The 144,179-nt window shown below is 44.8% G+C and overlaps 1 long non-coding RNA gene across 1 annotated transcript; it reads right to left on the reverse strand.

Annotated features, from left to right (window-relative positions):
- Positions 1–18,154: 18,154 nt before the first annotated feature.
- Positions 18,155–68,737, reverse strand: LOC122921238. Its single transcript, XR_006387013.1, has 3 exons — positions 68,698–68,737; positions 45,935–45,982; positions 18,155–18,798 (listed from the first exon to the last, which is right to left on the reverse strand). It is a non-coding gene; the product is annotated as an uncharacterized LOC122921238 (long non-coding RNA).
- Between the last annotated feature and the right edge of the window lie 75,442 nt (positions 68,738–144,179).

Here is a 144,179-nt window from a genome sequence, read left to right on the forward strand (position 1 = left end):
TAACAATATAAATAATCACGACAGTTCAAATGAAAGGGAAAAAGATGAAAGAATACTTAGTTTCTCTGGAGGGTTTCAGATGGTCGTTCATATGTCCTTTTTGAATCCTTGCAAACCCCTTTTCAGTATGTATCAGGGGAGACCCTCAAAGTTCTTCTGATACAGGGATATGCCGTCAATGTCCAATTAAGTGTCTGGTGATGTTCCATGGGTCCCTCTCCTCTGTCCTTGTGCACAGATTTTTATGAACTCTCCCATGGGCAGGAGACTTACTCCTGTAAGCCAATGGCAGCAGAGGGACTGTGAAGCCTAGGGATTGGCCTCCCTAGGTGTTTTATAACCCCATCAAAGTTCAGTTCCTACTATGAGGATTTTACTTAAGCTCGTATCTCCCTGATACATCGGCATATTTTTATACAGAATACCTATTTGCAATCCTTATTTATTTACATACAGAATGAGACCACACACGGTAATGCTGGGACCTGTAGTTCTTCTACCACCCATAGGTCAGCTACAGAATCACATCCTCTAGTCATATTTGATACCCAATTAACCACAATACTCTGTAGAGCCTGGATCTGGTGTCAGAAAGGGCATAAGTTGATTCATAAATGAAATATGAAAGTGGACTGGTTTTATGCCCAGAGCTAATTAAGGGCTATTAGCTCTCCTCAAACCAGACCTGGAAATTAATGACGTCACGCTCCAGCCAGGCTTGACAGCGAGCTGATCTTATCTTAAAGGACAGGATGAGCTGGGCCTGGTATAGCCTTTATGACCTTTTATAGCCGGCCTCACAGAGTAGTGGTAATAAAAGTGTCCATCTATATCATAGGTGACCCAGGCTTCAGGAAGATGAGAGTTCACTGTTTTTTTACATATGCAGAAGCATATAGGATGGCTACCCAGAGGAATTATGTATGTATGCCGGCACAAGGCCTGAAACCTAGGGAGAGGAAATGGCGACACCTAATGAGTCCCTACGTCGAGCCCTGACTGCTCTCAGTATGAACAGACCTTGATGGTAGGAATGTTCATACGCAGGAACCTAAGCCATATCTAACCCTAACAGGGCCCTGCAGATAGTGTCAGGACACAGATGGCCTAATATCAGCAGGTAGGGGAAAACAACAAAGAATATAAACTTAACTTCCAGAAATATATGGATGAGCAGGAACTCAGAGAGAACCAACACCAGGACTTCCACAAACAAGGAGCTATCAACCGCATAGCTTGATGGGTGAGGCCGGACTAAATAGAGGAGAAGGAATGACCACTTAAGGCTACTTTCACACTGGCATTTTGAATTCCGTTTGTGAGATCCATTTCAGGGATCTCACAAATGGTTCAAAATGGATCAGTTCAGCCCCAATGCATTCTGAATGGATAAGGATCCGTTCAGAATGCATCAGTTACAATGTAAGTCAATGGGGACGGATCCGTTTTCACTGACACAATATGGTGCAATTGAAAACGGATCTCTCCCCTATTGACTTTCAATGTAAGTCAGGGCGGATCCGTTTTGACTTAGACTTTTTTTAAAAAGAATAATGCAAACGGATCCGTTCTGAACGGATACAAGCGTTTGCATTATAGGTGTGGATCCGTCTCTGCAAATACCAGACAGATCCGCACCTAACGCAGGTGTGAAAGTAGCCTTAGTTACACCTGAGACAAGAAGTGTGGTCATCCCCAGCAACAACACAGAAAAGTGAAACCAAAGGGGCTGTCAATCACGTGCAGCCAGTCTCCTCGATCTTCTAGCCCCTGTCACAGGTCAGAACATGACAGTTAGGGCTCATGCACACAAATGTATTTTCTTTCCGTGTCTGTTCCGTTTTTTTTGTGGACTTTATGAGGATCCATTCATTTCAATGGGTCTGCAAAAAAACTGAAGTTACTCTGTGTGCATTCTGTTCCTGCATGTCCGTATTTCCTTTCCGCAAAAAAATATCCTATTGTCCGCATTACAGCCAAGGATAGGACTGCTGTTCCATTCCGCAAAATATGGAATGCACACGGATGTCATCCCTTTTTTTTACGGACCACAAAATACATATGGTTGTGTGCATGAGCCCTTAAATGTAGCACTAGGATGCCACCTTTGCCACAAGTCTGTTAGATCTGCAACAGTTAACTTTGAGTGTTACGATATTATTGTGACTTGTAACCATCTATGAGTAACAGTGGCCCAGTTATGAAGCAGTAGACCCCAGAACAACACGCACGGGGGCTGCCAAATGCTGAAATAAATCACCTATCCTCTGTTGCATCACTCGCTAAAGAGTTGCAAGCTGCCTCTGGAAGTGACATTGGCACAAGAACTGCTCATAGGGGCTTCATGAAATGGGTTTCCATACCAGAGCAGCTGTACACAAGCCAAAAATGACCAGGAATTAAAAGTATAGTTTCCAATGTCCGTAGTCTGCTTTATTTATTCATTTATGTTGTTAAAGGGGATTTACACTGATGACCTATCCTCTGAATAGGACCTCCGCCGATCAGCTGTCTTAGAAGGCAGCGAGCTTGCAGTAGCGCCACAAACTTCTCCAGCTTAGTCTAGGCCTGTGATGGCTAACCTCCGGCACTGCAGCTGTGGTAAAACTACAACTCCCAAGATGCACACTCACTTGGCTGTTCTCAGAACTCCAAAGAAATGAATGGAGCATGCTGGGTGCCGTAGTTTCACCACAGCTGGAGTGCCGGAAGATAGCCATCACTGGCTAGGCCGTGTGATGACACGTTTATCAGTCACAATGAAGTGAATGGGACTGAGCTGCGATACCAAGCACAGCTGCTATACAATGTGCTTGGTTTGCCTAGAGGAGGCCGCAGTACTACTGCAAGCGCCAGTGCCTTCTCAAACAGCTAAACAGTGGGGGTCCTGGGGGTCAGACCCCTGCCGATCAGATACTAATGTGTAAAACTCCAGAATAAAGAAAAATACTGTTGCAAGAAAAGGTATGTGAACTCTCCATAAGGTATGTGAATTTCTCCATAGATTACTAATAAAATGTGGTCGGATTGTTACAGACAAACATAAACTAACTAAGCTAAATCCAACCTGCCAAAAATCCACCACAGGGAGGAAATACAGGACAAATAAAAAAAGACATGTAAACCAATGATACACTGGTATATTTTACACAATATATACAAATTACCCTGCAGGAGCCAGGCAGTGTAAGGGCCCAGTGACACGACCAATTTTGCGGAACGGATGCGGATCCATTCATAGGGCTGATCGCATACACATACAGTCGTCTGAATGAACCCTAAACATCATCACACCTGACCCCATCAATCAAAGTGTTGCTCCTAGAGGCTAATTTGCATATAATAAAACATCATTTTTCTCAACGATGCCTTCACATACACAACAGGTCAGCCGGTTTCATAGGTACAAATCTGCTGACAGATGCTCTTTAATAAGTCACTGTGAAACTGTGGACTCAGGTGGCAGTGAGCTAGGACAGCAAGTGGGCAGCAGTTTAGCCTCCAGCCCTGTACTCCTTCACTGCCCTGTATACATTTATGTATTTGGGAATTATTGTAAATCACTGCAGCTTCTGCCTCCCTTCACAACAAAAAACGCTACTAAACTGCAATGTATAATGGCCCCCAGGCATATATGTATGTACGAGAGTGTAAAGGACGTTTGGGGTAATGGTACGGATGTCACATGGTCACAGGTCCTTTATCCTCCAAAAGTGCAAAATTTAAATTTGCTCCCATTGAAAAGGACACTGACATAGACTTGTTTTTGCGATCCTTTGAGAAAGCCTGCCGTCAGTATCGTCTGCCCCAAGAGCAGTGGGCCAGACACCTGACCCCCCTGTTGCGCTACAAAGCGCTGGACGCGTTTGCGGAGTTATCCATGGAGCAGGATGAAGATTATTCCGCCATAAAAGACGCTATCATTGCTAAATACCAGCTGACCCCTGAAGTCTATCGGAAAAGGTTTAGGTCCTTACAAAAGGATCGTACGGACTCTTATCCGGATGTGGTCAGCAGCTTACGCACTACATTCCGCCAGTGGACTTTAGGCATAACAAAAGGGTCTTATGACATCCTAGAGGACTTGATGGTGCTAGACCAGCTTCTTTGTATTTGCCCTGCGGATGTGAGACAATTCGTGCTAGAACGGAAGCCTGCGTCAGCAACCGCTGCTGCAGACTTAGCTGAGACTTTTGTCACAACCCGAGTGCCCGATCTGCGTAAATCTGCACCATCTCACTGGAGAGGAGGTCTGCCCAATGTCAGGGCAGACCCCCCTGCCTCTGTGGGCCGTCCACCACAGAGACCACCAAGTGCAGCTACTGCTTCCAGACCTGGGGCACCTAATGGAATCACCTGTCACTACTGCCGCAAGCCTGGACATATGAAATTCAACTGTCCTGAGCGGAGACAGCCACAGCCAGCATCTGAACCACCTGTACCTCGCCCACGACAGACACAGCCAGCCAGCGCATCCCAGCGTGAACCATCATTTTCAACTGTTTTGTTCGCCGGTGGGGAGGAGATTCACCCCATCACCAGCAATCACCAGCTTGTTACAGTGAATGACCAGCTAGTCACCGGTTTCCGGGACACGGGAGCCGATGTCACCCTGGTGCGTCCGCACCTTGTGCCCACAAAGGACATCATCCCAGACAAGTATCTCACCCTCACTGGGGTGGGGGGCACTCTTTCTCACATTCCCCAAGCCCGGGTTTCCATCGACTGGGGGGTGGGTGTTCAAGAAAAGGTAGTTGGTATCCTAGACCAGCTACCAGTTCCTGTTTTGTTGGGGTCCGATCTAGGCAAGCTGGTATCCTATTATGAACCCGCCACGAACCCCTCGGGATCCCAGGAAGGGGGTCCGCCCTCTGCCCCCACCCAGGTGCTTGGCACCTGGGGGCAAAAGTCTGGGGGAGGGGGGTTGAATGTATCCAATATTAATGTTGATGATATGCATGACGTACCTGCTAATGTGATTTCTACATGTGATATTGAAAATGCTAATCTGCCTTGCTCCGAAGTCATACCTGTCCTAGCTGTGACTTGGAGTCGGGCCACCCAAAACTTGAACTCAGAACAGGGGGAAGAGGCTCCGGTCTCCTCCTACTCCTCTGACCCCAGGGAGGGTGACTGTCAGCCACAGGCCTCGTACGCCACGGGCCAGCTGGCTGAAATGGATCAGGCGGCCTTCGAGCACGCACTTCAAACCGATCCTAGCCTCGAGGGTCTCAGAAGACAGGCTGCTGAGCCCCTCGCGGATGGGGCCGGGTTCAAAGTGTACTGGGAAGGTGGGAAGTTGTATAGTGAGGCGATACAACCCACCGAAGGCGAAATGACCGTGAGTACCAAGTCGCTTGTGGTACCTAGTGCCTTCCGGGGGCATGTGCTGAAATCCGCACATGACATCCCCTTGGCAGGGCACCTAGGAATTCGCAGGACACTTGACCGTATTCAGGGGCATTTCTACTGGCCTAGAATGAGGATAGATGTCATCAATTATTGTCGCTCCTGTACGGTTTGTCAGAAGGTTAAACGAGCTGGGAATCCGCGCAAGGCTCCCCTGTGTCCACTGCCAATCATAAGTGAGCCATTTCACCGAGTGGCAGTCGACATAATTGGACCTCTGCCCATTCCCAGCCACAGCGGCAAGAGGTACATCTTGACGCTGGTGGATTACGCGACTCGCTACCCAGATGCGGTCGCCCTCTCCTCCCTGAGGGCAGACAAGGTAGCAGACGCGCTAATCTCCATATTTTCACGTGTAGGGTTCCCTGCGGAGATGCTCACAGATCAGGGACCCCAGTTTATGTCTGAACTGATGGACGCCCTGGCGGCAAAGATCCAGATGACGCACCTCGTCTCCAGTCCATACCACCCGCAAACCAACGGCCTCTGCGAGCGCTTTAACGCGTCATTAAAGCAGATGCTGGCCACATTCGTTGAGTCGCAGGGTGGGGACTGGGAACGGTACCTGCCTCATCTGCTGTTTGCCTACAGGGAAGTACCGCAAGAGTCCACCGGGTTCTCCCCGTTTGAGCTCCTGTATGGCAGGAACGTCCGAGGGCCACTACAGCTGATGCGAGAGACGTGGGAAGGCAAAGGTGATCCCACGGATGTCTCTGTAGTGGATTACGTCCTGAAGTTCAGAGACAAAATGGAGTCACTCTCTGCCATGGTAACGGAGAATCTGGCCCAGGCCCAGGCCAAACAGAAACTATGGTACGACCGCACCGCGGGAGACCGGGCATTTGAAACTGGAGACAAGGTCTATGCCCTTCTTCCTATACGGCACAATAAGTTACAGGCGGCATGGGAGGGGCCATACACCATAGAGAAGCGTTTAAACCCCCTGACATACTTGGTGAACATGGGGGGTAGAAAACAGAAGGCCTTTCACATTAACATGCTGAAGGCTCACCACGATAGAACCCAGTATGTACTCCCAGTGTGCAGCCGGTTAGAACAGGGCGAGACAGACCCTCTGGTAGATCTGCTGGCTGACACCCGGGAGACGGACGGGGACATAAATGTCAACCCGCAGCTCTCCCCGTCCCAGAGAGAGCAGTTACAGGAGGTGTTAGGTCGGTACCACCGGACCTTCTCAGGTATCCCGGGACGGACCAATCTGGTCGCTCACTGGTTAGATACCGGAGCACATCCCCCCATCAAGCAATCCGCCTATCGCGTCTCTCCGGAGGTGCAGGCGGACATGCAGCGTGAGGTGGGGGAAATGCTAGAACTGGGGGTCGTTCAGCGGTCCTGTAGTCCATGGGCGGCACCCGTCGTCTTGGTACCCAAGAAAGACAGGACAACGCGGTTCTGCGTGGACTACCGGAAGTTGAACGCTGTAACCACTACGGACGCCTACCCCATGCCTCGCATCGATGAGATGCTAGATAAGCTGGCGGCTGCCAGCTATCTATCAATCATGGATCTGAGCCGGGGGTACTGGCAGATCCCTCTTGCCCCGGACGCGCGGCAGAAGTCGGCCTTTATCACTCCCTTCGGGCTCTTCGAATTTACGACGATGCCCTTTGGAATGAAAAATGTGCCTGCCACGTTCCAGCGGGCTATGAACGACCTGCTGGAGGAAATGCAACCGTTCGCTGCAGCATATTTGGACGATATTGCGGTGTTTAGCCCCACCTGGGAAGAACACCTCAAACATCTGACCCAGGTACTGCAACGGCTGGCTGCAGCCAATTTGACAGTTAAGCCAAGTAAGTGTCAGATCGGCATGACAGAAGTCCAGTATTTAGGGCACCGAGTTGGAGGGAACACCCTGAAACCGGACACGGGAAAGGTCGACGCCATCTTAGCGTGGCCTCGGCCTATCACCAAGCGACAGGTTCAGGCATTCCTGGGGACCGCGGGCTACTATAGGAAGTTTGTACCGGCCTATAGTGCCATCGCGAAGCCCCTGACGGATGCCACTGGTAAGAAGCACCCAAAAGTGGTTATGTGGACCCCTGAGTGTGAGAACGCCTTCCGGGCCTTGAAGCAGGCGTTAGCTAGCGCCCCTGTGCTTCAAGCCCCAGATTTCAGCCGTCGGTTCATAGTGCAAACCGACGCATCAGATTACGGTCTCGGCGCTGTCTTAAGCCAGGTGGATGGAAAAGGGGACGAGCATCCTCTTCTGTACCTGAGCCGGAAACTTCTTCCCCGAGAGGTCTCCTACTCAACTACAGAAAAGGAGTGTCTGGCGATTGTGTGGGCCCTGCAGAAGCTTCAATCCTATCTGTACGGCCGCTCCTTCACAATCATTACGGACCATAATCCTCTCAGTTGGCTGAACCGTACTGCGGGGTCCAACGGGAAGCTCCTACGTTGGAGCTTGTCGCTGCAGCAGTACGATTTTACCATCCAGCACAGGGCAGGCAGCAGACATCAAAATGCGGATGACTTATCCCGGTGCAACGGCGATCCAGACCGATCAGCGCAGGTTAGCGGCGACGCCACCCGTCTTGCGGACGGATGTCTAGCCACAGACGCGGGGGGGAGGTGTCACGGATGATCCGCGAGAATATTGAACTGTCCTCCCAATATTATCAATATTACTCTGCCTTATTAAACAGTAATTATTTCCCTAGGCCCCAGAACCTACAATTTGATTATTCAGAGCGTCTCCTTCTGTTGTACCCAGAGAACAACATAGTCCTTTTGTTCAAGTCAGTCAATAGATGCCCAGCAGATAATGCAATTACAGCTGGCTTCCTATGGTTGACAAAAGAACTTCTCTTCCTGAAGAGATATCACAGCTAGGTGTGAAGACGGCACCTGGGGGGAGCCGATTGGTGTCGCTGCTATAAGGGTCTGTAAGCTAGCTTGCGGCAGACAGGCCGGCACCAAGGTTCCCAGATTGACACATGAATCTGAGATATGATTTTTACCTTTTTAAGAGAGACCATGCATCTTACGGACGTAAAAATTACATCATCGTGTCACTCAGAATTCACTGGACGTTTACATAGGACAAACATAACTCTAAGATGTACCCAGGTAAAGTTATGGTGTTACCCCATCATAGAACCAGTTATAATAGTAATATTTGGTGTTCCTGAACTCCATATTTTGTGGGGAATGTGAATATGTGCTTGTTACTTGTGTACAGCGGAGACATCCCACGATATGGCACATGCCATATTTCAGAACTGACATTCACCTCAGGAATACAGCCTGCCCAGCAGGCGGACTCTCAATTCCCCGCCTTGATTCTAGGACCCTTTATAACAAAGACCTAGGATCTGCTAAAGGAGTTCTCCACTTTTAACAACACCTAAAGAGGGCCTCAGCCAGAGAACCTGTGGGCTGTAGGCATATTACACTGGACAAAGGCTTCTTGGACTTTACCCCTGCAACGGACTATTTCACCAACGGACATCTTTTCTGCGGAAACTAAGTATTTTCTTTCTTTTCTCTCTTTTTGTTTATTGGACTATACTTTCCTTGATTATTGTGTTAATAATTACTGTGCATCGTGATAATTTGTATTGTATATAGATATATAATAAATGACCTCCAAGTCATTTCTCTAGCCATATGCCTGTTTTCAAACACTGCAAAAACTTACCCTAGCCTCTCCGAAGGGAAAGCTACTCGGTTGTGTTATCTAGATAGTGGGTTCCTCGCTCCCATAAATTGTGAGGTGGTGGCAGTTAAACTACCCTGTGTGTAGTTCCGGTCGCAGTTCGTCGCACGCTTACTTGCGGTCAATCGGAGGTCCACTCCCTGCGCTTTCAGCCTATCGACTGTACGGACTCATGTTGGACTGTCTGTGTGCTGAAAGTGGCTGAGAGGCCTGTTTGCGGATTGACCACTAGGGGCACTGTGACGGTTTCGTGACGTATTGTGGCCGCGGCGGTCGCAGTTCGTCACAGTCAGGACTGCCAGAGTCTGTGCCAATCCGTTAACAAATTCCAAAGGTCAGGGCAGGCTGTACAAGATCAGCATGGTGCACAGGCCAGGAATCAGGCAGACAGACAGATTTTTTACAGGCTCCAGCAAGCTAGAGAGAGACCTATCAAGATAATTGCATAGTCAAGGACTGAAGGAAACGGCCAAGTGCTGTATATATATATATATATATATATATATATATATATATATATGGGCAGCTGATTAGCAATTGGATACAAACATACAGCAGCTCAAAAAGATTAACCCTAACAGTGGAGAAGATAGGGGTACAATAAATACAGGCCCTAATTCACATACAGGAAGCTGGCATCTGTGCCCGAAGGACAGCGGTGGCCATTAATTGCCATTGTGCCACCCTAATTATACCATGCAGCTTTTGTGAACGTATTGTACTTAATAACTACATGCCTATGCCTTTATACAGACATTGGGAAAAGTAAGCTCTTTGTTATGACCCAGGACTGTGTCTGCTGCTATCTGCACTGCAACTCTCATCATCCACAGTAAAGAGTGTTTTTAAAAAGGGCCTAGTCGTTGACTCCACCATCCTTCCACTGGCCCTTCCATCTGCCCTCCTGCCTGAACCGTTCACCATGAAGGGCACCGCAACTAACAGCAGGCAGGAGTCCTAAGTCCAGGGTGTGCCTCAAGGAAAAAAATAGTGCGCCCTCCATTCAATGCATGGCCCAGGGAGAACCAAAGGACTGGCACCATGAACATAAACTGTGAATACTACTACCATTAGTGTTGATCGAGCATGCTCGTCCGAACACCAGTTCGGCTCGAGCATCTCGATGCTCGGCACATGATGGTACTCAGCCGCAGCCAATAAACGTGCAGGGAGGTACTGGCACGCACTGTAATCCCATAGCCACGTTGGCTACTGGCATTACAGTGATTGGCTGGCCGGAACGCGTCATCTGGTGCTACATAGCCGTGTTCGGCTCAGTCTTAGTCAGGGAGAACTGAGCATAGGAAGGGACAGACAGTGTTATTGGAAGATTTTAATTTGAAAAACTTTTCAGAAACCCAAAAGTCCTTTTAAGGACTATTGTGTGACAGCAGCAATATATATTTTTAGCGCATCCTGCACTAAATAGCATCTAATAGGCCGCTGTGGACAGTTATATTATCCGCGCCACATCTCCTGTGTAAAGTGTGCGCATCCCTAAAATATCAGTGACGTCCAGTGCACTTTTTCCGTAGTCGGTGTCTGCTGTGGACAGTTAAATTATCCACGCCCCATCTCCCGTGTAAAGTGTGCGCATCCAAAAAATATCTGTGACATACAGTGTACTTTTTCCATAGACGTGTCCGCTTCTGACAGTGACCTTATCAGGGCCATATCTGCAGTGTAAAGTGTACGCATCCAAAAATGTATCTGTGACATACAGTGTACATTTTTTGCGTAGATGCTGCGGACATTACCGGTGGTACCTCTCCTGTATAACTTTTCCTCATCCCAAATACCTGTAACATTCCCTGTAATTTTTTTATTAGCCGCTAGTGACAGCATTGACATTATCTGCGGGATATCTCCGGTGTGACGTTTCCACATCCAAAATACCTTTTTTTATTTTTTTCCAAATACTACGCTACTGTACGTGTGACAGACTTTCATTCATATATAACATTTAATATGAAGAAGGCGAGCAGTAAGGGACGGGGCAGTGGCTGTTATGCTGATGGTGCACGCAGAGGGCGTGGCCCTGGGGGCAGTGAAACTGTGCCTGCTGCCAGAGCACAAGAAAAACAATCATCCATGATACCTAGCTTCATGTCCCAGTTTGCAGGGCGGCGCAGGACACCACTCTTGAAGTCAGACCAGTGCGACCAGGTGGTCGGTTGGATTGCAGCAGATAATACTTCCAGTTCCTTAAGCACCACTGTGTCTTCCACCAAGTCCGGTCTCAGTAGCCAAGAGTCTGCTCAACCCAATCCTCACCCTGATCCTCCTTCCTCCCACCATGGAGAGTCTGGCCAAACAAGTGATCCCACATTCAGATATTCCGAGGAGCTCTTTTCAGCACCATTCCTTGATTTGGCCCTCTCGCCAAGCACGCTTGAAGAGGGACAGATCTTATGCCCTGATTCCCAAACTCTTGAGCATCCACAATCACAATAAGATGATGGTGGGGAACGGCAATCACTGTTTAATGAGGTGGATGATGATGAGACACAACGGCAATTACTGTCTCAAGAGGTTGATGAAGACGATGAGACACAGTTGTCAATCACTGAGGTAGTACCCATGGAAGTTTAATTCCATCTGTTCAGTCTGGGTGGGCAGAAGAGGAGAAAGTGGATGAGGAGATTGAGAGTGACCCTCCTGATGATGACAGCGAAGTCTTGCCTGTTGGGACTCTGGCACACATGGCTGAATTCATGTTAGGCTAGCTTTCCAGGGACCTGAGCGTTATACGCATTTTAGACAACACGGATTACTGGTTTTTCCCCCCTCTTGACCCCCGCTACAAAGAGAACGTCTCATCTCTCATTCCTCTGGTGGAAAAGACGAGCAAAACGGTGCAATACCAGAAGATCCTTGTTGAAAAATTGCTCCAAAACTTTCCATCTGACAAGGCTGCAGCAGAGTCCGTACTCCCTTGGCCAACCGAGGAGGGGAAACAAGGGGAACACACAGCAGTTCCAACAGAGGCAGGGCAACACTCTCCAAAGCCTGGAACATTTTTATGACACCCCGCCAGCACCCTTACCCTGATGCACGGCCTAGTGTCACAAGGAGGGAAACATTTTGGAAGATGGTGAAGGAGTACATAGCAGACCGTGTCAGCATCCTCAATGATCCCTCAGTGCCTTACAACTACTGGGTGTCCAAGCTGGACACGTGACACGAACTGGCGCTCTACGCCTTGGAGGTGCTGGCATGCCCTGCCGCCAGCGTTTTGTCTGAGCGGGTATTTAGTGCTGCTGGTGGCATTATAACAGATAAGTGTATCCGCTCAACTGAAAATGCAGGTTGACTCTTAGGGCTGTTTCACACGAGCGGATGCCGTGCGCTGCATCCGCTCCGTGAAAGAGTGCCAAGACCCGATGCAGACTGCAGAGGCACGGAGCATTAACATGACTGATAATGCTCCATGCCTCTCTGTGACCTCTTTACTACGAAATCACAGAGAGATAAAGTTGTCACTGTGATTTTGTAGTAAAGAGGACACAGAGAGGCACAGAGCATTATCAGTCATGTTAATGCTCCGTGCCTCTGCAGTCTGCATCGGGTCTTGGCACTCTTTCACGGAGCGGATGCCACGCACGGCATCCGCTCGTGTGAAACAGCCCTTATAAAAATGAACAGGGCCTGGATTGACCATTCTCGACTCCACCAGAGGAAAGCTGATGAACATAAAGGCACTTTAACTGTGTTGTTTATAATGTACTGAATACTCTGTATTCCCATGCACCCCTTCCACCACAAACAAGGGTATATGGTTGAATCTTCCTTTTCTCATCATCCTACTCCTCCTCTTCCATCATATTAACATGCTTATTCGTCGAATATAATGCCCTTTTTAGAGGGTCAGCTCACCAGTAGGCCCTCACCTACAATGTTTTACAGGGTCAGCTCAGCTGCAGGCCCTCGCATATCATTTTTTAGAGGGTCAGCTCACCAAAGGCCCTCACCTACAATGTTTTACAGGGTCAGGGTCAGCTCACCAGCAGGGCTGTACCTAAAATATTTTACTGGGTCAGCTCACCAGCAGGTACTCGCATATTATGTATTACAGGGTCAGCTCACCAGCAGGCTCGCACCTAAAATCTTTTACAGGGTCAGTTCACCAGCAGGGCCGCACCTAAAATCTTTTACAGGGTCAGCTCGCCAGCAGGCCCTCACATATAATGTTTTACAGGGTCAGCTCACCAGCAGGGCCTCGCATATAATGTTTTACAGGGTCAGCTCACCAGCAGGCCCTCGAATATAATGTTTTACAGGGTGAGCTCACTAGCAGGACCGCACCTAAAAACTTTTACAGGTTCAGCTCACCAGCAGGCTCTCGCATATAATGTTTTACAGAGTCAGCTCACCAGCAGGCCCGCACCTAAAATCTTTTACAGGGTCAGCTAACCAGCAGGCCCTCGAATATAATGTTTTACAGGGTGAGCTCACTAGCAGGACCGCACCTAAAAACTTTTACAGGTTCAGCTCACCAGCAGGCTCTCGCATATAATGTTTTACAGAGTCAGCTCACCAGCAGGCCCGCACCTAAAATCTTTTACAGGGTCAGCTAACCAGCAGGCCCTCGCATATAATGTTTTGCAGGGTCAGCTCACCAGCAGGCCCTTGCATATAATGTTTTACAGGGTCAGCTCACCAGCAGGCCCGCTCCTAAAATCTTTTACAGGGTCATCTCACCAGCAGGCTTCGCATATAATCTTTTACAGGGTCAGCTCACCAGCCGGCCCTCGCATATAATGTTTTACAGGGTCAGCTCGCAAGCAGGCCCTCACATATAATGTTTTAGAGGGTCAGCTCACCAGCAGGCCTCTCATATAATCTTTTACAGGGTCAGCTCACCAGCCGGCCCTCGCATATAATGTTTTACAGGGTCAGCTCACCTACAGGCCCTCACATATAATGCAGCTCACCTGCAGGCCCTCACCTACAATCTTTTACAGGGTCAGCTCACCAGCAGGCCCTCACCTACAATCTTTTAGAGGGTCAGCTCACCTGCAGGCTCTCACCTAATTTTACTTAATAGGTAATTTCCGCGCATGCTGCCTTGCTTGGAAATGGTAGCTGTAGCTGTTTCTGAGGCTCCCTATCCAGATTAAAACCCTGATTCCCCGTTACCCGTGGTCGGCACTGAAAATAACATTGAAAGTTTATAGGGCAGACATCCGAATGGATCGTCGCCATCACGGGGACGTGCGATCGGGCCCAGGTTTTCTAGAGTCACCAAAGCGGCAGCAGTCCGACGCCCATAATGTTTTAGATGTTCAGATCAGCAGGACCTTGCTCCAAATGTTTTTGAGGGTCACCAGCAGGCCATCAATCATAATTTTTCAAGGCTGTGTATGATGCCCTCCTTTATGTGTAACAAATGTAACAAAGGGTGTAGTAGTGCCGATTCCTTGTAATTTTTGGCAGCCCTTTCACTTAGTGCATAGGCTTTATGAGTGTAGGAGTCCTACTACCTGAACAATTGTACCACAATGTGAATGAGGCCCTCCTTTATGTGATATACAGTTTGTATCGGAGTGCCTCTTCCTTGTAATTTTTGGGAGCACTTACACTTTATATACAAGTAAATATACAGGAAAGAATGTTTCCTAACAATTTTTCCTCTAAACTCGATTTTATCCTTGGTTTTGTGCGTATTTTTGTCATTCTGTAAAAGTGGCGTACTACTCAGACAACATCGTTCCCAGCAGCGACCTGGGAGTCCAAGATGTATCCAGACATCCCTTCCCATGTTGTTCTCAAACCATATCTGTGGTGTTTCCATCAATTTCTGACCTTTTCCTATGAACCAGGCACCCTCCCCTCTTCAGAGCAGGAGGTGACTGGTCTAATGCTTGGGTTCTTCTATTGACTTCCATTATACATCCCGATGGGTTTTCCCATTGAAATGGACATGATTTTCAACTGTTTGCAGCTTGGTTTTTGGGTGTGGAAAACTCTGTGTGAATATACTCTAAGGAAATAACACTGGAAGCGTGGGTTTTACAGTTTATTGCCCATTAACTAAAGGCACACATAGCCTGCGTACTGGAAAATCTGTTATTGTCAAGGAAGGTTGGTTAGTGCCCCATCCCATTCCTCAAGGCCTACTGTTCTGTCTTCTTAGGCTACTTTCACATTAGCATTTTTTGCGGATCAGTCATTGATCTTCAAAAACGCTTCAGTTACCATAATACAACTGCATGCATCCGTCATGAACGGATCCGGTTGTATTATATCTTCTATAGCCATGACGGATCCGTCATGAACACCATTGAAAGTCAATGGGAGACGGATCTATTTTCTATTGTGTCAGAGAAAACGGATCTATCCCCATTGACTTACATTGTGTGCCAGGACGCACCACATGGTGGTTTTGGGGTCCGCCTCCAGAGCGGAATGGTAACTAAACGGAGGCAAACTGATCCATTTTGAGCGGATCTTTTTCCATTTAGAATGCATTATTGCAAAACGGATCAGTTTTGGACTGCTTCTGAGAGCCCATGACGGAGCTCAGAAATGGAAAGCCAAAACACTAGTGTGAAAGTAGCCTTTACAGGTTCACACAGTGTGCAGTCTGACATTCAGCATAAACCATTTCTGTCTTCCAAATAAGAGGACTGTTCTTTGTAGTCTAACTTGTTTATTGGTATAACAGGATTGTTTGATTGGCAGAACAGGATTGTTTGGTAAAACTACAAGGATACAAATAACATGTATAAGTATAAAGTATAGATAGCATGTAGTATAACATTTGCATTAACACTGAAGCACATGGTTGAAAATGGCTTCCTGTATGTAAGATTACATGTAGAGCTAACAGAAGTAACAACTCCCTGAGTAACAATTACAACTAGATGAACAAACATCTCTGCATAACACAATATCACTGAAACAAAGGTAGATCTCTCACCAGATATGCTTTTACAAAAGATGGTGAAGTTTGAGAAGGAGATATGCAAAAGGACAGCTCTGCTGATGTGTCCTGGAGACTGGAGGCTTCTTTTTCCCAGGATGCTTTGCACTCCCATAATGCAGTGCACCACCCACAATGCAGTAGTCTTTGTAACAGGAAAAACAAAGTGTAATACAACTTAACACCGCTAGATGTTAAACACGTCTGCCTCAGTCATTAAATGACTGAGGCAGACGTGATCTATATTGATTCTCTAACTCAGCTGGGCAGAACACCTACAACTTTAGATGACTTCACAAAGCATGTTTTAGAGATGCATAAATATGGAAAACACTAAAAAAGAATTTTGAAAAGACCTGGCTGTACATCATTCTATGGCTAAACAACCTAGCTGTTAAAAAAAAGTTTCTGGAAAAATGTTCTATGGATAGTTAAGAAAATGTGGAACTTTGGAGGAAAGAACACTACACACAAATGCCAAAACGTCATCCCAGTTTTTAAGCATGGCGGAGGGAGCATCATGGTTTATTTGCTCAAAAATGTTTGCATTTTTACACCGTTCATTCTATGTTTAGAAAGTGGTTGGGAAAGTTGGCAACTTTACTGCTCAATATTGTTAAACTGTTATGTGCACCTATAGGAAATGTTTAGTAGGTATGATTGCTGCTAAAAGGCGATCTACAGGCTATTTAATTCATGGGTACACTTACCTTTCCTCTCTGTACTGTGGATGGGTACTCAAGGTGCTCAGTAAAATGCATGACTGGTACAACTGTTGGTACAGTATGTTATTAGTTTAGTTACAGTGTGTTTGTCTAATACAATATAATCAATACAGAAATCCAGGTAACTCCAAAAGGTTATCTTACCTTTTATTGCAACTCTATTTCTCACAGGAAATATTATACTATACTTTTACCTATGTTGAGAAAAGATCTCATTTTTGACAGCAGTAGGGTTCTGGAGCCAGCCTTAAAGGGGTTGTCCGCTTTTTTATATTAATGACTTATCAGGATAGGTCCTCAATTTCAGATCCATAAGGGTCTGACACCGCCGCCGATCAGCTGTTTGAATAGAAGGCCATGCTCGTATGAGTGCTGTCTTCTCTTCACTGCTTACCTGCTTACCATTGCAACTGTAGCACTGCTTACTGTAGTACTTGAATACTACAAAGTGAATGGGACGGATGAGATGTACACCTGCTCACTTCTACAGTTGCAACGGCAAGCAGGTAAACAATGAAGGGAAGACAGCACTTTTACAAATGCTGTCTTCTCTGCAAACAGATGATCGGCAGGGGTCCCGGGTGTCGGATCCCCATGATCTTATATTGATGACCTATCCTGAGTAGAGATAATTTAGGGTACTTTCCCACTAGCGGCAGGGGACTCCGGCAGGCTGTTCCGGCGGGTGAACAGCTTGTTGGATCCGTCCTGCCGCTAGCTCACATGTGCCCCGGACTGCTGCTCTGTCCCCTTTGACTATAATGGGGGCAGGGGCGGAGTTCCAGCAGCAGCACGCCAGCGCACGCTGAGACCCAGCCGGACTAAAAGTACTGCATGCAGTACTTTTAGTCCAGCCGAGATGTTCAATCAAGATGGCAGTTGGCGGCCCATCGTGAGCAAATGGAGGAGGTAAGTATGATTTTTTTTTTGTTTCTTACACTATTTAAGGTTAAATGGATTCGCTAACACGAAGCACGAGGAAATTTGGCTTCGAGGCAAATAAAATTTATCCTGAAATTCGGATTGACTTCCACTTTGATTCGCTCCTCTCTAATCCTGAGGATAGGTTATCAATATTAAAAAAAACAGGCAACCCCTTTAAATAGAAGTATGTGTAACAGTACATTATGAGTGTGTGCCTTTGTTAAAGTGAATAGACTACAGATGTCTTCTGCCCCATGCATGTGAAGCTGTTCTGGATCTGATGTGCACAAGGATTATTATATACGCAGGCTGGATTGCTGCTGCAACTCATCAGTTCTCGAAAGCTTCTATTCTAAATGCTTGTGTAGAGAGTGTGTGCAGCTCAAAGCCATTGGGGAAAATGACATAGCAATTGCATTCTCAACTGTTAGATGTAGAAATGCAACAAAAATAGATTTCTAATTAACAAGTGAAAAAAAATAACACGTATGATCTGTAAAGCCTTTATTACCCAAAACAAACTCAGTGAAAATCTAGCACGATCCAATGTTTACCCCACTATATCATATTGCTTGCAGGTAGATCCCATTTTGGATTTTTAGCAGCTCAGCATTTTGAATTGAACTGCTTCTTTAGGGAGTTGTCAAATATTTCGGCTGTCATATGGCTGAGCGGTGCCTGTGATGGGGCCAAAGCAGCTGGCTGCACAGATCAGATGATGGAAGTGCTAACTCCTGGCTGTTTTTAAATGGCTGTATTTTGTCAGACTGCGCAGCCATTATCAAACTGGAAAGCATTAGCATTTCTGTCAATTGTAATCTGTACAATCCCTGTTGATTTGAGCCACATCATGGCCAGTCTTCAACCAAGCAGCGACTGTAATGTCTGGCAGCACTTTTATCACATACTTGGGACCTTTATCTATTGGGAGGACTCCCCACTCTGCATTCCAATATCTTGGCTGTCTGCGGTAAACCCGGGAGAGAGAAGAGGAGTGCTAGTAGTATGAATGGTGGCTGTTCTTCTCTTTGGGGCACTCTTTGGTTTCAGGGTCCTCCTGTCTGATGTTGGTTGAAGTACCCTTGATGCTGAAGGTTTTGAGGTGCGAGGCAGGGTCCCTTGGAGCAGTATAGCTGTGTAGGGAATAACAAGACCAGATTGACAGCAGAATGGTTCTTTATTGAAGAATTAAGTTAAAGCACATCAGTTACAGTTCTCAGGAAGCAATTGACTGGCAGGCGTTACACATACACTTTTCACAGATCAGACAGGTAGTTAATAGGCTACAGTGTCTGTTTAGAGCAATCTTCCTTACACTGCACTTCTCTAGCTGACTTGTACATAAGTATCCAGGCATGGGTGTAACACTTCTCTTTCAAGCAATGCAACCACAGGGTGGACCCTAAACATCAGACTATGCTCTGTACCTTTATTGAACAGGTTGCCGTACTAATTTATAGGTCTACAGTGTCCTCTGTGGGATGTGGATATTTTATGCAGATTATTTATGTCCAGGCACCTGTCACCACCAGACATCTGAGAAGCTCTGACAGATGCCTTTCAGAACCTCCTCCTTGAGCTTCCTTTGTTTTGCTTTCAGTTCCTCATCTCGTTAGCCTCTCGCAGCTGTCATGTAGTTGTACTGATTGCATCCCTTTAAATTCCTCCCCATAGTGCATCAGTTTGCGGTTTATATTACTTCCTGGAGTGTGTGTGCATGCTGATCCTACTTCCCAGTCTTCTACAAGATAAGTGTTGTGCATTCTTTTGTGTTTTTCTGTTTGCTGGATCCCAGGTGACCCTGACTCCCTCCGTATCTAGTGTAGGGAGCCGGTGGTCGGGTCCCCTCACTATTATAGGGTGTTCAGGTGTTATACAGTCGAGGTACGAGGATATGCGATCATCTATCATTGGAATTATCGCATAGGCTGAGCAGTAAGGGAGAGAGCCAGGTCTGATGCAGGGGTCTCCCTTTTTGTTCCTTAGTTTTGGATCCAGTGAGTCGTATATTTATTTTGTGTTGTCTTGTTTCCTGTACACCTTCCGTGACACGTACTCCCTGTGCGGGGGCAAATCCTGAACTCCACTCTCAGAGAAGACATCCGAAAATTCAGAGAGAAAAGATAGTACAGTCTTAGTAGAAACCTCAGAAACAGATGTGGTGAGGCAATTCTCTCTGCAAAAGTCACTCCAACCATTTATTTGCCTTGCTTGCCAATTAATGGTGGGGTTATGTTTAGTGAGCCAGGGTAGCCCCAACACTAGAGGAGTAGGCAATACGCTAAGGACGAAACATGACACATCCTCAACATGAGCATCACTCACAATTAAACGGATATTGTGAACTATGCCCTTTAATGATTTCTGAGAAAGTGGAGCGGATCTAACCCCTTTTTGGTCATATCAGTGAGTGGTTTAACAACAGAGGAATAATTCAAAATAAACTTCCTGTAATAATTGGCAAAGCCCAAAAAACGCATCAGCGCCTTCTGATTCTCAGGAAGTTCCCACTCAAGCACAACGCGGACCTTCTCGGGGTCCATGCGAAAACCAGAAGCGGAGAGAAGAAACCCCAGAAATTGAATTTCTGGAACCGCAAACACACATTTTTCCAGTTTCGCGTATAATTTATTCACCCGCAGGATGAGCAAGACCTGACGTAAGTGTTCCTTATGAGTTTTGAAATCAGGAGAAAAAATCAAAATGTCATCCAAATACACTAATACAAATTTCCCCATTAAATGATAAAAAATGCTGTTCACGAAATGCTGAAAAACGACTGGAGCATTCATCAAACCAAAAGGCATAACCAAATTCTCAAAATGGCCCTCAGGGGTATTGAAGGCCGTCTTCCATTCGTCTCCTTCTCTGACCCTGACCAGGTTGTATGCCCCTCTTAGATCTAATTTGGAAAAGACTTTAGCCCTAACAATCTGGTTAAACAGGTCCGGGATAAGAGGAAGCGGATAAGGGTCACGAATTATGATATTGTTCAGCTCCCTGAAATCCAGACAAGGTCTTAAAGAACCATCTTTTTTCTTAACAAAGAAAAAACCAGCGGCAACAGGTGACTTTGAGGGTCGTATGTGTCCTTTTCTCAGACTCTAAGAGATAAGCACGCATAGTGACCCTTTCAGGTTGGGAGAGATTGTATAAATGAGATTTAGGCAGCTTGGCGCCTGGGATGAGATTAATAGGGCAATCGTACTCCCTGTGCGGGGGCAAATCCTGATGCCACTCTCAGAGAAGACATCCGAAAATTCAGAGAGAAAAGATGGTACAGTCTTAGTAGAAACCTCAGAAACAGATGTGGTGAGGCAATTCTCTCTGCAAAAGTCACTCCAACCATTTATTTGCCTCGCTTGCCAATCAATGGTGGGGTTATGTTTAGTGAGCCAGGGTAGCCCCAACACTAGAGGAGTAGGCAATCCGCTAAGAACGAAACATGACACATCCTCAACATGAGCATCACTCACAATTAAACGGATATTGTGAACTATGCCCTTTAATGATTTCTGAGAAAGTGGAGCGGAATCAACAGCAAAAACAGGAATATCCTTTCCCAAAGTGCATACCTGGAAACCATGAGTTATCGCAAATTGATTATCAATGAGATTGACAGCTGCTCCACTATCTACAAAAATCTCACAAAAAATGTTCAAGCTCTCTAGCGCCACCCTGGCAGGCAGGACAAAACGGGAACTACAAGCAAACGGAAAACCTTCAATTTCCGCCTCAACCCTGCCAATGTTAACAGATGGAATATTTTTAAAGGATTTTTTCCTTTTTGTTTCTTTATTACTCCCAAAAAACTGCCTGAATCTCCTAGAGGGACAAACATTTGCCAAATGATTTATACCTCCACAACAAAAACAAACCTTCCCATGCGGGCTGAATCTTCTATTGTCAGAGGCAATCAACCCCAGCTGCATGGGCTCCTGCTCAGAAGGGGTTGACAGCGACTGAGACCCCTGCGCACAGAATGCGACCGCTGCACTGTCCTGGGATTGAGTATGACAGGAAGGAGTGATCTCTCCTCTCTCTCTAAGACGCCTGTCAATACGAACGGCCTGAGACATAGCAGAGTCCAAGGAGGTAGGCCTCTCATGAAAGGCAAATGCATCTTTCAATCCCTCTGAAAGACCATGGCAAAATTGACTTCGGAGTGCAGCATCATTCCAACCAGTATCAGCTGCCCATCTCCGAAATTCTGAGCAGTATATCTCTGCGGATTGTTTACCCTGGCATAACAGACGTAGTCTATACTCAGCCAAAGCAATACGATCCGGATCATCATATATCTGACCCAGGGCTAAAAAGAATTCATCCACTTAACGGAGGGGCCGTGCCCCCACCGGCAGCGAAAAGGCCCAGGACTGAGCGTTATCCCTGAGCAATGATATAATGATCCCCACCCTCCGTTCCTCATCACCAGAGGAATGGGGAAGAAGGCGAAAATTGAGTTTGCAAACCTCTCTAAAACGCACAAAATTCTCACTACTCCCGGAGAACGTATCCGGGAGCGAGATCTTAGGCTCAGAACAAACTCCATGAACGCAAGCTGAACCGGTCACTTGAAACTGAGAAAGAGTCTTACGGAGATCTGCTACCTCCAATGAAAGACCCTGCAAGCGTTCAGTCAAAAGTGAAACCGGATCCATGCTTGAGACGATTTTGGCGGTTTATAATGTCACGGAAGGTGTACAGGAAACAAGACAACACAAAATAAATATACGACTCACTGGATCCAAAACTAAGGAACAAAAAGGGAGACCCCTGCATCAGACCTGGCACTCTCCCTTACTGCTCAGCCTATGCGATAATTCCAATGGTAGATGATCGCATATCCTCGTACCTCGACTGTATAACATCTGAACGCCCTATAATAGTGAGGGGACACGACCACCGGCTCCCTACACTAGATACGGAGGGAGTCAGGGTCACCTGGGATCCAGCAAACAGAAAAACACAAAAGAATGCACAACACTTAACTTGTAGAAGACTGGGAAGTAGGATCAGCATGCACACACACTCCAGGAAGAAATATAAACCGCACACTGATGCACTACACGGAGAAATTTAAAGGGATGCAATCAGTCCAACTACATGACAGCTGAGAGAGGCTAACGAGATGAGGAACTGAAAGCAAAACAAAGGAAGCTCAAGGAGGAGGTTCTAAAAGGCATCTGTCAGAGCTTCTCAGATGTCTGGTGGTGACAGTACGATTGCCCTATTAATCTCATCCCAGGCGCCAAGCTGCCTAAATCTCGTTTATACAATCTCTCCCAACCTGAAAGGGTCGCTATGCGTGCTTATATCTCTGAGAGTCTGAGAAAAGGACACATACGACCCTCGAAGTCACCTGTTGCCGCTGGTTTTTTCTTTGTTAAGAAAAAAGATGGTTCTTTAAAACCTTGTCTGGATTTCAGGGAGCTGAACAGTATCACAATTCGTGACCCTTATCCGCTTCCTCTGATCCCTGACCTGTTTAACCAGATTGTTGGGGCTAAAGTTTTTTCCAAATTAGATCTTAGAGGGGCATACAACCTGGTCAGGGTCAGAGAAGGAGACGAATGGAAGACAGCCTTCAATACCCCTGAGGGCCATTTTGAGAATTTGGTTATGCCTTTTGGTTTGATGAATGCTCCAGCCGTTTTTCAGCATTTCGTGAACAGCATTTTTTATCATTTAATGGGGAAATTTGTATTAGTGTATTTGGATGACATTTTGATTTTTTCTCCTGATTTCAAAACTCATAAGGAACACTTACGTCAGGTCTTGCTCATCCTGTGGGAGAATAAATTATACGCGAAACTGGAAAAATGTGTGTTTGTGGTTCCAGAAATTCAATTTCTGGGGTTTCTTCTCTCCGCTTCTGGTTTTCGCATGGACCCCGAGAAGGTCCGCGTTGTGCTTGAGTGGGAGCTTCCTGAGAATCAGAAGGCGCTGATGCGTTTTTTGGGCTTTGACAATTATTACAGGAAGTTTATTTTAAATTATTCCTCTGTTGTTAAACCACTCACTGATATGACCAGAAAGGGGGTAGATTTTTCTTCCTGGTCGGTAGAGGCGCGTAAGGCCTTTTCTAATATCAAGGAGAGTTTTGCTTCCGCTCCCATCTTGGTACAACCTGATATTTCTCTACCCTTCATAGTTGAGGTTGATGCTTCTGAGGTGGGTGTGGGTGCGGTCTTGTCTCAGGGTTCCTCTCCTGCCAAATGGCGACCGTGTGCCTTTTTCTCGAAGAAACTCTCCTCCGCAGAGAGAAATTACGATGTGGGAGATAGGGAGTTGTTGGCCATCAAGTTGGCTTTTGAGGAATGGCGCCATTGGCTAGAGGGAGCCAGACACCCTATTACTGTGTTTACAGACCATAAAAATCTAGCCTACTTGGAGTCAGCCAAGCGTCTTAACCCGAGACAGGCCAGATGGTCTTTGTTCTTTTCAAGGTTTAATTTTGTTGTCACGTTCTGCCCTGGGGTTAAGAATGTGAAGGCAGATGCCTTGTCACGTGGTTTTCCGGGAGGTGGGAATTTTGAAGACCCGGGTCCCATTGTGGCTGAAGGTGTGGTGGTCTCTGCTCTTTATCCTGAATTGGAGGCAGAGGTGCAGGTAGCCCAGTCAGAGGCTCCTGATCTTTGTCCTCCTGGGAGGTTCTTTGTGCCTCTCCCTTTAAGACACAAGATTTTTAAGGAACACCACGATACGGTTCTTGCTGGGCACCCGGGGGCAAGAGCCACAGTGGATCTCATCGCTCGGAGATTCTGGTGGCCGGCGCTTTGTAAGTCGGTTGAGGGTTTTGTGGCAGCCTGCGAGACCTGCGCTCGTGCCAAAGTCCCTCATTCACGGCCATCAGGTCCTCTCCTTCCCTTACCCATTTTTTCCCGTCCTTGGACACATCTGTCCATGGACTTCATAACGGACCTGCCTCGTTCCTCGGGGAAGACTGTGATTCTGGTGGTGGTGGACCGTTTTAGCAAAATGGTGCATTTCATCCCTTTTCCTGGCTTGCCCAATGCTAAGACGCTGGCGCAGGCATTTATTGATCACATTGTCAAATTGCATGGTATTCCTTCAGACATAGTCTCTGATAGGGGCACGCAGTTTGTTTCCAGATTCTGGAAGGCTTTCTGTTCTCGCTTGGGGGTTCGGTTGTCATTCTCTTCTGCTTTCCACCCGCAGTCGAATGGCCAGACAGAGCGCGTCAATCAGAATCTGGAGACATATCTGCGCTGCTTTGTGGCGGAGAATCAGGAGGATTGGTGTTCTTTTTTGTCCCTTGCTGAGTTTGCTTTAAATAACCGTCGTCAGGAGTCCTCTGATAAGTCACCGATGTTTGGTGCATATGGGTTTCATCCGCAGTTTGGGACATTCTCGGGAGAGGGGTCTTCTGGTTTACCTGATGAGGACAGATTCTCCTCGTCTTTGTCATCTATTTGGCAAAAGATTCAGGATAATCTAAAGAGCATGAGTGAGAGATATAAGCGTGTGGCGGATAAGAGACATGTGCCTGGTCCGGACCTGAATGTTGGTGATCTGGTGTGGTTGTCTACTAAGAATATCAAATTGAAGGTTCCCTCCTGAAAGTTGGGTCCTAAGTTTATTGGGCCTTACAAAATCTTGTCTGTCATCAATCCTGTTGCCTACCGTCTTGATCTTCCTCAGACTTGGAAGATCCATAATGTTTTTCATAAGTCCTTATTAAAACCTTATGTCCAACCCATTGTACCCTCGTCTTTGCCTCCTCCTCCGATTATGGTTGATGGTAATCTTGAATTTCAGGTCTCGAGGATTGTGGATTCTCGTGTTGTCTGCGGTTCTCTCCAGTACCTCGTTCATTGGGAGGGTTATGGTCCTGAGGAGAGGATGTGGGTCCCAGTGACGGACATTAAGGCCACTCGTCTCATCAGGGCTTTCCATAGGTCCCATCCTGAGTAGGTGGGCTCTGAGTGTCCGGAGTTTACTCGTAGAAGGAGTGGTACTGTCACCACCAGACATCTGAAAAGCTCTGACAGATGCCTTTCAGAACCTCCTCCTTGAGCTTCCTTTGTTTTGCTTTCAGTTCCTCATCTCGTTAGCCTCTCTCAGCTGTCATGTAGTTGTACTGATTGCATCCCTTTAAATACCTCCCCATAGTGCATCAGTTTGCGGTTTATATTACTTCCTGGAGTGTGTGTGCATGCTGATCCTACTTCCCAGTCTTCTACAAGATAAGTGTTGTGCATTCATTTGTGTTTTTCTGTTTGCTGGATCCCAGGTGACCCTGACTCCCTCCGTATCTAGTGTAGGGAGCCGGTGGTTGTGTCCCCTCACTTTTATAGGGTGTTCAGCTGTTATACAGTCGAGGTACGAGGATATGCGATCATCTACCATTGGGATTTTCGCCTAGGCTGAGCAGTCAGGGAGAGTGCCAGGTCTGATGCAGGGGTCTCCCTTTTTGTTCCTTAGTTTTGGATCCAGTGAGTCGTATATTCATTTTGTGTTGTCTTGTTTCCTGTACACCTTCCGTGACAGCACCAGAAGAAAACACCTGAACATATGGCAATGTAGACACAGTAGTCCTTCTTTGACAGCAATTCTCCAAAGATTTTAGCTCTACACTCCCTCTTTTCATCTGGCCTGCTTTTCCAAGGAAAGTTCTTTTCTGTACTAACCCTGGCTGGCACCTAATCCAGGACTCTTCTGTCACCTATCCCATTTGCATCTGTTCTCTCTGCTGGCTGAGCTTAAACTGACTTCTGAGAATGTAATGAATCGGAGGGGCATATTCATTATCACAAAGTATAATAACGCATGAGCTGTGCAGTGGCGGATACAGAGCCTGGTCTCGGGAGGGGCACTTCCAGATTATTTTCTGTCCGCCACGACAAAACAATGGTGCTCATAGAACAGGATATTGTGCCAGTAGCCAGAGACCCCCATAATGTGCCAGTAGCCAGAAACCCCCATTTTGTGCCAGTAGCCAGAAACCCCTATTATGTGCCAGTAGCCAGAGACCCCCATTATGTGCCAGTAGCCAGAGACCCCCATTATGTGCCAGTAGCCAGTGACCCCCATTATGTGCCATTAGCCAGAGACCCCCATTATGTGCCAGTAGCCAGAGCCCCCCATTATGTGCCAGTAGCTAGAGACACCCATTATGTGCCAGTAGCCAGAGCCCCCATTATGTGCCAGTAGCCAGAGCCCCCCATTATGTGCCAGTAGCCAGAGACCCCCATTATGTGCCAGTAGCCAGGAACCCCCATTATGTGCCAGTAGCCACCAGTATTGTGCACAAAAAATAAACATTTATACTTACCTCCTTGGCAGCGATGCGATGCCGGCCTCTTCCTGCCTGTGTCCCGCGCTGTACGGCTCAGGCGGCGCGATGACATAATCGCGCTGCCTGCGCCGGCCTCTGATAGGCTGCTGGCCAAGTGTCTGCAGCCTATCAGACGAAGGGAAAGGGACACGCCTCTCCCTCCCCCGCCGCAGCACAGGCATCTGTATCGCTGTCCTGAGGACAGTGATACAGATGACTATGGAGATAAGCGCTTCCACAATGGAAGCGTTCATCTCCCTGTGCCCCGCCACCGCCCCCCCACTTATGAGCAGCTCGGGGGGGGGGGGGGGGGCAATTTACCATACATACTTATAATTTTAATCCATTTTTGCTGTGTTCTGCTGCTCTTCAATGTGATGCTGCACATCTAGGAGAAGACTAAATAAAAATAAAGAGTTAGCTGGGGTTATGGATTATTAACAGGAGTTCTGCTCTATTAACTAATAAGGTTGTATAAAAAGTTTTTTAAACTTGAATCCCCTGTAAGGAATTCTTTTAAACATAATCTGAAAAACGAATAATACCTCTCTAAAGTAACAACCAGCAGTGTAAAAAAACGCTACTGGTGACAACACTGCTGGTTCAGTGCATCACATTTTGCAGCTCACATTTGTTACTTGTCAAAACCCAGATCACAATGTCGCAGAATAGTGCTATGCACCTTTTGGGGCATATTTGTGCAAAAAACTTAGCAATGTTTTGCATTTTTACACAATTCACTCTAGTTTTGGAAAGCAGAAACCCCAAAATGTGTTAGACCTGACAGCCAGGCCCCTGCTCTGTCCGCCGGCATCACTGAAAACTCTGATGCTGGTGGAATAACACCTTGAACACAGGGGTCAAAGGTGAACGTGGCATCTAAGGGGTTTACAGAGAGAGGGGGTTCCCTCTCTTAAACCATCAGCTTGGTGATGATGGTTGCCATGGCAGCCAGGTTCTGCCAGCTACGGAAGCCTATTAGGCCGAGATCCAGGCTGGGTCTCATAGGCAACTGTGAAGGTGAACCTGGCAGTTTCAATGCAGTATAATAGAGCATGTATTGTACTGCATTGATGCAGCGATCAGACTCTCAAAAGTTGAAGCCCCATAGTGGGCAAAAATAAAAAAAGTTATAAAAAAACAAAAGTAAAGAAGCTCCATTCCCTTGAGGAAGTCATTTAACATTGTAAAAAAAAGTACACATTAAGTATCCACTTGTCTGTAAAGACCAGCTCTATTAAAATATCACATGATCCACCCCACCAGGTGAATGCCATAAAAAAAAAAAAAAAACTATGCTAAAGAAACATGTTTTGGTCACCTCCCCTCTCAAAAGACAGGAGATCAAGTCATCAGAAAATCTTATGTACCCCAAAATGGCACCAATGTCAACTAATCCCACAAAAAAAAAAAAAAAACTCACACAAGACCATTGCCAGAACAATAAAAACTATTTTCCTCTCAGAAAATGGTGACACAAAAACATTTTTTACTAAAATTATCATGTGTAAAAGAGCAAAATTTGAAAAATAAAATATATATATAAAATCGGTATCTCTGTAATTGTACTGACCAGCAGAATAATGGCAATGTCACTTTTCCTGCACAATATGTTGCAAAAACAAAACCCCAAAAGTTGCTTTTTCTTTATCCTGCTTCCCAAAAACTGTGTCACTACCAGACAGGATCAGTAAGGACTAGCTATGCATGTTGCTGCAATGCACAGTGATGTACACCGAGATACACTCTCCCTGCAGGCCGGGATACAGACGATTTAAATCGCTTTGTAACAAAGCAAATTGCTTGAGAAAATTTGGTGAAGCGTCCAAATCAAATTTTTCAAAACTTTGCTAATCTCTAGTCTCTGCACATTATTACATGTTAGGATCATTTCTCAAATTCAAGAGATAGGCCCTTAACTATAGTACTAGCTATCCTCTTTAAATAATATTTCTGGAGCATCTTTTCCTATACTGTAACTGTATGCTGGTCCACTCCATCTATAAGTTTATGAATAAGTGAGTGTTACCATTTCCCTACTCAAAGGAGTTTGTCCCTGCACAGCCTGCCACTAGCAGCACTGATTGGGCACTGCCAGACTGTGCAGAGACGTAGCCCCAACTGGTAACCCCCCCAGTTGGCAGCTCATTTATAAACTTCTAGTAGAAATAATAGAAGAATGGCCCAATATAGAGTTAAGAATAGATGCTCCAGAATGGTGTTGAATACAATTATTTACAGACAGGTCAGAATTGGTGACAGGTCTTTTTTAACTCTTATGTGCACCCTGACATAAGTGTACATAATTGTATGGCGCATGCTCAGAAGCTGAGTCTGCTCCATATGCAGCAGAGGATGGTTGTGTAATACAGCTGGAACCTGGCCGATCCTGGTCATTTAAGGCTACTTTCACACTTGCGGCAGTGTGATCCGGCGGGCAGTTCCGTCGTCGGAACTGGCCGCCGGATCCGCCGATCTGCTGCTGCCTGAAAGCATTTGTGAGACGGATCCGGATGCGGATCCGTCTCACAAATGCATTGCAAGGACGGATCCGTCTCTCCGCTTGTCATGCGGACCGACGGATCCGTCTTGTACATTTTTCGCATTTTTACCGATCTGCGCATGCGCATGCCGGAACGACGAATCCGGCATTCCGGTATTCTGAATGCCGGATCCGGCGCTAATACATTCCTATGGGAAAAAATGCCGGATCCGGCGTTCAGGCAAGTCTTCAGTTTTTTTTCGCCGGAGAAAAAACCGTAGCATGCTACGGTTTTCTCTTTTGCCTGATCAGTCAAAACGACTGAACTGAAGACATCCTGATGCAAACTGAACGGATTACTCTCCATTCAGAATGCATGGGGATATGCCTGATCAGTTCTTTTCCAGTATAGAGCCCCTGTGACGGAACTCTATGCCGGAAAAGAAAAACGCAAGTGTGAAAGTACTCTAACAATTCAGTTTGCAAGAAAACAAGAAAAGAAAGAACAAGCCCTCATGCAGCTCCTTACACAGAAATATAAGAAAAATGTGGGTGTCAAAATATGCTTATACTGACCCATAGAATATGTGTCATGTGACTTTTAGCAAACAATGAATACTGTAAAAACAAAGCCCAAAAACGTCAGAATTGTGTTTTTCCCCCAATTTCTTCCCGTAAACATTTTTGTTCCTGTTTTCCAATATGGTAAATTAATTGGTGCAATTAAAAAATTCAACTTGTCCTGCGGAAAAACGAGCCCTAACATGACTATATGAACAGGAAAGTAAGAAAGTTATGGCTCTTGAAAGGTGGGGAGAAAAAAATGAAAATGAAATAATAGGCTGAGCCAAGGATGGGTTAAGCCAGAAAATGACTTTATCCAATGTAGATTTTTTCGGCTGACCGAAGTTCAGGAAAAGTGCCATCATGAGGCGCTGAACACAGATTGCTGTTTGTCAAGAACCTAAATGCTAAAGGTTTGCCTTGTTTAATGCTAGATTTTTACAGGATCTTGTAGTAATATTTGCTACTTCTGTGGATGTCCAAGAGTAACATCAGTCCTTTGTGGGAATCATGTAGGATGGAAGTACTGAGCGCAATGTTGTAAAGACAGAGCCTTTTATAATAAAAGCCATTTCAGCGTCTCTAACTTTGTCTGGGCGTAAATGTATATATTATTTTTTTTTGTACCATAACCGGAGCTCTTTATACTGTAAATGCTGCACTGGAGCAATCGCATGATCTTCCGATGGCTGTGTCCAGTGGTTGTGACTAGAGATGAGCGAATTTCTAAAAAAATTATATTAGGCCAGTTCGCTTCAAACCGAATTAATTTGCGACAAATTGAATTAAAAAAAGTCTATGTCCGGGCTACATAGAGCCTGTACAGTGTTGTAGAACACTGTGCCTTGTAGGAGACGGATCCGTTTTCTTTAAAAAATGATTTTTATTAGAAATTTTCAATGTAATCTTACATTTAAAACATTGACATATGTTTATGCAAATACAAGCAATAAAGAATAATTTTTGCAAACGTTTCCAGTTACAGCAAAGTATTGGTAGTGTGTCAGAGAAAACGGATCCATCCCCATTGACTTACACTGTGTGCCAGGACGGATCCATTTGGCTCTGTTTCGTCAAGCGGACAGCAAGCAGCGTTTTGGTGTCCACCTCCAGAGCGGAATGGAGAATGGAGGCAAACTGATGCATTCTGAGCGGATCCTTTTCCATTCAGACTGCATTGATCCGTTTTGGACCGCTTGTGAGAGCCCATGACGGATCTCTCAAACGGAAAGCCAAAAAACGAGTGTGAAAGTAGCCAATACAAACGGATCCGTTCTTAACGCATGCGTTTGTATTATCGGTGCGGATCCGTCTGTGCAGATCCATGACGGATCTGTACCAAACTGCAGTGTGAAAGAATCACTGCACACTTCACTTATTTGGGCAGTCACGGGGCCAAAACCGACCAAATAACTGAAGTGTGAACTCAGCCTTACAGGTCGATGTTAGTGCCAAGAAGAAGCGCACTCCTTTTACACCCTCGTCAGCTGATTGCACGTAGATATCTACAGAACCTGTTCTATTAAGCGCTTATACAAGTAGAGCCCCCAAGTGTGAACAGCTTGTATTTCTTTCTTTTTCTCTAGAAATATGACAAGAAACGCTTTTAGCGCAAATAACACCAAATGTGAACAGCATCTATTTTTCTCGTACTGTACTATAATAGGGCACTAAACGCTTTCACCATATATAAATGCAGAAGTGAGTATATATTTCTCTTTTTCCACAGACATAAGCCACTAAAGGCTTTTCAACATAGCACTTGCACCCCTACACCAAATTGCTGGATTGACAAAGCTGTATAATGGCTATTTGGATCCCCGAATAATCTTTCCCTGCACTTGTAAATCGTATTTTTTCCCAGTGATGTTTTCTGTATGACTCTCTGTGGCCCCTGGAACACCTGTCCCTGCACTAAGATGCTGTGAAATGATTCCTCCTTATCCTTATCGTGCACTTATAAAATGCTTTCTTTTTCACAATGTTTTCTTTCACTCTCCCTAGCGCCTGGAACGCCTGTCCCTGCACTAAGATGCTGTGAAATGACTCCTCCTTATCCTTATCGTGCACTTATAAAATGCTTTCTTTTTCACAATGTTTTCTTTCACTCTCCCTAGCGCCTGGAACGTCTTTCCCTGAACAAAGTACGATGGTGAATGGCAGAATCTGAGATTTATAGGGCTGTGACATCACCGGGCTGGCCTGATGCTGATTGGCTGCATGCATGGCATTAAGGGTCATCCCGCCTTACCCGAGTTCCTTGCCCCATGTCCTTGCACGTGTAGCCGCCATTTTAGCTGCCATTGTAGCCGCCATGTTAGGAAAAATTGCAATTCGTTACCACGAAGTGCAAGGAAATTCGCATTCGTTAAGAATCGACTTTTTCCTGAAATTTTGAACGAATTCGACTTCGTCAGCTTCGATTCGCTCATCTCTAGTTGTGACAGCATACCAACCCAACTTTGCCAGATCGGGCAGAACAGTCCCGAATTTAAGTGACTGTCCCCTGGTCCCAGAACAGCGGAAGTATTTCCTGCTCTCAGCTGATTGTAATGGTGAAGCAGGAGCCATCTGCTCCCTGCTTCACCATTCCCCTAAGCAGCAGGCACTTCCCAGCAGCAGCACAATGCAGTCACACATTGTGCTGCCGGCTGTGTAAGAAGAACGGAGGAACCAGCCTCAGCTCCTCCTACACAGCAAGCGCGTCGGCATCTGAGCTGTGATTATCCGAGGAACCAGGTATTTACAGCTTGTTTTTTTACTTCCTGTGAAGGGGGCACATGTGGGCATAACTACTATGAAGGATGCACAGCTGGGCATAACTACTCTGAGGGGGCACATTTAGGCATACTGTAACTACCCCGAGGGGGCACGTATCTTGGCATAACTACTGTGAGGGGGAACATCTGGGTATAACTATTATGAAGGAGACACATCTTAGTATAACTTCTCTGAGGGGACACATCTTGGCATAACTACTGTGAGGGGGAACATCTGGGCATAACTACTATGAAGGAGGCACATCTTAGTATAACTTCTCTGAAGGGACACATCTTGGCATATCTACTGTGAAGGGGGCACATGTGGGCATAACTATTCTGAGGGGGCACATCTTGACATATCTACTGTGAAGAAGGCACATATCATGGCATAACTACCCTGTGGGGGAACATTTTAGCATATCTACTATAAAGGGGACACATATATTGGCCTTACTACTGTGGGGGGACACATATCTGGGAATAACTATTGTGAAAGAGGACATATATGGGCATAACAACTGTAAAGGGGGCACATATCTGGCTATAACTACTGTGAAGGGGGCATATGTGAGCATTACTACTTGTGAAGGGGCACAATGAGGACATAACTACTGTGAAGGGGGCACAATGTGGGCATAACTACTAGGAAGGGCATAATGTGGATGGACATAACTACTGTGAAGAGGGCACAATGCGGGCATTACTACTATGTGTTGGCACATAGGGGGAATAGTTACTATGTGGGGCATTAGGGGACTTGGTGTGTATAATTAGGCTTTGGACGGAGTTTGGGTCGTGGCCTAGTATGAAAATAAAGTTGTCACAATTATTCAACACACATATTGTCTCTCTTTACAATTTTCTAAAGTTGGGAGATATGTGACAGTGTAGTGGCAATTTTCTGCTTCTGCTTTTTGTACCGTAAAAAAGAATGACATATGGATACAATATAGCCGTATTATACAAACCTATGGAACGGAATTGGGAATTAAGTAGGAAACAATATTCAATGAAATATGCCCTCTAGGATGCGTTGTCTGCGGCCCGATCAAGTGCAACGGTCGTGTGCATGAGGCCTTACATGTCTGTCTGTAAAACAGCTGCTCCTTTAATACATAAAGCATTCTACAGAGGAAAACGGTAATCTTATCTGCATTTAACCTTCTTATCACAATGAAATGTGTGTGCCAGTTACTGGGCTAATCCTGCAATGGATTTCTTATCAATGTCCTCAGATCTGGTATCTAACTGAATTCACCATGTGAGCCTCCGGAGTAGTTGCCAAGAGTTTAATCAATATGTCTGACTTGTAGTGTTATATGATACCCTGAGCTGCTGCAACATCCACTGCCATCAGTCTTAAATACAGTACAGGAGAGCATTGCGTTCAGAATTCTACACTTGAACAAGGCTACTTCTGCAGCATTAAAGGGGACCTGTCACCTAAAAAACGCCTCCCAAACCACCAGCATTAACTTAAAGTAGCCGGCAGTATGTTCCTAAAGATCCTTTTCTTCCTCCGGCCTGATGCACCAAAATCTTGAAAAACGAACTTTAATCCCCTGAACGCACTATGTAACAGCAGAGTTTGATGTCAAGGGGGCAGCGTCCTCCTCGCTTCAAGTCAGGATAGCCACGCCCCCTTTCCCTGCCTATAATAGACATAGAAATTCAATTCAACAAGAGATTTGATTCTTTACAAATTAATTAGTAACCAATCACTATAAATCGGGTATACTCAGGCCACTCTACCTTAGGCCTCCTGTACACAACCGTTTTTTTTCCCCGTTTACTGGCCGTTTTTTTTTTGCGTTCCGTATACGGAACCATTCATTTCAATGGTTCCGCAAAAAAAACAGAATGTACCCCGTATGCATTCCGTTTCCGTATTTCCGTTTCCCGTTCCGTTTAAAGATAGAACATGTCCTATTATTGCCCGCAAATTACGTTCAGTGGCTCCATTCAAGTCAATGGGTCTACAAAAAACCCGAACACATACAGAAATGCATCCGTATGTCTTCCGTTTCCATTCCGTTTTTTGCGGAACCATCTATTGAAAATGTTATGCCCAGCCCAATTTTATCTATGTAATTACTGTATACTGAATATGCCATACGGAAAAACAGAACAGAAAAATGGAACAAAAACGGAAACACAGCGGAAACAAAAAACGGAACAACGGATCTGTGAAAAACGGACCGCAAAACACTGAAAAAGCCATACGGTCGTGTGCAGGAGGCCTTAGGGTCCATTCACACGTCCGCAAAAGGGTCCGCACCCGTTCCGCAATTTTGGGGAACGGGTGCGGACCCAGTCATTCTCTATGGGCCCGGACGTGAAGCGGAGACCACACTATGTGCTTTCCGCATTTGCGGAGCGCGGCCCTGAACTTCTGGGTTTCGGCCCCGAACTTCCGGTCCGCAGCTCCGCAAAAGATAGAACATGTCCTATTCTTGTCCGCAGCTGCGGACAAGAATAGGCATTTCTATAGCGGGTGCCGGCCGGGTGTGTTGCAGATCCGTAATTTGCGGGTCCGCAACTCACCACGGACGCGTGAATGGACCCTTAGGGTATGGCCACACTGTGCTTCTGCGGTGAAGAACCGCACAGCCAATTAGCCTGCTGCTGCCTTTTATTTAATAATGAAGACCGTACTGTATAGTCGGTCATCATTGTTAATGGCCGCACGGAACCTTTGAACAGGATCTGTACCCACTTCTCCAACCCCAGCGATCTCCTGCCCTACAGGTGGGAGCCCTTCTTCTGCCATCTGCTTTTCCTTCTTTTCCACATCATCTAATATCTACGAGAATATGTCATCAGGAGCATCCAGCTGCTCCTCTCTCTGCATCTTGCTGACTTTTTTAGGACATTGAGACATTAAAGGATGATTTGGAAAAAGTAAAGCTAGCAAAATATGAGACTGGTCATCATTAAGACCTGGCCCCCCTAAGGGGTGCAGACTGGATGGTATTGGTTGATACTGGCAGTGGAATGATAAAGGCTTCCATCTTATTGGTATTTAATTACATATCTTAATTTAGGGCTGTTTAGAGAATAATTAATAAGACTCCCTGTAGTCTCCATGCACACTCCCTCCCCAATATTCTCTATTAATGCATGAGCATTTGCCAAGTCTCTCCCTATGTTCAACTCACAGGAAAATGACGGTGACCATGCGGGATGAAGGTTTTATAGGCCTGTGACATCTGCTGATTGGCTGGCTGCATGGCATTGTGGGTGATCTTGCGTTTCAGGGCTTGTCTCCTCTGCTTTGTAACACGTGTAACTGCCATTTTAGGAAACCTGTTTCATTGCCACAAAGAGCAAGAAAATTCAGATTTGTTGCGAATTAAAATTTTCCTAAATGTCAGACCGAATTCCGTTTTGAATGCTTTGCTTCACTCAACAGTAATTCCAACCAATAGTTTCTAACAACTTGCAATCCTCCTGTGATTATATTTTTTTTTCCTTCTCTGTAGATTTTATTCTTATTAAAAAAAGTTAAACTAAAAACTTTGTTGATCCATCATTAGAGTGAAAGATCATGGACAGCTAATGACCAATACTGAGAGGAAATCAGCAAGATTAAGACCTCTTTCAGACGGGCGTTGCGGGAAAATGTGCGGGTGCGTTGTGGGAACACATGCGATTTTTCCGCGCGAGTGCAAAACATTGTAATGCGTTTTGCACTCTCGTGAGAAAAATCGCGCATGTTTGGTACCCAAACCCGAACTTCTTCACAGAAGTTCGGCCTTGGGATCGGTGTTCTGTAGATTGTATTATTTTCCCTTATGACATGGTTATAAGGGAAAATAATAGCATTCTGAATACAGAATGCATAGTACAATAGGGCTGGAGGGGTTAAAAAAATAAAAAAATAATTTAACTCACCTTAGTCCACTTGATCGCGTAGCCGGCATCTCCTTCTGTCTTCATCTTACCTCTGTGTAGCAACAGGACCTGTGGTGACGTCACTCCGGTCATCACATGATCTATCACAATGGTAAAAGATCATGTGATGGATCATGTGATGACCGGAGTGACATCACCACAGGTCCTGTTCCTGCACACAGCAAAGATGAAGACAGAAGGAGATGCCGGGCTTCGCGATCAAGTGGATTAAGGCGAGTTAAATTATTATTTATTTAATTTTTAACCCCTCCAGCGCTATGTTACCATGCACTCTGTATTCAGAATGCTATTATTTTCCCTTATAACCATGTTATAAGGGAAAATAATAATGATCGGGTCTCCATCCTGATCGTCTCCTAGCAACCGTGCGTGAAAATCGCACCGCATCCGCACTTGCTTGCGGATGCCTGCGATTTTCACGCAACCCTATTCATTTCGATGGGGCCTGCGTTACGTGAAAAACGCAGAATATAGAGCATGCTGCGATTTTCACGCAACGCACAAGTGATGCGTGAAAATCACCGCTTATGTGAACAGCCCTATAGAAATGAATGGGTCAGAAATCAGTGTGGCTGCAATGCGTTCAACTCACGCATCGCATCCGCGCGGAATACTCGCCCGTGTGAAAGGGGCCTAACAGTTTTTGGATAACATTTATCATCAGTGAGGAACTACTGTATAAGGTTGGCACCAAGGGCATGCTCTGCAGTGCCTCCTCTATGAAGGGGGAAGTAGGGCCTTCACCAAAATCAGTCCAGCCTTAGGGGGAGTTCACATCTCAGTTTCATTTTCCATTATTCTGATCCGTTAGAAAATAAGAAAACACAGGATCCTGTAAAAGAACAGATCAGTTATGCATAGGATCCATTTTTTTAAAGGTTCCTCTAAAAAATAGATCCTGTTGCATCAGTTGCCATCCATTTGAGCCATTACCATCTGAGATCCATTTTTTTAGATAGGAAAAAAGTACACCATGCACGTCTAAAAATGTATCTCTCAAATGGATGCCAACTGATGCAACAGGATCAGTTTTTTTACAGGATAAGGCTACTTTCACACTAGCGTTCGATCGGATCCGTTCTGAACGGATCCGATCATAATAATGCAGACGGAGGCTCCGTTCAGAACGGATCCGTCTGCATTATTTTAGCATATAACAGCTAAGTGTGAAAATAGCCTCGTACGGATCCGTCCAGACTTTCAATGTAAAGTCAATGGGGGACGGATCCGCCTGAAGATTGAGCCAAATTGTGGCATCTTCAAACGGATCCGTCCCCATTGACTTACATTGTAAGGCCTCTTTCACACTACAGTATGTTGAATTCAGTGTTTTGCGTTCCGTTTTTCACGGATCCGTTGTTCCGTTTTTTTCTTCCGTTGTGGTTCCGTTTCCGTTCCGTTGTTCTGTTCCGTTTTTCCGTATGGCATATACAGTATACAGTAATAACATAGAAAAAATTGGGCTGGTCATAACATTTTCAATAGATGGTTCCGCAAAAAACGGAACGGATACGGAAGACATACGGATGCATTTCCGTATGTGTTCCGTTTTTTTTGCGGACCCATTGACTTTAATGGAGCCACGGACCGTGATTTGCGGCCAAATATAGGACATGTTCTATCTTTTCAACGGAACGGAAAAACGGAAATACGGAAACGGAATGCATACGGAACACATTCCGTTTCTTTGCAGAACCATTGAAATGAATGGTTCCGTATACGGACCGTATACGGAACGCAAAAAACGGACCGCAAAACGGAAAAAAAAAACGGTAGTGTGAAAGAGGCCTAAGTCTGGACGGATCCGCACGCCTCCGCACGGCCAGGCGGACACCCGAACGCTGCAAGCAGCGTTCAGCTGTCCGCCTGTCCGTGCGGAGGCGAGCGGAGCGGAGGCTGAACGCCGCCAGACTGATGCAGTCTGAGCGGATCCGCTCCATTCAGACTGCATCAGGGCTGGACGGCTGCGTTCGGGTCCGCTCGTGAGCCCCTTCAAACGGAGCTCACGAGCGGACCGACGAACGCTAGTGTGAAAGTAGCCTCACAAGAACAGAAAATGAAACGATGATGTGAACTCCCCCTTAGGCTACTTTCACAACTCTGGTGTGAAACTCCAGTGTGGCCGTTCCGGCAGACAAGTCGGTTCCCCCCTTGTCTGCCGGAATGCGTACGGATCTCTGCCGGACCCCATTATACTTAAGGGGGCCGAACGACATTCTGTCCACATCCTGAAGCACTGGATCTGCTGGAACAGCCTGCAGGAATTCAAACCGGAGATGTGAACGTATCCTCAGTTGGCTGATAAGGTTGCTGAGGAGCTCTTTTCTACCTGCAGGCATAGCCCATCTGCCTGCTCCACATTACCAGTTTGTGACAAGATGAAATAAAGGATCTGCAGTGACATCCTGATCACATCACCATGAGTGCATCGGTATTCATATTTACCTTACCACCCACTAGGGTTCAGCCATAAACATTATTTTGAGGTCTGGGGTCTTAAATCATTTATAGGGTCTTGCATGGGGGTCTATTCTGGGATCTGAATTATATAAAAGGATCTTCTCTCAGGTCTGAATTCATTATAAGGTCTGGTGTCTAAATGTATGACCTCCATGCCCGTGATGCGGACCCATTGACTTGAATGGGTCTGCGATCTGCAAGTTAATGCAAAGGATGGGACTTTTTGCTATCTTTTGCGGTGCGGAGGCACAGATGGGAAGCCCATGGAAACAGCCAAAAGTGCTTCCATTTGATTTTGGGTCCGTGCCTCAGGAGTGCAAAAGATATGTCCTATCTTTTTCCGTATTCAAGTCATTGGGTCTGCACCACAAAACAGAGTTCATGCGCCTGTGTAAATGGACCCCAAGGGTAAATATTAAAATATATTGGGGTGACCTAGTCAAATCCCAGGCCTCAACCAATTGAAACTCTTTGGATAGTGGAAGACTGCTGCGCACCAACACAATCCATATCACTTGAAGGAGTTGGATCAGTTGTGCATGGAGGAATAGGCAAAAATCCCAATGGCTAAGTTAATAGAGAAATATTCCAAGTGACTTGCATCTGTAATTGCAGCAGCTTTCAGAGGGTGAAGACTTAAAGGGGTTTTCCAAGATTTTTATACTGATGAGCTATCCTCAGGATAGGTCATCAGTATCTGATTAGTGGAGTCTGACCACTGCCGATCAGCTGTTTGAGAAGGCAACGGCGCTCCTGTGATGACACATTTCCTTTACGGTCCAATGTACATTTAGAAACAGTCGGCTTTTACTGAAAGATGTCATCGTTTCACATCTATTGATTAGGAGGTGTTAGTATTATTATTTAATGAACAGCGAGCAGAAAGCAAATGAAGGACAAATTCTATAAATAAGCCGCCAGTTTCATCTTAATCTCTCATCCATGGTTTATATAATCCAATTATTCACAAGTAATGCATAAGAGTTGACAATGTATAACTCATCTAAATGCCTGTGTTCTATTATGGAAGCTGATCTGCAAAATCTGAAGTTATACTATATCGTAATATATAATCATACAAAAATAATACTCAATTTTACAGGACTGTAAAAAAAAAAAAAGGAGTAGTAAATAGTAAAAAAGCAATAATAGTAAAAAAGGAATAGTAAAAAGCAAGAATAATCTTATAATAGAGCATGGTAGCTGGTGAAAAATAACATTCCTCACAGTCTTGTTCTGGCTGTTGCATACTGTACCATAGTAGCATCAAAAAAGCGAGAGCAGAAGGGGGAGCGGTGAGGGGAAGGTGTACCTCTACATAACTAGACTTAATAGGCCATTAAAGTTGGTTAACAGCCCATTAGTCCCTGTAATGGCTACCATTTGTAGTTGTCACCTTTGTAACCCAGTGCAAATACCAATACACCAAGTAAACACTCGGGAACCGTGTTCTTTAACCCTTTAATGACCAGGCCTGAAAAGGCAATGACCAAGCCAGATTTTAGAAATCTGGCATGTGTGAATTTATCAGAGAATATCGCATTAACGGTATTGCACATACAAGTAATTTTGACATTGCTTATATATACTTTATTTAGGTGATAATTACACCCATGCAATTTTCATATATTTATTTAAAACACAAAAAGAAACAAATAATGTAAATGCATTTTTCGCAAATTTTAACTGCAACATATCACATATACTATACAATAATATTATCAGATATATATTTCCGTGTTTACTTTATTTTAAAGGCAATAACAAAAAACTTTTTAGCATTTTTGAACAGTTTAGGAAACATACATTATTTTTTTACTTTTAACCGAATTTTAAAAATGTAGAAAGTATTTTTCACCCTATAAGACGCACCTAGGTTTTTGAGGAGGAAAATAAGAAAAAAAAAAATTTTAACCAAAAGGTGTGCTTTTGGTGGGTTTTGAATTAATAGTGGTCTGTGCATGACACTATTATGGGGGATCTGTGGATGACGCACTGTCATGTGGGGATCTGTGGATAGCAGTGTTATGGGGGATCTGTGGATGGCACTGTTATGGGGGATCTGTGGATGGCATTGTTATGGGGTGGGGGGATCTGTGGATGGCATTGTTATGGGGTGGGGGGATCTGTGGATGGAACTGTTATGGGGGGATCTGTGGATGACACTGCTATATGTCATCCACAGATCCCCCTCATAACAGTGTCCCCCAATACACCGGCCCTCCGCTCACCGAAGTATTTATAAACATGAATCCTTATCCTGTTATTAAGTTTAACTAAGCTGCGCTCTCCCATGTTGCCATGTTCCCCTGTATCCCCACAACACTTACGAACAAGCTTCCATAGCAGGCAGAGCGGACGGCAGCAGTAACGTCACTCACTTTATGAATAAAGCAGGCGGAGCAGGCGTGCAACGTCAGTGAGTGACATTACTGCTGCCGTCCGCTCTGCCTGCTATGGAAGCTTGTTCGTAAGTGTTGTGGGGATACAGGGGAACATGGCAACATGGGAGAGCGCAGCTTAGTTAAACTTAATAACAGGATAAGGATTCATGTTTATAAATACTTTGGTGATTGGCGGGGGCCCGGTGTAAGACGGGGCAGACTGCGATGTAAAATGGAAGCATTCGCCCCATAAGATGCAGGGGCATTTTCCCTCTACTTTTGGGGGGGGGGGGGAGTGCGTCTTATGGGGCGAAAAATACAGTACATCAAATTTTCCTGCACCGTACCAAGTTTGCAGGGGCTGACAGGTGTCAGAATGATTGAAAATCCCCAATGTTACCTCATTTTGAACACTAAACCTCTAAATGTACTCAAGTAGGGGTGTAGTGCGTATTTTGGCCCTACAGTTTTTTTGTAGGAATTAATGCAGCGCAAGTGAAAATATAGAGGGCCAACCTAGGGGTCTAGTGAGTATTTTGGCCCTACTATTTTTTAAGCTGGTATTAATGGGATTCAAAAGGGGTATTTCTAAATTACTCCATTGCAATTCCAGTCCCCTAAAGTAAGTTCCCCCCAGTGGAAGATGCCTTATTTAGAAAAGTAATCAGTGGCTGAACTTTGAACAAATGGTCAAAATGTGCATCTGTTCTGAAAAGGGCTTGTTCATAGTCAGTGACGTAAAGAAACCACTTCAGTTCTTTATAGCGGCGTCTGGGCATTACTGTAGAGAATACAGGGGTGACATTCATAGGACTAGACACCCAGTATGATCAAATTGTGGGCTTCTTGACAATTCCCATCTTGAATGTGAGCCCCAAGAGTTTTTTCAATGCACAGTTGTGGGTTTCCAGTCTGTGTCATCCACATTTGCCCCTGGGGTGGCAGTAGAGTCAGGTATTATTGGGGCAATCAATATGGTGGATGTCCATGTAAGAACAGTAACTTCAATACAAGGGCCTGGAATTTTTCAGCAATACTAATGGGCCCTGTCACTTCTAGAATATTGTCTTGTTGGTCTGCGATATCACCCCTAACAGAACAGTCTGAAACACTCATGAAGCACTCTACTGTCAGTGTGTGAATCTGAACTCTCGGAGGCTAAGCAGTGAGTGAAGTAGCCCAGATACCTTTCATTCATTTGTGCTTCTACCAGTGATGGCTAACCTTCGGCACACCAGCTGTGGTAAAACTACAACTCCCAGCATGCTCCATTCATTTCTATGGAGTTCTGAGAACAGCCAAGCAAGTGTGCATCTTGGGAGTCGTAGTTTTACCGCAGCTGGAGTGCTGGAGACTAGCCATCACAGTACAGTGGAGGAGGAAAATGGGGAGGGCATTACATGCCATATCTATCTCTGGGGCTATATGTGAAGGACTATTTTCTATGCAAGGGAGGAAAGCCCATTCTGATTACTGTAATCTTGGGAGATGCAGGTGCTTGATTAGTTGCTGCCCACACACAGAAAGGGAAGAAAGTCTCTAGAGTAAAAAAAATATATATGTGTGATAACCCCTATTTTTATTAGACAGAGTACAAAATAACAGAGTATAAAAAGAACACCTGGAAAACATAATGCAATCAATCTGAGAGTGACAAAGTATAAACTGCTGGTGGTGCTTGGTCAGTGATGACACCACCAAGATAGTGCACCCTTTATTATCACTTATGCAGCAGGGTGTATGTTGAATGCACAATCATATTAACATGGATCCACCGCCAGTGCACGGGGCGACATCGCCCTGCAATTTGCTGTAATACTGGCTGCCACTTTGGGATAGTAAGTGTCACACAGAGACTGGATATCCTTCTGTGGTTTGTCATTCCAAGCTCTCTCTAACTTGGACCTGTAGTTTAGCCAAGATGGTTGTTGGCTGCTGCGTATGGAAAAACCATTGCCTTATCCAGTCCCGGACATTCTTAATAGGAGAAAGATCTGGCAATCAAGCTGGCCAGGTGAGCTGCGGGATATCTTGAGTAACGATTATGTTTTTCTGTTGTCCCATTCCCCCAAAAAGCATGTTTTTATATATATGTAAATGAACTTACCAGTGCATCAAGGGGTCGGCCACAGCCCTTGGAGCACCAGCTAGTAACACCCCTGCAGCTTTTATCTCCCCCCCCCCCCTTCCCCTGGATCAACAGGGGTAGACATCTTGTGGAGCAGCAGCAGATCCACTGTGCAAATACCAAGACCAGGAGGCAAGAAGATAGGGCTAGACAATATGCCACTTAGCTCATTTACATATGAATAAACGAAAATGTTTTTTTCTTGGGAATGGGAAAAAATAAATACCTAATTGGGGAATTGTTTTTGTCAACATGATCAACCCTGCCAGGCTACATCCCTGGTCTAATAAAGTTGCTGACAGATGCTGTTTAAACACTTACTGTTACAAAAAAATGAAATTAATAAAATAACAATGTTTTCGCAAGACAGAAAATGACATTATACTGAATATTTACATAAGGCCTGTTTAAGATGCATGTATGTAAAATCTGCACTTCCAATGCTCCCACTAACCTGCCCTTAGAGCAACCTAGGGCTGTATGTGACTTTTTCCTTTTTTCCCCTATTGTCTACATTTATCATTTAAGGAGGTTTTCTGGGATTTACAATATCCAATGGATAGGTCATCTGTATCTGATCAGTGGGAGTCCGACCCCTGGACCCTGATCAGCTGTTTGAGAAGGCGCTCGCATATGCATTAGCGCCACAGTCTTCCTTCAGAAAACCAAGCACAGCGCTGTACACTGTATAGTGGCCGTGCTTGGTATCGCAGCTCAGCCCCATTCACTTCAATGGGGCTGAGCTGCACGTAAGTCATGTGATCAATGAACTTGATGTCACTAGCCCACTACTGTGGCACTAGGGACTACTGTGAGCGCTGGTGCTTTCTCAAACAGCTGATCGGCGGGGGTCCCGGGTGTTGGACCCCCGCGATCAGAGTTTGATGACCTTTTCAGAGGATAGTTCATCAGTGTAAAACTCCAGGAAAACCCCTTTAACATTCTAATGCCTTCTCTACATTCCCATAAGCTAGGGAAAGAATGTGTATGATGAGATTCCATAATTCCATAACAACTTCAGATAGGTGGTCCATTCAGGACCTAGACACATCTGGGATCTTAAGCTTGGTGTACACACACAATACTATTCAGCATTGTTGCATCTGGTGCCAGTGGAAATATTCTGAAAATCCCCTGAAACAGGTCTTCACCCCGCCAGCTGAGACGCTTGTCATAGCTTAACCCCTGCCACTATAAAATGCAAATATGAAAGAAATCCCTAATTATGTGATAAAGTGGAGGCATGTCTTAGTTCTAGTCATGGGTCGTGAGCTGTAAGCTCTCCTTTCTGGTTTAGTAAGAACTTAGGGAGGAGAATATCATCTGCAGTGATTTTGGTGTCAGTTTTAAGTCGGTCTTTGCTTTGCGAGGTTGCCCCAAATTTTTTAAATGGTACACAGTAATGTAGCAAGGGGAATGGTAATATCCTGTTGTGAATATATTCATACTTTTCCAAAAGAAATAAGATGAATGATGCAGTTCCACATTCACTGATGTGACTGACCTTTGACCATGACCGTGTATTACATTACATTCTGTAGCATTTTGTGTAATTAGGCATATCTATTTTTAGAGAAAATAACTGCACCAAGTTCACTAAGGGGGTATGGCTTAGCAAGGAAGAGATGTGTTTTGGCGATAATGGGTGGTGGGTTGGGATGTAACATTTAAAATCTCATAAAAAAGTAAGCCAACCAATAGTTGGTTTAAGGCAGTGGAGGCTAACCTATGGCAAGGGTGCCAGAGGCGGCATTCAGAGCCCTCTCTGTGGGCATCCGCACCCTGGAAAAAGTCTATGGTGTACCAATATGCCTTAGAGTTGAGCTTTGAACGGCACAGGCAGCCATTGAATGCAGGCAGGCTATTATAGCTAAATGATAAGTACATGGAAGATATACTATATTGGACTGTATTATTCAGGTTAAATTGCCGTGTTGGCACTTTGCAATAAATAAGTGGGCTTTGGGTTGCAGTTTGGGCACTCTGCCTCTAAAAGGTTCACTATCACTGGTATAAGGCGTATCTGAGTTTTCAAAACATGTTTGCATGATGGCTGCGCTTCTTTGTACAATTAAAACTGTCAAGAAACAGGTCTTTTTTGGGCTTCCCTAATGTATCTTTTAGCCATATTTCCTGTTCCAGCTGCATAGCTAGACGCAATTCACTCAGAAGCAGGGGTCTTTCTTCTGTGGATTTGGCAAGCACTTCCCACTATATTTTGTTTTTAGCTGTGGCGTTCACAGAGCATATAAGGAGAGGTAAATCATACTTACACACAGGAGGCTCCGATCATCTTCAAAGCTATACTAGGCACACAAGTCCTAAAAATAAAGATAGCCAAATAAAAAAAGACTTAAAAATATAGACTTCATCATTTATTGAGGAAAATGATGCAATATCACATGTCTGTGAATGGCAATAGTATGTGACCATTTAGGATTTGGATGTGCTTTCAGGGTATGTTCACATATAGTGTTGAGCAAATCGAGCTGTACGGACTTCGGTAAATAATTTCGGGATTTAATTTTTCAACTTTAAAACCATTTTAAAACCAGGATCAGAAATTGGCTTCGGTACCGGCTGGTTATGAGACTTCGGTAATAACGCTGTTCACCTCACCTCGGGTCATACGTTTAAATGCTGTGTGGAGACGGGTCTCTGTCTAGCATTAAAACAAAGTTTTGAGTGAACTGACTTCGGATCTTGGCTCCGAATCGCTCAACACTATTCACTTGGCATCTTTTGCTGCAGAACTTTGGCCACGGCACCCGTGTTGAAATTCTGTCATGGGCTGCATGGTTTCTGCATTTTATTCATTTCAATGGAAGGCAGCTGTGAGGATCACACGCAGCTGTGTCTTCCTGTCTCCTCTGCTGGCTTCTGTAAAGTGTCACAGCCAGAAAAAAGGACTCTCTAGAATGAACAACTCTCAAAGAAAGCTCCTCCATCTTCAGCTATAAGACGCCCACCTGTACCAGGTACACAACAGAGGCTATGAAGAATTAACATTTACTCTCCTATAGGACTACTACTACATAACACTCCAACCTACCTCCAAGTAAACAACCCTAATGTTCAACAGTATTCTGCATAAATCAACAAATACATCAATATTCCTTAAATGCAATAACTGCAGAGGGTTCTTTTGATAGATAAACCCTTTACATGCACTTTTCTAATGGGCCAGAGGATAGCTCTCAAGAAAGAGAATATGCAAAGAGGTACCTCCCAAGTAAGAGAACATCTCACCAGCGCCACCTATTGGAAGATTCAATATCTGACTTTCCAACAAGATGTTTCTCTTTCTTGGGAGATATCTCTTTGCATATTTGTTTCCCATGGGGCATTGCCAATCAGTCTTACTTCCAGTAAGTCTCCATACAGGACTGGTCTCTTTAAGAAGATTCAGCTCCCTGCCTAGGCTGCTTCCAAGGCAACGCACTGAACCACCCAGACTCCTACTTCATACTGATGAGGGGCAAGTACCCCGAAACAGATGTCTGTGGATGGATATTTGGCTTTATAGAGAGCCACTTCCAGTAGGTGGCGCTGGTGAGATGGTTCTCTTTCTTGGGAGTTACCGTATTTTTCGCCCCATAAGACGCACCCCCCCACCCCAAAATGGGGGAAAAATGCCCCTGCGTCTTATGGGGCAAATGCTGACATTTGTACATCGCAGGCTGCGATGTATATGCGAGCGGGGAGGGACTGGGAGGAGGAGCTGGGGGCCGGCAATTGTGGCGGGGGGGTGCAGTAACTGTAGTCTGGCTCTGCCGCTCCAGTGCTTCACTATACAAATATAAAATGTCTCATTCAATTAAAAGTGATTAAACATGCCCCCCCCCCCCACACTTTTAATATTACCGTACATCCTAACAGCTTCTGTAGAATGCAGGCAGGCCGGGCGGCAGCGTAACTCCTTGATGTCACGTGCCTGCGCCGCCTACTTTATGAATGAAGCAGGCGGCGCAGGCAAGTCACGTCAGTGAGTGACGCGCCGACCGTCTGGCTGCCTGCACTGTACAGAAGCTGTTAGGATGTACGGTAATATTAGGAGTGAGGGGGCATGTTTAATCACTTTTAATTGAATGAGACAATTTATATGTTTAAACTGCAGCACTGGAGCAGTGGGGGGGGGGGGGGATCTGTGGATGACAGTTTTATGGGGAACATCTGTGGAAGGCACTGTTAAGGGGTGGGGGGTCTGTGGATGGCACTGTTATGGGGTGGGGGGTCTGTGGATGGCACATATATAAAAGTGCCACCCACAAATCCCCCATAACAGTGCCACCCACATATCCCCCCGTAACAGAGCCATCCACAGATCCCCCTGTAATAGTGCCATCCACAGATGCCCCCTGTAACAGTGCCATCCACAGTTGCCCCCTCTAACAGTGCCATCCACAGATGCCCCCTCTAACAGTGCCATCCACAGATGCCCCCTCTAACAGTGCCATCCACAGATGCCCCCTCTAACAGTGCCATCCACAGATGCCCCCTGTAACAGTGCCAGCCACAGATCCACCCTGTAACAGTGCATCATCCACAGATCCCCCCCATAACAGTGCGTCATCCACAGATCCCCCCATAACAGTGCGTCATCCACAGATCCCCCCATAACAGTGCGTCATCCACAGATCCCCCCATAACAGTGCGTCATCCACAGATCCCCCCATAACAGTGCGTCATCCACAGATCCCCCCATAACAGTGCGTCATCCACAGATCCCCCCATAACAGTGCGTCATCCACAGATCCCCCCCATAACAGTGCATCATCCACAGATCCCCCATAACAGTGCGTCATCCACAGATCCCCCGATAACAGTGCGTCATCCACAGATCCCCCCATAACAGTGCCATCCCCAGATCCCCCCATAACAGTGTGTCATCCACAGATCCCCAGTAATAGTGCCATCCACAGACCACCACTAGTTCCATACCCACCAAAAGCACACCTTTTGGTTAATTTTTTTTTCTTATTTTCCTCCCCAAAAACCTAGGTGCGTCTTATGGGCCGGTGCGTCTTATAGGGTGAAAAATACGGTACCTCTTTCCAATAAGTCTCCATACAGGATTGGTTGATTTAAAGAAATTTACCCCCTTCCCCAGCCCCCCCCCCCGGGCCAGAGGATAACATTATAACATTTTACGTAGGAGTGTTTCTTTAAAGGGTTTCTACCACTTGCATATCACATATTTGGTGATCAGACACTAGCGATCCGCTAGTGTCTGATGTAGCTTACAAGCTAATTATTACCTTAATCCGTTCGGCCCATACCTCAAAAAAAGCACTTATATCTTTATGCAAATGAGCCTCTAGGTGCTATGCAGGCGTTTTTCCAGCACCTAGAGGCTCCGTCTACCTTGCAGTTTGCCGCCCATCGCCTCGCTCCAGCACGCCCATCTCTTACCGTATTCGATCCTCCCCCTGCTTCAGCCTTCAGAAATCCCGCGCCTGCGCCGTTCGTCGCGGCATTCGGAGGCATTCGGCGCAGGCGCAGTCAATGTCTGACCGCTCCGTGCTCAGACATTTCCACTGCGCCTGCGCCGATCATCGGCGCAGGCGCAGTGGAAATGTCTGAGCACGGAGCGGTCAGACATTGACTGCGCCTGCGCCGAATGCCGCGACGAACGGCACAGGCGCGAGATTTCGGAAGGCAGAAGCAGGAGGAGGATCGAATAGAGTTGAAGATGGGCGTGCTGGAGCGAGGCGATGGGCGGCAAACTGCAAGGTAGACGGAGCCTCTAGGTGCTGGAAAAACGCCTGCATAGCACCTAGAGGCTCATTTGCATAAAGATATAAGTGCTTTTTTTGAGGTATGGGCCGAACGGATTAAGGTAATAATTAGCTTGTAAGCTACATCAGACACTAGCGGATCGCTAGTGTCTGATCACCAAATATGTGATATGCAAGTGGTAGAAACCCTTTAAAGGATAAGACTGAGCATGTGAAATTACCTGGGTGATGTTACCAAAGGAAAATGGAGAAATAAGGAAAAACACAAGCAGCAGGTGCCATTGTACAAATAACATTTATTGAGCAACTGAGTGGCAATATTAATCTTTTAATTACCTACAAATACAAAAGTATTCAGATCCAGATGCTGGTTTGAAAAATGTTGAATATTTTTTGTGGGCCAGCCCAGGGGTGCACCACCAATGAGGCCAGGTGAGGCGATCGCCTCAGGCAGTACCATTGAGGGGCAAGAGGGGGGCAGCGGAAGGGCCATGGGCAATGAGCATTGTGGCAAAGGGGTTAGGTTAAGAAATTAGCGGGGGCATTCAGTTTTCACCTCAGGCAGCAGAAAGGATAGGTGCACACCTGGGACAGCCTCTTAAACTGTCCTTAGGGCCCTTTCACACCTGCGTTATAGTCTTCCGGCATAGAGTTCCGTCGTCGGGGCTCTATGCCGGAAGAATACTGATCAGGATTTTCCTAATGCATTCTGAATGGACAGTCCGTCCTTCAGGATGCATCAGGATGTCTTCAGTTCCGGAACGGAACGTTTTTTGGACCGCAGCAAATAGCGCAGCATGCTGCGCTTTTTGCTCCGGCCAAAAATCCGGAACACTTGCCGCAAGGCCGGATCCGGAATGAATGCCCATTGAAAGGCATTGATCCGGATCCGGCCTTAAGCTAAACGTCGTTTCGGCGCATTGCCAGATGCGACGTTTAGCTTTTTCTCAATGGTTACCATGGCTGCCGGGACGCTAAAGTCCTGGCAGCCATGGTAAACTGTAGTGGGGAGCGGGGAGCAGCATACTTACCATCCGTGCGGCTCCCGGGGCGCTCCAGAGTGACGTCAGGGCGCCCCAGGCGCATGGATGACGTGATCGCATGGATCACATGATCCATGCGCATGGGGCGCTCTGACGTCATTCTGGAGCGCCCCGGGAGCCGCACGGATGGTAAGTATGCTGCTCCCCCGCTCCCCACTACTACTATGGCAACCAGGACTTTAATAGCGTCCTGGGTGCCATAGTAACACTGAAAGCATTTTGAAGACGGATCCGTCTTCAAATGCTTTCAGTACACTTGCGTTTTTCCGGATCCGGCGTGTAATTCCGGCAAGTGGAGTACACGCCGGATCCGGACAACGCAAGTGTGAAAGAGGCCTTAGCTGAAGCAATGTGCATGTTTAATTACAGTAACAGGAGTAATAAAAAAAAGTGTTTTTAACTAGTCTGACAAAGAGGTGTGACTGACCTGGAAAAGGGGTGTGTCCTTCTGTAAAAAGCATGGCTTAAACACACCAATATGCACCAAAATTCTACCAAAATCTTTGCACAAATTACTGGTGTAAATTAACCCAACTAAAAGGTGTTATAAACATAGACTAGACAAAGATAAACCACATTTAGAATCCCAAAGAACAGCAATTATAAGTGTATGGAGATAGAGTAGGGCCTAAGTGTTTCACCCCACACAGTTAAAGCCTGCATTTTGCCCTTTGCTGGGACATGGTGAACTTTAATGACAGGAGTAATCAAAACACAGCACAATATGCATAGAGCAAATCACGTCACTATCATAATACATAAAATCCATTAAACCCATAAATGAAGCTAAAGAAAGCTTTAGGGCTCATTCACACGTCCGTATAATGAGTCCACATCCGCAGTCCGCAAAATGTGGAAGGTGCTTGGCTGTGTCTGTGTTTTGTGGACCGCAAAACAGTTGTGGACGCGTGAATGGACCCTTACAAGAAAATGTAAATGTACTGTAAGTGTAAAACATATCAAAATATCAAACAGCTCGATCAGTCAGTAGCAAACGCTAAGGTTTTATACAGCCATGGATTTTTCACATACATTTTCGCATACATGTATTTTCTTCTAATCCAGTATATTTTGTGGTGTGAAATTCCTAGTAAATAACCACCTATTCTCTATATACCTGTACAGCATAAGGACAGTAATCTCCTATAACCTGTCAGAGAAAGAACAGCTGAGGACCACTGACTGGGTATTTATAGGTGAGGCTCAGCCATGACTTTGAAAAGGGAGTGCACAGTTTCCTGCTCAGTTATTTATATGGCATCAATGTATTCTCAAAGTATATATTCACTACTGCAACACGACTTGAATAGATTGTGAGCTCTTGTGAGCAGAGCAATATTTTGGCGGTGTATAGATTATTATGATTATTAACAACTCTGCGCCATGCATACAGAAGGACAGGCTTTTCATTAAATCTTGATTAAAGCTTTCAGATTCTTAGTCTTTTTATATACAATAGATATTTATGTATCATCAGACACACCTGAACCAGATTAGTACAAAATTGTTAAACAAAAATTTTTTTCAAGAAAAGTTTGCATAATGGCCACTGAATGACTATAAACATCCAGTAGGTCTGCATATTATTCTGCACGGATGTTTCTGAATGTCCTTGCAGAGTTTGCCATAGAGAAGTGCAGTGTCCCGCTCGGTATACGTTTGGGTAGTGCGATTATATTATATTTATGTATATTCATCTATTCATCCCTAGGTGGTGCTGGTACTATATATATATATATATATATAAACACTGGGCAGCACTGCAGACGAAGTAGGGAAATCGAGTGCCGGCGGCTGTAGAGGCGATTCACCAAACAATTTATATATAGTGTAACAGGGTGTAGCAGTGCAGATGAGAGCAGAGCAGTTGAGTAAGGCCTCATGCACACGACCGTTGTTTGGGTCCGCTTCCAAGCCGCCGTTTTGGCGGCTCGGATGCGGACCCATTCACTTCAATGGGGCCGCAAAACATGCGGACAGCACTCCGTGTGCTGTCCGCATCCGTGGCTCTGTTCCGCGGCCCCGCTAAAAAAAATATAACATGTCCTATTCTTGTCCGCGCTTTGCGGACAAGAATAGGCATTATATTTATGGCCGCCTGTTCCGTTCCACAAATTGCGGAAGGCACACGGGGGGCTTCCATTTTTTTTCTGGATCCGCGGTTTGCAGACCGCAAAAAATGGCACGATTGTGTGCATGAGCCCTTAGGCAGATGAGTAAGATGAGTGCAGTTTGAAGTGCAGAAAGGGCAGCACATGCTTACCCCCAGGTAAGGAAGGCGGCATCCGGCATCAGACCCACAGATGTCAGACGCCTCAGCCAGACTAAATGGGACAGATAAAGGCCTCATGCACACGACCGTTGTGTGAATCCATGGCCGTTGTGCCGTTTTCAGGTTTTTTTTCGCGGACCCACTGACTTTTAATGGGTCCGTGGAAAAATCGGAAAGTGCACCGTTTGGCAGCTGCATCCGTAATCCGTGTTTCCTGGCCGTCAAAAAAAAAAAATATGACCTGTCCTATTTTTTTCACGGCCAACGGTTCACGGACCTATTCAAGTCAATGGGTCTGTGAAAAATCACGGATGCACACAAGATTGTCATCCGCGTCCAGTGATCCATGTCCGTGATCCGTGTTCGTTTTTTCCTATCATTTCAATGGCAAACTTGACTTAGATTTTTTTTTCATTTTTCATGTCCGTGGATCCTTCAAAAATCAAGGAAGACCCACGGACAAAAAAAATGGTCACGGATGACGGACCTGCGGACCCCGTTTTTGCGGACCTTAAAAAAAAATGGTCGTGTGCATGAGGCCAAAGGAAGTGTAGGACCAAGGCTAGGGCTGGACCTGCTGGACCTGCAAGAGCTGAGAAGTAACTATCCCTCTGAGTTGTGTGCAGACCAAGGGAAGACCTTAAAGAAAGGACACATTTGATCCAGTTTGTCCTGAGAGAGTATAACGTAAGCCTAGTGGAGGTGAGAGAGTTTCCTCAGCCTATGGACCCACTAGCAACCTATGTGAGACAGGAGTTAGCCTGCATTGTCTGTTCACCGTCTACAGTCAAGTACAAGCGGTATGCAGAGCCGCATTTCTCTATGGACAGTGTGGACACGTATGGAAAATTGTGAGTAAGCTAGGATGGTAAGACATATGGCCACGTGAAGCAGTTTGTAAATGTATACTCCAAACCTGGAAGGTAGTCAGCCAGGAGTTACCACAGTATGATCAGAATCTATACCTCACCAAGAGCCTGTTACTAGGATTACAGCCAAAGCTACCTGTAATGTGCTTTATATGAATTACTACTACCTCTGCCATGTCAATGATCTGTACATCTACCTCAAGACAACTGATCATCAGTAAACGTTCCAGTTCTTTATAAAAACGGACTACACCTCATTTGCACCCAACGGTGCTGGCGTCATGAACCACCAGGGACCCTGCCTTCCCTGCACCTAAAACCCTATACCACCAAGGACACCTCATCCAACATTTGCCAGGAGATCCCTCAACACCAGAGTGTTCCCCCAAAGGAATCAAGTGCTATCCTTCCACTGACTGCACGCCGGCCCAGGGAGTTCTGCTAAACCATGAGTAACAACTACTACATCCATCTGGCCACCCACACTCACATGCAGCCCTGCTGTCCCAGTTGTTGCAGAAGCCAAAGACTGTTTATTACCAATTCTGGCTTTTCCATTGCACTACACATGGCGCTTAGTGAGCACTGTGTATACAGATTTCCTGTCCCTGTGATCATGAGATTGCTGGGTAACTGCAAGAGCTGGTGGGTCTTATACACCCAGATCAGCTCTGCAGTGTGGCTCAGATGCTGTGTTCCCCCTGTTAATTGGGGCTAATATGTCAGCCCCAATTACGTGAGAAAACGGCAATAAAAAGGAATGTAATATGTCCCCAAAGGTATTGTATGACCCTTCAGGGGCATAACATGTAAAATAAAATAAGTAAAGACATGATGCATCACCTTATGTGGTGGAAGACATTGGCAAAATGAAAAGTATTGATAAATTTACATACGGTCGTGTGAATGTAGCCAAATTTTGAAAGTGGGTGAGGGTCTGACTGCTGGGACTGGAAGTACAGGTAAAGCCGCTGATGATTTTGAATACTTATTTCCAGTCTACATATTTCCGTCCCCAACTTCTGGCTAAATGTAAATCATACACTGCCTTATCTAATGTACAAATACATTTTCTCAGTCTTAGCACTGGTGGGGTCCATTACCTTCCACTGGACTTCACTCTCCCTCAAATATCTAGAAATCTGCCAATGTCAATGGGGACAAAACGTAACTGAACAGAACGGGATGCTCCAAAAAGCATTGTGTTCCATTCTCATACCGGAGAGCAAACCACAGCATGCTGCGGTTTTCTTTCTGTCCTGGGATGTAGAGCAAGGCGGATCCGTCATGACCCACAATGCAAGTCAATGGGGACGGATCCGTTTTCTCTGACACAAGCTGACACAATAGAAAACTGATCCCTCCCCCATCGACTTTCAATGGAGTTCATGACGGATTTGTCTTGGCTATGATAAAGATAATACAACTGGGTCCATTCATAACGGATGCAGACGGTTGTATTTTTAGTAACTGAAGCGTTTTTGCTGATCCCTGCCGGATCCAGTAAAAACGCTGGTTAGAAAGTAGCCTAATGCTGAGGCCCCTCATAAGACAATGAGAGTCTACGATTCTCTGTCATTCCGGCATTGTCGGGACGTCTGGGCCAACAGTGTTATCAACCTGCTGCTTGTAATTGGCTCGCTGTTATCAAAATTAGGCTACATTCATACGACCATATGTGTTTTGTGGCTCACAAATTGCGGATCCGCAAAAAAGAAAAAAAAGGATGACCTGTTCCGTATGGCATCCGTTTTTTGGTGGATCCATTGAAACAATGCCTATCCTTATCAGCAAAACGGACAAGAATAGGACATGTTCTATATTTTTTGCGGGGCTACGGAACTGACATACGGATCCGGATAGCACACGGTGTGCTGTCTGCATTTTTTGCGGACCCCTTGAAATGAACCGACACGGAAAATACGTTTGTGTGAATGTAGCCTAAGGCTGGTTTCACACGGGCGTTGCAGATTGGGGCCGGATGCGTTCAGAGTGCGTTCAGTTAAACTCGCACCATTTTGCAAGCAAGTTCAGTCAGTTTTGTCTGCGATTGCGTTTAGTTGTTTAGTTTTTTCCGCGTGGGTGCAATGCGTTTTGATGCGTTTTTCACGCGCGTGATAAAAAACTGAAGGTTTACAAACAACATCTCTTAGCAACCATCAGTGAAAAACGCATCGCACCCGCACTTGCTTGCGGATGCAATGCGTTTTTCACGCAGCCCCATTCACTTCTATGGGGCCAGGGCTGCGTGAAAAAGCAGAATATAGAACATGCTGCGAATTTCACGCAGAACTGATGTGTGAAAAACAACGCTCATGTACACAGACCCATTGAAATGAATGGGTCAGGATTCAGTGCGGGTGCTATGCGTTCACGTCACGCATTGCACCCGCGCGGAAAACTCGCTTGTGTGAAAGGGACCTAAGACTAATGCTAAAGGACTCAGATCTGATACATCAGTGGCTGAAAATTTGAGTACTATGTATCTAAAATCATCACAATATCAGATATAATTAGGAGGGTAATAAACAAACAAATCATCGTAGCCAATAAATTCCCTCATTAAAACATTGCTTTTACTAGATTTGTTAAAAATAAAAAATAAAAATTAAACACAAATAAATTCAATAATTCCTAATTGATATTTCAAACATCTGATAGTTGGAGCGACTGTAAACAATTGTACATGGTCCAGTCCTACTTACAGTATGACCAGTATTGGTATTTTTAACAAATCTAGTAAAAGTAATATTTTAATGAGGGAATTTAAGGGCTGCAGTGATTTATTATGCATATCTATGTTCTCCCGCGTTTCTGTGGGTTTCCTCCGGGTTCTCCGGTTTTCTCCCACAATCCACAGACATACTGATAGGGACCTTAGATTGTGAGCCCCATTGGGGAGAGCATGATGCTAAAGTCTGTAAAGCGCTGCGGAATATAGTAGCGCTATAAAAGTGCATAAAATAAATATCTAATAACGTCAAGATCTTAAAATTCTAAACTCAAGCCAGTACATAAAATAATATTGTGCTTGTTGTTTCGTCTGCTGCCTCAGATAACCCCAGATAACCCTGTCCTACTCATCTTTGTCGCGTCCATGAAAAATGACTAATGTCTGTAATAAAATTCTAAAAAAGCAAGAATTAATGTGATGTTTTGATTGAATTATGTTCTGGCTGTGCCCCAGTATTGTAAGCGCCTGTGCTTTGATCTCCTGCCATCTAGTGGTTATTCATGGTAATAGTCAAGATAGTGCTGAGTGAACAACTTAGTAGCTACAAATGAGCATATCCCCAAGTAGGGGGTCATTTACTATCAGATATACGTCGTAGATTGCCGCAGGTGTAAAAAAGGGGCGGGAAAAAAGATGGGCCGGAAGGCGTGTCTTACTTTCCATGTTTTACGCCTGTTTTAGGTGTAGAACATGGTCTCAATTTAAGCCAGCAAGGAAGCTATGTAGGGGTCATTAAGACCGGTATCTAAAACGCTTGTCTTAATAAATGATCCCAATAGCGCTACTATTCAGCAGAAAACATAACCGCCATAGCTGCAGTGGCAGGGTGGATCAAAGCAGCCGTGCTGGAGTGGATGGAGTTCAGAATAATCCGGTATTTTATTAATCTAATAGCTAAAGGAGGGCTATCCTGTTTAGGATCATGATTGTCTTTATGTACTAAACGAGGATTATTAAAAAATCTGTATTTAGTATTAGTGATGAACGGCAGAGGCTATATTCAAATTTGCGATATTTCACAAATATTTTGTAAAATATTCGTCATATATTCGTGAATTTCAAGAATTCGAGATTATATTATTTTATTGAATGTGAAAAATTGGCTATGTAAAAATCGCGTAATGCAAATTCATAAAGCAAAATACAGGCCTGGGTCACTTTGGCTACATTTTTCAAGCTGCTAGAAGTTTCATGAGTTTCTCCTGAGACTGGAGAAAATGGTTGGCACGGCAGAACATTACAATAGCTTTATATGCAGATAGATTGCTCTAATATATTCGTGAAAACTCAGATCCGACAGTATATTCTAACACAGAGGCGTTCCCATGGTGATGGGGACGCCTCAAGTTAGAATATACTAAAAGAACTGTGTACATGACTGCCCCCTGCTGCCTGGCAGCACCCAATCTCTTACAGGGGGCTGTGATCCGCAGAATTATTGTGCGAATCATAGCCCCCTGTAAGAGATCAGATGCTGCCAGGCAGGAGGGGGCAGACTCCCTCCCTCCCCTGTATTAAATGTGACCAGTGCGGCCCCCCTCCCTCTATATTCATTGGTGGCTAGTGCGGATTACCAGTATTAAATGTGACCAGTGCGGCCTCCCCTCTTCCCACCCCATCATTGGTGGCAGTGGAGAGTTCCGATTGGAGTCCCAGTTTAATCGCTGGGGCTCCGATCGGTTACCATGGCAGCCAAGACGCTATTGCAGTCTTGGCTGCCATGGTTACTTAGCAATAAATAGAAGCATTATACTTACCTGCGCTGTCTGTGACCGGCCGGTCGCTCCTCTTACTGGTAAGTGAAAGGTCTGTGCGGTGCATTGCTTATAGCACAGACCTTTCACTTACCAGTAGGAGGAGCGCCCGGCCGGTCACAGACAGCGCAGGTAAGTATAATGCTTCTATTTATTGCTAAGTAACCATGGCAGCCAGGACTGCAATAGCATCTTGGCTGCCATGGTAACCGATCGGAGCCCCAGCGATTAAACTGGGACTCCGATCGGTACTCTCCGCTGCCACCAATGATGGGGGGTGATTTTAATTAGAGGGGGGGGGGAGAGGGGAGGCCGCACTGGTCATATTTAATACTGGTAATCCGCACTGGCCACCAATGAATATAGAGGGAGGGGGGCCGCACTGGTCACATTCAATACTGGGGAGGGAGGGAGGGGGGGCCGCACTGGCCACCAATGAGTTAAATACAGGGGAGGGGGGGAGGTATGCCCCCTCCTGCCTGGCAGCACCTGATCTCTTACAGGGGACTATGATACGCACAATTAAGGGGGGTTAATTGTGCCGATCACAGCCCCCTGTAAGAGATCGGGTGCTGCCAGGCAGCAGGGGGCAGTTATTACACAGTTCTCAGTATATTCTAACTTGAAGCGTCCCCATCACCATGGGAACGGCTCTGTGTTAGAATATACTGTCGGATCTGAGTTTCACGATCTAACTCAAATCCGATGGTATATTCTAACATAGATGCGTTCCCATGATGATGGGAATGCTTCAAGTTAAAATATACCATCGGATTGGAGAAAACTCCGATCTGATGGTATATTAATAGGGACTCCTGACTTTACATTGAAAGTTAATGGGGGACGGATCCGTTTGAAATTGCACCATATTGTGTCAATGTCAAACGGATCCGTCCCCATTGACTTGCATTGTAAGTCTGGACGGATCCGTTTGGCTCCGCACGTCCAGGCGGACACGAAAACGCTGCAAGCTGCGTTCGGGTGTCCGCCTGCTGAGCGGAGCGGAGGCCAAGCGGAGCCATACTGATGCATTCTGAGCGGATCCGCATCCACTCAGAATGCATTAGGGCTGTACGGATCCGTTCGGGGCCGCTTGTGAGAGCCTTCAAACGGAACTCACAAGCGGAGCCCCGAACGCTAGTGTGAAAGTAGCCTTACTGATTAGTGCACTAAGTATTGTTCTGAACTTGGCATTGCTTTCTTCTCATTGGTCCACATGCAAGAAGCAGAGAGGAATCAAGTGTTCAGATGGAAAAAAATGCTGAATATTCGATAAAACAAATATATAGCACTATAATCTAAATATTTGCGAATTCTCGAAGTGGTTATATTCGCGATAAAAAAAATCGCTATTCGAATATTCGTGCTCAACTAGTATATAAAATGAAATGGGTCTCATCTTTCCACAGATGCACTTGTAGCCATCACATACCTGCTGCTAACTAGCATTGTTGTTTTTATGGGACGATACTGTATGAAGCAATGTAACAAGATGATAGTACAAACAGCAGAAAACACTACTTTTCTTTATATAGTGATGCAATCTGGAATATCATATCACTTTATGTATTCATATTGTACTTCTGTATTCCACAGCGCTGTATAAAGATTTTTGTTGATCAAATGATAATAATGGCTTTTCTGGTTTTAAGGGGGTTTTCCAGACTCTCTGCTGCTTGAAAGAAGCAAAGCTGCAAAACCTAGCATAACCACTACATACGGTGACGTATGACCTAGCATAACCACTACATACGGTGACGTATGACGTTGTGGAGTACAGACCGACATAAACACTGAAGTGGCAGCAGCACTCACACATGCACTTTATAAGATCACAGCACTCATTGCATGAGGTGCTTGCAATTGGGTACCAAGTAAAGATGGGTAAATTGTTTTTAAACTATTTAATTTCTCCTAGAATGCTGAAAAATGTGGCTCACTAAGGGTGCATTCACATCACCGTTTAGCTTTCCGTTCTTCGGATCCGTCAGAAGAAGAAAGAGAGAAAAAAAAACAGAAACCTGTAAAAAACTAATCCTGTTGCAAGAGTTGTCATCCGTTTGATCCATTTCCTTGTAAGATCCGTTTTTTAGACGGTGTTTCATAAGTTTAAACAACAGGGAAAAAAGTCCAGCATCCTGTAAAAAAACAAACGGATCCTATGCAATCTCATGCATAACTGACGCAACAGGATTCATTTTTTTACAGGATATTTTTTTTTTTTCCCTCTCTTCTTCTGACCGTTCGCACCTACCCATAAGACGCACCTAGGTTTTGGGGGAAAATTAAGAAAATAATATTTTTCACCTCAGATCAGACCCCCAATGTTAATTAGACCCCCAATCAGACCTCAGCTCGGACCCCCAATGTTAATAAGACCCTCATATCATACCTCAGATCAGACCCCCAATGTTAATAAGATCCCATTCAGACCTAAGATCAGACCCCTAATGTGAATGACCCCCATTCAGACCTCAATTCAGACCTCTATGCTTAGTGCAGACAAAAAAATCAACTTACCTGCTCTGGATGCCACCTCCGCTCCTAGCGTCTTCCTGCCACTGTGACCTGGTGTTGCTCAACGTGAGGTCACAGAGTGCCTACATCCTCACTTTGTGCACAGGTCACAGCACAACATGAGGAGCCTGCGGGAGAAGACCAGGGAGCGGTGAGTACAGAGCCCACGGAGCGCTGGATTCACCATTTCCTTGTCCTCCTGTACTAATAAGCACTTACATAATGGAAGCACTCATTATTATTCGCACTGACATATTCCCCTCACCTTGGGGGTGTGGGTGGGGGCTGCATCTTATAGGGCGAAAAATACAATAAGTATGAATTTTCTGTTTAAAGAGGCAGGCTATGGGCATTAGAAACCCCCTTTAAAGCATGTATTTTGAAGCATCACAGTCAGTGGAAGTTTTTGCTGCAAATTGAGATTTATTATTTTTTAAAGCAGTTTTAATGTTTCTTCCATAAATAATAAGTGTACCAAATCTGACCAGATGCACATATTTTTGCAGTGCATTATTTCTTAAGTATTGCAAATGTAATCACAAAAGTTTGTTGTGCATCGTTCATTGTTACATTATAGTGGATTCTGAAATTGTGCATTTTCTTTAAAAACATTTTTTTTGAAAATGTAATAAAAAAAATGCACTCTATCACAGACTATTGTACCCGACCTGACCTGTTTTAGTGCATCACGCAGTGCTACATTGCAGTGGTCTCTGTCCAATTCCACATTTTCTTTTATAAATTTTTGAAGATGTAATTACATAATTCCATCAATCACAGACTAATGGGCCTGACCTGAGGTGTTGCTGTGCGACACCCACTGTCTTATCATAGTGGACTCTTTTTAACAATACAGTGTGACTTCTCCTTGTTTGAGTAGTCTTCAAAATAAAGTGCCAGTGGATGGTGTAATTGAAAACAAAAGACACGTGCCACGTCATCTGCAAGTGAGACTGTTGGTGGCTGAAGCACCAGCAGCTCATACAGTTTTCTTGACACAGTAACAGTTTTTTTCAATTGCCACACCACCTTATGCGCATCAGTGACTGAATATGAAATGTCTGAACAACCAGGTTCGCTCATACCTGGAGTGTGCCCTGATATCATGGACTTCTGGTTAAGAAGATTGGAAGGTAATGTGCTTCCCTGCTCCGGGCCACAAAGCACTGAGGGAAGGGGGGCCCAAGCTGAACTCTTGCACCAGGACCAATGATCCTTTAGCTACGCCCCTGTCAGCCACGTATCTCTTGCCTTGCCCATTAGGTTCCATACTGTCCAACTTCTGCTCCTAAAATATGCATAACTTTTTAACCACTTGTTCAGAACAAGCCATTGCTCTTTCTGATACTACTGCATGTGTAAAAACACGGGTAGGCATCTGCCCCCATAATTTTTGGACTGCTTGTTTAGAACAAGCCATTGCTTTTTCAGAGTCTACTATGTGTGTATAAACACAGGAGTGCACCTGCCCTCATTAAGGGATAATTTTTTAACAGCTTTTTCAGAACAAGCCATTGCTTCATGTAATACCACTGTGTGTATAAACACCAGCAATCACATGCCCCCAATAAGGGTTTATTTTTGAAACATTTTTTAATTTTAAAGAGCATAACAAATCCAACACTAGTCAGTGTGTTTCTAAACAGGCTGTTGAGCATGTTTTCACTCATAGTCTTGGATATCACTGTCACTTTGACATAACTAATGCTGACTTTATGTTAAAGAGGACCTTTCAAGGGTCCAGACTTTATAAACTAAGCATCAGGGTATGTAGGGCATACAGCGGAGATCTAATAGCGCTTACTCTTTTTTCTGGGCGCCGCTCTATTCGCCCGCTGTGGCCCCCGTTAAAGGGCTTCTGTCACCCCCAAAACATTTTTTTTTTTTTGGGCTTGTTAAAATCCTTATTTAACGACTATTCCCTATATAGGGCTCTTACCTTTGTCTGTGGCTTTGTTTCCTTAAAAATCGATCTTTTAAAATATGCAAATCACTTCACTACCAGCAAGTAGGGCGTCTACTTGCTGGTAGGCGCCGCAAAAAACCGCCCCTTCCTCCTGTTGATTGACAGGGCCAGCAAACGCTCTCCTCCTCCGGCTGGCCCTGTCAGCATTTCAAATCCCGCGCCTGTCTTCATTCGGCGCAGGCGCTCTGAGAGAAGGAGGCTCGCCAATGACGTCAGCGAAAGAGAAGCCGGAGGAGGAGAGCGTTCGCTGTGCGTTTTTTTGCGGCGGCTACCAGCAAGTAGACGCCCTACTTGCTGGTATTGAAGTTATTTGCATATTTTAAAAGATCAATTTTTAAGGAAACAAAGCCACAGACAAAGGTAAGAGCCCTATATAGGGAATAGTCGTTAAATAAGGATTTTAACAAGCCCCCCCCAAAAAATTGTGTTTTGGGGGTGACAGAAGCCCTTTAAATACTACCACCATGTATGCTAATTTTTGCATCGGAACAGGGAGGAGGAGACTGCTGTTTCTCAGTGGGCGTCGCCTTCTCCCTGGCTGTGAGCTGTCCAATCGCGGTGGAGAGCGTCACAGTCAGGGAGAAGGTGAGTTTTTTTTCCTCCCTGGCTGTGACGCAGAATGTCATTCACAACTTTTCATGGCAATCTGAGCACTTTCAATTTGGGTCAAGTTTAGTTGTACCCAAATCAAATTTGCTGACACAGTATTCATCAGAATTGGTCCTGAAATGAATTTCGTTTATCTCTAGTACCAACCTAACAGATACAGTAAGGATATCCAGCACTCATGATGTTCTTTTTAACAGAAGAGGTTGGACACATTACTAAGAGACTCCAGAATGTCATTCACAACTTCTCGGGGGCAATCTGAGAACTTTTGATTCGGGTGGCATTTATTCGTACCCAAATCAAACCTGCTGGCTTACACCATTTATTACAATGGGTCCAGAAATGAATTTCACTCTTCTTTAGTACCAACCCAACTGATACAGTAAGGAAATCCAGCACTCACAATGTTATTTTGAATATAATTTGTTCTAAAACATAGGATAATTTGGTGAACACCTTTATGTTTAAGATTTCTGGTCCTATACATTCTGCTAAGCACACAATCCTTATGTTCACCAGGCTGTCTGAAGCTGCACATTGGCTTTGAGCTGAGGTGGTAGGTACAGAGACAAGACCAATGTCATTCACATTGCTGCCATCTCTGGGTCATGTTCCTGACTCAGCATCCGCTGCCACAGAAGAAAGCATATTAACAAATATCTCTTGCTGGCTCAAGTTAGGAAATTTTGAGCCAAGATTTAACTCCTTCCTACTTCCAGACTGATATATCCTGTAGATTTCCAAGAAAAGCATTGCTTTAATTCTAATATCTTAATGTGTAGGGGAAATTATTATATGGAGACAGTGTGGGGGAAATTACTATATGGGGTAGTGTAGGGGAAATTATTATATGGACACAGTGTGGGGGAAATTACTATATGGGGCAGTGTGGGGGAAATTACTATATAGGGCAGTGTGGGGAAAATTACTATATGGGGTAGTGTGGGGGACATTTCTATATAGGGTAGTGTGGGGGAAATTACTATATAGGGCAGTGTGGGGGAAATTACTATATAGGGCAGTGTGGGGGACATTTCTATATAGGGTAGTGTGGGGGAAATTACTATATAGGGCAGTGTGGGGGACATTTCTATATAGGGTAGTGTGGGGGAAATTACTATATAGGGCAGTGTGGGGGACATTTCTATATAGGGCAGTGTGGGGGAAATTTCTATATGGGGCAGTGTGGGGGAAATTACTATATGGGACAGTGTGGGGGAAATTACTATATGGGGCAGTGTGGGGGAACTTACTATATGGGGCAGTGTGGGGGAAATTACTATATGGGGCAGTGTGGGGGAAATTACTATATGGGGCAGTGTGGGGGAAATTACTATATGGGGCAGTGTGGGGGAAATTACTATATGGGGCAGTGTGGGGGAAATTACTATATGGGGCAGTGTGGGGGAAATTACTATATGGGGGCAGTGTGGGGGAAATTACTATATGGGGCAGTGTTGGGGAAATTTCTATATGGGACAGTGTGGGGGAAATTACTATATGGGGCAGTGTGGGGAAAACTACTATATGGGGCAGTGTGGGGAAAACTACTATATGGGGCAGTGTAAGGGAAATTTCTATATGGGATAGTGTGGGGGAAATTACTGTATGGGGCAGTGTGGGGGAAATTACTATATGGGGCAGTGTGGGGGAAATTACTATATGGGAAAGTGTGGGGGAAATTACTATATGGGACAGTGTGGGGGAAGTTACTATATGGGGGCAGTGTGGGGGGAAAATTACTATATGGGACAGTGTGGGGGAAATTACTATATGGGGCAGTGTGGGGGAAATTACTATATGGGGCAGTGTGGGGGAAATTACTATAAGGGGCAGTGTGGGGGAAATTACTATATGGGACAGTGTGGGGGAAATTACTATATGGGACAGTGTGGGGGAAATTACTATATGGGCAGTGTGGGGAAAACTACTATATGGGGCAGTGTGAGGAAAATTACTATATGGGGTAGTGTAGGGGAAATTTATATATGGGATAGTGTGGGGGAAATTACTATATGGGGCAGTGTGGGGGAAATTACTATATGGGGGCAGTGTGGGGAAATTACTATATGGGGGCAGTGTGGGGGAAATTTCTATATGGGACAGTGTGGGGGAAATTACTATATGGGACAGTGTGGGGAAAAATTACTATAAGGGGCAGTGTGGGGGAAATTACTATATGGGACAGTGTGGGGGAAATTACTATATGGGACAGTGTGGGGGAAATTACTATATGGGGCAGTGTGGGGAAAATTACTATATGGGGTAGTGTAGGGGAAATTTCTATATGGGATAGTGTGGGGGAAATTACTGTATGGGGCAGTGTGGGGGAAATTACTATATGGGACAGTGTGGGGGAAATTACTATATGGGGCAGTGTGGGGGAAATTACTATATGGGGCAGTGTGGGGAAAACTACTATATGGGGCAGTGTGGGGAAAATTACTATATGGGGTAGTGTAGGGGAAATTTCTATATGGGATAGTGTGGGGGAAATTACTGTATGGGGCAGTGTGGGGGAAATTACTATATGGGACAGTGTGGGGGAAATTACTATATGGGGCAGTGTGGGGGAAATTACTATATGGGGCAGTGTGGGGAAAACTACTATATGGGGCAGTGTGGGGAAAATTACTATATGGGGTAGTGTAGGGGAAATTTCTATATGGGATAGTGTGGGGGAAATTACTGTATGGGGCAGTGTGGGGGAAATTACTATATGGGACAGTGTGGGGGAAATTACTGTATGGGGCAGTGTGGGGGAATTTACTATATAGGGCAGTGTGGGGAAAATTACTATATAGGGCAGTGTGGGGGAAATTACTATACGGGGGCAGTGTGGGGGAAATTACTATATGGGGGCAGTGTGGGGGAAATTACTATATGGGACAGTGTGGGGGAAATTACTATATGGGGGCAGTGTGGGGGAAATTACTATATGGGGCAGTGTGGGGGAAATTACTGTATGGGGCAGTGTGGGGGAAATTACTATATGGGACAGTGTGGGGGAAATTACTATATGGGGCAGTGTGGGGGAAATTACTATATGGGATAGTGTGGGGGAAATTACTATATGGGACAGTGTGGGGGAAATTACTATATGGGGCAGTGTGGTGGAAATTACTATATGGGGCAGTTTGGGGGAAATTACTATATGGGGGCAGTGTTGTGGAAATTACTATATGGGGGCAGTGTGGGGGAAATTACTATATGGGGGCAGTGTGGGGGAACTTACTGTATTTTGCTAAAAAAGCGATCTTTGTATTATGCAAATGAACCCTGAAGGTGCCCAGAGGGGCGCTATTCTTCACCCTCTGAGCCCCCCTGCAGTGCCTAGACCGCCTTTATATAAAGCCCAAGCACGCCTCCTCGTTATGCAGTATCGTCCCACACCCTAGTTTAATGGCGCCGCCCCCTCTGCCATGTCAGCTAATTCATTCAAGCCACGCACCTGGAATCTTCAATTCGTGTAGCTAAAATCTCGCGCAGGCGCAGTACCGCCTACTGCCTGCGACTGTGTGATCCAGGCAATAGTTGCTATATATTCAAAATGATAATACAAATAATTTTGAAAAGGATCAATATTGTGACATATTGTGATTTGTGGCATTACAGCTATAGTCTCTCAAGATTGGCTAAAGGTGAATGCAAGGCATTATGGGCAATCCCACTGGGTCGGGAAACTGCGCAGGATCATGTAATTCTGCTTCCTCATCTTCTCTATCATCTGATCTGTAAAATGGCAGCTGTCATCTTCAGCAATTTGTGTGGGACGAACCTAGAAGGTTTCGGATTTGCTGGAAACAGACAGAATTAAATATCCTAAATAATCATATGAAGAAGTAAAGATCTTTTACAAGGAAAGTGTGACATCTAGTGGCCATACAAAGTAACGCCTCAAACAGTTGAAATATCTGATTTTCGACTCTGTCTACTGTAAAGAAGTTAGTACAGTACACGAACCACTTTTTGACCATTATAGTCTTGTGTAGATTTATGACTATTATAGTTTGGATACACTTCTATTGGTATAGAAATGTTTTTCTACTGTATACCAATTTTTTTTTCTGTCTTTGGCCTCATGCACACGACCGTAGTTGTGTTCTGTGTCCATTGTTCCATTTTCCATGATTTTCTGCGGACCCATTGACTTTCAATGGGTCCGTGGAAAACTCGGCTAATGCACCGTTTGTCATCCGCGTCCGTGATCCGTGTTTCCAGTCCGTGAAAAAAATAAGACCTGTCCTATTTTTTTCACGGACAACGGTTCGTGGACCTATTCAAGTCAATGGGTCCGTGAAAAAACACGGAGGCATACAAGATTGTCGTCCGCACGTCCGCGTCCGTTTTTATCCTATCATTTGCATGGCAAACTTGACTTACATTTTTTTTTCCTTTCCTTCATGTCTGGTGATCCTTCAAATATAAAGGAAGACACACGGAAACAAAAACGGAAATGGATCACGGAACAACGGAACCCCGTTTTGCGGACCAAGAAAAACAACTGTCGTGTGCAGTGGAGTACACACAATCCATGGGGCCCCGGTGCGAAACTGATCCATGGGGCCCCCTCCCCGTCGACGCCCCCCCCTACCCGCCGCCGCACGCGTGTGTGTGTATATATATATATATATATATATATATATATATATATATATATATATACTGTATATTGCTATATACAAGAGGATGATATACAGTATAACATCTTCTTGTATATAGTGATATAGTGGAGTATGCTGATGATATAACCTGAGTATCTCCTGTATATAATTATATATGTACAGCTGGTATAAGTTATACATCTTGTATATAGTGATATGGACCACGATGATGATATAACCTAGGTATCTCCTGTATATAATTATATATGTACAGCTGGTATAAGTTATACATCTTGTATATAGTGATACGGAGCATGCTGGTATAACCTGGTATCTCCTTATATAATTATATATGTACAGCTGGTAGAAGTTATACATCTTCTTGTATATAGTTTATAGACCATGCCGGTATAACCTGGGCATCTCCTGTATATAATTATATATGTACAGCTGGCAGGGCCGGACTGGGACAAAAAATAGGCCCGGGCATTTTTGACTGAGCAGCCCAATCACATGACCCAAAACAGGCCCCACCCCCTTGCAGTCTAGGGGCGGGGCCAAAACCGGAAGCACAATTGAGAAGCAGGGCCAGCCACCAGTAAGATAGGAAGGCTTCAGCCAACACACAAGGTTCTTTGGGGGTCCCCAGGTGACATTAGGGGTCTTAGTACGATCCGGCCACCTAATCCGCCAGAAAATGCAAGGAATCGACTGGACACAAAGCACAGCATGCAGCGGTTTATGTCCCGCTGATTCTCTGCATTTTTCCCAGATTGCGGCCTGATTTCTGCCGTACCCCATTATAGTTAATGGGGCTGGCGGGCATTCCGTCAGCATCCAGCAGTGCCGGATCCAGTGAATTCTCAGCTGGAACAGACTGCCAGGATCACTAACGCAGATGTGTCAGTAGCCTCATACAGCGCCCCATACCTCTTATATCCAGTGCCGTCTCCTCTGATGTAGAGGTTCTCTTTCTTCATCTTCTCCATTCAGACCAGACCTCCATGATCATTTCTTTCAGCCATCTCACGTCTCTGCAGAGTTTGACAGACATCTTAGTTTCCTACTTTTCCATCATCCTCCAATTAACATCCCATCATGCACCCCCAATACTGAGAAGCTGTGCTCCCCAAAACTATACTGCAAAAAGAACTGTGCTAAGCTGATGCTGTGCCAGGGTGCCCCCAAAGTAATGGTGCTCCCAAAGTCAGTAATGTGTCCCACAAGTAATAATGCTCCCATAGTCCCCCAGTTGTAATAAAGCCCACCATAATGCCCCGATAGTAATAATTCTCTTTATAATATGTGACAGTAGACCCCCCCCCCCCCATAATGTGCACAAGTACAAAAAATGCTCAGTCGTGTGGCAGTAAAAAAAGAAACACCTCCTCTTAGTGCCCCCAGTAGAGCCAATGTCCCCAGAGTGCCCTCATGTGTTCTAATGACCTGCACTGTGCCACTACAAAAAACACTTAGTGCCCAGTTGAGCTTAGGTGCCCACAGTGACCTTATAATTTGTGCCTGTATAAAATACTCCTATATAGTCCCCCCAGAAGATGCCCCCATAGTGCTCCTTCCCCGTCTCCATAGTGCCCTCCATAATGTGGCACTATAAAATGCCCCACATAGATACCCCCATAATGCTCCTTTCCTCCCTTCCCCATAGTGGCATCAAAATGGGTGCCAGTATTAAATGCCTCTATATAATGCCCTCATAGTGCTCTTGTCCCCCACTTCTCCATAGTGCCCACCTATAATGCGTGCCAGTATATAGTGCCCCCAGTAGATGCCCCCATAGTGCAGTCATACACACACTCTCCACATACATGGACGCAGTCATACACGCACTCTCCACATACATGGACGCAGTCATACACGCACTCTCCACATACATGGACGCAGTCATACACGCACTCTCCACATACATGGACGCAGTCATACACGCACTCTCCACATACATGGACGCAGTCATACACGCACTCTACACATACATGGACGCACACATGCACACACTCTCCACATACATGGACGCAGTCATACACGCACTCTCCACATACATGGACGCAGTCATACACGCACTCTCCACATACATGGACGCAGTCATACACGCACTCTCCACATACATGGACGCAGTCATACACGCACTCTACACATACATGGACGCACACATGCACACACTCTCCACATACATGGACGCACACATGCACACACTCTCCACATACATGGACGCAGTCATACACGCACTCTCCACATACATGGACGCAGTCATACACGCACTCTCCACATACATGGACGCAGTCATACACGCACTCTCCACATACATGGACGCAGTCATACACGCACTCTCCACATACATGGACGCAGTCATACACGCACTCTCCACATACATGGACGCAGTCATACACGCACTCTCCACATACATGTACGCAGTCATACACGCACTCTCCACATACATGGACGCAGTCATACACGTACTCTCCACATACATGGACGCAGTCATACACGTACTCTCCACATACATGGACGCAGTCATACACGCACTCTCCACATACATGGACGCAGTCATACACGCACTCTCCACATACATGAACGCAGTCATACACACACTCTCCACATACATGGACGCAGTCATACACGCACTCTCCACATACATGGACGCAGTCATACACGCACTCTCCACATACATGGACGCAGTCATACACGCACTCTCCACATACATGGACGCAGTCATACACGCACTCTCCACATACATGGACGCAGTCATGCACGCACTCTCCACATACATGGACGCAGTCATACACGCACTCTCCACATACATGGACGCAGTCATACACGCACTCTCCACATACATGAACGCAGTCATACACGCACTCTCCACATACATGAACGCAGTCATACACGCACTCTCCACATACATGGACGCAGTCATACACACACTCTCCACATACATGGACGCAGTCATACACGTACTCTCCACATACATGGACGCAGTCATACACGCACTCTCCACATACATGGACGCAGTCATACACGCACTCTCCACATACATGGACGCAGTCATACACGTACTCTCCACATACATGGACGCAGTCATACACGCACTCTCCACATACATGGACGCAGTCATACACGCACTCTCCACATACATGAACGCAGTCATACACGCACTCTCCACATACATGGACGCAGTCATACACACACTCTCCACATACATGGACGCACACATACACGCACTCTCCACATCCATGGACGCAGTCATACACGCACTCTCCACATCCATGGACGCAGTCATACACGCACTCTCCACATACATGGACGCAGTCATACACGCACTCTCCACATCCATGGACGCAGTCATACACGCACTCTCCACATACATGGACGCAGTCATACACGCACTCTCCACATACATGGACGCAGTCATACACGCACTCTCCACATACATGGACACAGCCATACACGCACTCTCCACATACATGGACGCAGTCATACACGCACTCTCCACATACATGAACTCACTCATACACGCACTCTCCACATACATGGACGCACACATGCACACACTCTCCACATACATGGACGCACACATATACCATACACATATATAGACACCCAGCTTTCCTGCTGTGCCTCTCCCCCATACTCTAATGCCTCTGCACTTGTGCCATGCAGGATAGCAGGGAAGCTGGATGACATTTCATGATATAATTCACCCAGCTTTCCTACTGTACTGCATGTCACATGTGCACAGTTTGGGAAAGCTGAATATAACCCCAGTTCCCCTGCCACTCACATCACTGGTGCAGTTAACTGGTGACAATCCAACTGATGTTCAGCATGCTGCTGGGCAGGAAAGGCTCAGGCTGCAGGAATCGCTTCGCGGGTAAAAAAAGGGGCGGGGCTATGATAGCCCCGCCCACATCGGGCCGAACTGAGGAGTTGGAGAGGCAGAGCAAACCAATGTCAGGTCAGTGACAGAGTGCAAGTGCAGGAGAAGTCAGCTGCTCTGACGGCCCGGGGTGACGAACTACAGCGACTGCTCTCGGGTCCCGAAGCAGCTGCTTCCCTGATAGGTACGTGGCCGCCACTGGGAAGCGCTCATCTCCACTCCTGCCCGGCTGCTGCATGCCACATTAATAAAAAAAAACAAAAAATTGTGCTCGGCCCGGCCCACCGGGCAAATGCCCGGTCTGCCCTATGGCCAGTCCGGCCCTGACAGCTGGTATAAGTTATACATCTTCTTGTATATAGTGATATGGACCATGCTGGTATAACCTGGGCATCTCCTGTATATAATTATATATGTACAGCTGGTATAAGTTATACATCTTCTTGTATACAGTATAGTGATATGGACCATGCTGGTATAACCTGGGCATCTCCTGTATATAATTATATATGTACAGCTGGTAGAAGTTATACATCTTCTTGTATATAGTGATATGGAGCATGCTGGTATAACCTGGGCATCTCCTGTATATAATTATATATGTACAGCTGGTAGAAGTTATACATCTTCTTGTATATAGTGATATGGACCATGCTGGTATAACCTGGGCATCTCCTGTATATAATTATATATGTACAGCTGGTAGAAGTTATACATTTTCTTGTATATAGTGTTATGGACCATGCCGGTATAACCTGGGCATGTCCTGTATATAATTATATATGTACAGCTGGTAGAAGTTATACATCTTCTTGTATATAGTGTTATGGACCATGCCGGTATAACCTAGGCATCTCCTGTATATAATTATATATGTAACGCTGGTAGAAGTTATACATCTTCTTGTATATAGTGATATGGACCATGCCGGTATAACCTGGGCATCTCCTGTATATAATTATATATGTACAGCTGGTAGAAGTTATACATCTTCTTGTATATAGTGATATGGACCATGCCGGTATAACCTGGGCATCTCCTGTATATAATTATATATGTACAGCTGGTAGAAGTTATACATCTTCTTGTATATAGTTATATGGAGCATGCTGGTATAACCTGGGCATCTCCTGTATATAATTATATATGTACAGCTGGTAGAAGTTATACATCTTCTTGTATATAGTGATATGGAGCATGCTGGTATAACCTGGGCATCTCCTGTATATAATTATATATGTACAGCTGGTAGAAGTTATACATTTTCTTGTATATAGTGTTATGGACCATGCCGGTATAACCTGGGCATGTCCTGTATATAATTATATATGTACAGCTGGTAGAAGTTATACATCTTCTTGTATATAGTGATATGGACTATGCCGGTATAACCTAGGCATCTCCTGTATATAATTATATATGTACAGCTGGTAGAAGTTATACATCTTCTTGTATATAGTGATATGGACCATGCCGGTATAACCTGGGCATCTCCTGTATATAATTATATATGTACAGCTGGTAGAAGTTATACATCTTCTTGTATATAGTTATATGGAGCATGATGGTATAACCTGGTATATCCTTATATAATTATATATGTACAGCTGGTATAAGTTATACATCTTGTATATAGTGATATGGAGCATGCTGGTATAACCTGGGCATCTCCTGTATATAAATATATATGTACAGCTGGTATAAGTTATACATCTTCTGGTATATAGTGATATGGAGCATGATGGTATAACCTGGTATATCCTTATATAATTATATATGTACAGCTGGTATAAGTTATACATCTTCTTGTATACAGTATAGTGATACGGAGCATGCTGGTATAACCTGGTATATCCTTATATAATTATATATGTACAGCTGGTATAAGTTATACATCTTCTTGTATACAGTATAGTGATATGGAGCATGCTGGTATAACCTGGTATATCCTTATATAATTATATATGTACAGCTGGTATAAGTTATACATCTTCTGGTATATAGTGATATGGAGCATGATGGTATAACCTGGGTATCTCCTGTAAATAATTATAAATGTACCGCTGGTATAAGTTATACATCTTAATATACCAGAAGATGTATAACATATACCAGACCAGCTCACATATAATAATATACAGAACATACCAAGGCCAGATAGTAACTATTACCTGGGCTGGCTCAGGCGGAAAGCTGCTGAATCGACCTGCTGAAAGTCAGTGGCAACTGGCAAGACTGAATGCTGGAGGCTGGCTGGGCTCAGTGTGGGCTCTGGCTGGCTGAATGAGCGCTGCTCCCGGGCCTGGCTCAGGCTGGCAGAAATGTCTGGCAGAGAGAGAGAGAACGAGGCGAGGTGGGGTGAGTGACTGTAGTATAGAGACTACTGGGCAAGTGGGCAGTGGCAGGCTAGCAGTGGCTCCGGCGCTCCTCTGTTTCCAACTTCCTGCCGAACCTGCAGCGCTGATAACTTTGTGACGTCGCGTAAGCACGCAGTGTGATCCGGACATGCTGCCAGGCCCTGTCCCCTGCTATTGGTACTTAAAGTGACCATGCCTGAGCCAGACCCGCCGTCCCATCAACCATAACAACAAAAAAAGGGGGACTTCTGGCCGTCCGTCCTGGCCTTGCGCAGGACCAGGAGTCTAAAAACCGGACATCTGGCCACCCTAAGAGCAGCAGTGGCAGAGAGACTGAGGCCAGCAGCAGCCATTTCAGTCAGATTAGAGCCAACGCTGCAGAGTTGCTGCTGTTGACCTCACTGAGTCTCTCTGCCACTGCAGAGAGACCTCATATCAGCCAACTCAGCCCCCATGAGACCTCAGATCAGCCCAAAGACCCCCATGAGACCCCTACTCAGCCCCCATCAGACCTCCAGTGTTTCTGTTTAGACTCTGGTGCTTCATCCCTCTCTTCAGATTCCGATAATAATGAAATTAAGAGAGCTTTCTTTCCCGCTTTCCCGTGGAGGATGTGGATAAACTCTTGAAAGCAATCAAAGCAACCATGGGAATAGAAGATGTAAAAGAGGCTAAATCAGTACAGGATATTATGTTTGGGGGGCTGCAGACAAAACAGTCTAGGTCTTTTCCTTTGCATAAAAATGTATCATTAAAGAGGAAATATCCTTTTTCAGAGGACATAGCCTCTATCTGGAATAAAGCGCCAAAGATTGACGTAGCCATATCTAAGGAAGCTAGGAAGTCGGCTCTTCCATTCAAACACATGGGGTCCTTAAAGGATCCTTTAGATAAAAAAGCTGAGGGGTTCCTGAAAGGAGCTTGGAAGGCCTCAACGTCTTCCTTCAGACCTTCCATCGCTTCAACCTGTACTGCCAGATCCCTTATGTGGTTGTCAGATCTAGAGGAACAGATAAAGAACAAGAGCACTAGAGAGGACATTTTAGCTAGTCTTCCTACTATTAAAAAGGTGGTAGATTTTTTAGCGGATGCATCTGCGGATGCTATTAGATTGTCCGCTCGCGCGGCAGGACTAGCTAACTCCGCTCGCAGGGCCTTATGTCTAAAAAATTGGAAGGGTGACCTACAGTCTAAGAAAAGACTATGTGCAGTGCCTTGTGATGGAAAGCATCTATTCGGATCAGCTCTGGATGACCTGCTAGATAAGGCTGCTGAAAAAAAGAAAACATTTCCTACACAGGACGCCTTTTTTTTCCAGGGAAAGGTCCAACCGATCCTTTCGCTCCTAAAATTCCTTTTGGAATAACAGAGAAAATACTAAGGCCTCTTTCACACGGGCGTCACGTTTTGGCTCAGGGTGCGTCCCGGGTGCATTGCGGCAAACCCGCGCGAGTAGGTACGCAATTTCAGTTAGTTTTGACTGTGATTGCGTTCCGTTGTTCAGTTTTTATCGCGCGGGTGCAATGCGTTTTGCACACTCGTGATAAAAAACTGAATGTGGTACCCAGACCCGAACTTCTTCACTGAAGTTCAGGTTTGGGTTAAAGGCAGTGGCGTAACTACCGGGGAAGCAGCTGCTTCGGGGCCCAGGCTGCCAAGGGGGCCCGGCGCCCCAGCAGCGTGTGTGACAGTTTATTTTCAAGTTAGTGAAATATCGTGTTCAGGGCCCCTTCACAGCAGCCGCTAGTGTGATCTAATCTTACTGTCTGCTAAAGTCTCCTGGTCTGGGATTCGAACCCACAACCTCCAATCTATCAGTGAATCAGTGGCAAAGCATTTACCCTCACAGCCATAAAGGCTGCATTACAACTGATTGGAAAAAAAACAAAAAAAAAAACTACATCTATACACATGACAGCTGCCCAAACACACCTAGCACTGCTATATCTGTATATGACAGCTGTCCCTGCACACTCAGCTCTGCTATATCTCTATATATGACAGCTGCCCCAGCAAACCCAGCTCTACTACATCTATATACATGACAGCTGCCGAAACACAGTCAGCTCTGCTACATCTATACACATGACAGCTGCCCCAACACACCCAGCACTGCTATATCTCTATATGACAGCTGTCCCAGCACACTCAGCTCTGCTATATCTCTATATATGACAGCTGCCCCAGCAAACCCAGCTCTACTACATCTATATACATGACAGCTGCCGAAACACAGTCAGCTCTGCTACATCTATACACATGACAGCTGCCCCCAACACACCCAGCACTGCTATATCTCTATATGACAGCTGTCCCAGCACACTCAGCTCTGCTATATCTCTATATATGACAGCTGCCCCAGCAAACCCAGCTCTACTACATCTATATACATGACAGCTGCCGAAACACAGTCAGCTCTGCTACATCTATACACATGACAGCTGCCCCCAACACACCAGCACTGCTATATCTCTATATGACAGCTGTCCCAGCACACTCAGCTCTGCTATATCTCTATATATGACAGATGCCCCAGCAAACCCAGCTCTACTACATCTATACACATGACAGATGCCTAAACACACCCAGCTCTGCTACATATATACACATGACAGCTGCACCAGCACACTCAGCTCTGCTATATCTCTATATATGACAGCTGCCCCAGCAAACCCAGCTCTACTACATCTATACATGACAGATGCCCAAACACAGCCAGCTCTGCTACATCTATACACATGACAGCTGCCACAGCACACTCAGCTCTGCTATATCTCTATATATCTATCTACTGTATAGAAATACTTAGAGATATATAGATGTAGCAGTGCTGGGTGTGCTGGAGCAGCTATCATATCTAAAGATATAGCAGAGCTAAGTGTGCTGGGACAGCTGTCATATAGAGATATAGCAGTGCTGGGTGTGTTTGGGCAGCTGTCATATGCATAGATGTAGCAGAGCTGGGTTTGCTGGGGCAGCTATCATATATAGAGATATAGCAGAGCTGAGTGTGCTGGAACAGCTGTCATATAGAGATATATCTGAGATACTGCTATATCTGTATATGACAGCTGTCCCAGCACACTCAGCTCTGCTATATCTCTATATATGAGCAGCTGTCATGTGAATAGATGTACACTTAGCCAGCTATAACAGTAGAAGTCTCATATTTTTTCAGTCAGCCACAAGGCAGCTGGTATGGTCTAGTGGTTAGCTGCTTTGCCTTTGAAGCAGAAGGTCGTGGGTTCGAATCCCAGCAGAATCGTTTCTCAAATACAAGCACTGACTCCATATAAGGACATAGAGGGCGGGACACAGGAAGAGGCTGCATCGCATCGCTGACATGGAGGTAAGTAGAAGTGTTTATTATTTTTTTTTAATACCCGACTGTTACTGCCATGGGGGAGCGGGAGGCACCTGATACTGGCAGTGGCACCTGATACTGGCACATGGGGGAGGGGGGTTGGCACCTGATACTGGCACCTGGGGGGGAGGGGGGTTGGCACCTGATACTGGCACATGGGGGGGGGGAAGAGGCACCTGATACTGGCACATGGGGGGGAGAGGGGTTGGTACCTGATACTGGCATATGGGGGGGAGGGAGAGTGGCACCTGATACTGGCATATGGGGGGGGGAGGGAGAGTGGCACCTGATACTGGCACCTGGGGGGGGAGGGGGGGTTGGCACCTGATACTGGCACATGGGGGGGAGAGGGGTTGGCACCTGATACTGGCATATGGGGGGGGAGAGAGGCACTTGATACTGGCACTTTTTTTGTGGGGGGGGGGGGAGATGGCACTATGATACTGGGACATGGGGGGGGGGGAGAGGCACCTGATACTGGCACCTGGAGGGGAGAGGGGGGGTTGGCACTTGATACTGGCACATATGGGGGGGGGAAGAGGCACCTGATACTGGCACATGGGGGGGAGAGGGGTTGGTACCTGATACTGGCATATGGGGGGGGGGAGGGAGAGTGGCACCTGATACTGGCACCTGGGGGGGGAGGGGGGGTTGGCACCTGATACTGGCACATGGGGGGGAGAGGGGTTGGCACCTGATACTGGCATATGGGGGGGGAGGGGGAGGGAGAGAGGCACTTGATATTGGCACTTTTTTGTGTGGGGGGGGGAGATGGCACTATGATACTGGGACATGGGGGGGGAGGAGAGAGGCACTTGATACTGGCATGTGGGGGGGGGGGTTGGCACTATGATACTGGCACATGGGGGGAGAGGCACTTAATACTGGCACTTTTTTGGGGGTGAGATGGCACTATGATAATGGAACATGGGGGGGAGAGGCACTTAATACTGGCACTTTTTTGGGGGGAGATGGCACTATGATAATGGGACATGGGGGGAAGAGAGAGGCACTTGATACTGGCACATGGGGGGGTTTGGCACTATGATACTGGCACATGGGGGGTGGGAAGGAGAGAGGCACTTGATACTGGCACATGGGGGGAGATGGCACTATAATACTGGGACATGTGGGGGGGGGGAAAGGCACTTGATACTGGCACATGATGGGGGGGCATCTATGGGGACACTTACTGGCACATTATTGGGGGGCATTATGGGGGACACTAGGCCGGCAGCCTATCAGAGGCCGGACACTGAGGGGCATCTACTGGGGCACTATATATGGGGCATTTTATACTAGTACATTATGGGGGGCACTAGCAGGAAGGGGGAGAGGAGCACTATGGGGGAATTTACTGGGGGCACTATATAGGGGTATTTTATACTGGCACATTATGGGGGCACTATGGGGACATTAGCTCAACTGAGGGCATTACAAGGGGGTATTTTTGCACTGTCACATTATAAGGAGAATTATTACTACTGGGTGGGCATTATGGTGGGCTTTATTACTCCCCCATGGTATGACCCCCTAGTAGCAGCACCAGCCTCTCCCTGCTCTGCTATCCCTCTGCCCCTTCTCCAATCCTTATTATCTTTCTCATTAGGATAAAACACAACATCAGCTCTGCCGAGCCCCCGGCCAAAGTGTGGAAGTGGCGTCCGAGACCCCCAAGGGCCAAGCCAAGAAATTGTAAGTGTTCATATGAAATATGTTTATGTTATACACATATAGCCTACACTGTGCCCCACAATGTACAGTATACCTCTATATTGTGCCCCACAATGTACAGTATACTGCTACACTGTGCCCCACAATATACAGTATACCTCTACACTGTGCCCCACAATATACAGTATACCTCTACACTGTGCCCCACAATATACAGTATACCGCTACACTGTGCCACACAATATACAGTATACCTCTACACTGTGCCTCACAATATACCTCTACACTGTGCCACACAATATACAGTATACCTCTACACTATGCCTCACAATATACAGTATACCTCTACACTGTGCCACACAATATACAGTATACCTCTACACTGTGCCACACAATATACAGTATACCTCTACACTGTGCCCCACAATATACAGTATACCTCTACACTGTGCCACACAATATACAGTATACCTCTACACTGTGCCACACAATATACAGTATACCTCTACACTGTGCCACACAATATACAGTATACCTCTACACTGTGCCACACAATATACAGTATACCTCTACACTGTGCCTCACAATATACCTCTACACTGTGCCACACAATATACAGTATACCACTACACTGTGCCACACAATACAGGTCCTTCTCAAAAAATTAGCATATTGTGATAAAGTTCATAATTTTCTGTAATGTACTGATAAACATTAGACTTTCATATATTTTAGATTCATTACACACCAACTGAAGTAGTTCAAGCCTTTTATTGTTTTAATATTGATGATTTTGGCATACAGCTCATGAAAACCCAAATTTCCTATGTCAAAAAATTAGCATATTTCATCCGACCAATAAAAGAAAAGTGTTTTTAATACAAAAAAAGTCAACCTTCAAATAATTATGTTCAGTTATGCACTCAATACTTGGTCGGGAATCCTTTTGCAGAAATGACTGCTTCAATGCAGCGTGGCATGGAGGCAATCAGCCTGTGGCACTGCTGAGGTGTTATGGAGGCCCAGGATGCTTCGATAGCGGCCTTAAGCTCATCCAGAGTGTTGGGTCTTGCGTCTCTCAACTTTCTCTTCTCTATGGGGTTCAGGTCAGGAGAGTTGGCAGGCCAATTGAGCACAGTAATACCATGGTCAGTAAACCATTTACCAGTGGTTTTGGCACTGTGAGCAGGTGCCAGGTCGTGCTGAAAAATGAAATCTTCATCTCCATAAAGCTTTTCAGCAGATGGAAGCATGAAGTGCTCCACAATCTCCTGATAGCGGCTGCATTGACCCTGCCCTTGATAAAACACAGTGGACCAACACCAGCAGCTGACATGGCACCCCAGACCATCACTGACTGTGGGTACTTGACACTGGACTTCAGGCATTTTGGCATTTCCCTCTCCCCAGTCTTCCTCCAGACTCTGGCACCTTGATTTCCGAATGACATGCAAAATTTGCTTTCATCCGAAAAAAGTACTTTGGACCACTGAGCAACAGTCCAGTGCTGCTTCTCTGTAGCCCAGGTCAGGCGCTTCTGCCGCTGTTTCTGGTTCAAAAGTGGCTTGACCTGGGGAATGCGGCACCTGTAGCCCATTTCCTGAACACGCCTGTACACGGTGGCTCTGGATGTTTCTACTCCAGACTCAGTCCACTGCTTCCGCAGGTCCCCCAAGGTCTGGAATCGGTCCTTCTCCACAATCTTCCTCAGGGTCCGGTCACCTCTTCTTGTTGTGCAGCGTTTTCTGCCACACTTTTTCCTTCCCACAGACTTCCTACTGAGGTGCCTTGATACAGCACTCTGGGAACAGCCTATTCGTTCAGAAATTTCTTTCTGTGTCTTACCCTCTTGCTTGAGGGTGTCAATGATGGCCTTCTGGACAGCAGTCAGGTCGGCAGTCTTACCCATGATTGCGGTTTTGAGTAATGAACCAGGCTGGGAGTTTTTAAAAGCCTCAGGAATCTTTTGCAGGTGTTTAGAGTTAATTAGTTGATTCAGATGATTAGGTTAATAGCTCGTTTAGAGACCCTTTTCATGATATGCTAATTTTTTGAGATAGGAATTTTGGGTTTTCATGAGCTGTATGCCAAAATCATCAATATTAAAACAATAAAAGGCTTGAACTACTTCAGTTGGTGTGTAATGAATCTAAAATATATGAAAGTCTAATGTTTATCAGTACATTACAGAAAATAATGAACTTTATCACAATATGCTAATTTTTTGAGAAGGACCTGTATACAGTATACCGCTACACTGTGCCAAAGGAGTGGGGTTTACACAGGAGGAGGGAGATGCGAAGCGCGCTGAGGGGGCCCTTACAAATATTTGCTGTGGGGCCCAGTCACTTCTAGTTACGCCCCTGGTTAAAGGTGTTGTGTAGATTGTAATATTTTCCCTTATAACATGCTGCTGTCGTGGGTGAGGGGTAAAATTACAGATAATTGGATTTTCCTGAACCCACGACAGCACCCTTATTTTTTCCCTCCCTTCTTTCTTTTATCCTGGGTGGTGGAATGTTTTCACGGGTGTCGAAAAAAAAAAGTTGAAAAGTAAACTAACTTTTAGGGCGGATCCATCCTTTCTCGTGGTGCTGTCGTGGGTTCAGGAAAATCCAATTACCTGTAATTTTCATTTTCACAAAATATTTTTTCTTTGTATTTGGATACAAGAAAAAAACACCTTTTTGTAAATATCGGCAATTCACACAATTTAGGCAAGGAAATCATCCCATTTTTTGATTACGCAAAAAAACTTTGGCCACGTGTTCTCTGTGGGTCTCTATCCGCATACACCAATTTCAGCATGACCACTTTATATAATGGGCCAATGTTTAGTGATAATCTGCTTGATATGTGAACTATCTTCAGTGTATTTTATTACTAAAGGGATTCTCTTCAATAGTTTTTTGTCTACTTTTTTGGTTAAAAGGTCAATGTGAGATTTTTTATTTACTGTATTACGATGTTCCCTCAGCAAAGATGGAGGAAACCTCTATCCTGGAAAGCTTGTGTTCATCTTATTAAATGTTACTTCCAATTGTTGGTCATTACTTACAATGCGTTTTGCAAATATTGGCTTAATGGTAATGATTTGACCATGGCTCGTGGATGTGTATAGAGATGTCGCGATCATAAAATTTTCCGTTGGCGAAAGCGAATTTACGCAAATGTTCGCGAACGGCGAACCGGGCGAACCGCCATAGACCTTATCAGGCAGGCGAATTTTAAAACCCACAGGGACTCTTTCTGGCCACAATAGTGATGGAAAAGTTGTTTCAAGGGGACTAACACCTGGACTGTGGCATGCCGGAGGGGGATCCATGGCAAAACTCCCATGGAAAATTACATAGTTGACGCTGAGTCGGGTTTTAATCCATAAAGGGCATAAATCACCTAACATTCCTAAATTGTTTGGAATAACGTGCTTGGTGTAGTGATGACTGTGCTCGTGCGCACTTTCGGGAGATTGCAGGCGATAGCGGTTTTTCAAAGCCTATGGTCGTGCTGACGTAGTTCAGTGACAGTTAAGTGACCCAGAAAACAATGATTCTGCAGTGTGGGCCCATTGTTGGCCTAGTAGGCTTTAATGATCACCTTAGATGATCACAAAGAAAATTTATGTTTTTTCTATGAAAAATTATCCAGCCGATCGCTTTTGGTCTGTTCACAATGAAGCAACGACCTTATCATCTGGGGTGTGCCAACAATGCCAACACACTCATAGAGGTGATCGCTTAATTGTGATACGCGAGCCCCTTCACCACAACAAGGTAATGATCACGAAGGGGAATTGACACATGTATGCGCCTTTTTTTTTGTTTTGTTTTTGCAGCCACAGTGCAGCAGCCATCAGCAGGTTCACCCAATGCGCAGTGTACGTGATATACAGTACAGACCAAAAGTTTGGACACACCTTCTCATTCAAAGAGTTTTCTTTATTTTCATGACTATGAAAATTGTAGATTCACACTGAAGGCATCAAAACTATGAATTAACACATGTGGAATTATATACATAACAAAAAAGTGTGAAACAACTGAAAATATGTCATATTCTAGGTTCTTCAAAGTAGCCACCTTTTGCTTTGATTACTGTTTTGCACACTCTTGGCATTCTCTTGATGAGCTTCAAGAGGTAGTCACCTCTTTTTCGAGTTCAGGGCACGTGGCCTCTGAACACTGGGCATTATTCTAGGGCCAAAGGAAATCACAACACCACGACCATGATGGCCCCTGCGCGGTGGCCTGCCTCTGCCTGTCATTTTTTTTTTTAGATTAGTGGTACTATGCGTGCAAGGTACTGTGCCACCTTATATGAGTGGTGGGCAGTGGGCATAGTACAGTCAGTGGGCCTGACATTCACTGGCAGGCAACTGCAATTATATTACAGAGAAAAAATTTAATGACTTTTTTATCTGCAAGGTACTGTGCCACCCTATATGAGTGGTGGACAGTGGGCACAGTACAGTCAGTGGGCCTGACACTCACTGGCAGGCAACTGCAACTATATTACAGAGGAAAAATGAAATGACTTTTTTTTATCTGCAAGGTACTGTGCCACCCTATATGAGTGGTGGGCAGTGGGCACAGTACAGTCTGTGGGCCTGACACACACTAGCAGGCAACTGCAATTGTATTACAGAGAAAAAATGTAATGACTTTTTTTATCCGCAAGGTACTGTACCACCCTATATGAGTGGTGGGCAGTGGGCACAGTACAGTCTGTGGGCCTGACACTCACTGGCAGGCAACTGCAATTATATTACAGAGGAAAAATGTAATGAATTTTTTTAACAGCAAGGTGCTGTGCCACTCTATATGAGTGGTGGGCAGTGGGCACAGTACAGTCTGTGGCCTGACACTCACTGGCAGGCAACTGCAATTATATTACAGAGGAAATATTTAATATATTTTTTAACAGCAAGGTGCTGTGCCACCCTCTATGAGTGGTGGGCAGTGGGCACAGTACAGTCTGTGGGCCTGACACTCACTGGCAGGCAACTGCAATTATATTACAGAGGAAAAATTAAATGATTTTTTTTAACAGCAAGGTACTGTGCCACTCTATATGAGTGGTGCGCACACAATACAGTCTGTGGGCCTGTGGCCTCTCACACACGGGCAGGCAACTGCAATATATATATAGAAAAAATAAAATAAAAGCAGACTGATGTACCAGCCCTAAAAAGGGCTTTTTGGGGTGCTGTCAGGATGCTGTCCTTACAGCAGATGAGTCTTTGAGGACTGGAGTGGACACAGAACACTGGCCTAGCACTATCCCTGCTCTAACTAACACTGCAGCTTCAAAATTATTCTAAGAGGGGTGCCGTGCTTGCTTTTTTAGAGGAGGTGGAAGGGTCTGGGAGGGAGGGTATGCTGATTGGCTGGAATGTGTCTGCTGACTGTGAGGTACAGGGTCAAATTTTGCTCAATGATGACGTATAGGGGGCGGACCGAACATCGCATATGTTCGCCCGACACAGTGAACGGAACTGTTTGCCGGCCAATAGTTCAGGACATCTCTAGATGTGTACTATTATAACATAATAGAGTGTTTCTATCTGTTAGTGTCACATAAACGTCTGTAGTTATAGTATAGTATAGTATTGTCCATGATTGTTATATATGTATCTAGAAAATGAATTTCCTTCTTTGAATACTCCAATGTAAATTTGATGTCTGGATCAATGGTATTAAGAAACTGAAAGAAATCAACCAGTTGTGGTTCAGTACCCGTCCAAATTAGGAAGACGTCATCTATGTACCGCCACCACCTCAGAACATGTCCGAAGTGTGCGATACATAGATGAACATCTCCCCCAGCAAGGCGACCGCCATGTTTGCGTAATTTGGGGCCACAATAGATCCCATGGTGGTCCCCCTCTGCTGCATGTAAAAATAATCCCCAAAAAAAAAAAATTACAAGTCAACACTGTGTGTAGGAGGCTCAGGACAAAGTCCTGGCATCCCACAGACAGCGCCGAGTGTGTTAGGGCCTGTTTTACCACCTCTATACCAAATGTATGTGTGATAGATGTATATAGACTGTATAGTACCGTATCTGCCAGCTTATTTGAAAAATCAGTGTTATCCTCAATATAGGATTTTGATGTAATAGCATAATGACGCAAGATCTTATCTAAAAATATTGAGATATTAGACAGTATTGATCCCCTTCCTGACACAATAGGTCTCCCTGGTGGATTTTTTAATTGTTTGTGTAACTTGGGAAATAAATAAATAAATAGGTGTCATAGGTAGAGTTGAGCGAACACCTGGATGTTCGGGTTCGAGAAGTTCGGCCGAACATCCCGGAAATGTTCGGGTTCGGGATCCGAACCCGATCCGAACTTCGTCCCGAACCCGAACCCCATTGAAGTCAATGGGGACCCGAACTTTTCGGCACTAAAAAGGCTGTAAAACAGCCCAGGAAAGAGCTAGAGGGCTGCAAAAGGCAGCAACATGTAGGTAAATCCCCTGCAAACAAATGTGGATAGGGAAATTAATTAAAATAAAAATTAAATAAATAAAAATTAACCAAAATCAATTGGAGAGAGGTTCCATAGCAGAGAATCTGGCTTCCCGTCACCCACCACTGGAACAGTCCATTCTCAGATATTTAGGCCCCGGCACCCAGGCAGAGGAGAGAGGTCCCGTAACAGAGAATCTGTCTTCATGTCAGCAGAGAATTAGTCTGCATGTCATAGCAGAGAATGAGGCTTCACGTCAGCCACCACTGCAACAGTCCATTGGCATATATTTAGGCCCAGCACCCAGGCAGAGGAGGGAGGTCCCGTAACAGAGAATCTGTCTTCATGTCAGCAGAGAATTAGTCTGCATGTCATAGCAGAGAATGAGGCTTCACGTCAGCCACCACTGCAACAGTCCATTGGCATATATTTAGGCCCAGCACACACACAGGCAGAGGAGAGAGGTCCCGTAACAGAGAATCTGGCTTCATGTCAGCAGAGAATCAGTCTGCATGTCATAGCAGAGAATGAGGCTTCACGTCAGCCACCACTGCAACAGTCCATTGGCATATATTTAGGCCCAGCACACACACAGGCAGAGGAGAGAGGTCCCGTAACAGAGAATCTGGCTTCATGTCAGCAGAGAATCAGTCTGCATGTCATAGCAGAGAATGAGGCTTCACGTCAGCCACCACTGCAACAGTCCATTGGCATATATTTAGGCCCAGCACCCAGGCAGAGGAGGGAGGTCCCGTAACAGAGAATCTGTCTTCATGTCAGCAGAGAATTAGTCTGCATGTCATAGCAGAGAATGAGGCTTCACGTCAGCCACCACTGCAACAGTCCATTGGCATATATTTAGGCCCAGCACACACACAGGCAGAGGAGAGAGGTCCCGTAACAGAGAATCTGGCTTCATGTCAGCAGAGAATCAGTCTGCATGTCATAGCAGAGAATGAGGCTTCACGTCACCCACCACTGCAACAGTCCATTGGCATATATTTAGGCCTAGCACACAGGCAGAGCAGAGAGGTCCCGTAACAGACAATCTGGCTTCATGTCAGCAGAGAATCAGTCTGCATGTCATAGCAGAGAATCAGGCTTCACGTCACCCACCACTGCAACAGTCCATTGGCATATATTTAGGCCTAGCACACAGGCAGAGCAGAGAGGTCCCGTAACAGACAATCTGGCTTCATGACAGCAGAGAATCAGTCTGCATGTCATAGCAGAGAATCAGGCTTCACGTCAGCCACCACTGCAACAGTCCATTGTCATAAATTTAGGCCCAGCACCCAGGCAGAGGAGAGAGGTCCCGTAACAGAGAATCTGGCTTCATGTCAGCAGAGAATCAGTCTTCATATCATAGCAGAGAATCAGGCTTCACGTCACCCACCACTGTAAGAGTCAATTTTCATAAATTTAGGCCCAGAACCCAGGCAGAGGAGAAAGGTCCCGTAACAGACAATCTGGCTTCATGTCAGCAGAGAATCAGTCTTCATATCATAGCCTAGAATCAGGCTTCACGTCACCCACCACTGTAAGAGTCAATTTTCATAAATTTAGGCCCAGAACCCAGGCAGAGGAGAAAGGTCCCGTAACAGACAATCTGGCTTCATGTCAGCAGAGAATCAGTCTTCATATCATAGCAGAGAATCAGGCTTCACGTCACCCACCACTGCAACAGTCAATTGTCATAAATTTAGGCCCAGCACCCAGGCAGAGGAGAGAGCTCCCGTAACAGAGGATCTGGCTTCATGTCAGCAGAGAATCAGTCTGCATGTCATAGCAGAGAATGAGGCTTCACGTCACCCACCACTGCAACAGTCCATTGGCATATATTTAGGCCTAGCACACAGGCAGAGCAGAGAGGTCCCGTAACAGACAATCTGGCTTCATGTCAGCAGAGAATCAGTCTGCATGTCATAGCAGAGAATGAGGCTTCACGTCACCCACCACTGCAACAGTCCATTGGCATATATTTAGGCCTAGCACACAGGCAGAGCAGAGAGGTCCCGTAACAGACAATCTGGCTTCATGACAGCAGAGAATCAGTCTGCATGTCATAGCAGAGAATGAGGCTTCACGTCACCCACCACTGCAACAGTCCATTGGCATATATTTAGGCCTAGCACACAGGCAGAGCAGAGAGGTCCCGTAACAGACGATCTGGCTTCATGTCAGCAGAGAATCAGTCTGCATGTCATAGCAGAGAATCAGGCTTCACGTCAGCCACCACTGCAACAGTCCATGGTCATAAATTTAGGCCCAGCACCCAGGCAGAGGAGAGAGGTCCCGTAACAGACAATCTGGCTTCATGTCAGCAGAGAATTAGTCTGCATGTCATAGCAGAGAATCAGGCTTCATGTCAGCCACCACTGCAACAGTCCATTGGCATATATTTAGGCCTAGCACACAGGCAGAGGAGAGGTTCATTCAACTTTGGGTAGCATCGCAATATAATGGTAAAATGAAAATAAAAATAGGATTGAATGAGGAAGTGCCCTGGAGTCCAATAATATATGGTTATGGGGAGGTAGTTAATGTCTAATCTGGACAAGGGACGGACAGGTCCTGTGGGATCCATGCCTGGTTCATTTTTATGAACGTCAGCTTGTCCACATTGGCTGTAGACAGGCGGCTGCGTTTGTCTGTAATGACGCCCCCTGCCGTGCTGAATACACGTTCAGACAAAACGCTGGCTGCCGGGCAGGCCAGCACCTCCAAGGCATAAAAGGCTAGCTCTGGCCACGTGGACAATTTAGAGACCCAGAAGTTGAATGGGGCCGAACCATCAGTCAGTACGTGGAGGGGTGTGCACACGTACTGTTCCACCATGTTAGTGAAATGTTGCCTCCTGCTAACACGTTGCGTATCAGGTGGTGGTGCAGTTAGCTGTGGCGTGTTGACAAAAGTTTTCCACATCTCTGCCATGCTAACCCTGCCCTCAGAGGAGCTGGCCGTGACACAGCTGCCTTGGCGACCTCTTGCTCCTCCTCTGCCTTGGCCTTGGGCTTCCACTTGTTCCCCTGTGACATTTGGGAATGCTCTCAGTAGCGCGTCTACCAACGTGCGCTTGTACTCGCGCATCTTCCTATCACGCTCCAGTGCAGGAAGTAAGGTGGGCACATTGTCTTTGTAGCGTGGATCCAGCAGGGTGGCAACCCAGTAGTCCGCACAGGTTAAAATGTGGGCAACTCTGCTGTCGTTGCGCAGGCACTGCAGCATGTAGTCGCTCATGTGTGCCAGGCTGCCCAGGGGTAAGGACAAGCTGTCCTCTGTGGGAGGCGTATCGTCATCGTCCTGCCTTTCCCCCCAGCCACGCACCAGTGATGGACCCGAGCTGCGTTGGGTGCCACCCCGCTGTGACCATGCTTCATCCTCATCCTCCTCCACCTCCTCCTCATCCTCGTCCTCCTCGTCCTCCAGTAGTGGGCCCTGGCTGGCCACATTTGTACCTGGCCTCTGCTGTTGCAAAAAACCTCCCTCTGAGTCACTTCGAAGAGACTGGCCTGAAAGTGCTAAAAATGACCCCTCTTCCTCATCCTCCTCCTCCTCCTCCTGGGCCACCTCCTGTTCCATCATCGCCCTAAGTGTTTTCTCAAGGAGACATAGAAGTGGTATTGTAACGCTGATAACGGTGTCATCGCCACTGGCCATGTTGGTGGAGTACTCGAAACAGCGCAACAGGGCACACAGGTCTCGCATGGAGGCCCAGTCATTGGTGGTGAAGTGGTGCTGTTCTGTAGTGCGACTGACCCGTGCGTGCTGCAGCTGAAACTCCACTATGGCCTGCTGCTGCTCGCACAGTCTGTCCAGCATGTGCAAGGTGGAGTTCCACCTGGTGGGCACGTCGCATATGAGGCGGTGAGCGGGAAGGCCGAAGTTACGCTGTAGCGCAGACAGGCGAGCAGCGGCAGGATGTGAACGCCGGAAGCGCGAACAGACGGCCCGCACTTTATGCAGCAGCTCTGACATGTCGGGGTAGTTGTGAATGAACTTCTGCACCACCAAATTCAGCACATGCGCCAAGCAAGGGATGTGCGTCAAATTGGCTAGTCCCAGAGCTGCAACGAGATTTCGCCCATTATCACACACCACCAGGCCGGGCTTGAGGCTCACCGGCAGCAACCACTCGTCGGTCTGTTGTTCAATACCCCGCCACAACTCCTGTGCGGTGTGGGGCCTGTCCCCCAAACATATGAGTTTCAGAATGGCCTGCTGACGTTTACCCCGGGCTGTGCTGAAGTTGGTGGTGAAGGTGTGTGGCTGACTGGATGAGCAGGTGGAAGAAGAGGAGGAGGAAGCCGAGAAGGAGGAGGTGGCAACAGGAGGCAAAGAATGTTGCCCTGCGATCCTTGGCGGCGGCAGGACGTGCGCCAAACAGCTCTCCGCCTGGGGCCCAGCTGCCACTACATTTACCCAGTGTGCAGTTAGGGAGATATAGCGTCCCTGGCCGTGCTTACTGGTCCACGTATCTGTGGTTAGGTGGACCTTGCTACAGATGGCGTTGCGCAGTGCACACTTGATTTTATCGGATACTTGGTTGTGCAGGGAAGGCACGGCTCTCTTGGAGAAGTAGTGCCGGCTGGGAACAACATACTGTGGGACAGCAAGCGACATGAGCTGTTTGAAGCTGTCTGTGTCCACCAGCCTAAATGACAGCATTTCATAGGCCAGTAGTTTAGAAATGCTGGCATTCAGGGCCAGGGATCGAGGGTGGCTAGGTGGGAATTTACGCTTTCTATCAAATGTTTGTGAGATGGAGAGCTGAACGCTGGCGTGTGACATGGTTGAGACGCTTGGTGACGGAGGTGGTGGTGGTGGTGTTGGTGGTACATCCCCTGTTTGCTGGGCGGCAGGTGCCAACGTTCCTCCAGAGGCGGAGGAAGAGGCCGAGGCGGCAGCAGCAGAATAGGCCGAGGCGGCAGCAGCAGAAGAGGTAGCAGGGGGAGCCTGAGTGACTTCCTTGGTTTTAAGGTGTTTACTCCACTGCAGTTCATGCTTTGCATGCAGGTGCCTGGTCATGCAGGTTGTGCTCAGGTTCAGAACGTTAATGCCTCGCTTCAGGCTCTGATGGCACAGCGTGCAAACCACTCGGGTCTTGTCGTCAGCACATTGTTTGAAGAAGTGCCATGCCAGGGAACTCCTTGAAGCTGCCTTTGGGGTGCTCGGTCCCAGATGGCGGCGGTCAGTAGCAGGCGGAGTCTCTTGGCGGCGGGTGTTCTGCTTTTGCCCACTGCTCCCTCTTTTGCTACGCTGTTGGCTCGGTCTCACCACTGCCTCTTCCTCCGAACTGTGAAAGTCAGTGGCACGACCTTCATTCCATGTGGGGTCTAGGACCTCATCGTCCCCTGCATCGTCTTCCACCCAGTCTTGATCCCTGACCTCCTGTTCAGTCTGCACACTGCAGAAAGACGCAGCAGTTGGCACCTGTGTTTCGTCATCATCAGAGACATGCTGAGGTGGTATTCCCATGTCCTCATCATCAGGAAACATAAGTGGTTGTGCGTCAGTGCATTCTATGTCTTTCACCGCTGGGGAAGGGCTAGGTGGATGCCCTTGGGAAACCCTGCCAGCGGAGTCTTCAAACAGCATAAGAGACTGCTGCATAACTTGAGGCTGAGACAGTTTCCCTGGTATGCATGGGGGTGATGTGACAGACTGATGGGGTTGGTTTTCAGGCGCCATCTGTGCGCTTTCTGCAGAAGACTGGGTGGGAGATAATGTGAACGTGCTGGATCCACTGTCGGCCACCCAATTGACTAATGCCTGTACCTGCTCAGGCCTTACCATCCTTAGAACGGCATTGGGCCCCACCATATATCGCTGTAAATTCTGGCGGCTACTGGGACCTGAGGTAGTTGGTACACTAGGACGTGTGGATGTGGCAGAACGGCCACGTCCTCTCCCAGCACCAGAGGGTCCACTAACACCACCACGACCATGTCCACGTCCGCGTCCCTTACTAGATGTTTTTCTCATTGTTATGGTTCACCACAACAACAAATATATTATTTGGCCCAATGTATTGTATTCAAATTCAGCGGGATATAAATTTGAGGCCTAGTATTTAGGCGCTGGGTGACCGGTATGGATTTAGTGACAGAATTAGACTTGGAAATGCACAGAAGCGTGTGTGTGAAGTTATTCTGAATGACCCTATGTGCACCTTCAATATTATATACCCTTTTAGGGATAGATTTCAAATAGCTCTGATATAGCAGAAACCACTAAATTATGAAATTGCTAAATTGGGAATTGTACTTCAACCCAGAACAAAAAATGTGCTTTGACGGACACTAAATATCTTGCCCAGCAACAACAGTACAGCGGTGGGTAACGAGAGATTTAGAGGGATTTAAATTTGAGGCCTAGTATTTAGGCGCTGGGTCACCGGTATGGATTTAGTGACAGAATTAGACTTGGAAATGCACAGAAGCGTGTGTGTGAAGTTATTCTGAATGACCCTATGTGCACCTTCAATATTATATACCCTTTTAGGGATAGATTTCAAATAGCTCTGATATAGCAGAAACCACTAAATTATGAAATTGCTAAATTGGGAATTGTACTTCAACCCAGAACAAAAAATGTGCTTTGACGGACACTAAATATCTTGCCCAGCAACAACAGTACAGCGGTGGGTAACGAGAGATTTAGAGGGATTTAAATTTGAGGCCTAGTATTTAGGCGCTGGGTCACCGGTATGGATTTAGTGACAGAATTAGACTTGGAAATGCACAGAAGCGTGTGTGTGAAGTTATTCTGAATGACCCTATGTGCACCTTCAATATTATATACCCTTTTAGGGATAGATTTCAAATAGCTCTGATATAGCAGAAACCACTAAATTATGAAATTGCTAAATTGGGAATTGTACTTCAACCCAGAACAAAAAATGTGCTTTGACGGACACTAAATATCTTGCCCAGCAACAACAGTACAGCGGTGGGTAACGAGAGATTTAGAGGGATTTAAATTTGAGGCCTAGTATTTAGGCGCTGGGTCACCGGTATGGATTTAGTGACAGAATTAGACTTGGAAATGCACAGAAGCGTGTGTGTGAAGTTATTCTGAATGACCCTATGTGCACCTTCAATATTATATACCCTTTTAGGGATAGATTTCAAATAGCTCTGATATAGCAGAAACCACTAAATTATGAAATTGCTAAATTGGGAATTGTACTTCAACCCAGAACAAAAAATGTGCTTTGACGGACACTAAATATCTTGCCCAGCAACAACAGTACAGCGGTGGGTAACGAGAGATTTAGAGGGATTTAAATTTGAGGCCTAGTATTTAGGCGCTGGGTCACCGGTATGGATTTAGTGACAGAATTAGACTTGGAAATGCACAGAAGCGTGTGTGTGAAGTTATTCTGAATGACCCTATGTGCACCTTCAATATTATATACCCTTTTAGGGATAGATTTCAAATAGCTCTGATATAGCAGAAACCACTAAATTATGAAATTGCTAAATTGGGAATTGTACTTCAACCCAGAACAAAAAATGTGCTTTGACGGACACTAAATATCTTGCCCAGCAACAACAGTACAGCGGTGGGTAACGAGAGATTTAGAGGGATTTAAATTTGAGGCCTAGTATTTAGGCGCTGGGTCACCGGTATGGATTTAGTGACAGAATTAGACTTGGAAATGCACAGAAGCGTGTGTGTGAAGTTATTCTGAATGACCCTATGTGCACCTTCAATATTATATACCCTTTTAGGGATAGATTTCAAATAGCTCTGATATAGCAGAAACCACTAAATTATGAAATTGCTAAATTGGGAATTGTACTTCAACCCAGAACAAAAAATGTGCTTTGACGGACACTAAATATCTTGCCCAGCAACAACAGTACAGCGGTGGGTAACGAGAGATTTAGAGGGATTTAAATTTGAGGCCTAGTATTTAGGCGCTGGGTCACCGGTATGGATTTAGTGACAGAATTAGACTTGGAAATGCACAGAAGCGTGTGTGTGAAGTTATTCTGAATGACCCTATGTGCACCTTCAATATTATATACCCTTTTAGGGATAGATTTCAAATAGCTCTGATATAGCAGAAACCACTAAATTATGAAATTGCTAAATTGGGAATTGTACTTCAACCCAGAACAAAAAATGTGCTTTGACGGACACTAAATATCTTGCCCAGCAACAACAGTACAGCGGTGGGTAACGAGAGATTTAGAGGGAATTAAATTTGAGGCCTAGTATTTAGGCGCTGGGTCACCGGTATGGATTTAGTGACAGAATTAGACTTGGAAATACACAGTAGCGGTGTGTGTGAAGTTATTCTGAATGACCCTATGTGCACCTTCAATATTATATACCCTTTTAGGGATAGATTTCAAATAGCTCTGATATAGCAGAAACCACTAAATTATGAAATTGCTAAATTGGGAATTGTACTTCAACCCAGAACAAAAAATGTGCTTTGACGGACACTAAATATCTTGCCCAGCAACAACAGTACAGCGGTGGGTAACGAGAGATTTAGAGGGAATTAAATTTGAGGCCTAGTATTTAGGCGCTGGGTCACCGGTATGGATTTAGTGACAGAATTAGACTTGGAAATACACAGTAGCGGGTGTGTGTGAAGTTATTCTGAATGACCCTATGTGCACCTTCAATATTATATACCCTTTTAGGGATAGATTTCAAATAGCTCTGATATAGCAGGAAACCACTAAATTATGAAATTGCTAAATTGGGAATTGTACTTCAACCCAGAACAAAAAATGTGCTTTGACGGGCACTAAATAACTTTCCCAGCTACAACAGGACAACGGTAACGAGAGATTTAGAGGGATTTAAATTTGAGGCCTAGTATTTAGGCGCTGGGTGACAGGTATGGGTTTAGTGACAGAATTAGACTTGGAAATACACAGTAGCGGGTGTGTGTGAAGTTATTCTGAATGACCCTATGTGCACCTTCAATATTATATACCCTTTTTGGGATAGATTTCAAATAGCTCTGATATAGCAGAAACCACTAAATTATGAAATTGCTAAATTGGGAATTGTACTTCAACCCAGAACAAAAAATGTGCTTTGACGGACACTAAATATCTTGCCCAGCAACAACAGTACAGCGGTGGGTAACGAGAGATTTAGAGGGAATTAAATTTGAGGCCTAGTATTTAGGCGCTGGGTCACCGGTATGGATTTAGTGACAGAATTAGACTTGGAAATACACAGTAGCGGGTGTGTGTGAAGTTACTCTGAATGACCCTATGTGCACCTTCAATATTATATACCCTTTTTGGGATAGATTTCAAAGAGCTCTGATATAGCAGGAACCACTAAATTATGAAATTGCTAAATTGAGAATTGTATTTCAACCCAGAACAAGAAATGTGCTTGAACGGACACTAAATAACTCGCCCAGCTACAGCACTAGGGACAGATTTAGCTGGATATAAATTTGAGGCCTAGTATTTAGGCGCTGGGTGACCGGTATGGATTTAGTGACAGAATTAGACTGGGATATGGCCAAAAAATGAACAGACTATTGCTGGTTAAATGCACTTGGTGTGACAGCTTCACCCTGATGTAGGCTTTAGCCAAATAACAACCACACCATTGAGGGTTAAATGCACTTGGTGACAGGCGCAGCTTGCCCCTGATTTTGTATATGGCCAAAAAATGAACAGACTATTGCTGGTTAAATGCACTTGGTGTGACAGCTTCACCCTGATGTAGGCTTTAGCCAAATAACAACCACACCATTGAGGGTTAAATGCACTTGGTGACAGGCGCAGCTTGCCCCTGATTTTGTATATGGCCAAAAAATGAACAGACTATTGCTGGTTAAATGCACTTGGTGTGACAGCTTCACCCTGATGTAGGCTTTAGCCAAAAAACAACCACACCATTGAGGGTTAAATGCACTTGGTGACAGGCGCAGCTTGCCCCTGATTTTGTATATGGCCAAAAAATGAACAGACTATTGCTGGTTAAATGCACTTGGTGTGACAGCTTCACCCTGATGTAGGCTTTAGCCAAAAAACAACCACACCATTGAGGGTTAAATGCACTTGGTCGCAGCTTGTGCTGGCGCACCACAAGACACAAAATGGCCGCCGATCACCCCAGAAAAATGAGACTGACAAACGGTCTGTGCAGCCTAAAAACAGTGAGCAATTGAGGATCAGCAGCTCAATGATCCACAGCTGCAGATCGATCAGTTAATCAAGTCCTTTGGAGGAGTTAATCTGCCTAATCTCGCCCTACTGTCGCAGCCGCAACCTCTCCCTACGCTAATCAGAGCAGAGTGACGGGCGGCGCTATGTGACTCCAGCTTAAATAGAGGCTGGGTCACATGGTGCTCTGGCCAATCACAGCCATGCCAATAGTAGGCATGGCTGTGATGGCCTCTTGGGGCAAGTAGTATGACGCTTGTTGATTGGCTGCTTTGCAGCCTTTCAAAAAGCGCCAAGAAAGCGTCACAAAAGCGCCAAGAAAGCGACGAACACCGAACCCGAACCCGGACTTTTACGAAAATGTCCGGGTTCGGGTCCGTGTCACGGACACCCCAAAATTCGGTACGAACCCGAACTATACAGTTCGAGTTCGCTCATCCCTAGTCATAGGATGTACAACTGTAAGGTAATCCTTTAATTTAGTATCAATAAACCCAGCCTGCAGAACCTCCTGTAACAGGGCTTGTATTTTTCTCTCAATATCCCACCTCGGGTCACCATTGAGCCGTTGGTACACTATGTCATCTTGTAGTTGTCTATGTGCCTCACCAATATACTATTGTGTGTCCATTGAGGAATACTAAACGCCAATTCCATGTGGACCGGATCCTAGCCGACCGTGTGATTTTCTCCCCTAATGTTTTTATTAATGACACCTGCACAAAGGTATGATTTTAGGTTTTGCACATATGTTTTTAATACTAATTAGGATACCACTTGTGAATTTTATGGGATTGTACTATGTATGGATATGAAATATCAACTTATGATATATACATATTGTCACTTGATTATGCACTAGCACTTTTATATGAATTTTTGAGAAAAAGGTTTGTTATTAGAGTAAAGATGTATTAGAGATGGTTAATGAGAGATGGTACGCATATTTTCAATTGAGGTTAGCACTTTCTAGTACTTCTAACAGTCACTTATTTACTGTAGACACTCCTGAATTTTTACATGATTTAATTTGTAAGAAAGTTGTCATGAAAGTCAAAATATCACACTGCTACAGACACTTAATGGGAATTTTTTTTTGGGATGTTCTCTCTCCAGGACAGAGATCTTGGTCCACCTTGCTTTCAGAGGCGGGCCCTCCCGACTGGGAGAATATAGGGGAAAGTTAAAATTTTGTCTCACATAATTTTAATCACACTGTCGTACAATTTAATATTATGCACAAAATATATGTGACACCAATATGGCTGTATAGGAGAGGACTTAGAGCCTCCTCTGAATGCCCACGCTGTGGTGACCCCGAGGCAGATCATCTACATCTGTTCTGGGGTTGCCCGGGGGTGGGCAGTGTTAGCGGTTTTTCTCAGGCAGGTTATGATGGTTATATGATGAGGCTTCAGACCTCCAAACCCATGAATATTTCCCTGTGCAACGAATATCCCATTTGCTTCTGATCAGAGAGATAAGACAGCCCTGACTCAACATAGGTTGTCAATATCTGAAATCTTTATTCTCCCAGCACATAGTTTATACGGCTTGTTGGGGGTGGGAACATAGTGTCCTTCCAGATTCAATTGCACCAATCCTCCTAGAACTCAGCAGGCCCTGGGAAACATGTGTTTGTCAATATACAGTTGAAACTTTGCTAAACAATGTTGACATCTGCTATATACAATACATGAAAGGGTTATTTTACATTGAACAGGTTTTTCTCTCCATGCTAACAAGTTAAATAGGAAATCACAGGTTCCTGTCAATGTATGTGAGGTGAGATGTTAAATAGCCTTTTGGTCAGGAAGGCTGCTATTGTGTCCAGGACTGGCAGAGGGTGTGAGATATGTTAATGCGAGGTACTGCATTTCCACAAGAGATGAGGCTTGTATAATATGTGTCTAATCTGTAATGTATCAAAAGTAAGATTATGAAAATCCCTTTCAATCCAACCATTGATCCCAACTTATATAAAAACTGGATCACTGTATGTTTTCCTCCATCTAAGGCTGTGTGTGTGTATATGTATATATATGTATGTGTGTGTATATATATATATATATATATATATATATATATGTATATATGTGTGTGACACATGAAGACACTAAAGACTATGAAGGAGATGAAAAAAACCTTCTGTGTAATAAGGCATGCAAGTTCTACACATAGATAGTATATTTGGGTTAGACCTTTTACTGGGCTAACCCCGCCCTCTATGGCATATGGCTGCCCAGTAAAGTTGCAGATATGCAGGTACATTCCACCTTATGCCTTGACCAATAGAAATTCTTTTTAGACCTGGAAGGTACACATTCGCACATTTCCTGAGAGTGCCGGTGGGTGGCGCTCAAACACTCACCATCCACCACCACACCCAGAACACGCGCAAATGCTTCCTAAATGAATCAGCCCTTTTTTTAAACAAATGTGGCCCTAATCGGACAGCATCTATTTAATCTGGTACAAAGATGCTACTAGCCCACAGTGAATCTCTGTTAGACACGGTTCCAAAGGGGGGGATCAGTCCCTGAGGAAGGTCTTTTAAAACAGGGTCGACCAAAAAAGGTGATATAGCATTCACATGGACACCAGTCTCACCAACCAATGTTTCATGTTGGGGCGCCCATGGTTCAGTGAGACTGGCATCAGCGTGCCATACCCCACCGTTGCTGATGAGGACCCGCTGGTAGCTTTCACTAAGAACATTGCTCTCAGAGCCAGCAGCCATTAGATCCCTCTCAAACCAACGGTGGCGGCTTTCACATGGGTAGCAGGAACCAGAGTGCTGATCTATAGACCTACATACCATTCCTAAGCCAAAAAGAAAGTCTACCATAGTCATCCTATGCTTAATAAAACTTTCCACGACAGTTCCCTCCTCTCTGCAATATGTCCCCTGTGTTCTTTGAGTCTCTTGCTGAAACTTCGGTTTCCTCAGCTTGCCCTCGTCGATTGTGGTGCTCCTTGGGTGTTATTGCCTCCATGATGATGCTCTATCCTTCGGTTCGATTCTTCAGGGAATTGACTCTGAGCCCTGATGTGGTAAGGTGTGACGTGGCGATGAACGTTTAGTTGGACATCCTTTCCATCAAAGACATAGGTTGATCCGTGGTGTATCTGGGAGCTGCGATGAGGATGTGATTATCTGCACGTGACTGGGCGATCCGATCGGTCAAACAGCAGGAGCATCTCACCAGGATATAAATGATAAAGAGAAAAACAACAACATGAGGATATATACTCCTATTTCCTTCAACCAGTTACCAATGTACAATAGGAAATCTCTAAAACCACCCAAAGCTGTGAAAGGATTCTATCCCTCATTAGTAATAGCCCTATCTACGCCCTGAATTACAATGACTTTATCCATATGGGCCTGGACTTTATCCCTGGTATCTGCAGTCCTCTCCTATAAACTCACAGAAACCCCCCCTTAGAAGCTAAAAGATAATCCCGTGCCATCTTTTCCTCTAAGACGAGGGTTGGGTTGGTGCACCTGTTGGCAAGGGAAACAAAAGCGAAATATCATCATAATCAATGTTTTTATTTTTTCAATCAGTTTTGTCATATATTCCTCTTGTATCTGCTGCAAGTATCTAGGCATCAGAATTAATGGACTCATTGTCCATGTCCAAATACTACTCCTCCCTTTGACCATAGACCCTAAGCGTCTTTGGTCAGCCCTTGAATCTTTGATGCCCTTGCATATATTGTTCTACAGGGCTGTGCAGACTGTACAATAGGCTGATTAGCATGCTCAGACAAAACTTGTTCCCCAGGTTCTGGGAAACCAGAAACTGTGGTAGAGTCAAGTGTGCGCACATCTCATCATCTGATTCTGTTGTTAATTTTGTTGCTACGGGATACAATGGCACATATGGGGGTGGGACAGGAGTTGGAATCATAAAGGGGGTTTCACTTTTGCTGTCTTGTATTTGAACTGCACAAGTCAGTCCAAAACTTTTGCACATAGCCATGCTTGGCCACAAGTATTCATATACATTTTATTCCAATGAGGGTCTCCTTTGTACCATGGAAAAGTGTCTATGTCATTCAGACACAGGCTCTTGATCATGGCCATATGAAAGTCTGAAAAAGACCCTTCTCTTGGGAACGGGTCACTACATTTCATTCCTTCTCTACATTTACACACATTATCAACCCAAGGATCAGTATAAAATGGACCTAAACACCTCTGGACAAACATTTTTATTTTTTTTATTTTTTTTGACTTTCCCCCAATTCATTTTTAGGAGACAGTTTCGCCATAGAGATTTGCAGCAGACTCAGGGTACATGATTTTCAGTTCCAAATTTTAAAATTGTTTCTTTATGGGATCCTTCTTACCATAAGAATTGCCCATTTTTTTTTTTTATACTTAGCTAAAATATACAGTGAGATCAGCTGAATTTGAAGGTTTATCTAAGGATAATTATGTTTGTGTTAGTGCGAAAATACTTACTGATAAACCTTATGCTTATCAGTTTATGTGTTTTTTTTTATTTTTATTTTTGTATCCTATTTCTTCTAATTCAGGTTCATAACTACTCCTGAATTTATGGCAGATTTTAAACTATTCTGGATGGTATTACTTCTAATTCAGGCTCATATTACTCCTGAATCTATGGCAGATTTTAAACTATTGATGGCCAATTTTATACCTTCAATTTCAGCATGAACTCACATACAATCTATACATAATCTATACACAGTCTATACAGTAAAATTCAACCTTATACATATATATAACGACTAAAAATGCTTAAGCAACTATACAGCTATATACAAGTTTAGCAAAGGATATTCGTTGCACACAATACTGTTTTTCAAATTAGGGGAATACAGACCCCATTTTTTCTTCAGGAATATCAGATTCCTGCGGGACTTCAGATCCCTCTATTACTTTAGGAATATCAGATTCCTCTGGGATTTTAGATCCCTCTATTACTTTAGGAATATCAGATTCCTGGGAGACGCTTATCAGAAGCGCTTACCGGGTTCAAATAATCCACTCTTACAGTATAGGGCAGTAATAATATATATCTTAAATATAGAATCACTTACCCGATTCTGCTTTGGCGGATCCCACCTTCTGACACCAAACTGTTAGCGGTTTTTCTCAGGCAGGTTATGATGGTTATATGATGAGGCTTCAGACCTCCAAACCCATGAATATTTCCCTGTGCAACGAATATCCCATTTGCTTCTGATCAGAGAGATAAGACAGCCCTGACTCAACATAGGTTGTCAATATCTGAAATCTTTATTCTCCCAGCACATAGTTTATAGGGCTTGTTGGGGGTGGGAACATAGTGTCCTTCCAGATCCAATTGCACCAATCCTCCTAGAACTCAGCAGGCCCTGGGAAACATGTGTCTGTCAATATACAGTTGAAACTTTGCTAAACAATGTTGACATCTGCTATATACAATACATGAAAGGGTTATTTTACATTGAACAGGTTTTTCTCTCCATGCTAACAAGTTAAATAGGAAATCACAGGTTCCTGTCAATGTATGTGAGGTGAGATGTTAAATAGCCTTTTGGTCAGGAAGGCTGCTATTGTGTCCAGGACTGGCAGAGGGTGTGAGATATGTTAATGCGAGGTACTGCATTTCCACAAGAGATGAGGCTTGTATAATATGTGTCTAATCTGTAATGTATCAAAAGCAAGATTATGAAAATCCCTTTCAGGCAGGTATTGGAGATTGGTTCAAACAATCCTGGCTCGGAAACTCAACATTGTTGAGTCCTGGGAGACCTATCGGAGGTTAACTGCCTATAAAACGCCGACTGTTGATCAAGGTGATGTTCCTAGCCAGGCTTCTTATATCTAGAACATGGTTCTCCTCCTCTGCTCCAGACTGTAATAACTGGTTGGGTTTGGTTGAGAAAGTGAAAAGCTATGAGAGGATTCTGTATAAACAAAGAGGTTCCTACTTAAAGTGGGGTAAAATGTGGAAGGATTGGGACACGGTTAATTAATCCAGTTTCCCCTCCCTTCTTTTTTTCTCTTTTTCTTTCTTTCCCTTCTGCAAGGTGGGGGGTGGGGGAGGTGTGCAGGGTGGGTTGGGGATGATCTTATCATTCTGGTCTTTTCTATGCAAATTGTAATTGCTGAGATAATTATAATAAAGGAAAATAAATAAAAAAAATTAAAAAAAAGAGATGGTTTATTATACGATTGGATTGTTAATGATGTTAACCTGTATAAATAAGCACAATGGACCGAAACGTCGCTGTCTGGTGAATAAAGTTTCTACTTGGATTTTTAATTTATTTAGATATGTAATTAGATAGATAGCTATGTAATTAGATAGGCTGAAGAAATTCCACGGCACTTCCAAGGCGTAAAATAGTAGAAAAACTTTATTTACCAGACCCGCAACATTTGATTTGCTTCCTGGTATCTTTCTCAAGCAGTGACTGAGTGGTGAATAAAGTTTTTCTACTATTTTACGCCTTGGAAGTGCCGTGGAATTTCTTCAGCCTATTATTTGGAAGGGAATCGCCTCCACAGCCGCTGGCACTCCGCTTGTACCTGTTATACAGCTGTGCTGCCCAACCTTCCTCTTTTGTCTATGTAATTAGATAGATAGACAGCTAATAGGCTCTGCAGTGTCCTGTGTGACATACAGGATGGTCACAGCCCAGCAGTGGGGATCAGTTACTATGGCAGAGCCCAGAACTCACCACAGGCAGAGAGAAAACCTTGCCCCGGGAGATGGTAACCCGGGCGGATCAGCAGTCTGTACGTGTCCCGACACTGGCTGGGTATAGGGCTAGTCTAGATGTAACGGCTGGAGATGTGGAGCACTGCTCCTGGGGTAAATCATTGCTGCAGTGCATGGGAACTGGCAGACTTACACAGGAGATAAGGTCTGCCATGCCTGCGCCTGCTCTCCTTCACACAGCGTTCCCTGGTGTCCCTTTCTTCTCACTAGACACAGAGGTAGAGCGGGCCTGCGCGGGGCATAAAGCAGGGAACACTGGCAGCCGCAGCACTTAGTTAAAATATAGGGAGGGCACTTAAAAAAAGCACTTGCGGGGCTGCAGCCCCTAACTCCCCCGCCGGGCTCGTTAGCGGTTGCACCCTCTGCGACCGCGATCGTTATGCCCCTGGCCCCCAGTGAAATCCACAGCATAGCGATCAGCCACTGTGGCTGATCGCTATGCTGTCACTAGAGCGGCCAGCAATCACACGCATGCGCACTAGGAGTCAGCGTAGTGCGCTTGCGTTGTAGGTTAAGATGGCCGGGCGGAGCTTTCTTTTGCAGGAGGCGATGATATCATTTATGATGATCCGTCTCCTGCACAAAAAAGGTAGAAAAGACAGGAAGAGAAGGGGGAGACTCACCGGAAGACAAGAAATCCCGACAGGAGCAGTCACGTGACTGGGTGGTGGATCTTGGAACGGGCTGCGCTGTGAAAGGTAAGTACCAGACCAACATTCTTCCCTCCACAGGTTAGTATTATGCCCCAATTTTAGGGTTAGCCTGGAGAACCTTTTTAATGCAAGTGAAGGAGCTTTTTATACTTCTGTCATTTATACCCAAAAATTTCTGCAAGTTGAGTGTTTTCATGAGAAGATCTTGGGTTAAGTATTAAGCAAAGAACTTTGCTGTATTTGTGGGAGGGAAGGCTGATTACAAGGCTACTTACATGCACCTATGGGCCCAGGCTGGCTGGTTACTAGGCTATTTATAGGCTCCTGTGGGCCCAGGCTGACGACGATTCAGCTGATTTCACCCACCCACCCACACCATCTTACAGTCACTTCATATTAGGGTGGCCCCCTTTAGGCTGCCCTACCGCAGCAGTTATGGCACAATTCTACTGCTTGTTGTAGATAGGGTTAGATAGGTTAGGTACACCTTTCTGATAGCCGATCCGACCACAAATATTACTTATACAGTTAGTGTATATTTATCAGATTTTATTATTATTTATTGATTTATTTTATACTGCTATAGTAAAAATGAACTACACTATTGTTCTCTTTGGAACACACTAATTAGAAATAGGTAAGTACCAGAAAAATTAGCATGCAATCAGGGCTGTACTAAAAGGGATAATCCAGAAATATATAGGAGGTCAGTTATTTATCATGACCGACCTCTACATAACTTTGGCGATCCACTGCCGGTCTAAATGTAAGCCAGCTTCCATGCTGGCTTAAAGTTAGACCATTTTCTATGCCTAAAAGAGGCAAAGTAAATGATAAATGAGACGAGTCTGCAGTCCTGTCCCCACCCTTTTTTATACCTGGCATGAGAGGGAAAAGTCACAGATTATGGCTGTCCTCTGCAATTCTGCGTCTCCATCTGCCAGTCTAGGGTTTGTTTTCTTCCTCCCTGGCATAGGCATAGTTATCTGATCCTCTTTAGCCAGCTGATGTCTTCAACAGGAACGTGTCAATTGTGAAAATATTACAGCTGCAGAGGAACAGCCGGTCAGATTACAGGGTAGCCGAATACTGCCGTTCACTGCCATACCCCAATAATTATAATGAGATACAGCCAGTTTGTGGCATACCGGCCGGGTCCCATTGTAGTCAATGGGGTCTGCCAGTTATCCTTCATACGGTAAAATCCGGCAGGCTGCTTCTCTGCCAGAATGGCCTGCCAGATTTAAAAATGCTGATGTGAAAGTAGGCTTAGGCTGGTTTCACAATGGCGTTGCGGGAAAAGGTGCAGGTGCGTTGCGGGAACATGCGCGATTTTTCCACGCAAGTGCAAAACATTTTAATGCGTTTTGCATGCGCGTGAGAAAAATTGGCATGTTTGGTACCCAAACCCGAACTTCTTCACAGAAGTTCGGGTTTGGGATCGGGGTTGTATAGATTGTATTATTTTCCCTTATAACATGGTTATAAGGGAAAATAATAGCATTCTTAATACAGAATGCATAGTACAATAGCGCTGGAGGGGTTAAAAAAAAGTAAAAATAATTTAACTCACCTTAATCCACTTGCTCGCGCAGCCCGGCTTCTCTTCCGTCTTCTTTGCTGTGTACAGGAAAAGGACCTGTGGTGATGTCACTCCGGTCATCACATGGTCCATCACACGATCTTTTCCTGTACACAGCAAAGAAGAAGACAGAAGAGAAGCCGGAGTGAGCAAGTGGATTAAGGTGAGTTAAAAATGTTTTAATTTTTTTTAACCCCTCCAGCGCTATTGTACTATGCATTCTGTATTAAGAATGCTATTATTTTCCCTTATAACCATGTTATAAGGGAAAATAATATTGATCGGGTCTCCTTCCCGATTGTCTCCTAGCAACCGTGCGTGAAAATCGCCCCGCATGCGCACTTGCTTGCGGATATTTGCGATTTTCACCCACCCCTATTCACTTCTATGGGGCCTGCGTTGCGTGATAAACGCACAATTTAGAGCATGCTGCGATTTTCACGCAACGTGAAAATGACCGCTCATGTGCACAGCCCTATAGAAATGAATGGGTGTGGATTCAGTGCGGGTGCAATGCGTTCACCTCACACATCGCATCCGCGCGGAAAACTCGCCCATGTAAAAGAGGCCTTAGAGGAACACTGATATAAATACTCTAAAAAAAAAAAATGGAAAGGGGAAAAAAACATAAAAGATTTATAAAAATGCATTGTCTGCCCACAAATTTTGGATTGCAAAGAAACTATAAAAAGACCTGAGAAATCACTGACACCTGCACTCAAATTTGCATGTGTTGTGCCAGTGGAGGGCAAATGCCAAATTCAAAGTAAGATATTACCATGGCACTCGTGTGTTATATCTTGCTATTTTATTGATGCTTTCAAATCCAGGTAGGTCCAAACATAATATACATGCAGTATGAGAAGAAGCTCACATCATACAAAGAATGTTTTGTTCAAAGAGAAGACAGTCAGCCATATGACCCTGTGCATCTGCAACTTTAGGCTTGTCAGTATAGACCAGTGATGGCGAACCTATGGCACGGGTGCCAGAGGCGGCACTCAGAGCCCTCTCTGTGGGCACCCGCACCCTGGAAAAAGTCTATGGTGTACCAATAAGCCTTAGACTTTTCCTGCCATTAATCAGCGAAGGGCGTGCTATGAACGGCACAGGCAGTTATTATAGCTAAATGATAAAGTACATTTAAGATACACTATATTGGTATTCAGATTAAATTGCCGTGTTGGAACTTTGTGATAAATAAGTGGGTTTAGGTTGCAGTTTAGGCACTCGGTCTCTAAAAGGTTCGCCATCACTGGTATAGACCATGGTAACACTAAGATGACCAGTTTTAGAAACACAATTGTGCAAAGTGTGACTACTATTAGAGCATGTTCACTCTAGACTGAAACACTGAATTTTACTGTGTCAGCAACATGGAGGAGATTAAAAATTTTCATCCACACAATATGAAAAATTAAACCACAGCATAAAATGAACTGTGGTGCAGATTGTAAATATGTGTCAGGTCAGTTTATGCTGTGGAATGACCAGTAAACCCCTTTAAAGGCTATGTACACATTTGGAGAATTTTATTATTATTATTATTATTATTATTGTATGTACAATAATTTTTTGATTTAAAATAATTTTTAATTGGTCTTTATTAAGAATGTGGAGCCCTTTTCTCTGTACATGGCTGAGATGCTCTAGTAGCAGGAATTTTCTCTCTGTTCAGTCAGCTCCTTATCTCTGACCTAATAAACACTCACTGAAGCTCAATTCGTATCTTACTGATAAGAATGTGGCTTAACTAAGTGTTTATGACCTTTTAGTACTTTAGAGATAAGGTTTATTAGATGACCAGTGTTAGTCCAGTTCTCCATGTTTGCGCTGCTGGCCCCACATGTGGGCACAGGCGCTGTGCTCCCTCATTCCCTTCTGCTGCTGTGCTGAAAAGCGGGGGCAGAAGATAGCTGTCACCGCCAGCCCTGGGAGAGATCTTAGAAGTTCACATAGACAGAAGACTCAGGAATCTATCTGACAGATCTCTCTTGTTTTCATTGTTGCTGACAGGTTTCATTATTATTCCGGTTTCTTTTCGCCTTGAACTTCCGTAGGCTTGGAAGATCCATAATGTCTTCCATAAATCTTTGTTAAAGAGTTATGTGGAACCTGCTGTACCATCTTCCTTGCCACCTTCACCTGTCATGGTTGAGGGGTATCTGGAGTTTCAAATTTCCAGAGTTGTTGACTCTCGTGTCCTTCGGGGTTCCCGTTCAATACCTTGTTCATTGGAAGGGTTACGGTCCAGAGGAGAGAATGTGAGTCCCGGCGACTGATGTGAATGCCAGCCGGCTTCTGAAGGCCTTCACAGAGCCCACCCTGATAAAGTTGGTCCTGGGTGCCCGGAGGTCACCCGTAGAAGGGGGGAAGGGGTCACCGCCGGCCCTGGGAGAGATCTTAGAAGTTCAGATAGACAGAAGACTCAGGAGTCTATCTGACATATCTCTCTTGTTTTCATTGTTGCTGACAGGTTTCCACCCCGTCGCAGATGCTGCTCATTATTAGTCAGGTGGCTCTTTATATGTTCCGCCTCTCACTTTTTTCCCTGTGCTCTGCTTGTGTGGTGGTTCTCCTGTTCCAGTTGCTTCTTAAGCTAACTACTTTTCCCTTTCCTGTTGTGTCTGTTCTGACTAGGGCTCCTGGAGACACTAGCTCCTTCAGTTTTGAAGGAACCGGTTGCCTCTTTCCCTGCTCCCTAAGCTGAGGGTTTGGTGCAGTGTTTCAGCAGTCTCAGGTTCCGGTGCATGTGCATTTCTACCTTTGAGATTTGCACATGTTGGTAGCAGCTTAGGGAGAGTTATTCAGGGATTGCTAGGAGGTGTCCTCTTTTCCCTAGGTTTGGGGCCTAGTCTGTTGTTGTTTTGTTGTGGTTCCCTTTGGTTGTCTTTCCTTCCCATACTACCCGTGACAGTAGCGTAAACTGTTGTATCTGTGCTCCTTGCCAAAGCTTACTTCCTGCTTGAATTCTGTACTGTTGTTCGGGTGTGCACTGGCATGTCTCTCCTCCCTTGTGAGGCAGCACGTAAGCGCTCTCTATCTCCCCAGCCTACGGATGGGTTGCAATAAGTATTTAAAGGCACTTCTTGCCCCAGGAGGGCACCTGAGCAAACTTGGTCACTAGCTTGTCTAGTCCCTTATGTAAAGGTGTTTGGAAGTTTCTGCTTTTCTCTGTACCGGACCCTGCTTCTCGATTTAACAGATTTTGCTTGATTGCTGCCTGCCTCTGACCTTGGATTTCAATCATTGACTTTGCTTGATCGCTGCCTGCCCTGACTCCGGACTTCCTGACTACTTCTTTCCACACGGTGCTTGCACCGGAAGCTCTGACCCCCCTGGTCAGCTGTCACTGGAATGGGGACTGCTCTGGAGTGGTACCTGATAACTACCCTAATGGCCCAAGCCTATTCTCATCATCAGAGTCTCTAGTGAAGACCAGGTAGTTACTTGGTACTTGGTAGTTATCTGGATCAACTTGCAGGATAACAGGCCGAACTGGATGGACAAATGTCTTTTTTGGGCCTTATATACTATGTTACTTAGCCACACCCCTCTAGGGTATAGCCAGTCAGTGATAGAGTGGGTCCACACCCACTTGCATAACAGTATGCTCAGGCCATGGACCCTGCTGATCAGAACACCTCAAGACTCACCGAACTGTAAGGGGAGATGGCTCAGCAGAGGGACCGTCAGGATTAGATTCTGGCCTATCTACCCAATGTAAAAATGCATCTAAATGACCTGACATCCACCAACCCTGCAGAGCCTGCTGCATTGCTTAATTTGGCACCTGCTCTACTGACTCCCTATGTGCCAGGATCAAGCACCTGTCTGTCAGCTCTGCCATGCTTTGATGAAGACCCTAAACAGTGCAGGAGGTTCATTAATCAGTGCACTCTGCACTTTGAACTGTTGCTGCATCAGTTCATCTCTGACCGAGCCAAGGTCGCTTTTTTAATGTTGCACCTTACAGGAGATGCTCTGACATGGATCAACCCACTTTGGGAGAAGAGTGACCCGGTCATTATGGATCTACAGGCCTTCCGACAGGCTTTCGGTAGGGTGTTTGACGAGCCCGGACACACCACCTCAGCAGCTTCTTCTATACTGCGGCTGCACCAAGGAAGTCAGTCAGTGGGCCAGTATGCAGTCCAGTTCTGGACGCTTGCCTCTAATTTGGGCTGGAATAATAAGGCCTTAGTGGTCCTCTTTTAGGAAGCTATTTTGGGAAAATTAAGGATGAGCTGGCCGGTTGGGATGTCCCCTCTACCCTGAATGGCCTTATTTCCCTAACCATCCGGAATGATCTGTGCTTCTAAGAACATGCTAGGGAGGTAGCACGTGAGAGGAAACTGTATCGTCCAGTGTCTTCTTTCAAGCGGTCTTCAGTTCCTCAACCTTCCACGTCTGCTGCTGTGCCAGAACCCATTCAGGTTGACCGAGTCGCACTAACTGAACAAGAACGTGATCACTGTCGTACAAGGGGACTTTTCTTCTACTGTGGCTGTGCTGGACATCTTCTCCATTCCTGTCCTGTGAAGCCAAGAAACTCCTGAGCCTAGGGTCTGTTGGGAAGGCGACCCTAGGTGAAGACAATTCCTCTCCCCCTCTGACTCTGTTGTTGGTAGATGTTCGATTCATGTAGACAGCGCTTCTGGATTCCGGATCAGCAGGGAGCTTCCTGCAACAAGGCCTAGTGGATCATCTTCAGATTGGGTTAGATGCCTGCAGAGTCCTCTGATGGTATCGTCCGTCGATGAAAGGGCTCTGTCTGAGTCCATACAGATCATCACTGAACCTGTAAAATTACAGGGGTGAGTGCTTCATACTGAAGAGATTTAGTTCTTGGTCCTTTTGAGTCTCTTTCATTCTTTTATCCTGGGCCTTCCATGGCTTCAGGTTCATAAACCTGTTCTTGACTGAAGGTCCAGAGAGGAGCTTCATTGGGGATAGTCCTGTCTTGGGAGGTGTCTTTCTTGTGTTCCACCGGCTCGGTTGCCTTGGGTCCCACCCAATTTCCAGGGTCTGCCAGCCACCTATCATGTTTATGCGGATGCCTTTGACAAGAAAGAGGCTGAGACGCTACCTCCTCACAGATACGATACTCTGGACCTTAGTCCTTAGTCTACTAGACAACATGGGTGAGATTCCCCCCCCTTCCTTTCCTACATCCTTCCCTTCTCCCCCCCGCCTTCAGGGCCAGGGCAAGGATTTTTGCACACACAAGCAAAGCTACATTTTGGTGCCCCCTCCCCAACACGGTGGGGGTGATGTAAAAAGGAGGGCGTGATGTGACATGAAGGGGGGTGAGAAATGTGACATGGAGGGGGATGAGAAATGTAACATGGAGGGGGATGAGAAATGTGACATGGAAGGGGGGAGAAATGTGACATAGGGGGGTGATGTGACATGGAGGGGGATAGATGTGACATTTCTCCCCCTCCATGTCACATCACCCCCTTTGTGTCACATTTCTCCCCCTCCATGTCACATTTCCCCCATCTATTAATGTTGTGTTAAAATAAACATTTATGCTCCTCACCTGGCCCTGGTCGTCTGCAGCAGCTCCCCTTCTCCTCTGTGTGGTCCTGGTATCTTCTCTCTGTGCTCCCGACAAGACTTTAAGGACCTCTCCCACTCAGCCAATCAGTGGCTGCAGCTGTGTCATGTGTCAGACCAGTGATTGGCTCAGCAGGAAATCACTGCCCTGACACCTGACACAGCTGTGGCCACTGATTGGCAGAGTGGGAAAGGTCCTCAAACAACTTGTTAGGACTCGGGAGCCCAGAGAGAAGATATGAGGACCACCACACAGAGGAGAACAGCTGCAGGAGGCCGGCGGCATGCAAGTGATTAATGAAAAAAAAAAAAGTTTCATTTTTCCGCCCCTTCCCCTTCTCAGCGCCCTAAGGCGGCCGCTTGGTCTGTTTTATTATAGCACCGGGCCTACCCGCCTTCCCCCCCTCCCTCCCCTCCCTCTCCTCCCTCTCCCCTCTCCCCTCTCCTTCCCTCAACATCATGTAGTTTATCTTTATCTTCGTATTTTTGTGACTTGATTTGCCCCCATTAGGGTCTCCCCTTTTTGTTTATATGAAACCCTTCATTTTTGCTCCTTCTCCGTCTCCCTAATTTTCATATCTTTTATTTGCCCTTCCTCCTCTTTTTATCTTTCATTTATCTTTATCTTTCATTTATTTTCATTATTTTGCAAACATTTATTTTATTTTTATTTCACCTTTTCCCTTTTCTTTTTTTCATCCTTTTCATTTTAATTCTTTCAATCATGTCACCTTACATTCATTTTTATTTTACATTACAATTGTTTTTCCCAATCAAAAATTATTAGCATCATGTCTTTAATAATCTATAATAATCAATATTTATGATTTTGGTAAATTTCAAGTCTTTGCCTGTCATATGCACTTTATCCTGATTAATGTATTTCTGATCATTGTATTTGAGCCTCTCTCTTGAGAGTTATCTTAACATTCAATCAATAATAGCCCTATACTCATTCCATAATGCCACATCACATGTTCTTGTTTAGTAGAGGCTTGACTAAATCTTTTCCCACTATGCCCTTACAACCTCATAATACACCCAGTGCAGGCACGCGTCTCCCGGCGCAGTGACGTCAGCCCGGTTGTGCGTCGCCTCTCGGAATACACTACATTCTATTCCTATACAAATAGGAGGCACGTCCAACATGGCGGTCGCATCCAGAGTAAGATTCTTCTTTCCAGGTAATTCGGTCTTCTTGTTTCATGCCTCCTGTTAGACTTACATGGATATTCATGTTCAGACTGATATCTGAATTTCCCCTACATTACTGTATACTACAAGTGGCTATTTATCTATGTACCTGTCTACCTAGAAACCTACAGATTTTTTAACATACTATATGATAACCTTGCCTTAAAAAAAAATGGTCCCCAGCAAGTTCTGATCTGCTGCACAGATTGCAAAAATGGCTGCAGCCTGACATATTGACTCCTACTGCTAAGTTGGATCGGCAGTTGGCGGATGTGTTTTGGAGGGCATTGCCGTACCCTCTCCAGCACTGGATCGGCCAGGTGTCTCCGGTTAATGCCTTGGAGATGGTTGACCTGGTAGAGAACTATGAGGCCATCAGAAATCTTCAGGGAGGTTCTTTTGGGAGGGGGCCAGTCAAACCCCGGAAATCTCCACTCCAAACCTGGCGGCTGGTGCCAGCCAAACCTGCCTGGGACGTACACCCTGCAGACCCAGCCCCGGTGGTCTGCTGGCAGTGTCACAAGCCTGGACACATAAGAGCCGATTGTCCCCATCGGGGTGAACCCCTGGAAACCAACTGTCATCGCGCCATCTAGGAGGCGGGCACGTCCGGAGAGCGGGCGCATCATCAGCTCCCCTTGTGCATCTATGCGCATCCATATGAATGGTTTTAGGGCTGAGCACCGAGCTGATCGCTCGGATGTGTAGTCTGTGTGGAGTCATGTGATGCTGGATACGTCACATGACTTCTCTGGCTCCCTATTTAAACAGGCAATCTGCTGGCCACAGATTGCATGTTATTTAGGTTCCACCTGCCATTTTGTCTTTCCTGGCGTACTTACCTCCTGCTGAATTTCTGACGATCCTCTGCCTGCTCCTTGTGTACTTTGCTGCTCTTCTGGTATTCTAACCCTGGCTTCCTCCTGACAATCCTCTGCTGACTCCTTTGGTACTTCACGACTCTCCTGGTATTTATGACCCCTGCTTCTCCTGACTATACTCTGCTTGCTCCATTTGTACTTCGTAGCTTTCCTGGTATTGACTTCGTCCGTTTACGTTCTGTTTGTCTGTCTGTCGTCCCAGCACTTATTCCAAGCTAGGGATTGCCGTCCAGTTGTCCACTGTCATTAGGACTTGCGAGGCAAGTAGGCAGGGCCAGGGGTGAGGGTGGAGCGCAGTGGTCACTTCCCTTCCCCCTGTGTGTGTATGCGACCGTTACACCAACTATGGCTACCGCCACTCATTGTATGCCAGGAAGCTGTGCGCCACAGGTACCTCCGAGACTGTAGACAATGGTCACCTGTGCCAGGTGGAAGTGGGGGACACTCTGGCGGTGGCACTGCTGGATTCAGGGAGCCTGGTGTCCCTGGTAGGAGCTGCCCTGGTGCGGCCCGCCAAGTATACTGGCCGAAAAGTCGTTGTTGTCTGCATTCATGTGATGGTAGGAGACGTGGAGGACTTGCCGCCGGGTCCTGAGCAGGCATACCTCAATGTCTCTGGGGATAATTTTGGTACAGCACAGCACCAGGCCCCGACTCTGTCTCGATATTGGGAAAATATGGTAATAGTTGAGGGTGAGCCGCAACAATCGGGAGCTGAGTCTATATTCCCCCGTTTTGTGGTTCAATAGGAGATGCTGTACCGGATAAATCAACTACGGGGTGCACATATTGAACAGCTGGTGGTGCCCAAGGCGTATCGCAAGCTCGTGTTTGAGTTAGCCCACCAATATGTTCTTGGGGGACACCTGGGCCAGCAGAAAACTCAGGACTGGATTCTACAGCGGTTCTACTGGTCCAGTGTGTTCAGAGAGGTGGAAGAGTATTGCAAGTCTTGGCCAACCTGCCAGATAACCAGCCCCCAGCCACATTTCCGTAGTCCCCTGGTCCCTCTCCCGATTATTGAGGTTCCATTCGAGCGGATCGCTATGGATCTTGTAGGCCCAGTACCGAAGTCCGCAAGAGGGCACCAACACATCTTGGTCATCCTCGACTATGCCACTCGGTACTCGGAGGCGGTGCCACTGCGTCATACCTCAGCCAAACTCATAGCTAAGGAGTTAATGGAGATGTTTTCCCGAGTGGGTCTGCCTAAAGAGGTTCTGACTGACCAAGGGACCCCTTTTATGTCAAAGGTCATGAGAGAACTCTGTAAGTTGCTCCACATAAAACAGTTGCGGACGTCCGTCTATCACCTGCAAACAGACGGCCTGGTGGAGAGGTTTAATCAAACATTTGAAAATATGTTAAAAAGAGTGGTGTCTAAGAATGGGAGGGACTGGGATCTTCTTCTGCTCTATCTCATGTTCGCAGTGCGAGAGGTGCCCCAGGCCTCTACTGGGTTCTCGCCCTTCAAACTGCTATACAGCAGACACCCTCGCAGTCTGTTGGATGTGGCCAAAGAGGCGTGGGAACAACAACCCACACCGCACAAAAGTGTTGTTGAGTATTTCACCCAGATGCAAGGATGGATGGGAACAGTGTTAACTCTGGTTAGGGAGCATATGGAGGCAGTGCAGCGAGCCCAGAGTAGGGTCTATAATCGGCAGGCTCAGGTCTGAAACTTTAACCCGGGTGATCGGGTATTGGTGCTGGTACCAACCATAGACAGTAAGTTTCTAACTAGGTGGCAGGGGCCCTATGAGGTATTTGAAAATATTGGAGGTGAAAGCCAGAGCAGGTGTACCATGTGAATCTGCTCAAACCCTGGAAAGATAGGGAAACCTGTACGGAAGACAGCCCATGTCCAGGGTTTCTAGGGAAATCGGATTCTGTCCCTCTGTCTGAAGCAAGGGAAGCGGCTGCCACAGTGAAAATTGCTGACAGACTCTCCTCTAAACAGGCTCAGGAAGCCAGGGAGTTCGTTAGTCGGAACACAGATGTGTTCTCGGACCTTCCTGGATGCACTTTCCTAATCCGACATAACACTATCACTGAGCCACAGGCAAACGTCTGGTTAAAACCATACCGGGTACCCGAGGCATAGGGACAAGCCATCGCGAAGGAAGTGCAGCTAATGCTACAGCTAGGTGTCATTGAGGAGTCAAAAAGTGAATGGGCCAGTCCGATAGTCTTAATACCCAAGCTGGATGGGACATTTCACTTCTGTAACGGCTTCCGCAAACTGAATAAGGTGTCCAAGTTTGACGCATATCCCATGCCCCGAGTACATGAGCTAATTGAGAAGTTAGGCCAAGCCCGGTATTTTTCTGTGTTGGACCTCATTAAAGGGTACTGGCAGGTACCCTTGACGGAGGCTACCAAGGGAAAAACGGCTTTCATCACGTCAGAGGGCTGTATCAGTACAAGGTATTACCCTTTGGTCTACATGGCACTCCCGCCACGTTTCAAAGGCTAATGGACACTGTACTCCATCCACATCATCGGTACGCTTTGGCATACCTTGACGATATTGTTATCCACAGCACCGACTGCGAAAGTCACCTACCTAAAGTACAGGCTGTAGTGTACTCCCTTAGGAAGGCTGGCTTAACCGCTAACCCCAAAAAGTGCGCAATGGGGTTAGAAGAAACCAAGTACTTAGGGTATGTAATTGTATGGAATTATTAAACCTCATGTAAACAAAATTGAGGCAATTCGGAATTGGCCACGACCGGTCACTACTCGGCAAGTAAAGTCATTCCTGGGAATGATCGGATACTATATGAGGTTTGTCCCCCACTTTGCTACAGTCGCTGCACCATTGACGGTCCACTGGAATGAGCAGGCGGAAAAGTCTTTCTCCGCTCTGAAGTCGGCCCTGTGTGTGTCCCCGGTGTTGGTTACTCCCGACTTCAAGAGGGAGTTTGTGGTACAGACCGATGCCTCTAAAGTAGGCCTCGGAGCTGTACTCTCTGAGGACATCAATGAGGAGGAACATCCCGTTGTTTTCCTGAGCCGTAAACTTACCCCAGACGAGACTAGGTACAGTATAGTGGAGAGAGAGAGAGTGCCTGGCCATCAAGTGGGCACTCTAGTCTCTCTGCTATTATCTGTTGGGGAGAAATTTCCATCTGGTAACCGATTACTCCCCTCTCAAGTGGATGAGCGAAGCTAAAGAGAGGAATGCTCGGGTCACCAGGTAATTTTTGTCTCTACAGAACTTCACGTTTTCTGTGGAACATAGGGCAGGCAGGTTACAGGGAAATGCAGATGCCCCTTACCGGGTACACTGTCTGGCGGGTGTTCAACCCCTCAAGGTTGAACAAAGGGGGAGGTATGTAGGAGAGTGCAAGGGGCCGTCATTGACGGAAGATATGTGTCACTGAGGTTCCTTGCTAGTGCTGACTGACACTATTGGTTATTTAGTGTGGCTGTAAAGCCGATCTGGGCCGGCTCTTACTGGGAGCAGCCAAAGTCAAGGGTGGGTGGCTGTTTCCCATGTTCCAGGCCGGGTTTTGGTAAGGGATATAAAACCCAGGCAGCAGTCTCAGCTGGGTGTGGATTATCCTCCATTTCACAGTAAATCTGTGGAGTCTCTGTGGTTTGAGATCTGCATAATGTGTGCCGTACTGAAGGGCTGAGAGCCACATTGCTGGGAAGCAGGCCCTAAAGCCTGTTGAGGACTGCTACTGCCAAAACCGCTGACAAGGTGAATGCTTTTTGTTCTGTGGACTTGCCATGGTGTGAATGAACACCAGGATGACGAACTGTCATTTTTGTTTATGTGTGAATAAACACTGCATTGTTTAAGTCAAAGACTTTGTTTTTGCTTCTGGTCTGTGTCCGCTAATCTGCCTACCAGAGCGAATCCCCATAATATATACAGTGTGTGTGTGTATATTTTTATATATACAGGTCCTTCTCAAAATATTAGCATATTGTGATAAAGTTCATTATTTTCTGTAATGTACTGATACACATTAGACTTTCATATATTTTAGATTCATTACACACCAACTGAAGCAGTTCAAGCTTTTTATTGTTTTAATATTGATGATTTTGGCATACAGCTCATGAAAACCCCAAATTCCTATCTCAAAAAATTAGCATATTTCATCCGACCAATAAAAGAAAAGTGTTTTTAATACAAAAAAAGTCAACCTTCAAATAATTATGTTCAGTTATGCACTCAATACTTGGTCGGGAATCCTTTTGCAGAAATGACTGCTTCAATGCGGCGTGGCATAGAGGCAATCAGCCTGTGGCACTGCTGAGGTGTTATGGAGGCCCAGGATGCTTCGATAGCGGCCTTAAGCTCATCCAGAGTGTTGGGTCTTGCGTCTCTCAACTTTCTCTTCCCAATATCCCACAGATTCTCTATGGGGTTCAGGTCAGGAGAGTTGGCAGGCCAATTGAGCACAGTAATACCATGGTCAGTAAACCATTTACCAGTGGTTTTGGCACTGTGAGCAGGTGCCAGGTCGTGCTGAAAAATGAAATCTTCATCTCCATAAAGCTTTTCAGCAGATGGAAGCATGAAGTGCTCCAAAATCTCCTGATAGCTAGCTGCATTGACCCTGCCCTTGATAAAACACAGTGGACCAACACCAGCAGCTGACATGGCACCCCAGACCATCACTGACTGTGGGTACTTGACACTGGACTTCAGGCATTTTGGCATTTCCCTCTCCCCAGTCTTCCTCCAGATTCTGGCACCTTGATTTCCGAATGACATGCAACAGTCCAGTGCTGCTTCTCTGTAGCCCAGGTCAGGCGCTTCTGCCGCTGTTTCTGGTTCAAAAGTGGCTTGACCTGGGGAATGCGGCACCTGTAGCCTATTTCCTGCACACGCCTGTACACGGTGGCTCTGGATGTTTCTACTCCAGACTCAGTCCACTGCTTCCGCAGGTCCCCCAAGTTCTGGAATCGGTCCTTCTCCACAATCTTCCTCAGGGTCCGGTCACCTCTTCTCGTTGTGCAGCGTTTTCTGCCACACTTTTTCCCTTCCACAGACTTCCCACTGAGGTGCCTTGATACAGCTCTCTGGGAACAGCCTATTCATTCAGAAATTTCTTTCTGTGTCCTACCCTCTTGCTTGAGGGTTTCAATGATGGCCTTCTGGACAGCAGTCAGGTCGGCAGTCTTACCCATGATTGCGGTTTTGAGTAATGAACCAGGCTGGGAGTTTTTAAAAGCCTCAGGAATCTTTTGCAGGTGTTTAGAGTTAATTAGTTGATTCAGATGATTAGGTTAATAGCTCATTTAGAGAACCTTTTCATGATATGCTAATTTTTTGAGATAGGAATTTTGGGTTTTCATGAGCTGTATGACAAAATCATCAATATTAAAACAATAAAAGGCTTGAACTACTTCAGTTGGTGTGTAATGAATCTAAAATATATGAAAGTCTAATGTTTATCAGTACATTACAGAAAATACTGAACTTTATCACATTATGCTAATTTTTTGAGAAGGACCTGTATATATATATATATATATATATACATACACAGTACAGACCAAAAGTTTGGACACACCTTCTCATTCAAAGAGTTTTTCTTTATTTTTATGACTATGAAAATTGTAGATTCACACTGAAGGCATCAAAACTTTGAATTAACACATGTGGAATTATATACATAACAAAAAAGTGTGAAACAACTGAAAATGTCATATTCTAGGTTCTTCAAAGTAGCCACCTTTTGCTTTGATTACTGATTTGCACAATCTTGGCATTCTCTTGATGAGCTTCAAGAGGTAGTCACCTGAAATGGTTTTCACTTCACAGGTGTGCCCTGTCAGGTTTAATAAGTGGGATTTCTTGCCTTATAAATGGGGTTGGGACCATCAGTTGCGTTGTGGAGAAGTCAGGTGGATACACAGCTGATAGTCCTACTGAATAGACTGTTAGAATTTGTATTATGGCAAGAAAAAAGCAGCTAAGTAAAGAAAAACGAGTGGCCATCATTACTTTAAGAAATGAAGGTCAGTCAGTCTAAAAAATTGGGAAAACTTTGAAAGTGTCCCCAAGTGCAGTCACGAAAATCATCAAGCGCTACAAAGAAACTGGCTCATATGCGGACCGCCCCAGGAAAGGAAGACCAAGAGTCACCTCTGCTGCGGAGGATAAGTTTGTCCGAGTCACCAGCCTCAAAAATCGCAGGTTAACAGCAGCTCAGATTAGAGACCAGGTCAATGCCAGGTCAATGCCAGGTCAATGAGTTCTAGCAGCAGACACATCTCTAGAACAACTGTTAAGAGGAGACTGTGTGAATCAGGCCTTCATGGTAGAATATCTGCTAGGAAACCACTGCTCAGGACAGGCAACAAGCAGAAGAGACTTGTTTGGGCTAAAGAACACAAGGAATGGACATTAGACCAGTGGAAATCTGTGCTTTGGTCTGATGAGTCCAAATTTGAGATCTTTGGTTCCAACCACCGTGTCTTTGTGCGATGTAGAAAAGGTGAACGGATGGACTCTACATGCCTGGTTCTTACCGTGAAGCATGGAGGAGGAGGTGTGATGGTGTGGGGGTGCTTTGCTGGTGACACTGTTGGGGATTTATTCCAAATTCAAGGCATACTGAACCAGCATGGCTACCACAGCATCTTGCAGCGGCATGCTATTCCATCCGGTTTGCGTTTAGTTGGACCATCATTTATTTTTCAACAGGACAATGACCCCAAACACACCTCCAGGCTGTGTAAGGGCTATTTGACCATGAAGGAGTGATGGGGTGCTGTGCCAGATGATCTGGCCTCTACAGGCACCGGACCTGAACCCAATTGAGATGGTTTGGGGTGAGCTGGACCGCAGAGTGAAGGCAAAAGGGCCAACAAGTGCTAAGCATCTCTGGGAACTCCTTCAAGACTGTTGGGAGACCATTTCAGGTGACTACCTCTTGAAGCTCATCAAAAGAATGCCAAGAGTGTGCAAAGCAGTAATCAGAGCAAAAGGTGGCTACTTTGAAGAACCTAGAATATGACATATATTTTCAGTTGTTTCACACTTTTTTGTTATGTATATAATTCCACATTTGTTAATTCAGTTTTGATGCCTTCAGTGTGAATCTACAATTTTCATAGTCATGAAAATAAAGAAAACTCTTTGAATGAGAAGGTGTGTCCAAACATTTGGTATGTACTGTGTGTGTGTATATATATATATATATATATATATATATATATACTCACACCTTTATCTTATTTACTACCTGGTATATATATGTATTGCCTATATTTTTCATACATGGATGTTTAAATCATTTTGTAGATCTAGATATTCAATATATGCTATTTTACATTCCTTTTAGACCCCCCGATAAAGGTCATTATCCGAGCGAAATGTTGGGACTTTTGTATGGCCGTTAACATTAATTCAAATTGTGGATGGAAATCATGTACAGAATGATGTGAAATCGTACACTATGTATTAAATCATCACTTGAAAATAACTTTTGGTGTACCATAGATCTCCTTATAGATGTAGATTGACCATTGTCTTCTATGAGCACCCACCACTGAAGGGTGTGCAGATCTCATCTTTCTCAATAATCGTTTTTATTGGCATGATGCTAACTCTAAATGTCCAATTTCAGCTCATTCATGTGTGGGAGTAGATGAGCATTTAAATCACCACAGATTTTCAATAACCTTTAGATAATGGTGTTACCCTTTTAATAAGGAATTTTAAATATTAAGCTTGTGATTTATTTGAGGCATATGGACAAATATAAATTATTGCCCATTAATGGTGATTTCTAAGGTTGTCCAAAAACATGTAGGAATAATATTTTAAGGCTGCAGATTTGTTAATCACTATACAGTTCCTTTTGCTCAGTAATTAGCATGGAATATATTAAATAGTCTTTTTAGTAAGTTTAGTATAGTTGTCTTTGAAGATATGATTTTTTTAAAATCAGACTACAAAACTGTATTTGAGAATTTCTTTCCGTATAAAATCTCTTGAAAGCGGAGTTAAGACCCTTCTCTTTCAATGAAAAAAATGTTATAACCATCTACATTAATATATTCAAACTTAGCTTAGATTTTGTGATGCTGGCTTTATAAACATTTTTGGTAGAAACAAAATTAGTTATAAAAAAAATTGATTAAAACTAACTTTATTATATGGTTACAAAAATCCTAAACGGTCAACAGTGTAAAGACAAACAGATGAGCAAATAAGACACAAACAGATGAGCAAATAAGCTATCTTGGTTAATGGACATATCCAGCTCCAAAGGATGTTTTAGGATGTTGTAAGTAGGCTTGAGCGAATTAAGTTTCGGATCATAGAGACTTTGGTGAATTCAAATCTGAAGTGGGACTTTGGAACCAAACCCTAGTTCGGGAAATGTTTTTATATAGTAGAAATCCATTTATGAAGTTATTACGCAAAGTCTTGCGAGACTTCGCGAGGTAGTAACGTTGGCTCATCGGAGCCAATACATTCTAATACTGTATGGAGTGCTCGCTCCGTACAGTATTAAAACAAAGTTTTATGCAAATCGACTTTGGATGTTTCATCCCAAGTTGATTCGCTCATTCCTAGTGTCCACATACATTTCTCCTATTAATTTTCTCAATGCAAGTTTTCTACAAAAGAATAGAATAAAAAGTACTAGGTTTAAAATAATTTTAAAAAATAATCTGCAGCATCCACAGCCAACATCCTGTTTAGAATTACTGACTCACTCATACCTATCCTAGGATTTTTAGGTGAACAATGATGTCTCAAATTTTAAAGTTAATATTTTAAAATCAGTGATGTTAAATATTAACACACCCACAACTTGAGCAAATTAGATTTTTTGAGTAAGTACATTTTTGGGAGTAAGTACTCACTTAATGTACTTAGAGTCAAAATATGCAAAAATGATATGGACGATATGGACATTTTGTCTTGCTCTTTAAAAAAAAAAAAACTGCAAAAGAACTGAGTCTGAGAAACAGTACAATTACCATGGTTTGGGAGATGCAAACATATTAACATGGCAGTCCTTCAAAAATATTACATTTAGTACAAACACTTCTTATACAAATACCCACCAATTCTTTTGTAAGCTCAATAATTTAATAATTTATTTGGAAATCTAAGAGTTTTATCATTAAATATTAAGTTGTGATTAGAATACAACATCTTGAAAGCTATATAAATGCAATACACCCTCACAGAATTATTGAATGGCATGACAAGCAAATTACTAAGTTGCGGATAGATATAGAAAGGCAAACAATAGAAAAAACATACATTTAAAGGGATTGGCCACTTCCCTCAATCATCTGCTTTCTAAACTGAATAACCCTAATTTTGATAATCTTTCTGGGTACTGTAGTTCACCATTCCAGTTATTACTTAAGTTGCCCTCCTCTGAAACTTCTTCACCGCTGCTATGTTCTCATCACGTGCATCTATACCCCTTTTGATGCAACCCATTATCTTACTGGCCTTGGCAGCAGCTGCCTGACACTGGTTTCTACATTTTAGTTTGCTGTCCACTAAAATTCCTAAGTCCTTTTACATGCCAGTGTTACCCAGTATTTTACCATTTAGTATGTACGGGTGACTTGCATTATGTCTTCCCATGTACAAAACCTTACATTTTTCAGTGTCAAACCTCTCTGCCCAGGCCTCCAATCTATCCAGATCTATCTGTGGCAGTATATTGTCATATTCCATGTTAATTACTTTGCACAGTTTAGTGCCATCTGAAAAAATGCATATTTTACTGTGCAAGCCTACAAGATCATTAATAAATATATTGAAGAGAATAGGGCCCAAAACTGACCCTTGTGGTACCCAACTGGCGACGGTGATCTAATCTGAGTGTGTACTGTTAATAACCACTCTCTGTTTTCAATCACTGTGCCAAGTACTTACCCACATACACACATTTCCTTCCAGTCCAAGCATTTTCATTTTTTATACTAACCATATTAAAATTTGTATTCCCTCATCTCCCTTGCATCAATTGTTCCTTCATCCTCTTGCAGTTGTGTTTTATATCACTCCACTAATGACATGTCATCCCAGCACATATCCACTTCAGCCAATCAATGGTTGCAGCTAGAGATAATCGACGTTTTGAAAGATTTTATTTCGGTCGATTCGCCAAACTTCGTCAAGAAATTTGACTTATTATGAATTAATTTGTCACAAATCGGTATAAATAGGGAATACTCACACATTACAGTAACTGAGGGAATGTATTGAGCGTGCTGCTGCATTAAAGCCCGTTCCATATACCAAACCCCCTCATTTAACCCCTCAGATCATGCAATTAACACTGATCACAGCATCTGTGAGGTAAGGCAGAGGGATGCGGCTCCCTTTGCATTCTGATTGGAGTCCCTGCAGAAAAACTGCGGGGCTCTGATCAGTTACCATGGAAGCCAATGGCTGTAATGGTAACCTCCCTGCTGTGCTATGCACAAGGCACAGTTCTGCAAAGAGACCTTCAAAATGCTATTCACCATTAGATCTCTGTCAGGGCGAATAGGATAAGGGATAAAAAGATAGTTGTAGCTAAAATAAGCTGTAACACAAAATGAGTGGTGCGGTTTCCCCATGCCACTTATGGTGATTCTCCATGTGTTGATGCAGGGCAGTGGTGCCAACATTAGGATACTGTGAATTGTCCTGATGAAGGGGGCGCTCCGCCCTTGAAATGCGTTGACTTTATATTCAATAAAAGAACATATACAAATACAGTGGATCCATCTATATGTCAGCAGCGCCGAACAATTGGTCTCATACATCGTTTGATCTTTACTACTAACTTATTTCCTGGAATCTTGGAATCGAGACAAGAAGAGACCAAGGCAGCAGCACAACATTCCCTGATGCTGGTGGGGATAGATACCAGCTAAGCCATATATAGTTGTTGTGACTCCTCACGACAACCTCCGGTAGGCGAATTACGCACCATATAATTTTAATATTCTTAAGATGTTACCACACATGAGGCGCTGTGTGTTTTTTTCTTCTTCTCTCTCTTGTATAACATTAGCACCCTGACCGCGCCTCACCATCTTCCCACATATCCTGCATACCGCCATGCTAACTTCCCCCAGTGACTTGGTAAAAACTACCCACACTGCAAAGTATGGCATTTTCTCTCCACCACTGCGCGATGCCTGTTGCTGCTTTTACGAACCTGTGCACTGCTATTGTGTTCCTCACAAGCAGTCTCCTAAGTAGCAGATGATGTATGCCTCCGTGTTTGGCTTCAGATCTCCCACTACTTCCATCCTGCTGGCTCATGGGCATGCTGCCACCCTGCCACCCTCGCCCCCTGATGATGACGGAGCCCCTTCTTCACCCGGATCCCACGTACGATCGGCTACATCATCATCTACATCTGTTTGGTAGTCACTTATGTCACCCTCACCTGTCTCTTGGGCTGTCCCTGACCTTTAGCAACACGTGCTCCCATCCAACTGTTATCATTGGAACTTTCACGACTAGAGGAGTCCGTAGTGGACCTGTCTTCTAAGTCTGTGCTGGCCTGTAACTGCTGACTGTCCTCACAAAGCTCATCCTTGCTGAAAAGCAGAGCAGAGCCGATGACTTACCTTACTTTGCTAGCAGCAAAAGCAAGAGGAAGGTTCACGACATATGAGGGCATATAGGTAATTCCTGGGCCATGTCAAATAACCATGGTGTCAGAGGAACCCACAGATGACTGGCTGTGTGTATCTGTTGTCACTATATTCGCCGGTTCGGCAATTTTTTTTAGAAAAATTTGGTTCCATCTGAATTAACTTGCAGCGATGTTCGTTAAAAAACTGCTATTTCCTGGCTGCAGAGAGCCTTTATAGTGGTGTAGAACACTGTGCCTTGCAGTAACACTCCGTATGACATGCAGATGAAGGTTTGCCGAAACACGCGTCTGGGCTGGCATCCCAGAGGAAGCACATCATGGGCAATGGATTCTTTGTCATTTGCTTGAACATCATTGTATTTTGCATTTGCACTTCCATTGTTATTTATGTTGTGAGAATCATCACTCTTGTGTCTTCCTCTTATGGATTCCGCCTTTTCCCTGCAACTATTTTCATGTATGGACTATATATTTTACATTGTGTTAATAAAGTGTATTTATATTTATGCAGTCTGGTATCTTTTTAAAAGGTCTTTTGGTGTAGAACACTATGCCTTGCAGTAACACGCATAGGGAGTCTGCTTTGGTAGTAAAATAATACTGAGAGTCCGTATGACATGCAGATGACAGGCGTCGCTCTTAGATTTATTGCATACTTCTCTTATTTGGGCAGTCACGGGATCAAAACTGACAAAATAACTTAAGTATGAACTCAGCCTTACAGATCAATGTTAGCGCCAAGAAGAAGCGCACTACTTTTACACCCTTGTCAGCTGATTCCAAATAGATGTCAACAGAACCTGTTCTATTAAACGCTTATACAAGTACAGCCAGCGGCAGAGTGGAGAGGGTGTCAGCAGTGTTTGTGTTGATGTCACTGATTATTTTGCCCTTCCTCTGATCCATCAGAACAATAACCCCCAAAAAACTGATCCTGTCTGTGGAGCATCCACCTTCACTTGGTCAGCATTTGGTAAGTAGTACATCAGTATTGCCAATGCCCAAAAAAATAGGAGTGGATCCAAAACAGAGATGACATGTGAACGGAATATTTGCATGTCTTCTGTGTTTTGTACCCACTCCTGCTTTTGGCTACCAAATCACAAGCCAATGTTGTTGTTTTTTGAACAGGGGAGAAAAAATAAAGTTTATTGAACAAACAGGACTTTAACATGCCTAAAATACAATACAACAGAAGGGGCAAAACCACAAGATTGAAAAGAGAAACTAAAAAAAAAGTGCTTCATCAACAAGAATAGATTGACTTGGAAAGAGTAAACAGATGGCTCACTATGAGTGATCACGCTAGGTGCTCTGGACGAAAAGAGCCACCCCTTGCTCTGGTTGGGTAAATTGATAAGTGATTTGGACCGGCACTCAAAACACCCAGAGGAATGTGGATCCAAACTAGTTTATTCAGATACAATCAAATAAAATAAATCGAAATGCAATATTATCGATGGATATCGATTATAAAAAAATCGAGTACAATGGATCGATCTAAAAAAATCGAAAAGGTAAAATACATGCATAAAATTTAAAAGCAACTAAAAAACAATATCCTTAATCGATAATTACTTGATTTTTCTGGAGACCTAGATGTTTCTCACAATTAAAGTCCCAGTGTAACAAGCCCATATCATATGGGTGAGTCCCAGTGGAGATGGTAAAAGCTGTGTCCTAGTAGGAGTAATCAGGATTGTATCCTCAAAGCTCTGTATAGAGAACAGGGTTTTTCCTATTCAGGCTAGCATAGATGATAAATGCAACCAACTTTCACAGTTCAACGTATAGAATTTTTGTTACTCACAACCTTCGGTGCTGATCAAGAGGTTCTTTGTATGGGTATTGTTTCAGGTGGCATCCCACCATTCACATCCAAGTCCAGTAATGCGGATTTCCCTCTGCAGCAATTCTCAGGATTTCGTCCTAGGATATCACAGGACTTGCTCCGTCTGTAGGTTTTCGTGAGTCAAATAGACGATTTTTCCTTACGTGATTGACTTCAATACATGGCCATGTAAAATAGCAGTCAAGTTTACACACAGGTACTCCACCCAGATGCGTTTCGAGATAGCTTATCTCTTCCCCACTGAGGAAAATTTCTTCGGTTCTGATCCAAATATCTCACAACCCAAAGGCAACCCAGTCAAACCCTTTACAAAGCTTGAAGGTTATACCTAGCCCTCTTACATTTGCAAGTTTCAGATCTTCTGGACAATCAGTTGTTGGGATATTAGTGCCTAAGTGGGGCCTACTTTTTATGATTTTTCCATTATTGTCAATGGGAAAATTGCTCAAGTTCTGATCCAAATATCTCAGAACCCAAACGCAGCCCAATCAAACCCTTTATAACACTTGAAGGTTATACCTAGCCCTCTAAAACCTGCCAGTAACAGATCTTCTGGACTTTTAATTGGTGAGATATGAGTGCTTAAGTGGGGCCTAGTTTTTATGAATTTTGGAAAATTGCTTCGGTTCTGATCCAAGTTTCTCACAACTCAAATGGAACCTAGTCAAACCCTTTATAAAGCTTGAAGGATATACCTAGCCCTCTAACACCTGCAAGTTTCAGATCTTCCGGACTTTCAATTGGTGAGTTATAAGAGCTTAAGTGGGGCCTAGTTTTTATGATTTCCTATAATTGTCAATGGGAAAATTGCTTCGGTTCTGATCCAAATATCTCACAACCCAAAGGCAACCCAGTCAAACCCTTTACAAATCTTGAAGGTTATACCTAGCCCTCTTACATTTGCAAGTTTCAGATCTTCTGGACAATCAGTTGTTGGGATATTAGTGCCTAAGTTGGGCCTACTTTTTATGATTTTTCCATTATTGTCAGTAGGAAAATTGCTCAAGTTCTGATCCAAATATCTCAGAACCCAAACGCAACCTAATCAAACCCTTTATAACACTTGAAGGTTATACCTATCTCTCTAAAACCTGCCAGTAACAGATCTTCCAGACTATTAGTTGGTGAGATATGAGTGCCTAAGTGGGGCCCAGTTTTTATGAATTTGGGAAAATTGCTTCGGTTCTGATCCAAATATCTCACAACCAACAAGCAACCCATTCAAACTCTTTTACAAAGCTTGAAGATTATACCTAGCCCTCTAACACCTGCAAGTTTTAGATGTTTCGCACTATTAGTTGGTGAGATATAAGTGCTTAAGTGGGGCCTAGTTTTTATGATTTTGGAAAAATTGATTTGGTTCTGATCCAAATATCTCACAACCCACACGCAACCCATTCAAACCCTTTACAAAGCTTGAAGGTTATACCTAGCACTCTAAGACCTGCAAGTTTTAGATTTTTTTCAACCTTTGGTTTGTGAGATATATGTGTTTTAGTTGGGTCTGAGCTTTAACATGGGAAATCAGTAAGAAAATGCTAGTGTGCGCCACCTAGTGGCCACATGAAGTTCACTAGCAGAAACTCACATTTGTCATTTTATCAGAGGTACATTTCAAAATTTATTGTTCGGACACCTTTATAGATAGAAGTCTGAATTTTTTATGCTAGTATTTTACAATATGATGAACAAATGTGATTAATTTCAAGCCTCCACGCCGCAGCGTTTCTGAGAAAAAAAATCGCCATTGACCTCAAAATTGCCTAAAATGCGAAAAAGCAAGATTCAATAGGGGGCTGCGCAAAAACTATAGAGCGTAGGATGACAAAACTTGGCATAAATGTACTTCAGGGTGTCCCTAATATGTGGGAAAAGAACTCACATGTCTGTGGTTTATAGTTTTTGAAAAATACTAAACATAAAGCGCATAAAATCATATGCAGTTAAAAATGAGGCCTCATGTAAAAATTCCTGCGCGGTCCCCTTTTGTCCAAATTTCACGGAAATCGGAATGGAAGTTTGAACTTGTGTCTTCTGTGTCTGTGGGAAATTTCATATGTCTAAGTAGCATAGTTTTTGAGTTATTGGCCCTAAAACACAAGTAGGTTTTGGAAAACGCGACTGAGTCGGCTAAATTTGCATATTGCGCAGGGGCCCTTTAAGGCAATGGAGTGAGCCAGGTGTCAAAACGCTCGTCTTCGAAGGCCCTTTGAAACTTTACCTTCAGATGTAAAAAATTCTAACTTTTTTTTTCTCAACTAGTTGCCAAATGTGACAAAATGTGAAAAACGCTGAAAAACGGTCACCGACCGTGCGATTGTGTGTGAAACGGAAACTTAAGCTAAGGGTTGCGCAAAGTTTCCACTCCACATCGACTCACAAAAATCGGAGCAATTTTGGCCGAGTTAGTCTTTGGGGGTCTGCGCCATATATGGCACAGATTAGCGACTTCAGGTCACCCCGAAATCCCATACAAAACTTTATAGTCCAGAATGATCAGGGGGTCAAAAAACATGCTCCCCTGCGAAAAAACTATTTTTGAGAAATCACGCGATAACCCGATAAGTTAGCCTGTTGAGGATGACCCTATCAGCACCTTCAATCTAATATACCCTTTTATGGATCGATTTAAACTTGGCCTGATACAGCAGAAACCACTGATTTAGGGAATTGCTAAGTTGGAAATTGTATTTCAACCCAGAACAAAAATATATCCTTTGCCAGACAGCAGACAGTATTACAATTGGCTGGCCACAGCTGAAACACCAGATTTAGGGTACTGCTATTTTGGCAATTGTATTTCACCCCTCAATAAAATAGCAAGCACAGCCAAGCCCCTGATGTAGGATATAGCAAAAAAAAACAACCACACTATTGATGGTTAAATGGACTTGGTGGCAGCTTGTGCTGGCGCACCACAAGACACAAAATGGCCGCCGATCACCCCAGAAAAAAGTGACTGAAAAACGCTCTGGGCAGCCTAGAAACAGTGAGCAATTGAATAGCAGAAGATGAATGATTCACAGCTGTAGATCGATCACTTCATTAAGTGTTTTTGCTGAGTAAATCCCTGCCTAATCTCGCCCTAACAGCAGCAGCAGCATCCTCTCCCTACACTGATCAGAGCAGAGTGACGTGCGGCGCTACGTGACTCCAGCTTAAATAGAGGCTGGGTCACATGCTGCACTGGCCAATCACAGCCATGCCAATAGTAGGCATGGCTGTTAATGGCCTCTTGGGGCAAGTAGTATGACGCTTGTTGATTGGCTGCTTTGCAGCCTTTCAAAAAGCGCCAAGAAAGCACCGAACCCGGACTTTTACGAAAATGTTCGGGTTCGGGTCCGTGTCACGGACACCCCAAAATTCGGTACGAACCCGAACTATACAGTTCGGGTTCGCTCATCCCTAGCCACACTGACTCACCACAAAAGCATGAACATACCCCCACATGAATAGATGTATACCAGTTTAAAGTGCATGAAATCCATCAACAAAATAGAAAGCTGTAATACTTATCATTAAAAGTAGCATAGTGGGGGTGTGTGTGGTGGTCAGGAAAGAAGCCCAACGCGTATGATCGCCAGGCTCTGCTGGCTTCCTCAGGGGTGCCTGTGCCTGAATGGCACATGTGGTTGTATATATATACATAGTAGCTGGATAACAATACTTATCACCTGTGTCAGAAGGCGTTCCCATGGGGTATGAGGGCGGCAACCTCACATTGGTGTGGGAGGAGGGAGGGAGATGGAAAAAGGAGGGAGGGGGAGGAGAGAGGAGGGAGGAGGAGGCTCAATACCCTCTATAGAGGGTCAGTGCAGCAGCCAGTGAACTGGCTAATCTGTCAAGTGAATGCCTAATCTTTAAGGCCCATACTCCCGTGGCCTAAAATAAAAAACTTCTAGGCTTCGATAGGGCACATTTCAGAGAATTTCCCATTAAGACGCATAAAAATGTCCCCTGATTAAGATACATATTTTTTGTTGGAATTTTTGTCATTGACCCAACTCTGGTATGTCACTGTCCATGTTGTGGGACTATTTGTGCACTTCTACTAAGTATTTGGTGGCTGCAAATATGAGCTGAAGGTTTTTCAGGTTCGCAAGCTATTAATGTTAATGGGGTCCGCTGCAAACGTGCGGTTCGCAAACATTTGATCGCGTTATCGCGTTTGCGAACTGTTCCGGCCGATGTTCGTCCATTACTACTGGTAAATGGCAGAATCTAAGATGGCTGCTGCTATTTATAGGGCTGTGACATCACAATGCTAGCTGGCAGCTGATTGGTTGCATGCATGGCATTATGGGTGATCCCGCCTTCCCAGAGTTCCTTTCTCCATGTCCTCACACGCGCAGCAGCCATTTTAGGGCTCTTTCACACCTGCGTTCTTTTCTTCCGGCATAGAGTTCCGTCGTCGGGGCGGAAGAATCCTGATCAGTTTTATCCTAATGCATTCTGAATGGAGTGAAATCCGTTCAGGATGCATCAGGATGTCTTCAGTTCCGGACCGGAACGTTTTTTGGCTGGAGAAAATACCTCAGCATGCTGCGCTTTTTGCTCCGGCCAAAAATCCTGAAGACTTGCCGCAAGGCCGGATCCGGAATGAATGCCCATTGAAAGGCATTGATCCGGATCCGGCCTTAAGCTAAACGTCGTTTCGGCGCATAGCCGGATCCGACGTTTAGCTTTTTTTGAATGGTTACCATGGCTGCCGGGACGCAAAGTCCTGGCAGCCATGGTAAAGTGTAGTGGGGAGCAGGGGAGCAGTATACTTACCGTCCGTGCGGCTCCCGTGGCGCTCCAGAATGACGTCAGGGCGCCCAAAATGCATGGATCACGTGATCGCATGGCACGTCATGAATGCGCATGGGGCGCTCTGACGTCATTCTGGAGCGCCTCGGGAGCCGCACGGACTGTAAGTATACCGCTCTCCACTACTACTATGGCAACCAGGACTTTAATAGCGTCCTGGCTGCTATAGTAACACTGAAAGCATTTTGAAGACGGATCCGTCTTCAAATGCTTTCTGTTCACTTGCGTTTTTCCAGGTTCCGGCGTGTAATTCCGGCAAGTGTGAAAGAGGCCTTAGGAAAAAATTCGGCTTCGGTGCGAATCAAATTTTTCCTGAAATTTAGAACGAATTCCACTTCGTCAGCTTTGATTCGCTCCTCTCTAGTTGTCACTTGAAATGATGTTGAAGAGCAAGGCAACCATTCCAATATAGCTGGCTTGTTGTTCAAAACATGACTGCTGAATGACAGTGGCAGCTCTTGCTCCTCCCACTACCCCTTCTTCTGCTGCTACTGCAACATTTTTTGACACTGCTTGTTCTCTTGGAAGGCCCAGCCATCTGCTTGTTGGCCACAATGCATAGTAACTGTATCAGTAATCTAATGGATTAACTATAAATGTCACAGCAGTTAACAAGATAAAAGCAGAAAAATATTACTGTCCTTTGATACTGAGACTCAGTAAGGCCGAATGCACACGGCCGTTTTTTCACGGCCGTGTGTATAGATCATACCAGTGCATTACTGTATTGCGGCGGCAGCAGGGAGAGCACGGCGTCATAGCAACCAATGACGCCGTGCGCTCCTGCTCTCAGCAGGAATCCAGCCCGTGGTTCCACGGACGTGAAATCGGCCGTGTGCGTTCGGCCTAATTCTGTATATAAACTAACAGATTAATAGGGATTGTGACAGCAGTTCAACAAGATGCACACAGTGACTACACTCAACCTGCCGATGTTCGTCACTGAGACCAACTACTTAAAACATAACTGTTATTAAAAATAATTAAATCAAGGTCCCTGCCAGGGGGGTCAATGTAGACATGGACAAACACAGAAAAGGAGCTTACTAAGGACCAGGCAAAGGATTGGTGCTGACGGAAAGAGGTGGGGGCAAAAACATATGGGTCCCTAATGTCTGTCCCTGGGGTGTCCCTCAAAAATGTCCTCAGCCCAGAGATGCACCTGGATGGTAGGAGCACTCTGTCCACATGCCTCATCTGCCTGTCCTTATCACGCCCTTGCTAAAGGTAAATTAACCCATATGGATGTCTGGGTCCTTGTATGCACTAATTGCTAAATAAGATACACATATATAACTTGATAACACATTACTCGTCCCGACGCGTTTCCCCTTATAATTCTAAGGTTCGTCAGGGGACACAAGTATAGACATGTGTGTCACAGATTCACAACAAATACAAAAACAAAACCAAAAACAAAAAACTGGAGAGCCCTCAAGCCAGCACTGGTCAATGAGGGAACACAGAATATACGTGTAACCTATAGGCGTTAATGAACAAGAGAACAAAACCAGTATGATACTTATCTGGCGATGAACGTTCACTCACAGACCATAGGTGCCTGGCTCGAGGGGCTCCAGGGGGCAAAAAAGATGAGGCTTCAACTAGTTCATTCAAACACACTTACTTTTAAACCCCATCTGGGGTGGTCCTTCATGCGTTTAGCCAGTCCTAAGCTCTGCAGCCAGTCATGTGACCTGGCCAAAACATATGTAACTTGGCCCAGATCATCCCCAAATACAGATTATGCCATATATTTATCTCTTGCAGCACCCAGGTATATGGGTAGCTGTTGAGGTCACGATATCTAAATAATGAAATATAATATACAGGGTGGGCCATTTATATGGATACACCTTAATAAAATGGGAATGGTTGGTGATATTAACTTCCTGTTTGTGGCACATTAGTATATGTGAGGGGGGAAACTTTTCAAGATGGGTGGTGACCATGGCGGCCATTTTGAAGTCGGCCATTTTGAATCCAACTTTTGTTTTTTCAATAGGAAGAGGGTCATGTGACACATCAAACTTATTGGGAATTTCACAAGAAAAACAATGGTGTGCTTGGTTTTAATGTAACTGTATTCTTTCATGAGTTATTTACAAGTTTCTGACCACTTATAATATGTGTTCAATGTGCTGCCCATTGTGTTGGGTTGTCAATGCAACCCTCTTCTACCACTCTTCAGACACTGATATCAACACCGCAGGAGAAATGCTAGCACAGGCTTCCAGTATCCGTAGTTTCAGGTGCTGCACATCTCGTATCTTCACAGCATAGACAATTGCCTTCAGATGACCCCAAAGATAAAAGTCTAAGGGGGTCAGATCGGGAAACTTTGGGGGCCATTCAACTGGCCCACGATGACCAATCCACTTTCCAGGAAACTGTTCATCTAGGAATGCTCGGACCTGACACCCATAATGTGGTGGTGCACCATCTTGCTGGAAAAACTCAGGGAACGTGCCAGCTTCAGTGCAAAAAAATGGAAACACATCATCAGTGTGTGAAGAGTGGGAGAAGAGGGTTGCATTGACAATCCAACACAATGGGCAGCACATTGAACACATTTTATAAGTGGTCAGAAACTTGTAAATAACTCATGAAAGCATAAAGTTACGTTAAAACCAAGCACACCATTGTTTTTCTTGTGAAATTCCCAATAAGTTTGATGTCACATGACCCTCTTCCTATTGAAAAAAACAAAAGTTGGATTCAAAATGGCCGCCATGGTCACCACCCATCTTAAAGTTTCCCCCCTCACATATACTAATGTGCCACAAACAGGAAGTTAATATCACCAACCATTCCCATTTTATTAAGGTGTATCCATATAAATGGCCCACCCTGTAGTGTAATCAGGCAGAGGTCACGGAATCTAAATAATGAAATATGGTACAGTGTAATCGGGCAGTGAAGTACTGCCTATCAGTGGAGAGGGATATCGTTATATCGGTGGAACGCACGCCAACTAGCAAGATGGCCGTACGTTCCACCGACATCCAATGGTGAATCTAGGAGACAGCTGTATACGTCATAGGGGAGCGCCTGGTCACAGGGGGCGTGTCCGTGCGCTCGACCCCGACGCTCAGTGTAATTCCGGCCCTCACTGCTGTAACGAACTGCAGATGCCTAATGATGATTCAGGCCGCAAAGCTTCCTTAGGTCATGGAATGTAGTGACAACTGGTGGCCTGTATAGTATTATGGCTGGAACGCACGTACATCAACAAGATGGCCGTGCGTTCCAGATCGTGAATATGGGGAGTTGATACAAATATTGGTTCAACCCTACAACTGCCCAGCAACAACAGGGGGCGTGTTTAAGATGCGGTTCACCATTAAACTAAATCGCCTGTCTCCCAATGCAATAATGCACTGACAGAGCCAGACACATTCCACAGATCCGGACATGTGTTATACAGTACACAGACAAATTTTATAATGTACTACAAAGTGCATAGTCACGTTTTGTAAAGCGCTAAGCTAGATAAGTATGATACAATGCATCCATGTCACCCTGTAGACAAATATCCCAAATCAAACTCCACTCAATCCGGGTCAAAGGCTGCAAAAGACCGCGTATTTGTCCTATGGTGCCACCTAGGTGTCTCAAATAGTTAATCACGGGCATCTGCAACAGTAAAGTTCTGTTACAGTGGCTCCATAGGGGTGTCGTGTATTTGAGTGTGCTAGAACCGCCACACTGTATTTACCATGCAATTGATACCATAATAGATGGGAAACTGGGTACTCGCGACCGGTCCTAGAAGGTACGTGGCTAGACCGAAAACCACTGGGCACGTTTCGGTACGGGGCATGTATGGCATGTAACTATCTGAATACCACTAAAACTAACATCTGTTCGGTCACTGGTAAAAATTATGTTATCAGAGACTTAATTAATTGCAGAAGCAAGGGGGTGGTCTATCTCGCCCAGTGCACATGTACAAAGGACTACGTGGGAAAAACATTTAGGGAATTCCGGAGACGTATTTTAGAACATATCAACGACATTAAGAAGAAAAAGGACACCCCTATAGCAAACCATATGTGGGAATTCCACAATGGTGACCTGAGATCACTTAAATTCTCAGCCCTGGAATTAATAAGACCATCCCCCAGGAAGGGTGATTGGGACTGTAGGATCCTTCAGAAAGAAACTGAGTGGATCTATCGGTTCCGTTCACAATCACCAGGAGGTCTGAATGAAAAACTAACTCTCTCATGCTTTCTGTAGGTCACTATACTCTCTGATCCAAGTGGGCAACCCCAAGTTCTTGAATTCTGATCCTCTTCTATTGGTAGAATCTGATATCGACATATGAAGTGTCATTTCATTATTGTTGGGTTAGCTGTGTATCTTAGCACCCAGTTTCCCATCTATTATGGTATCCATTGCATGGTAAATACAGTGTGGCGGTTCTAGCACACTCAAAAACACGACACCCCTATGGAGCCACTGTAACAGAACTTTACTGTTGCAGATGCCCGTGATTAACTATTTGAGACACCTAGGTGGCACCATAGGACGAATACGCGGTCCTTTGCAGCCTTTGACCCAGATTGAGTGGAGTTTGATTTGGGATATTTGTCTACAGGGTGACATGGATGCATTGTATCATACTTATCTAGCTTAGCGCTTTACAAAACGTGACTTGGTCATCTATGCACTTTGTAGTACATTATAAAATTTGTCTGTGTACTGTATAACACATGTCCGGCTCTGTAGAATGTGTCTGGCTCTGTCAGTGCATTATTGCATTGGGAGACAGGCGATTTAGTTTAATGGTGAACCGCATCTTAAACACGCCCCCCTTTTGTTGATGGGCAGTTGTAGGGTTGAACCAATATTTGCATCAACTCCCCATATTCACGATCTGGAACGCACGGCCATCTTGTTGATGTACGTGCGTTCCAGCCATAATACTATACAGGCCACCAGTTGTCACTACATTCCATGACCTAAGGAAGCTTTGTGACCTGAATCATTATTAGGCATCTGCAGTTCGTTACAGCAGTGAGGGCCGGAATTACACTGAGCGGCGGTGGAGCGCACAGACTCGCCCTCTGTGACCAGGCGCTCCCCTATGACGTATACAGCTGTCTCCTAGATTCACCATTGGATGTCGTTGGAACGCACGGCCATCTTGCTAGTTGGCGTGCGTTCCACCGATATATAACGATATCCCTCTCTACTGATAGACAGTATTTCACTGCCCGATTACACTGTACCATATTTCATTATTTAGATATCGTGACCTCAACAGCTACCCATATACCTGGGTGCTGAAGGAGATAAATATATGGCATAATCCGTATTTGGGGATGATCTGGGCCAAGTTACATATGTTTTGGCCAGGTCACATGACTGGCTGCAGAGCTTAGGATTGGCTAAACGCATGAAGGACCGCCCCAGATAGGGTTTAAAAGGAAGTGTGTTTGAATGAACTAGTTGGAGCCTCATCTTTTTTTGCCCCCTGGAGCCCCTCAAGCCAGGCACCTATGGTCTGTGAGTATCATACTGGTTTTGTTCTCTTGTTCATTAACGCATATAGGTTACACGTATATTCTGTGTTCCCTCATTGACCAGTGCTGGCTTGAGGGCTCTCTGGTTTTGGTTTTGATTTTGTATTTGTTGTGTATCTGTGACACAGATGTCTATACTTGTGTTCCCTGACGAACCTTAGAATTATAAGGGGAAATGCGTTGGGACGAGTAATGTGTTATCAAGTTATATATGTGTATCTTATTTAGCAATTAGTGCATACAAGGACCCAGACATCCATATGGGTTAATATACCTTTAGCAAGGGCGTGATAAGGAAAGGCAGACAAGGCACGTGGACAGAGTGCTCCTACCATCCAGGTGCATCTCTGGGCTGAGGACATTTTTGAGGGACACCCCAGGGACAGACATTAGGGACCCATATGTTTTTGCCCCTACCTCTTTCTGTCAGCACCAATCCTTTGCCTGGTCCTTAGTAAGCTCTTTTTCTGTGTTTGTCCATGTCTACATTAGCCCCCTGGCAGGGACCTTGATTTAATTATTTTCCATAAAAAGTTATGTTTTAGGTAGTTGGTCTCAGTGATAGCGATTTTTACTCCACAGCTACCCATTGATTATTTTTCCCTTGACGAAAAACAACCTGCACTTTCCCTACAGTGTCTAAAAATTTCCTTATGATCTCCCTGCACTGTCCCTGCACTCTCCCTCTCTAATATTCTACAATTAAAAGCTATTAAAACACTGTGTCTAGCACATAAGCGCTTGTCACGTTTTTTCCCTAAACTTTGCTCACAGTGAAATGGCGGACACCGCATGGGATGAGGCTTTTTCTAGGGCTGTGACATCACAGGGGTTGGCTATCTGCTGATTGGCTGGCTGCACTACATAATGGGTCATATGATGTTCCCGAGCTTCTTACTTTCAGTTTGTAACACATGCACCAGCCATTGTAGAAAAAATCTGATTTGTTACGACAAAGCACAAGGAAATTTGCAGCAAATTGAATTTTTCCAAAACTTTGGATTGAATTCCGCTTTGGACGCTTCACTAGTTACAGCTATGATGTCAGGATGGTCAACAAATCTCATTCACAACTAGTGCTGAGAATAAAACCTGCTCCATAGGCAGATGTTTCTATGGCAATATTTTTTTGTCATGAAAAACAGAAGAAATCCAAATTCTTAACATGTCTATATTTTATTTTAATATTTAATAAGCAAATTAAACTTCACTGTTTGCTTTATCAAACATTTATGAACTGTGTGACAAACGCAGGAACTAAAAAAGCAAATGAGCAAGAAACAGCTATTTATATAGGTTATTGAATCCTCCACTGCTTTTTGTTCATTTTTTTTACTATTGTTATTACAGCACCAACAGGTTTACAGGGTGATGGTTGTTAGTAGCTCTTAATAAAATCATCACTTGTTTTGTTTTAATTCTTTCTATGTAAAGTGATGTGTTGTCAAGTAAATGAGGCCAGTGATTGGCTGCTGCAGCAGTCATGTGTTTTCATAGCTGCAACTATGTATGCAAAGCGCAAAGCCCAGCAATTCTGCAACAGTTTTATGGGTTTTGTTTTTACAGCTGTCCCCATATGGTAAAACCGACCAGTTACTTTTATTCTCCAGGTCAGTATAATTACGGCACTACTACATATGTTTAGTTTTTCTTGCATTTTTATACAGAATTTTATTATTATAGAATCTGTTGCTATATTGTGATCCCTATAACTTTTTTGTAGTTGTGTAGGCAGCTGTGTGAGGGCTCATTTTATTTTTGCAGGGTGATCTGTATTTTGGGGTTTATATGACTTTTTTTTATTTTATTTTTTTGTGGGAGGAGAAGGGACAAAAAAAAGAAAAAACTGACATTTAGACTTTTTTTTTCTGTTTTGTCGTTTTTCCATATGGTATAAATATTTTTATATTTTAATAGTATGGGCATTTTTGCATGTGGAGAAGTCCATGATGTGTATTTTTATTTTTTTTCATTTTGGGAAAGGGGGTGATCTGAATGTTTGTATTTTTTTTTTTTTTTTTTTTACAAATAGTTTACATAGGGAACTATAACAAGCAATCATTAGCAATTAGAAATCCGGTCACTGACATTAGCCGCGGATGTCTGCTGTATAAGACAGCAGGCACCCAGCGACTATGGATCCCAGCAGTTATGGCACCTGCGCTGCTCTTTTGCGAATGGGTGCCATCTTTATAGTCCCAGCCAGTGCCGCACATGTACGCCGCCGGTCAGGAAGGGGTTAAAAGGCAGAAAGGCATTTATGCCAATCCACTGTGTGAAAATAATGCAGCGCTCTTTAATATTTACCTACTTGCTGTAATAGGTATAATTCTATCTCCTGCTGGCTCACTTCAATGGGACAGCTGCGTCTTATTCATCTGAAGATATATAATCAGTATAGCAAAACAGACACCACCTTTCGCAATTTTAGTTCATTATTTCGGATCAACTATAGATGAACCAGAGAAACAAGATAATTATAACTTTCCCAATAAAACAAGAAAGCTAGTTCTCTTTCTAAAACAAACAAAAAAAAAATAGAACCAGAATGTCTCAAGAGAAACTTGTCTTATTTGGTTGACTGGCTTTGTGAAGTACTCTTTGGGATGCTCTTTATTTTTAGGGAGCCCAAAGAATATGCATGAGTATTGTATGTCAGGCTACACTACTCTTGGTTTCTATGACGTATATACAAATCGGATATATTAATGAATCATATGAATATTGTATTCCAGGCGACACTACTCTTGGTTTCTAAGAAGAGTATATACAAATTGTATATCAATTCAGATGGCATGAGATAAGAATAACATTCTTTTCTGTTTTGTAAGAGAAGTTAATTTGAATATCTTTCCTAGAAAGCCAAAGGTATGCAAACTAGCTTGCCTGACAAAAAAATGGAAAGGAGGGGGATATTCTATCTAGTGCCAGAAAAATTAAGATATGTTAGTTGAATATACTATTCCTAGAAATAGAGTAATGTCGTCTAGCATACAATACTCATGCATATTTTTGGTCTCCCTAATGATATAGTGAACCCTTAAGAGTACCGCACAAGGCCAGTCAAGTAATGCAGATTTTTCTTGAGACTTTATGGTTCTCAATTGTTGTTTTTTTTAAAGCATTTTCACTCAGTGGATGGGCAGACATGTTTTCCAGGCTTTTAAACAGGCGTATGTAGGAAAGCTAGGAAAATGGCTAAGGCAGCCTCACATCTGCAATTAGATCTTTTAGGACAAAAGCCCTTTATTAGAGAAAAGCACATGAGCTGCAAAACCTTAAAAGGGTTATCTGAGTAATGGAAAAAAAAAAAACATTATAAAACTCATCAGGACATAAATATACATTAGTTAAGCTTGATTTCTTAATATAAAACCCATACTTATACCTTTGCATAGTTCTGTTATTCATGCTTTGTTTAAATGCTGCAGCAAAACTGTGGGGGCGGGTAACAACAATGCCTAAGTTCTCCCTTTATGAATATTTGTGGGTGTGAATAATTTGCCCCCCCTGCACTGCACATCCTAACCTCGCATACAACCACTGTCATATGATCATCTCCTAGTTCATACAGACAGTAGATCTGCACTACATACATCACACACATTTATACATCTCACAGGTACACATCACACCCTGCACTACACACATCACACACTGCACCACAGACATCACACACTGCACCACAGACATCACACACTGCACCACACATATCACACACTGCACCACACATATCACACACTGCACCACACATATCACACACTGCACCACACACATCACACACTGCACCACACAGATCACACCCTGCACTAAACACATCTCACCCTGCACTAGACACATCACACCCTGCACTACACACATCACACCCTGCACTACACACATCACCCTTGCACTACACACATCACACCTTGCACTACACACATCACACCCTGCACTACACACATCACCCTTGCACTACACACATCACACCTTGCACTACACACATCACACACTGCACCACACACATCACATCCTGCACTACATACATCACATCCTGCACTACATACATCACACCCTGCACTACATACATCACACCCTGCACTACACACATCACACCCTGCACTACACACATCACACCCTGCACTACACACATCACACTCTGCACTACATACATTACACCCTCCACCACACACATCACACAATGCAACACACACATCACATCCTGCACTACATACATCACACCTTGCACTACACACATCACACCCTGCACTACATACATCACACCCTGCACTACACACATCACACCCTGCACTACACACATCACACCCTGCACTACACACATCACACCCTGCACTACATACATTACACCCTCCACCACACACATCACACAATGCAACACACACATCACATCCTGCACTACATACATTACGCCCTGCACTACACACATCACTCCCTCCACCACACACATCACTCACTGCAGCACACACTTCACACCCTGCACTACATACATCACACCCTGCACTACACACATCACACCCTGCACTACAGACATCACACCCTGCACTACACACATCACACCCTGCACCACACACATCACCTGTAGCTGTCCAGCTAGGACCTGTTCTAGTTTGCTATTATAGCCTTATATCTGTATACAGCTAAACCTGCTAATAACCTTAATACAGTTCCTATGTTTATGTGTTAAAGATAAAAGCATTGGTATTGACTGTTACATCATGTTTTGGATGTCATATAACTGTTATATTTTGTGTTTACAGAAGCAGAAAAAGAATATGTCTTTAAGATTCATTTTGTAATGAAAGGTAAGCTCAGTGACACAGCAGAAACAGAAAGCATAGTTTTAATCTGTTGTTGCTGGGCAGAAGTCTAGACCAATCACAGCCAGTCTCACACACAGCCTGTCTGGGAATTCCCCCAGCTCCTGCTGCTAGAATCATTATTCCCCAGAGACAGGAGCTGAAGAGACATTCACTCCACTGAGAGCTGTTTTATGGGAGCAGGAGGCCAAAATAGTTATTTAAAACAGTTATATAATGTTCATATTGTTAGTATTGTGTTTAGAACTGTATACTGAACTAGATATATATGTGTTTACTTACAGTTCCACCAATTGCAACCATATAATTGCAAATTCAATTGCAAGCTACAAATTGCAAGCATTCAGATTCCATATTGCAATCCAAATTGCATACAACCATACCAGATCATACTGAGCCAATCGGCAAATAGTCACTGCTAACTGCATACTGCAAGTGAACTATTAGTTAGATCTCAGATATACCTCTCAGAGAGATCATAAAGTGCTTAAATAACTTGAACTGAGAGTACAGATACTGAAGAGAGAAATATATCCACCATTTTATGTTGAATGACAAGATTGAACAGTTGAACCACCATCTTATGCATACCGCCATTATGTGATATATTTTCAACACGTGTTATGTACATGGACTATCTGCTGCAGAGGTGGCAGTGTTATATATGAAGAAAAGTTGAAGTTAATAAAGAAGTTATGATGAATGAATGGTGGAGAGACAGAAAAACCAGGAAAACAGCGGCACTGCTCCTTTAAGAAAGTCACCCACGCCTCCTTGAAATCCGAAACTCCTAGACCTTGCGGCTGCACAAGCGGACCCAGACAGTGTGGTGCTCAGCGTGATGATAGTGATACTTGGCATGGAAGGTAGGTAAAAGATACGCGGCACTCACCAGGGTCGAATCTTCAAAGAAGCTTTATTGCTGGCTAGCAGGATAGCATCAGCTGCACAGGCTGGGGAGCGGGACGGCCCAGGTGTGGATAGGCAGTGACGGCTGTTTCGCGCTTAATCGCGCTTCCTCGGACCGCTACTGACGTGCAGGCGCACGGACGTGCATTTAAGGGCGACCATGGGTCAAAACCATGATGACCATAGACGCTCCCCAGGTGCGCGCTGTGAAGGATACAGAAAGGGAACATAACAACATTACATACACGCTGCAGGACGCTACAGCAAACATGAAGCAACACTTTATCAATTAAAGGAGGAGACAAGTTACAATAACGTGCAGAGAAATGCTAAAAAACTAAAGAAGATACAATGAAGTTGATGTATCAGTGCTGTTTCTCTTACATTATATGCAGCTAAAGGCAATGCCACCATCAAGAGGTGAGGGGACAGGGAAAGAAATTCCCTTAATGCCCTGCGTTCGGGAAATAAAGCACATGGAGGATAGTGGAAAACATTCACTAAGGGCAACAGATAAGAGTGTTTTGGCATGAACAATGAGAACTGGCAAAATGCCTGGGTATCCTAAAACGGGAGAGCGAAGGGGCCTTAAAGAAAGACAGCCATGTCATTTTTATTGTTCAGGCCATGGGGTCCCATGGCCCCCATTCTGATAATCCATCGAGCCTCCCGCTGCAACAAAAAGCGGTGGCGGTCCCCACCCCGTGGGATGGGTCCCACCGCCTCAATCCCAGCAAAAGAGAGGCTGGATGGATCACCATTGTGGGTCGAACGGACATGTTCAATCGCCCCGTCCTTATTGAACTAAGATGCTCCCGTATTCGCTCAAACAGGGGCCTGATGGTTTTGCCAATATAAAACCTGTTGCAGGTACATGACATGACATAGGCCACATGAGAGGTGAGACACGTAATGAAGTTATTGACCCTATGTGTGATACCCCCTAAAGACAGAAACTTCCCCTGCGGGTTATGGGAACAAAAAGAAAACGTCCCACATTTAAAATTGCCCCTAGGTCTCCTACTCTGGAGCCAGTTCGGCTGTTTAGTCTGCCTTAGCACACTATGAACTAATCTGTCTTTTAAGGTGTGACATTTTCTAAAGGTGACCTTGTGTCCTTAGACGTTGAGAGTCTGTATACCAGGATTCCACATGATGCAGGGCTGAAAGCCGTAGCATCAGTCATCAGTAGCTACAACAAAGGCACTGTCTTTTCACAGTTTATACAGGAGTCCCTAGACTTGATACTGACTAATAAAGTTTTTCAGTTTGGTGGTCAGTGGTACCGCCAGATACTAGGTACAGCGATGGGCACACCAGTGTCATGCACCTTCGCTAACCTGTATCTGGCGGTATTCGAGGAGTCATATGTCTTTTCCATGCAGAACCCCTTCCTTAGATATGTCCATCTCTATCTGCGGTATGTGGATGATGTGTTCCTGGTCTGGTCGGGCAGCGAAGGTCTGTGTAGGCAATTTGTGCAATACATGAATGAAACAAACAAAATGAACATGAAGTTCACCCTCAATTTTGGTGGCAATAGTCTAGATTTTCTAGACGTGAAGGTAACCGTGGTTGATGGTACTCTGCAAACCACGGGTTTTCGCAAGCCTACTGCAACTAATTCGCTGCTCCACCAGACCACAGTTTCCATCCCCCTACCGTTAAGGAGGCCTTTCCCTTCGGGCAGTTCATACGCTTTCGCAGGATCAACACTACCGATGAAAACTATTTTAGGCAGGCCCACCAACTTAAAGACAGACTACTCGAAAGGGGTTATCCTAGAAGGGATGTGATTGATGCGTTACATCGAGCAGCTCTTCGTCCCCGGCATAGTCTCCTCAGTGATCAGGTTCAGAATGACAACCAAGACAGGTTTACTTTCATCTTTAAATTTAGTCCAGCTGCAGACATTGTCAAACGAGCAGTGCTCAACAACTGGGACCTTTTGAAAGGTCATTCAGCTTTGGGGGAGCTGGTTTCTCAGCAACCCTTGGTCACATTTAGAAAATGTCACACCTTAAAAGACAGATTAGTTCATAGTGTGCTAAAGCAGACTAAACAGCTGAACTGGCTCCAGAGTAGGAGACCTAGGGGCAATTTTAAATGTGGGGCGTGTTCTTTTTGTTCCCATAACTCGCAGGGGAAGTTTCTGTCTTTAGGGGGTATCACACATAGGGTCAATGACTTCATTATGTGTCTCACCTCTCATGTGGTCTATGTTGTGTCATGTACCTGCAACAGGTTTTATATTGGCAAAACCAACCGCCTGATTGACCATGTCCGTTCGACCCACAATGGTGATCCATCCAGCCTCTCTTTTGCTGGGATTGAGGCAGTGGGACCCATCATACGGG

The sequence above is a fragment of the Bufo gargarizans genome, chromosome 11 (genome assembly GCF_014858855.1).
Source record: "Bufo gargarizans isolate SCDJY-AF-19 chromosome 11, ASM1485885v1, whole genome shotgun sequence".
Classification (NCBI taxonomy): Eukaryota; Metazoa; Chordata; class Amphibia; order Anura; family Bufonidae; genus Bufo; species Bufo gargarizans.